The sequence below is a fragment of the Ornithorhynchus anatinus genome, chromosome 4 (assembly GCF_004115215.2).
Source record: "Ornithorhynchus anatinus isolate Pmale09 chromosome 4, mOrnAna1.pri.v4, whole genome shotgun sequence".
Lineage (NCBI taxonomy): Eukaryota > Metazoa > Chordata > Mammalia > Monotremata > Ornithorhynchidae > Ornithorhynchus > Ornithorhynchus anatinus.
This window is the reverse complement of record NC_041731.1, coordinates 36,191,314-36,332,118: the sequence shown is the minus strand read 5'-3', so window position 1 is coordinate 36,332,118 and position 140,805 is coordinate 36,191,314. Positions and strand designations below refer to the sequence as shown.

The 140,805-nt window shown below is 47.7% G+C and overlaps 3 protein-coding genes across 3 annotated transcripts in view; 1 reads left to right on the top strand and 2 right to left on the bottom strand.

Moving 5' to 3' along the window:
• Positions 1-13,536, bottom strand: part of GTF3C4 (general transcription factor IIIC subunit 4) — a 15,901-nt gene extending 2,365 nt beyond the window's left edge. The window contains exons 1-3 of the mRNA XM_029062751.2: positions 13,292-13,536; positions 3,685-5,511; positions 1,575-1,705 (exon numbers count right to left, since the gene is read on the bottom strand). Of these exons, the coding sequence (XP_028918584.1) occupies positions 1,575-1,705; positions 3,685-5,433 (1,880 nt within the window). The 5' untranslated portion in view covers positions 5,434-5,511; positions 13,292-13,536. The remainder of the gene's footprint in view (positions 1-1,574; positions 1,706-3,684; positions 5,512-13,291) is intronic.
• Positions 13,537-20,062: 6,526 nt separating this feature from the next.
• On the top strand, positions 20,063-108,905 carry DDX31 (DEAD-box helicase 31). Its single transcript, XM_029063741.2, has 20 exons — positions 20,063-20,265; positions 28,488-28,744; positions 28,856-28,931; positions 29,769-29,812; positions 30,538-30,608; positions 31,976-32,040; positions 33,810-33,854; positions 35,175-35,216; positions 36,032-36,096; positions 37,411-37,530; positions 37,661-37,767; positions 38,368-38,603; positions 39,981-40,142; positions 46,568-46,627; positions 54,927-54,977; positions 57,152-57,291; positions 62,075-62,156; positions 73,692-73,803; positions 85,123-85,303; positions 108,340-108,905. The coding sequence occupies exons 1-20, from the start codon at positions 20,164-20,166 to the stop codon at positions 108,485-108,487; spliced, it is 2,166 nt and encodes a 721-aa protein (XP_028919574.1). The 5' UTR covers positions 20,063-20,163; the 3' UTR covers positions 108,488-108,905.
• Positions 108,906-115,778: 6,873 nt separating this feature from the next.
• BARHL1 (BarH like homeobox 1) lies at positions 115,779-127,106 on the bottom strand. The gene is made up of 3 exons (XM_029063542.1): positions 126,602-127,106; positions 120,773-120,995; positions 115,779-116,121 (listed from the first exon to the last, which is right to left on the bottom strand). The coding sequence occupies exons 1-3, from the start codon at positions 127,059-127,061 to the stop codon at positions 115,827-115,829; spliced, it is 978 nt and encodes a 325-aa protein (XP_028919375.1). The 5' UTR covers positions 127,062-127,106; the 3' UTR covers positions 115,779-115,826.
• Positions 127,107-140,805: the final 13,699 nt, after the last annotated feature.

Sequence of the window (140,805 nt, the reverse complement as noted above, 5' to 3'; positions counted from 1 at the left end):
CAAACTGACTGAACAGAAAACATACAGATGACAAACACCCTCAACGACTGTTCCCAGAAAATGAAGGTAGTTTGGGTGCAGTGAGAGGGCTAGGATGATAAGTGGGTTTATGAGGGAAGGCTTCCTGGAAGAGATGGCTTCTGAATTGAGTTCTAGAGGGTTGGGAGGGTTGGCAGGAGATGGGAAACTTACAAGCCGGGTTGTTCTCTGTGCAAAAATGAGAAAACTTAAGTGACACAGTGGAGGAGGTGGAAGGACTCCGGCACTGAGAAATTCCAGAAGGGTATTTTTGTCTCTGCCTTTTTTGATGAAGAAAGGCATTCTTCTACAGGAGAGAACCAGGCTACGTGCGTTCAAATGAAAGAATCTGAAATTCCCCCAAGGAAGATGTGTCAAACTCATTCCTGTAAATGGGCTACGTATTCAGTTACTTGTTTGCACGTGGGTCAAACTTTTCAAAATTTGCAAATTATGAAAGTTCTTGGAAAAAAATGATCAGCAACCTATAACATTATTACAAAATGATTTCCCTGGCAAGAACAACTAAATGATAATAAGAAGAAGAATTATGGTGTTTTTTAAGCACTTACTATGTGCCTGTTCTAAGCACTGGGCTAAATACAGGGTAGTCAGGTTGTCCCACGTGGGGCTCACAGTCTTAATCCCCATTTGCAGATGAGGAAACTGAGACACAGAAGTGAAGTGACTTGTCCAAGGTCAAAGAGCAGCCAACTGGCAGAGCCGGGGCTAGAACCCACGTCCTCAGATTCCCCAGCCCGTGTTCTTGCCACTAGGCCACGCTGCTTCTGTTATGATTCTCCTGTACGGGCACTGTTAATGGGTGGGAAATGTTCTAAGGGAGTGGGAAAGAAATGGACAAAATTTTTTTTTGCTGTATCTGTTATGCGTTTACTATGTGCCGTATTGAACATTGGGGTAGATACCAGCTAATTGGGTTGGACACAGTCCCTGTCCAACACAGAGCTTAATCCCCATTTGACAAATGAGGGAACTGAGGCACAGATAAATTAAGTGACTTGCCCAAGGTCACACAGCAGACAAGTAGTGGAGCCGGGATTAGAACCCAGGTCCTCTCACTCCCAGGCTTGTGCTCTTTCCGCTAGGCCATGCCGCTTCTCAACAACATATCCTGGCTGCAAGTTGCCGCATGGCCTCGTGGATAGAGAACAGGCCTGAGAGTAAGAAGGTCGTGGGTTCCAATTCCAGCTCTGCCACTTGTCTGCTATGTGACCTTGGGCAAGTCACTTCACTCCTCTGGGCCTCAGTTACGCCATATGGAAAATGGGGATTGAGACTGTGGACAGGGACTGTGTCCAACCCAATTTGCTTGTATCCACCCCAGCGCTTAGTACAGTGCCTGGCACAAACATTTAACAAAAACCACAATTATTATTATCATCATGAACAACCTAAATTAACCCCCTTTGTCCAGGATAAGACTTAAACCACACACGCTGCTGGCAGTAATAGTGGGAGAAAACCGATTGTTTTAGCATCCTTCATCTACAACGGGAGAGGAAGCAACAAAGCTGGGCTGGTTTAGCTCGGCTTACCGGAGCCAAATATGTCCATTGGAGCACACGGCCTGTTTGCGATCTGTGAAGGGCAGGATCTCTTTACACAGACTGCAGTGCTCTGGGAAAGTCTGTTTGTTCATCTTCTTCAAGATATGCCCAATCAGCACCTAGGAAGACACAGCAATCAGCAATGTTTAGAGGTGACTGCAGCTGCTCCTGAAAGCTGGGAGCAATTTCACAGGAGGCAGAAAGAAAAATCCCACCAAACTCCAAAAAAACCCCCCAAAAACAAAAACCAACCCCCCCCTCCCCCCCCGCACACACACACATATCCTCTGGTGTAGAAGAAATAGCTAGGTTTGCATTTCTTTCCGAGCTCATCTGAAAGAAAAAGCTGGATCCCTCACTGGCTTTGATGACCTGGTTGAAATGCTGAATAAAACAGAACTCATTGGGCTGCGGGCGGGGGAAGAGGGCAGCATATATTGACGATGGGAACTGAATTTGCTAAATGAAAATTAAACTATCTTCAACTTCAATTGTTTTAGAAATGAGAACTTTACAAGAGACTGTAAGTTGCGGGCCGAGCGCAAGGGAGTCAAAATGATGATTTAAAGTGTGGAATGATTTTAGAAAGGAACGTACTCAAACCGTCCTAGCCAAATAAACACACCTACATCTGCAGAATTGCAAAATCAGCCTCTAAGACGAGGCTAGCAATTTAAGTGCTCTCTCACCTCGTTAAAAAACAAAAAACTATCCACTTCTCAAACAGCACACCTTTACCCTAAAAATAGAATGGTACATAACTTTAGAGATCCTTAAAATAACAGTAAAAATGGTGGATGCATTCTTAAGACTTATCATCCCTAATTTCAACAGGTGGAACAAAATACATTTAATCACATAAGGCACAGTCAACTCAGGTGAGGATAAGAACTTTACCATCAGAAAGCAACAAAAGCATAACATAAAATACAGGTGGAAATACCCAGAATACTCTGAAAGTTACATTCTGAATCTTTCAGTGACTATCAAAAATATCGAGCGGTGGAAGGTGACTGCCAGAGTGCCTCCCCCGAACATTAAAGGGAAAGGGAAAATGATTGCTTAAAAAGAGGTCCTCTCATAGAATCAGTCAAATAAACCATACAATTTTAAAGCCCTTTTAATTAAGGCAATTTCCAACAGCTTAACGCAGCAATCCTTCATGTCACATAGTGTAGCCAGCTCTCCCAAAAGACAGACAAGTCGTAATCATTATAGATAGTTCTTTACCTATAGGCATTTGGTTTAATCCTTGATTTAGAATATAAAAAAAATGGGGTCCCCAATTTTTATTCCCAAGAAATATTTCAGGCACTGAAACATGTATCATAAACCTTGGGCAGGAAAAAAGAAAAACGCCCCCACACCACTGATCTTGGTGTCTCCGAACACTGCCAAGGGTATTAAATTTCAATGGCAAAACGATAACAGTTATATTGTGTTTTGCTAATAACAGGCTGGACTAACAACTCCAACTAAGAGAAGCTGTGCTCTGGAGCTTTTTAGAGCAGAAGCAAACAGCTCTGAGAAATGGAGGCAGAGAAGGGAAATGGGAGAAGGAAGGAAAGGGGGCAAGAGTGGGAGGAGATCTTCTCTCGCAAATTTCCTGTACCAATCGATCGTAGCTATTGAGCGCTTACTGCGTGCAGAGCACAGCCGAACTAAGCTCGCGAAAGTCTTAAAACACTGAAAAGTCGGGCATGTAGCTTTCGGCGGGGCGCTTCTTCAATTTTTCCAAGGTGCTTTCACCCCAGTGATCTCATCTCCTCCTCACAACATCCCGTGAGGTGGGGGATGGGGGGCGGATAGTATTACCCCCCACTTTCCAGATGAGGAGACCGAGGCACCGGTGGGCCGAGTGACCTGCCCAACTCACACGCCCACGGGAGAGCCCGGCTACTCGTTGGGTGAGAGGAATTCACCCTCCGTGGGAACCCGCCGGTTCTGCATTTATCCTCGGGCGTCGACCTTCTTGGCCACGCCACCGGAGGTTATGAGACAGCGCGGCGATCTGGGAGCCGAATCTCTTCCTGTACTTCGAAGGAAGACCCGGGCTTTCCTCCCCGTTTCTCACAGCCGCCGACTGCAAAACACCTACCCGTGCCGTTCTGTCGTCATACCCTTCGTCGGCCATTAAGAAGTCACAGACTCCTCTGGTGGGGATGCTCGTGTTCTCCGTGATCCACGTGTGCAGGTAGACCTCGCCCAAGACCCGCTTCATGTGTTCCCTCGTCAAGTGCATTTCCACGGCCTCGATCCTGGCCTGGATCTCCAAGAGCTTCTCTTCCATCGGCTCGGGGCCCCCCGGGTCCCCGGGCAGGGTGAGGGGGTCCCCCGCCGCGTCTTCGGGGTCTCCGGCTTTGCCCTGCCCCGGCGGGCCCCGCCTGCCCACCCGCTTGGAAGCAGTCCCTTCTTCCTCGGGCTCGTCCTCGGGATTGCCCGCCCCCGGCGAGTCCGAGAGGAAGATCTTGGAGTCTTCGTGGTTGGGTCTCCACAGGACCTCGGCGGGGGTCTTCTGCATCGACTGGTACAGGACCCTCAGAAGGAAGAGCTTGAAGCGCCAGAAGTAAGTGGCCCCGCAGCGTTCGATCTTTTTATCCAAAGCCTCCTGCAGGAACTGAGGGATGTGTTTGTCTTTCAGAATCTTCCAGCGGACGAGGTCCGTCAGGTCCACCTGCCTAAAGAGGTTCTGGACGGAAGACTCCAAGAGCTGGGCCGCGGCCTCTTCGAACGTCTTCAGGGTGACGAACTGCACCTGGTAGCTTTTGTTCACCGGGTGGAGGCCGTTGACCATGCCCTCGGAGGTGATGACGGCCAGGTAGGCGCCGCAGGGGCTCACCGCTATCCCGTACGTCCTGACCGAGCCCAGCACCTCCGCCAGCCTGATCAGCTGGTGCTCAAACTTCAACGCGACGTCCGTGAAGATGGGGATGAGCTGCCTGACCTTCCCGTCGCTCGAGCAGGTGTACACCGTGCCGTTCTGCCTGTCCGCCGTCAGGGACACGATGGGCAGGCTGTGGAGCCCCGTGACGTGGGAGTTGTGGACGTTCAGACCCGCCTTGGAGATCAGGAGGAGGCACCAGAACACGTAGGACCCCCGCGCGGCCACCACTAAGCTGCACGTGCACTTCTGGTACGGGTGGTAGAGGGGGATGCACTTGATGCTGTGGACGGGCAACTGGTCCATCTCTTGCCACAGGACGACGGGCTGCCTCAGCGTGAAGTAGCCTTTGACCGCTTTGAGGTTGACGGGCAGGATCTTGACGGGCCCGAAGGCGCTCCCCACGATCAGCCCGCTCATCTTCCGGTTGCTGTGCTCGTACTCCCACCACGACAGGACGGTGGGGGAACCGATCCCCGACTCGATGGTGCTGCACGAGGTGATGGATTCCTTCCCGACGAAGGGGAGCTGGAACTGCCAGACGGCGATGTTCCCGTTCTCAAAGAGGACGGCCAGCAGCACGCTGCCTACGTCGCGGCACTCGTTGTTGTGCTTCACCTGCTGGGTGGTGCAGATGCCCGACCACTCCATCCGCACCGGCGCCTGCATGCTGTGCCTCCTCTGGAACTCGGCGAAGTCCTCCAGGCGGCCCCGGGGGGCCTCGCCTTTGGACACCACGTAGCTGGCCTCCGAGAGGCGCTCCCCGTAGATCTCCGTCAGGTCCGCCAGCTGCGCCCACTGCAGCCGGTTGAGGTTGGCCTGGACGGTCAGTCGGTTGTCCATGGTTAAGGCCGCCAGCAGGCACCGCCCGTTGGCATCGCAGCCCAGCGGGGACCAGCTGGTGTACTTGAACCCTCGCATCGGGGGCAGGGACTTCCCCTCGGGATTGAACACTCTATCCAACATGAAGGTCTGACTGACCGTGGGGTCCTTGGAGGTGGCGAATTTTTCCTTGCATTCGGCGACCTCTTTTGGGGAACCAACCTGAAAGAGAGAAAACGCTTTAAATCAGTCTCAGGTCTGTACTGGCTGGGGAAGACCAGATGAAAATGTCTCTCAGATCAACCTAAGAACGGATGGAAATGTTGACTTGATAGGCACGCTCGCGCACTTTCAACTAGGGAATTTTTTTTTTTTTTTGATTTACATCATGACCGGAGACACATGCCGAATATTAGGGATGTTGCTTTCCATTGTTCCAAATCCCGCAGCGACTTGCTCACCAAGAGAACAGGAAGAATCACCTAGGCAGTTCGAAAACAACAAAGAGTTGGTCACTTGCAACGATATGTCCGAAGCCGAGGACAGTGGATATCTCTGAGAGTCGACTGTTTTAGGCTGTGTTCCCAAACAAACGACTGTCAAACTCAGATTTTCAAATTGCATTTAGGAGTAGTAGCGTAGAGTAATAGGAGGAGGAGGAGGAGGAGGAGGAGGAGAAGCAACAGCAGCATTTACTGAGCACCCACTGGATGTGGGGCACTGTAATAAGGACTTGGGAACAGAGTGACGTGTTCCCTGCCCATAAGGCACTTTTACGTTAATGCAGGGGTAGGTCTAGCAGGACGCCTTTTGCCTTCCCTCCAGGAAGCGCAGCGGAATTATTCCCCTTGCAAGACAAAAATGATCTCTACGGCTCCGGTTCAACGGTGGGAAGGGCCCGGGCTTGGGAGCTAGAGGTCAGGGGTTCGAATCCCGGCTCTGCCACTTGTCAGCTGTGTGACTGTGGGCAAGTCACTTCGCTTCTCCGTGCCTCCAGTGACCTCATCTGTAAAATGGGGATGAAGACTGTGAGCCTCACATGGGACAACCCGATCACCCTGTATCTCCCCCAGCGCTTAGAACAGTGCTCTGCACATATTAAGCGCTTAACAAATGCCAACATTATTATTATTTGAAACTTCCCCACTGAAACTACGGAGAGAGTCGACTCTACTGACTTGAGCGGCAGCTCTTTTCTCAACGGTTCTCCGATCTACGCAACTGGGAGTAACACGTTTAGGACTAAGTTGCCTAAGCAGGATTATACTTGGCCCAGGGAGAGCGTTTGACTGCTCTCCCAGAAACTCACCCCACTGGGATGAGTGGGCTCAATGAACATTTCTAGATAACGGTCAGGACCTAAAGCGGAGGTCTGGACTCTGAGGCTGGCGGGACCCAAAGGGTTCTTCTTTGGAATCAATTGTGTGTCTGGAGCGGCGGCTCTCACCACAGGCAGACGTGGCACCACGAGGGAAATGCCCTTAGCTCTGCCTCCCCAGCAGAAAGTTATGCACAGAGCTGAGGGTAAGGGGTACCTGGGCTGCCTGTTCCCCTTGAGCCAGAAAGCCGTTCTCGTCCTCCACCACCCAAGCACACCGTCCACAGAGAGTAGACGGCAGCATTGAAGCAGGTCAGTCAAGCTGGGCCGGAAAGTTCACGGGGCACAGGGCAGGTTCAGCCGTTGCGCCAGGCAGCCCAGGAACTTATCACAGGCTGCCAGGTATGGACACAGCAGCAGGGTAAGCCAGAGGCAGACAATGGCTGATAGAGTAAATTCACTTTTCTTCCTCTCTCCTTTCCCCGTTTTTTCCCCTCTCCCATTCACTTATTCCATCGTGTTTATCGAGTGCTTACTGTGTGCAGAGCACTGTACTAAGCACCTGGGAGAGTGCGATATAAGACACATTCCCTGCCCACAATGAGCTTACAGTCTAGAGGGGGAGACAGACATGAATATATGTAAAATTACAGATGTATTCGTAAGTGCGGTGGGGCTGGGAGCGGGGATGAATAAAGGGAGCAAGCCAGGGTGACGCAGAAGGGAGAGGGAGAAGAGGAAAATGGGCCTTAAATCAGGGAAGGCCCCTTGGAGGAGACGTGCCTTCAATAAGGCTTTCAACAGCTGTATCCGAGGCAGCCACGTGGCACAATAACTTGTGCTGCACTGTGTCTGGAATGACGTAATGACATGTGTCAAATGAAGGACCATAAACTGTATGGCTGTTTGCGGACCAAGTGCTCCAAGGTTTCATTTTGCTTGATTCCTCTGCAGAAAACGGGCTGCCAATCTCTGAACTAAAAGGAAAGTGGTTTCTAATCCCAGTTCCGCCACTTGTCTGCTGTGTGACCTTGGGTAAGTCACTTAACTTCTCTGTGCCTCAGTTACCTCATCTGTGAAATGGGGATTAAGACCGTGAGACCCACGTGGGACATGGACTGTGCCCAAATTGATTAGCTTGTATCTACCTCGTCGCTTACTACAATGCCTGGCACATAGTTAATGCTGAACAAGTATCATTTAAAAACCAAGTGGGAATCCCTACAAAACCTAAACAGAAAGAATCTATTCAGAAAAAAGTCAGAATGTCACAGGCTATTTCCTGCCACATGAGATAGTTCTAACATACCATCAGGAGGAAAGCATTTCTGTTCTTCACATCCCTAATGAGATTCTACTTTCTGTCACCGTTATACTGTGTTGAATTATAAGCCATAAGGCAAGCATCTCGGGTCACCATCAATATCAAATACAGCTAATTGTAGAACAACCGACCCCCAGCCTCCAGGTATGACTAAATCCGCCAAAATGAAATTGCACCGGATGTAGATCGACCTTCCTCTTCCTCGGATGTGGCGTGCTTGTATTTAACTCCCCTGAGACATCATCCGTAGAACGATTCAAGAACAGATCCAGCCTTCGTTATTTACACAGTCCCTGCTAATGCACGTACGTTCTGATGTACAGAAGCCTATTTTAGCACTACAAGTACAATTTAGCATTCACACACAATTCAATCCTGGGAATCTCAAACTACCCTGCAAGTTGGAATGGTAGCTTAAAGTGATTTGTGTACCACACCCGTAGGAAATGGAAAGCAAAGCGCTAATTTGTTTCACACAAAGTCTTTCAGGACTTCTCAGGGGGAAGCATAAGGACTTTCAATCACTTAACACATGGGCAGAATCTGAATCAGTCTGTGCATCAAATTTTTAAACTCTTCTACGAAGTGATCGGGAAATACTTGGGTAAAAATGCCAGGCTGAAGCACAGGGAGAAGGGAAACGAGCTCTCTTTTGGTAAAGGAGTCGGTTGAGGTTGGGGTTGGTCCAAGCCTAGGACTCCCCTGGGAAGGGTGAACCCAAACTCCAGGAGACTCACTGTCACAAGGACCCCTGAAGCTGCTGAAAAGCTCTGCCTCCGTCCCTCCCCCAACACCTGAGCACTCACAGGTCTGGTTATTCGAGACTTTCAGGGGCCTCCTTGGGCCCACACTGCGTCACCTCTGAACATGGATTATTTATTCACCCCTCTCTCAGCCCCACGTCACTTTTGTACCTATCTGTAATTTATTTCTATTCATGTCTGTCTCCCCCTCTAGACTGTAAGTTCCGTGTGGGCCTACCAACTGTTGTATTCCTCCAAGCGCTTAGTACAGTGAACTGCACACAGTAAGCGCTCAATCAAGAACTGTTTGATTGAAATACAACTGATTGACTGAGACAGCCCTTTTGGAAGTGTAGCAGAAAGAACATGACTCCAGCATTCTGAAGATCTGGGTTCTAGTCCCAGTTCTGCAAATGTAGGGGAAGATCTGCTTGGGCTCTGCGTTCAGTAGTGAAGATTTGTCTCAATAACCACCGACAGTGTTCCTTGAGGCAGACAGGCCCGATAGGAATCCTGAAATACAGCTAAGTAACTTGGGAAGGGATGACTGCAGTGGCTACCAAGAAAACTCACCTGCTAAGTTATGATGTTCTGGCCCAGCACTGGCACAATGCCGGGGTAATTTCAGTCATAAAATGGGTCCTATCCATGAGAAAAACCTTTGTGTGCACTTGGGGACTAGGACTGGGTCTGACCTGATTAACCTGCAGTGCTCCGTACCCTGTTTGGGTCATAATAATCAAATATCACTATTATTATTTCAGTGCTTGGCATAGAGTAAGCAAATAGTGTGAATATTATTACTTTGTAATATGTTACACTTCATGCTCCAGTGGAATCACTCCTGACAGGAGTGAGAGAAGGTTCAAATCAATCAAACGATGGAACTTATTGAGCACTTACGGTGTGTAGAGGACTGTACTAAGCACTCGGGAGAGTACAGTTCAAGAGAGTTGTTAGACACAATCCCTGCCCTTAAGGAGTTTCCAAGCTCTGCATAAGCTACTGTCACTATAATCAATACCACTACACAGGTTCTTGGCCCCGTAGACTCCCGAACAAGGCTCATCCATTATTCTTGACAGGAAATTCCATCATCACAGTACAGAAATAGTTCGGCTCTTACTGATTTTTGTTTGTGAGCCAATGATTAGAAATAATCAACTAATCCAAGAACGAAAACAATGCTAGAAATGAAACTAGGTTGCCTTTCAGTCTTCTTCCTAGCACAGTGTGTCTCAAACATCAAATATTCTCAATGTATGACCTACGGGCTACAGCTAATCGCTCCTCAGATGCCCGCCCCCCCGAAAAAAAGGCCTTCAGTGTCTCCTTATAGTACTGTGGATCAGGAGAGAGGAAATGTAATAGGAAGATCCAGAAGGAGGAAGAGGTCAGCTTAACCCCATTTCATAGTTAGTTACAGTATTTATTAAGTGCTTACTATGTGCCAGGTACTAAGCGCTGAGGTGGATACAGATAACCCATTCAGACTCGGTCCTTATCCCTCGTGAGACTCAGAATCTGGCAGGGAAGGACAAACATACACAAAAAGATAAAGAAGAGACAATGACAGCTTTGGAAAAAAACAAACAAGAAATAAAAGACGATGGACAAAAAAGACAGAGGAAGAATCCTGGAAGGGTGGAATACTGATGTTCCTCAGTCTTTGCTTCCAAAATGCTGAAGATTCCTAGCAATCTCACAGTTGGTAAGGCAGGCTGTTCTGGATCCCGACTCAAGGCTTTGGACGGGGGGCCTGCCTCTGCCACGGTCAAAGAGCTGGGAAGAGAGCTGCAGTCCAAGTCCTTTCAACTGCCTTAGAAACAGAAGATATCTTCACGAGACCTGTCCCAAAATTTGATAGACTGGTATGGATTGGAAGTCACACAACCAGCTGTCTAGTTTCACTTCTATACTGTGTGGCCCAAGGCAAATCACTTGACCTCTCTGGGCCTCAGTCTCCCTGCCTCCTACCTAATTCGGAGGAAGGTGGCACGGGCAAACGAAACGCTATGGGTGAAGCACGAGATCCTTGGGCAGAAGTTCTTCCATAAATTCAAGACGGCAGACCTCTTTGAACCAGAGACTTGAATGAGGTTTTAAAAAGATACTTGTAAGTGCTGTATGAATTTCCATATGTAAAATTTAACCAAAGTTTACTCGTATCCCTTCCAAAGAAGCCTACGGAACAGTCTTATAACTGATCATCATTTTTAATTACTGAAGGTCTATTTTTGATTCCTAATCTCTGTCTGGAAACTAGTGTGCCAAACCTCCATAACTGCACGTATTTCTCCAGATGGCTGCCCCTAGCAATAGGTTAAGAAATGTCAGGTATACAGAAATGTAAATCCTTTATTCTCCCACATGGTGAGGCCAAGAAGGAATATTCTTGAACGTTCAAACTCGTTGTGGGCAGGGAATGTGGCCTTACTGTTGTACTCTCCCAGTGCTTAGTACAGTGCTCTGCACTCAGTAAGCACTCAATAAATGCCACTGACTAAGTAAATGAATGAATACTACCTGGCTGAGACGATCTTAATGGAAATTTTTTTAAAAAACTCTGAAGGTAAAAAGATTTAATAAAAATAATATATTCCAATTATAACTAGTTTCCAAATACTATAAATGTACCATAAATACTACGGAAGCTTTTCTTCTACAGAAATTTATTTACGAGGGAGCTCAACGTTTGAAACAAGGACATTTTACATCAGTTTCCAAATATGCCTATCCTTTACTTCATAAGCTGAGTAACACTGCATTTCATGAATTGCTTGGTATTCTTCTGGTTATGCTTTAATCACGTCAAAGAGCTCCTGCTTTGTTGCCCAGTGCACTTTTACTCACACGCTCAGCACTCCAGGAAGGGGAAACTTTAGTTTAAGATTTGGGGAATTGGGGAAACTGGCAAAAAATGGGATCACCTCATCTAACTCGGGCAAGGGGCAGGGGAGGAAGGCATATTAGAGTAAACAAAGCCAGCTGCGGGCTTCCAGGAGCTGGTCCCAGACAATAGGAATAGGGATGCAAGCAGATGCGACGCTGGGTCCTGGGGTATGTATGTGTGTGTGTGTGTATATATATATATATGATTATTTATATATATGAAGTAAAACAGGAGGTGAGACGGCAAGGCAGGAACAGTCAAAGCCCCAAGCAGGCCAGGAGCAGCAGAGGAGGGCAGGATCATCAGAAGAGGAGTGGTTTTGACGGGGGAAACCAGGAGGCTTATGGCAAAGGGTTGGAGGGAAGAGGGAGGGGGAGAAACAGCTGCTGACCTCTCAAAAAGAGAAAGCACCAGCTCTCATCCACACCCCCTGCAAATTCACTACCAGTGCCTGATGCACGCTACTGGACCACCGTTGCTGGGCTCCCTCAGGAAGACAGGAAGGATGCTGAGGGGGAAGGAGGGCAGAGGGGGAGGGAGAGGATGAGGAGGAGGAAAGGCCAGGGGTGAAAAGGAAGAGGAGGGAAAGGATGAGGGATGAGGAGGAAAGGCCTAGGGAGGGAAAGGATGAAGGAGGAGGTGGAAAGGCTGGGGGACGGAGGGAGGAGGAAGAGGGAAAGGATGAAGGAAGAGGAAAGGTGGGGGGGAGGAGAGAGGAGGGAAAGGATGAAGGAGGAGGAAAGGTGTTGGGGGTGGGAGCGGAGGAAGAGGGAAAGGATGAAGGAGGGGGAGGAAAGGCCGAGGAAAGGAGGGAAGAGGAAGAGGGGGAGGCGGAAGAAGGAGGAGAAAAAGGCCGGGGGAAGGAGACAAGAAGAGGAGGGTGAGAGAAAGGATGGGAGAGGGAAAGGAAGGAGGAGGAGGAGGAGGGAAAGTTTGGAAGAGGAGGGGAGAGAGGAAAAGGATGAAGGGGAAGGAAAGGTGGGGGAAGGAGGGCAAGGGAAAGGATGAAGGAGGAGAAGGAAAGGTGGGGGGGGGAGAGAGAGGGAAAGGATAAAGGAGGAGGAGGGAAAGCAGGGAAGGGGAGGAGAGAAAGGGAAAGGATGAAGGAGGAGAAGAAAAGGTGGGGGAAGGAGGGAAGGGATGGAAGAAGAGGGGGAGGAGGGAAGGCCTGAGGAAGAGGGGAGAGTGAGGGAAAGGATGAAGGAGGAGAAGGAAAGGTGGGGGAAGGAGGGAAAGGATGCGGGAGGAAAGGCCTGGGGAAGAGGAGGAGAGAGAAGGAAAGGATGAAGGAGGAGAAAGAAGGGTGGGGGAAGGAGGGAAAGGATGGAGGAGGAAGAAAGGCCTGAGGAATAAGAGGAAAGAGGGGAAAGGGATGAAGGAGGAGAAGGAAAGGTCCAGGGAAGGAGGGAAAGAATGGAGGAGGAGGAGGTCAGGGCTGGGGAAGATGAGGAGAGAGGAGAAAGGGATGAAGGAGGAGAAGGAAAGGTCGGGGGAAGAAGGGAAAGAATGGAGGAGGAGGAGGACAGGGCTGGAGAAGAAGAGGAGAGAGGGGAAAAGGATGGAGGAGGAGAAGGAAAGGTCGGGGGAAGGAGGGGAAGAATGGAGGAGGAGGACAGGGCTGGGGAGGTGGCGGAAAAGGCAGAAGGAGGGGGAGGGAAGGAAGGGAGGGAAGGGAAGGGAAGGAAGGGAGGAAGTGCGGGTGGCCGTGTGCGGGCGGGGGTTACCTTGAGCAGGCAGCTGGTGATGGGGGCGGGCAGGGAGGTGCGGTGGATGACGAGCTCGTGTCCGGGGTTGTGGACGTCGCAGACCAGCTCCAGCACGGCGACGCTGCGGGCGGTGGCCACGGACACGCGGTGGTCCTCGGACCAGGCCAGGGGCTCCAGCCCGCTGACGGCGTGTTGCAGACGCACCGCCGGCTCCCGGCGCCACGCCGGGGCCCCGAACAGCCCCGAACGCCCGCCCTCCACACCCACACCCACCGCCGACATCTTCCCTCCTCCTCCTCCTCCTCCTCCTCCTCCTCCTCCCGAGGACCCCGCCGCTGCCTAGCAACGCCGCCCGGCCTGCCCGCCGCACTGCCTGACTGCAATAAACCCTCCCCCCCCCAGGACTGGACTCGAACCCAGACCCTCCGGGGTCGCCCCTCCCGTCCGCTCCTCTCTCTCCCCAAGCCCGCAGGACGGACCCCGGGAGGGGGGCGGTGCAGGTAAAGGGGAAGGGCGGGGGGGGGTCCCCCACTTGTGGCAGGATGGGGAGTGGGGGGGCTGCTTCCCTCCCCCCAGATTGGAAGCTCTTTATTCATTCATTTCATGCGATAGGATTTATGGAGCGCCGACTAGGTGCAGAGCACTGGGCTGAGCGCTTGGGATTCATGCATTTCATCCAATAGTATTTATGGAGCGCTGACTAGGTGCAGAGCACTGGACTGAGCGCTTGGGATTCATTCATTTCATCCAACAGTATTTATGGAGCGCTGACTAGGTGCAGAGCACTGGGCTGAGCGCTTGGAATTCATGCATTTCATCCAACAGTATTTATGGAGCGCTGACTAGGTGCAGAGCACTGGGCTGAGTGCTTGGGATTCAATCATTTCATCCAACAGTATTTATGGAGCGCTGACTAGGTGCAGAGCACTGGGCTGAGCGCTTGGGATTCATTCATTTCATCCAACAGTATTTATGGAGCGCTGACTAGGTGCAGAGCACTGGGCTGAGCGCTTGGGATTCATTCATTTCATCCAACAGTATTTATGGAGCTCTGACTAGGTGCAGAGCACTGGACTGAGCGCTTGGGATTCATTCATTTCATCCAACAGTATTTATGGAGCGCTGACTAGGTGCAGAGCACTGGGCTGAGCGCTTGGGATTCATTCATTTCATCCAACAGTATTTATGGAGCGCTGACTAGGTGCAGAGCACTGGGCTGAGCGCTTGGAATTCATTCATTTCATCCAACAGTATTTATGGAGCGCTGACTAGGTGCAGAGCACTGGGCTGAGTGCTTGGGATTCAATCATTTCATCCAATAGTATTTATGGAGTGCTTACTATGTGCAGAGCACTGGGCTGAGCGCTTGGGATTCATTCATTTCATCCAACAGTATTTATGGAGCGCTGACTATGTGCAGAGCACTGGGCTGAGCGCTTGGGATTCATTCATTTCATCCAACAGTATTTATGGAGCGCTGACTAGGTGCAGAGCACTGGGCTGAGCGCTTGGGATTCATTCATTTCATCCAACAGTATTTATGGAGCGCTGACTAGGTGCAGAGCACTGGGCTGAGCGCTTGGGATTCAATCATTTCATCCAACAGTATTTATGGAGCGCTGACTAGGTGCAGAGCACTGGGCTGAGCGCTTGGGATTCATTCATTTCATCCAACAGTATTTATGGAGCGCTGACTAGGTGCAGAGCACTGGGCTGAGCGCTTGGGATTCATTCATTTCATCCAACAGTATTTATGGAGCTCTGACTAGGTGCAGAGCACTGGACTGAGCGCTTGGGATTCATTCATTTCATCCAACAGTATTTATGAAGCGCTGACTAGGTGCAGAGCACTGGGCTGAGCGCTTGGGATTCATTCATTTCATCCAACAGTATTTATGGAGCGCTGACTAGGTGCAGAGCACTGGGCTGAGCGCTTGGGATTCATTCATTTCATCCAACAGTATTTATGGAGCTCTGACTAGGTGCAGAGCACTGGACTGAGCGCTTGGGATTCATTCATTTCATCCAACAGTATTTATGAAGCGCTGACTAGGTGCAGAGCACTGGGCTGAGCGCTTGGGATTCATTCATTTCATCCAACAGTATTTATGGAGCGCTGACTAGGTGCAGAGCACTGGGCTGAGCGCTTGGAATTCATTCATTTCATCCAACAGTATTTATGGAGCGCTGACTAGGTGCAGAGCACTGGGCTGAGTGCTTGGGATTCAATCATTTCATCCAATAGTATTTATGGAGTGCTTACTATGTGCAGAGCACTGGGCTGAGCGCTTGGGATTCATTCATTTCATCCAACAGTATTTATGGAGCGCTGACTAGGTGCAGAGCACTGGGCTGAGCGCTTGGGATTCATTCATTTCATCCAACAGTATTTATGGAGCGCTGACTAGGTGCAGAGCACTGGGCTGAGCGCTTGGGATTCATTCATTTCATCCAACAGTATTTATGGAGCGCTGACTAGGTGCAGAGCACTGGGCTGAGCGCTTGGGATTCATTCATTTCATCCAACAGTATTTATGGAGCGCTGACTAGGTGCAGAGCACTGGGCTGAGCGCTTGGAATTCATTCATTTCATCCAACAGTATTTATGGAGCGCTGACTAGGTGCAGAGCACTGGGCTGAGTGCTTGGGATTCAATCATTTCATCCAATAGTATTTATGGAGTGCTTACTATGTGCAGAGCACTGGGCTGAGCGCTTGGGATTCATTCATTTCATCCAACAGTATTTATGGAGCGCTGACTATGTGCAGAGCACTGGGCTGAGCGCTTGGGATTCATTCATTTCATCCAACAGTATTTATGGAGCGCTGACTAGGTGCAGAGCACTGGGCTGAGCGCTTGGGATTCATTCATTTCATCCAACAGTATTTATGGAGCGCTGACTATGTGCAGAGCACTGGGCTGAGCGCTTGGGATTCAATCATTTCATCCAACAGTATTTATGGAGCGCTGACTATGTGCAGAGCACTGGGCTGAGCGCTTGGGATTCATTCATTTCATCCAACAGTATTTATGGAGCGCTGACTAGGTGCAGAGCACTGGGCTGAGCGCTTGGGATTCATTCATTTCATCCAACAGTATTTATGGAGCGCTGACTAGGTGCAGAGCACTGGGCTGAGCGCTTGGGATTCATTCATTTCATCCAACAGTATTTATGGAGCGCTGACTAGGTGCAGAGCACTGGGCTGAGCGCTTGGGATTCAATCATTTCATCCAATAGTATTTATGGAGCGCTTACTATGTGCAGAGCACTGGGCTGAGCGCTTGGGATTCATTCATTTCATCCAACAGTATTTATGGAGCTCTGACTAGGTGCAGAGCACTGGACTGAGCGCTTGGGATTCATTCATTTCATCCAACAGTATTTATGGAGCGCTGACTAGGTGCAGAGCACTGGACTGAGTGCTTGGGATTCAATCATTTCATCCAATAGTATTTATGGAGTGCTTACTATGTGCAGAGCACTGGGCTGAGCGCTTGGGATTCATTCATTTCATCCAACAGTATTTATGGAGCGCTGACTAGGTGCAGAGCACTGGGCTGAGCGCTTGGAATTCATTCATTTCATCCAACAGTATTTATGGAGCGCTGACTAGGTGCAGAGCACTGGACTGAGCGCTTGGGATTCATGCATTTCATCCAATAGTATTTATGGAGCGCTGACTAGGTGCAGAGCACTGGACTGAGCACTTGGAATGGACAAATCGGTACCAGATAGAGACAGTCCCTGCCCCTTGATGGGCTTACAGTCTAATCGGGGGAGCCGGACGGGTGGGTCTCTTTATGGTTAGAGGGCACTCTCCCAAGCGCTTAGTACAGTGCCCTGCACACAGTAAGCGCTCAGTGAGTACGATTGAATGGATAGTGCACTCTCCCAAGCGCTTAGTACAGTGCTCTGCACACAGTAAGCGCTCAATAACTACGATTGAATACTACATTCTCCCAAGCGCTTACTACAGTGCTCTGCAACAGTAAGCGCTCAATAAATACGATTGAATGAATGAACGTGAATTTTGCCCCTTTCTTTTTTTAATGGTATTTGTGGAGAGCCTACTCTATGGCCTGGTGGCAAGGGAGTCAGAGGACACGGGTTCTAATTCCCACTCTGCCACTTATCTGCTGGATGATCTTGGGCAAGTCATTTAACTTCTCTGTGTCTCAAATGCCTCATCTGTAAAATGGGAGGAGGAATAATAATAATAATGATAATCATAATGTTGGCATTTGTTAAGCGCTTACTATGTGCAGAGCACTGTTCTAAATGCTCGGGGAGATACAGGGTAATCAGGTTGTCCCACGTGAGGCTCACAGTCTTCATCCCCATTTTTCAGATGAGGTCACTGAGGCCCAGAGAAGTGAAGTGAGTTGCCCACAGTCTCACAGCTGACAAGCGGTGGAGCTGGGATTCGAACCCATGACCTCTGACTCCCAGGCCCGGGCTCTTGCCACTGAGCCACGCTGCTTCTCTAGGGAAGTCTAGAGGAAGACTGTGAGCCCCATGTGGGACAGGAACCCTGTCCAACCCGATTACCTTGTATGCACCCCAGCATTTAGAACAGTGCTTGTCACATAGTAGGCACTTAACAAATACCGTTAGTATTATTGTTACTATGTGCCAGGCACTGTCCTAAGCGCTGGGGTGAATACAAGCCTATCGGGTTGGGCACCAGTCCATGTCCCACGTGCGGTTTGCAGTCTTGATCCCCAATTCAATCGGTCGTATTTATTGAGTGCTTAGCGGGTGGTGCAGAGCACTGTGCTGAGCTCAGGCATGTTCCCCGCCCACAAGGTACGGAGAAGTTAAATGACTCTCCCAAGGTCATGCAGCAGACGGGTGGTGGAGGCGGAATTAGAGAAGCAGCGTGGCTCAGTGGAAAGAGCACAGTCTTGGGAGTCAGAGGTCATGAGTTCGAATCCCGGCTCTGCCACTTGTCAGCTGTGTGACTGTGGGCAAGTCACTTAACTTCTCGGTGCCTCAGTTACCTCATCTGTAAAATGGGGATTAACTGTGAGCCTCACGTGGGACAACCTGATGACCCTGTATCTCCCCCAGCGCTTAGAACAGTGCTTGGCACATAGTAAGCGCTTAACAAATACCAACATTGTTATTATTATTAGAACCCGGGTCCTTTGACTTCCACGCCCAGGCTCTCTCGACCGTGCCACGTTGCTTCCCTGGCGCTTCTTGATCGGAGGCTCCTTTGCAGAGGCCTACCCTCTTCGGTTTTAAAGGATAAATCAGAACTTTTTAAAAGGTAAATCAGAACTTTTTAAAAGGTAAATCAGAACCGAATCAGGGTTCTGGCTGGGAGAGGCTTTTGCAGCTCCAGCATCCCTAAATTACCATCTCGCCCTCCCTACCCAAAAGGGAAACGATTTGGGACTAGTTTGGTTTTGCTTTTCCCTACCAAAATGGGAAACATTGGAGTCGTTTGTTTTTGTTTTTCCCCTTCTATCAGATATAAGAAGTATCCTGTCTAAGGCCTGACCCTTCTAAACATTCTCCCTCTTGACAGCTTTTAAGGATGTTTCCTCCGTGCCCCGGGCCAAAGACGGGTGGCAAGGTGAGGGTCTGACCTGGCTTGCCACGCAACCTCAGTTTTACCCCCCTGCCGGGGGCTGAATGCTCGGGAATGTAATAATAATAATGTTGGCATTTGTTAAGCGCTTACTATGTGCCAAGCACTGTTCTTAGCGCTGGGGTAGATACAGGGGAATGAGGTTGTCCCACGTGGGGCTCACAGTCTTTATCCCCAGTTTTCAGATGAGGTCACTGAGGCCCAGAGAAGTGAAGTGACTTGCCTAAGGTCTCCCAGCTGACAAGTGGCAGAGCGGGGAGTAGAACCCACGACCTCTGACTCCCAATAATAATGTTGGTATTTGTTAAGCGCTTACTATGTGCCAAGCACTGTTCTCAGCGCTGGGGGAGATACAGTGTAATGAGGTGGTCCCATGTGGGGCTCATAGTCTTCATCCCCATTTTTCAGCTGAGGTCACTGAGGCCCAGAGAAGTGAAGTTGGTATTTGTTAAGCGCTTACTATGTGCAGAGCACCGTTCTAAGCGCCGGGGTAGACACAAGGGAATCAGGTTGTCCCACTTGGGGCTCACAGTCTTCATCCCCATTTTACAAGATGAGGTCACCGAGGCCCAGAGAAGTGAAGTGACTTGCCTAAGGTCACCCAGCTGACAAGGGGCAGAGCGGGGATTCGAACCCACGACCTCTGACTCCCAAGCCCGGGCTCTTTCCACTAAGCCACCCTGCTTCGGGAATAATAATAATGTTGGTATTTGTTAAGCGCTTACTATGTGCAAAGCACTGCCCGGAGGCTAGTGAAGCAGGATGGCCTAGTGGCTAGAGCACGGGCCCCTGGACCCAGAAGGTCATGGGTTCTAATCCCTACCCTCCTTGGGCAGGTCGTTTCACCTTCCAGCGCTTAGAACAGTGCTTGGCACACCCACGAAGCGCCTAAGAAATGTCATCATTATTATTGCCTGCCGTGTGACCGCGGGCAAATCACTTCTCAGGGCCTCAGTTGCCTCATCTGGAAAAGGGGGCCGTGGGCCCCACGTGGGGCAGGCCGGGTGTGCTCGGATCCGCCCCAGCGCTCAGTCCAGTGCCTGGCACGTAGTAAGCGCTTAGCTGATAGCGTTATGATGATTATTAGCATCTCCCCCGAGGAGAGGGGGCGAGGGAGGTGGGGAAGGAGGGGAGTCTGCAAGGGCAGCTATGGCCGGGGTCCTTTCTCACCAGCTGGGCCCGGCACTCACATGTGGACGGGACGATTTGCAACCCGGAGGCTGGTGCCCATTCCGATCCAAATTGATTAATATATATTTTTTTAATTTATCCGCAGCCTCCTGACACCAGCCATGGAGGCCGATGATGGTTTGATTCTCAACATATCAGAGGACTCCCACCTTGCCTTCGGCGCGGAGAGGTTCAACAGGCCCCGGGGAGCTAAGGAGAAGTGGGTAAGTGGTCTTTGCATCCATTCATTCTCTGCTCTGCGTGCTGAGCACTTGTACTGAGCGCTCGGGATCGTTATCGTCCCCCGGTCCTGGGTTCCAGAGGGCTGGGAGGCTTCCTGGGTGGAAGGTGATCCTGCTGAAACGGAGCTGGAAAAAAATCCGGGAGCTCCAGGATAAACTATTTGCAAGAAACCCTGCCTCTCCGCTCCTTATGGACAGGGGACGGGTCTCGTTTATTGTTGCGTTTTCCTCTCCCCGGCGTTTAGCACAGTGCTCGGCACCCAGCCCAAGGAATACGACCGATTGAGGTCAGACAGTTGGGATGGAAGGAGCTCCTGGGCAGATCGTTTGGTAAATTATAAAACTGACGCAGTAGATGTCTTCTTCCGGGAGATCAGGAAGGGGAGGGACAAGGAGCCTGTCTGGAGCGTGAGCATTTGATTAGAATTAAAATAGCCTTCTGTGTCGTGGAATTCTTAGCTCTTTCTAGTATTTATTGAACGCTTACTATGTGCAGAGCACTGGACTAAGCGCTTGGAATGGACAGTTCATTATCAGATAGAGACCAACCCTGCCCAGTGATGGGCTCACAGTCTAATCGGGGGAGACAGACAGCAGAGCAAAACAGAACGAAACAAAAACAAGACATTATCAAGATAAATAGAATCAGTGTCACCTCATTAACAAAATAAATAGGATAATAAATAATATATACAAATGAGCACAAGTGCTAAGGGGGAGGAGCAGAGGGTGGAGGGGAGGGGGAGCAGAGGGAAAGGAGGGCACAATCTGGGAAGGCCTCTTGGAGGAGGTGAGCCCTCCGTAGGGTTTTGAAGAGGGGAAGAGAGTTAGTTGGGCGGCCGTGAGGAGGACAGCATTCCAGGACAGCGGTAGAATTAGATTAGATTGCGTAGATTAGATTAGAATTAGGTTGCTTTCTGGAGGAAGGTTGTGGAAGCATCCCTGTTTCCATCTTTAAATTAGCAACTGTAAGAAAGGGTAGGAAAATAAGATTTGGATCGTATAATAATAATAATAATAATGTTGGTATTTGTTAAGCGCTTACTATGTGCCGAGCACTGTTCTAAGCGCTGGGGTAGACATAGGGGAATCAGGTTGTCCCACGTGGGGCTCACAGTCTTAATCCCCATTTTACAGATGAGGGAACTGAGGCACAGAGAAGTTGTGACTTGCCCACAGTCACACAGCCGACAAGTGGCAGAGCTGGGATTCGAACTCATGAGCCCTGACTCCAAAGCCCGTGCTCTTTCCACTGGGCCACGCTGCTTCTATGTCACAGTGAGACAAGGTGGAGGGGAAGGGAGTGAGGGAAGCTTGGAAATTTGAAATTATACCAGAGAAATCCAGGAATCACTGGGAAAGTTGAACTGTTTACCTTAAAGCGATTAGGGTCAGCAGCGTGGCTTAGTGGAAAGAGCCTGGGCTTCAGAGTCAGAGGTCATGGGTTCGACTCCCGGCTCTGCCACTTGTCAGCTGTGTGACTGTGGGCGAGTCACTTCACTTCTCTGTGCCTCAGTGACCTCATCTGTAAAATGGGGATTAACTGTGAGCCTCACGTGGGGCAACCTGATTACCCTGTATCTTCTCCAGCGCTTAGAACAGTGCTCGGCACGTAGTAAGCGCTTAACAAATACCAACATTATTATTATTATCTTTTTGGTGCCTAAGTAGTCCATTTGAAAGCATTATTGTGAAAGATGGGCACTAAGCAAGTAACTCTCCAGCTGCTTTTAGGCCAATGCCTGAGAGAAGGAGCGTGTCACTGTGGCTTTCCAGAGTGCATGTTATCTATCTGATTCAGTTTTCCCTTCATTCAATCGTGTTTTCATTCAGTCGTATTTAGTGAGCGCTTACAGTGTGCAGAGCACTGTATTAACCCACTTACCCTTGGGAAATAAGCAAGAATGGCCACATCCTCACCTTGTGCTCACTTTAGACAACTTTACCCCAAGCTGACTCTAAGCGAACATGGTGATAATAGGGAAAATTGTTTGAATTTGTAGTGTTAAGTTGGTGTGAAAACACTCTGGAAATCCTGAGTTCACGTTACTGGGTTGGATGTCTTCCTTTAGAATAGTCCCAGATTGCTAATTGCCCTTAATGAGTTAGGCCACAGCCCAAACGGAATGATAATGTTTGCCCGAGAAGCCGCATGGCCCAGTGGAAAGAGCTCAGGTCTGGGAGTCAGAGTCAGAGGATTTGAGTTCTAATCCTGGCTCTGCCACTTGCCTGCTGTGTGACTGTTTTTTTTCAGTATATTATGGGACAGGGACTATGTCCGATATGATTATCTTTTATGGACCCCAACACTTAGGGCAGGTCTTGGCACACAGTAAGGACTTAATAATAATAATAATGTTGGTATTTGTTAAGCGCTTACTATGTACAGAGCACTGTTCTAAGTGCTGGGGTAGATACAGGGTAATCAGCTTGTCCCACATGAGGCTTACAGTTAATTCCCATTTTGTAGATGAGATAATTGAGGCACAGAGAAGTTAAGTGACTTGCCTACAGTCACACAGCTGACTAGTGGCAGATCCAGGATTCGAACCCATGACCCCTAACTCCAAAGCCCGGACTCCTTCCACTGAGCCACGCTGCTTTTCAGTAATTATGGTACTTGTTAAGCGCTTACCATATGCCAGGCACTGTTCTGAGCGCTGGGGTAGATACAAATTCATCAGGTTGGACACAGTCCCTGTCCCACATGAGGCTCACAGTCTTAATCCCAGTTTTACAGGTAAGGTAACTGAGGCCCAGAGAAGTGAATTGACTTTCCCAAGATCACATAGCAGACGTGTGGTGGAGTTGGGATTAAAATCTGCGTCTTTCTGACTCCTAGGCCTGTGCTGTATCTGCTGAGCCACTCTGCTGCTCACTTAACAAATACCACAATTATTATTACAGAGGGAAGAAAGATGCTGAGTTCATTCAGTAGTATTTTCAATAGTATTTATTGAACGCTTACTATGTGTAGAGCACTGTACTAAGCGCTTGGACTGTACAATTTGGCAACAGATAGAGACAATCCCTGCCCAATGACGGGCTCACAGTATCTATTATTATTATTATTATACGAATTGATAAGCGCTTACCATATGCCAGGCACTGTTCTGAGCGCTGGGGGAGATACAAATTCAATTAATGCTGAACAACTCCGTCGTGCTCCAATGCCATACTCATTCACCATCAGATAATTTTGTAGTCCCATCTGCTTTTGACCCCATGTTGGGTGGTATATAAGAAGTTCTACAGATCCTTGTCCCCTCAGAATTTACATTCTTTAAAATCATTATCCCAGAGGGCTGCCAGCTATGTCTCTTCCAAATGGAATGTACTTTCATATGAAACAAAATTAAAATTAGTTTTTGAGAGTGCTTTTTTCCTAACTGTGTTGTCCCTCAAGACTCGGTTTTGGATTCCTTTCTCATTTTGCACTCACGCCTTCACTCACTCTGTGCCTCAGTTTCTGTATCTGTAAAATGAAGATTAAATACTTGTTCTCCTTTCCCTTTAGACTGTGATTTTTATGTGGGGCAGGGACTGTGTCTGATTCAATTATATAACCCAGGGCCTAACCCAAAGCTCTGTGGATAGTAAACCCTTAACAAATACCACAGTTGTTCTCACTAGCCCTGACCTCTTCCCTGCCATCTGACATTTCTGCCTACCTCCAGGACTCTGCTTGCTACACCACCCTCAAAAATGTCAAGCTCAATATGTCCAAAACTGAACTCCTCATCTTCTCCCACTAGCCCAAATCCTCTCCTCTACCTAATTTCCCCATCACAGCTGACAATATTACCATCCTCCCCATCTTTGAAGCCCAAATCCTTGACATTATCCCCTACTCCTCCCTGTCTCTCAAGTCCCATTTAGGGTCTGTTGCCCCATCCCGTCGGTTCTCCCTCCGCAACATTTTCGGGATCCAACCTTACCTCTCTCTCCAGAAGGCCACTGTGCTGGTCGAGGTACTTGTAGTATCTTGACTTGACTATTACATCCATTTAGTCTCTCCCCTTTCCAGTCCATAGTTCGCACTGCTGCCAGGGGATCATCCTTCTCAAATGTCATTCCTCCCATCTTCCCACTCTGAAAAATTATGCCCATTCCTCTCCGCAACAAAGGAGAAACTTCTTCAGTCAGCTTTCTTTTCCATACTTGTCCTCCCCAGTTAACACTCTTCAGTTCACTCAAGCCAGCCTATTCGCTCTACCTCATTCTCACCTCTCCCATCGCAGACCTCTTTCTCACATCCTCCCCACTGCCTGTTGCTAGGGGACTCTTCATATCCATTAGTCTGCAGATCTCACCCATCCTCAAAGCCTTTCTGAAATCACAACTCCTCCAAGCAGTCTTCTCCATTTCATTTCAAATGTCCCCTCCTTCTGTCCCCCAGTTACTACTTCAGCCCTTCCACGCCACCTAAGCATTTAAATTCTCACAACCTTCCATAGCATTCATTCATTCATTCAATAGTATTTATTGAGCGCTTACTATGTGCAGAGCACTGTACTAAGCGCTTGGGATGAACAAGTCGGCAACAGATAGAGACAGTCCCTGCCGTTTGACGGGCTTACAGTCTAATCGGGGGAGACGGACAGACAAGAACAATGGCACTAAACAGCGTCAAGGGGAAGAACATCTCATAAAAACAATGGCAACTAAATAGAATCAAGGCGATGTACAATTCATTAACAAAATAAATAGGGTAACGAAAATATATACAGTTGAGCGGACGGGTACAGTGCTGTGGGGATGGGAAGGGAGAGGTGGAGGAGCAGAGGGAAAAGGGGAAAATGAGGCTTTAGCTGCGGAGAGGTAAAGGGGGGATGGCAGAGGGAGTAGAGGGGGAAGAGGAGCTCAGTCTGGGAAGGCCTCTTGGAGGAGGTGATTTTTAAGTAAGGTAATAGCATAGCAGTTATATACATATCTTATTTTCTCTATCACTTTGACCTGTATGCAATTTATTTAACTATCGGTTTCCCCCATTAGATTGCAAACTCCTTGGCAGGGATGAAGTCTACTAATTTTACTGTACTCTCTGAAATGTGTAGTACAGTGCTTTGCACACAGTAAGCACTCAGTAAATAATAATAATAATTATTATTGCAAACTCAGTGGCAGGGTTGAAGTCTACTAATTCTACTCTGCTCTCTGAAATGTGTAGTCAGTGCTTTGCACACAGTAAGCATTCAGTAAATAATAATAACTGTGAACCTGTTATTGGGCAGGGATTGTCTCTGTCTGTTGCCGAATTGTCCATTCCAAGCACTTATGCTCTGCACATAGTAAGCACTCAATAAATACGATTGAATGAATAATAATTATGTTACTTGTTAAGCACTTACCATGTGCCCAGTACTGTTCCCTGTCCCACATGGGGCTCACACTCTTAATCCCCATGTTCCAGAGGAGGTAACTGAGGCCCGGGGAAGTTAAGTGATTTGCCCAAGGTCACATAGCAGACCTGTGGCGGAGGCGGGAGTAGAGCCCAGGTCATTTTGACTCCCAGGCCCATGCCCTACCACTAAGCCACGTGGCTCCGAAATGCTACTGATTTGAAAACAAATAAATAAAACTTTTAGGAAAGCAGTAAGGAGGGAGAAATTAAGAACGTGGAGGTTGATAGCTTCCTTGCCTGGGTAACGGTATTTTATGTCTTCTTGTCTTGTTCAAATCACTTCTATCCCATATTAGCCCTCTTCTCTGTTTTGGCATCCGGGTGATGACTACAAGATATTGCACTGTTTCTTTGAAATTTGCTTCATTGGCAAAGACTTATCCCTCTCAAAGCAGGGAATCTTTTCTCCCTGTCACTTCTTGCGTAGAGCTGGTGCTGAATGGCCAAGGATCTCCTGGAGGAAAATGAGTCTCCAGTGAGAGATCGTTCTAAGAGCCATGATGAAAAGTCCAGTGCTACTATCTGTGTCCGATTTTAAAAGAAAGCGTGCTTTGTACCTGGGGGAGTCAGATTTAATTAATGCTGATAATTTAAAGGATGCCGAGTCTGATGGTCATGAGTCATTTTGCTGTATTAAGAATCTTATTAATGTGCTTTCTAGAAAGGAAATCTGTTTGGTTAACCTCATATAAGCCCTGTAGTCTTAAATAATTTGGGGGAGGTGGGCTTCATTTGGAGACTAAGCATGTAATGAAGATATGCAGAAGGCTGAATCTGAGAGGGTCAAACTGTCTCCAGCTCCAACCAAGTAGTGGGAGATACGGAATAAAGTTACCCCGTAGCTGGGAGAGTGTGAAGAGAGTTCTCTTCATGTATCACTCTCCTGCTGACCACCCCAAAACAAGGTCTGTCTTCTCCCTTCTACACTGTAAGCTAGATTGGGCAGGGATTGTCTCTCTTTATTGCTGAATTGTATTTTCCAAGCGCTTAGTACAGTGCTCTTCACACAGTAAGCACTCAATAAATACGATTGAATGAATGAATGAAAGGTTTGCCATTCTCGCTTCCAGAACTTAACAATCAGGAGAAAGAAGTTCACATGAGAGGCAGAGAAATCTGAAAGGTCAGGAGGGCTTTATGGGTAGAAAAGCTGAAACAAGTCGTGAAATTAACCTATGAGGAACCATAAATACTTAGCTATTGTCTGTTCTTTCCATGTCACCGCTCTGCAGATCCATCGAAATAGTAAATAATACAAAACAAGGGAGATGATTTGGCTCCATCTGGGCAACTGAGGAAGGTGGCTCAGAAACTGCCCCTTGAGAGGAGGAGATCCAAAGAGCTGACAATTTGCATACTGGAGATGCTGTAGGTTGGGAGAGGGAAGGAAAAAATGTGGTCCTACTTTTTCTTTGTTTCAAAAAGACCTACAAATGATCTACAAAATGGACAGCCCACTCTGCTAATTGTGAGGCGATTTTCTGTAGGAATGGGAAGGACTCAAGGCAAGACTAAAAAAAAAAAAAAGGCTTTCAGTTCTCAGTGACTTCAGAGTTATCAGTAGCTTCGCATTGGCTCAGTGGCTGATTAGATTCTGAATTAATCTGTGTAAGATTGAGAGAGGCCTACGCATTTAGGAGTCCTTTAGTTTTGAAACCGAGGTAGATGGAGTTGACACCATTTCAACTGAAGGAGAGCCTGTCCGTTATTAAGAAGATAGGTGAGCTATTGAGGAAAAACTTTTATCTGCTAGGCAGGGGAGAAGGAAAACACGTATAGTTGGAAGGATATGCCAGAGCTGGCGACTAAAATAAGTGTGGGGGTAAACAGAGAGGAATTCATACTAAAAATAATGCAGTAAATAACATGTCAAGAGAGTCCAAAACCCCAAAGTAATAAGGAGTGATCACTCGGGAAGTTTTTGTGTAAGGTATTTATGTACAAAAAAGAGAGGAAGGTCGAAGAAAATATGGGAGTTGGAATGGATCTTCCAGTGAGAATTTGAGCATCATGAGTTTTGCCAAAGCTTGCTCTGGAGTCAGAACCAACAGGCAGCAAATATTGAATGTTGTAATCTGTTTCTAGGAGATCAGATGGAGAATTGAAAGGCAAGGGAGATTGGAAGTGATGGATGGAGAGGAATTCTCATTCAGAATTGGAACTGAGCATAGGAATTGTCTCCAAACCATCTGAATCAGGAGGAGCAGCTTGAGGTAGAAGCGATGACAGAGATCCAGGCGCACTAGGAAAGAGTAATAATGGAGGTTTTCTACTCCCAAGGCATAAACTAGGACTGCCTTCCCAACCACGTGCAGTTGCAGACTGGCTTTGTGAAGTGCTGCTTTTCTAGAGACCTTTTCCATTTCATTCTTTGCCTGCCCACCGAAACGGGCAGATTGAAGTAGCGTGCGTGCTTCGACAATTTCTGCCTTCTTAAAAAATGAATTAATTTACTTTGGCTGCACTAGCCTGTGGCATTTGCCTCCCTCCTGGTCCACCTACTCGCTGCTTTAAAAAACCCAAGATGGATAGTGACGCCTGGGAAGACAGGTGTATTGGTTTTGATTACAGAGGAGGTTTTGAAGTAGTTCTTCATTTCCATTTTCATCTCTGTTCATGTGCCTTTCGCCGTAGAAAATAGGCACTCGGTGGATATAGTTGCAAAGCCTAAACTGTTGTTTGCCATATCGGTTTCATGGAAACTGCAGGAGGAATTGCAGTGCTCTGCAGATTAAGACATCCCACATTCATGGACTAATAGATCTCTACCCAATCTTCCCACCTTTTTTGACCACAAAAGCAAGCTAAAGCGGCAAAAAGAAAATTCCCAGGAGCTAGGGAGGAACCTCCAGCCAAACGGAAGAGTGAAAGATCATTACCTCCACCTATGAAGATTAATGTTAAAGAGGCTGATAGGACTATTAAAGGGAAAACGAAGAAAAAGTCTTCTCCAGAGAAGCTCTCACTTGGCAAGAGTAACGGGAATCAAGAAGTCACACCGTTCATTAAGACCTCCTCCTTGTTTAAGAACAACCCTGAGATTCCAGAAATCAACAGGTATGTCTCATGGGGATGGCACTCCCAGGCAAAGAGAAAAGCACTTTTGCTTTTTTTTTCCCTTTGGGGGCTCGAACAGATCCACAAGCCTTTGTTATGTGTCCCTTGCAGAGCTGCGGTCAAACAGGTGCAAGAAAAGGTGTTTACTTCTGATTCTTTCGATGGGCTGAATCTCCATCCACATCTGGTGAGTCTCTCTCTTGACTTAAGGGTTATTTCTTTTTATGAGAAAATGAGGTCCTTTCTTTAGGTTCGGGAGGATAAGAGGAGTGGCTGTTGGGGAAAAATCGATTATCACCACCACAGATTAAATGGACTCATCTTAGTTTGTTAATTCACTGGACCTTTCCATGGAATGGGATTGCGTCCATTTCACAGCTGGACCGTCTTTCATAGTCTCTTGCTATTTAATCTAAATTTATACGAACTCTTGAAACTTCTAAAGACCACAGTAATTGAGCTGGCACCTTGGCTTTACTGATACTGTCTTCCCTCCTCAGGAGGAGTGTGAAGGAGAAGTGCTGTATTCTCGATAGCAGGTAGAGTCTTACCGAGGACTCAAGGAAGTGAAATTTCATCCTGCTTAGGGAAGACCCTCATTCTGAAGTCATTTGGTTTCTTATAAGTGGTTCTTTGTCTAGTATGGATGAATCCTTCTGCCGTGAAAGTAGATGGTCTGTTTAGAGACGACTCCCTACTCTAAAGAAAGGAGCTCTTTACTCATGAGGGCCAATGTTTAACTCTGTTAAACTCTTCACCAACTTAAGCATTTGTCCAGTTAATTTGTGCTCTGCTGCTCTTGGTATTTCCAACAGCTGCCTTTAACCAGTGGGGAATGCAATATTTCTGAAAACCCTTTCTCAGAGATTGAAGGGGAAAAAAGTCATTGTGAGCTCTGTAATCTGCATGGCCTCTTGAAAGCAACACCTTATTTTTTTTAATTTTCTGCTTTCCATTAAATGCTATTATCCTGAAAGTCAGTCTTCTAGAAATAAAATTTGGTATTTTACTTTCATCTATTTAGGTGTCTACAATAACCTCAGTCTTGAAAATGTCTAGTATGACCAGGTAAGAGTACCAGCCTGAACCGCTAATGCCTTTCTAGCCTGAATGATGCATGTTAGATCCAATATAAGTGAAACAAAGAAGCCTCAGAAAGAGTTGTGAAACTTGTGTGTACTATATATATTCATGTAGTATATATGTGTGTGTATGTATGTGTGCTTATATACATAAGCACCTTCTGTCTAGATCGGTTTTTTCTTCCATTAGTGTTGAATACAGGGCAAGTGATGTGGCTCCTTTTCTTGAAAATGAAGTCATTAAAATATTAATTTGCAAAAGGGAACTGAATTTTAACTAACCAATCCCGTAGTCCACTTCTGTTAGCAAAAACAAGAGCTAATAAGAATAAGAGATAGGAGAGAAAATGTTGATATGAAATGAAAGGAAATTGAAAGAAAAATTAGTTTGGTAGCCCCATAAGAGCTCACGCTCCATGGGTGTCAGCTGAACTGCAACTTGGGCACGACATTGTCTGCATTGTGCAGCCCAGGCACTGCGAGCTTTCTGTCTTTCCTGCCAGTAACGGTCTCGTGGAATGCCACTCCTGCACCCTTGAAGATAAATTCAGTCTTATGAGATTTTGACCCTGCTGTTCTAAGGACTTTAGTAATGTGATATACCAGCTATTCTTCCACCAGAAAAGGATCGTAAATATTCGTATACCCTGTGGACATCCCTTTGGTAATATTTCCCACACAAATGTGTGTTTTCTCTCATTTGCAATAAAGTGTTCAGAAGCAAAGTATCCCTGTCCTGCTCGAAGGCAAAGACGCACTTGTGAGATCCCAGACGGGTTCAGGTCAGCATTTGGTTTTCTATCTCTCTCTAAGCTCATTGTTTCCAGACGTGGGGAGAAAAGTGATTCCATCTGCCTCTCTTTTCTTTCTTTTTAATTTTCTTGATAAGAGCTTTTCCTCTGCTTGTTTCAGGAAAGGAGGGTTTGGATCGAAGGGGCTGGAATGAAAGATCCGATGAGCAGGAACTGTGCGGTTTCTCCCTTAGCCCAACGCAGGCCACGCTAGTCATGCTAGCCTGCCACCTTGGGGCCCATGCTTCTTCCCCATGACTGGGGTTGTCAAAATCACATTCCCTGAACCAAGATCTCTATTTCTAAGTAGACACTGAGTAGGATATTTTCCAAAAAGAATGAGGCACAGATCTAGAAATGAGAGCACCCGCACAGTTGGGGAAGTAGCATGGCATAGTGGATAGAGCATGGGCCTGGGAATCAGAAGGCCATGGGTTTTAATACCGGCTCTACCACTTGTCTGCTGTGTGAACTTGGGCAAATCACTTATCTGTGCCTCAGTTATCTCATCGGTAAAATGGGGAGTGAGTCCATGAATCCCACGTGGGACGGGCACTGTGCCCAATCCGATTTGCTTGTATCCACCTCAGTGCTTAGTACAGGGCCTGGCATGTAATAAGTCCTTAACAAATGCCACAGTGATTATTAATAATAATAAAGTCCAGTTTGCATAGTCTTGCATTCTCATCCAGGGTGCCTCTTTTGGTCTAGTCCAGTCTGACTTAAAATGATCTGTGCTGTTCCAGCCTCTGCCCTGCCTTTTTTAGTGGAAACCTATCAATCCCATAGCTGTAATTTATGTACGTATCTGTAATCTATTTGTATTAATGTCAGTGTCTCCCTCTAGACTGCAGGCTTATTGAGGGCAGGGAATGTGTCTTTTTAGTGTTATATTGTACTCTCCCAAGTGCTTAGTATAGTGCTGTGCACACAGGAAGCGCTCAATAAATATGAATGACTGACTGAATCCAAACTCAGTAGGTGCGAACCCCAACTTTTGACCATCTCTTTATTTCTCCTTTACCTTTGTTGGGGTGGGACTCCGTCCACCTTCTAGCGGCCATCTGTATACTACTCAGAAACCCCTGCACTGCAGTATCGTTTGAACAACGAACTGAGACCATAGAGAATGATCGATCCTCGGGCTTCTAGAAACAGCATCCAAATTAGGCTACCCGTCATTCCAGTATGTAGTGTGAATTCCAACACAGACCCCAGCCAAAACTGTGATACCCAATGGACAGAACAGTATTTTTAGCGGTGGCTTTTAATTTTATTTTCTGTAGGAGCTAAAGACTTCAGGGCCCACTGCTTTTTGGTCCTCTAACTGTTATTGCTCTACATTTATTTTTTAAAAGGTAAAACTCTTGCTTATTGCATCCCTGTGGTTCAGTCTCTTCAAGCAATGAAGTCAAAAATACAGGTTGGTGTGAAGTGTATTTTTCATTTTCAGTTCAAACTGAAAAGAGCAAGCATTAAATGAAATCGCAGTGGGCATATTGGGGCTAGTGGAATTTCTCAGGCACTCTGTCTCTCTTTAGTCACTTAAGATGTGCAGTCCTCACCATCTCTCTGTAAATTAGACATGAAGGTAAAAATGGTAAGAGAAGGGAATTATTTTAGTTCTTTATGCTTTGAAGTGGACACATGGAAGCCTATATTTCTGTTCTGTTCATATCCTTATGTCTCTAACTCGACCATGAAAACACCTCCCTCAGACAATAGCTGTATAATGTAATGTGCTGTTTAGAGCTGGAGACTGAGAGTTCAAACTCCTCAAGACTATATCTATTTTTACCATTGGCTAGCTGTTCTTTGGTGCCTCAGTTTTTCTCATTTGATAAAGGAGAACAGCGACACTTATTTGTTTTGTAGCACTTTGAAGTCCTGCCATAAAAAGGCTTTCTATACAGGCACCATTTTTATCATTACTTGGGTGATATAGCATCTTTATTTTATCACTGCAAAAAATGTGTCTGTGGAATACAGATACAAGTATTAAATACATGTCAAATTCAAGTGAAAACTTTCCCTTTTCTAAGCTTTTATATTTTCAGGTATTTAGGGTTTGAATATTTTTTATTATTATTATTGAGTCAGCCCCCCTTCAATCCCTTCAGACCTTCAAGGAATTAATTTCCCTATAATATCTCATTTCCACTCTATGTAATAACACCCTTTGAAGTGGCAGGTTTTCTTAGTCACCTAGTGGTTTGTTGATACTCTTTACTAAAATGTTTATTTTTCATAGCATAAGCTTAAAAATAATCAAAATTGCTATTTTGACCAGGAGATATTCATGTACTAAAATGTTTATTTTTCATAGTATGAGCTTCAAAGTAATCAAAATTGCTGTTCTGACCAGTAGAATTCTAGTTTAAATTTCAACACTGTGCTTTTTAAGGATGAATTTGGCCAAGACCAAGTGTGTAGTACGAGGCCATGGATACCCCAGGTTGGGTCTCGGATCAAAAACCAGTTTTATCCAGCAATGATTTGGGTGACGGGCTCTCTAACGTATCCCTTTAAATTCTCACTTGTACCAGGGGAGGTTTGCTCTGCATCACAGACCTAGACAAGGAGAATCATAGACAGCCAGGGCTGAGGCTTGCCCAGCCCAGGCCCAACCCAGAGGCCTAAGGTTCTACCTTCTGGCAGAGTCCAGGCCCCCAAATGGTACTCCTGGGTTCCGGCTGAACTCTGACGGCCACGGAGCTCCCGTTTTCGAGCCTCCTCCAGATGGCAGGGGGGCAGTTGCTCATAGGACTCGTAGCAGCTGTGTAAATGAATCATGCATATGCAAAAGCCCCCGAGTGCTTACTGGAAATACAGATCCCACAGAAGCAACCGTCCAAGCAGAGTGCCCCATACTTACTCTGCCCTGCACCTCCATCCCGAATGAATGCCAACCGGTAGCAGACCCGATCAGGACTTTGGGGTCTCATTCCTGGGCCTGGACATGGGCTACGACATTCTAATTGGTGTCTCTCTCTCCCTATCAGGTGATTTATCTTAGTGTCTGACTTCCCCACTCTAGACTGACAGTAAGCCCGTTGTGGGCAGGGAATGTGTCTGTTTATTGTTATATTGTATTCTCTCAAGCACTTAGTACAGTGCTCTGCACACAGTAAGCCTCAATAAATATGACTGAATGAAAGAATGAATGAGTGGATTTTCACTCTGTCTCAACAGCGCAGCGATGGCCCATACGCTCTCGTGTTAGTGCCAACAAGAGAGGTAAGTGGCCCTTTCCCTGGAGCGAAATCTAAGTGTGTATTTTCAACGAATACCTATTAAACTCAATGCTCTTTCCTGGAAAGTGTCGTTGCCCCCTTAGCCCAAAAACCATGTAAGGCAGATGACCCAATCCTTCACCTAGCTCACCCTTCATCCTCTTACAATAACCAGTCTTCAAAGCCGAGAGGAAAATAGCAATAACTATTTTGGAAACTACACAATAGAAAAGGAAAAAATGTTTCAGCTTGCCCATGATTTAAAAGCCAAATGGCAATATTGGACAGGTTCCAGACTTGGCTTGGGAAAGGAAAAATGTGGATGTAACACATTACAACTTGGTTCCAAAGTATAACCAGTTGGCTTTGAAATGTTGCCTTTTTATTTATTTGTTTTATTTTCCAAAAGCCAACTCCATCTAAAAACTCATTTATTACCAGGAAAGACAGTGTCCCAAGATTTCTCTCCCTTTGAATTCACTTCAATTTGATTATTTTATTTGCCTAGAAAGACAGGAGCGTATCGATGTTTTCCATATCAAATGCTAATAACTTCCATGCGGAGAATTGATCACAGATATCTAGTTTTGGACTCTGTCTTTTATACAACCTGCAGTGCCATATCTCAACTTGATTCCAAGAGAGGAAAAAGCTCCGAAGCTATTTAAATTTTTACAGCAGCAAACTTGCTACTTCCCCAGGATGCTTCATGAATACTAAGCGTGGAGAGTGTAGTCCTAGCTTGGGTAAAGGGATAATGTCCCAGCCTTTTTTGAGCTGTTAAGCGCTCGGTGATCGATATCTTCGTTTTTATTTTCCATGATTTCCGGTGGCCCAGAACCTTGGGAAGTGAGGGATTTTTTCCACTTCCACTCGCCGCCCGCGCGGGAGCAGATCCGTCCCCTAGGTTTAGAGTGATGGCATCCCTCAGTACTCTCCCTCCTGGGCACATTTTCCGATCCACGATGACTTTGTTTCATTTCCTTCCATCTCCGGGCACCAAAGATGTATTCCCAGAGTGATGGTGCATTGGGAATAACTTCTGTGAGCCAGCAGAGGGAGCATGAGACACTGTTTTTCTGTGGGTCCAAATGTAGATTGGTTGTCCTTGCCCAAAAAACCTAACTCCCTCTCTTCCACTTTCACCTTTCCCCCCAGTTTCCTAGCTTACCCCCCGGCAAGACGTATTTAGAATTCTCTGCCTCTTCCCTCACCTCCCTCTCTTTAGCTTTAAATTGGGTTCCACATCTGGGTTTGGAATACTCAACACGTCTGCTATTATCGCCGTTCCACCTCACACCACTTCCCCTTCTGTTATTTGCAGCTTGCACTACAGAGCTTTGATACCGTCCAGAAATTGCTTAAGGTACGAAGAGCCCCGAGCCCAGTTGTTTCTTTCTTTTTTCTTTTTCTCCAAAGACAATCAGATACGGAACCTTCAGTTCATACTCCCAAAGGGCTAGGAAGAGCTCATCTTTTTCTCTGTTCAGACTTTGGACAATTAGCCAGATACAGTTTGGAGAGTTTAACATCCTTATCTAACAATTGTGGGAAACTGTCCAGATGGGCAGGCATCCTTTCAGCCTGAAGGAATCGCAAGCTGAGAATGCTGATCGTATTCGGCTGTCTCTCCCTGGTACAGGCTGCGTTGAGATGGGCTCACCTGTAGGCACTCTAAAAAGCTACCGGTGATGCTCGTTTATGAGACAGAAGAGAAGCTTGTGAAAGCTCAGAATCTTGATCCTGTCAGCTGACTCCCAAAACTAGACAAAGGATCTGATTAGAATTTGATTTTTGTGTGTTTGGGTGAGCTTTTTCTCTGCCTAAAGGGTAGTCGATTGCACGTATATGTTTTTACATTTTGCTTTTGAGGGGAGGAGAAAGGAGAAACCGTTTGAAGAATTGAAAGAAAGATTTTATTTCTAGCTTCTTAAGCAATGCTGGAAGCCTGCTATGCAGCTCATATTTGTGTTCCTGCTGATATTAACCATGAGTGTAGCTATGCCAGTGAGTTGTGTCTAAGCTTTTAAACCTGTTTCAGCAGAACAGTAAACCTGAATCTTCTCTTCCCATTTTTTTTTAAGCCATTTTGAATTAGTGTCTGTGCTCTTGGTTTTTTTGTTGCTTTTTATATAAAAAGTCTTCCAATTAATCACAGATTTTTTTTTCCTTTCTCTTTAGCCATTTACCTGGATTGTGCCCGGAGTGTTAATGGGAGGAGAAAAAAGAAAATCAGAAAAGGCCAGGTAGGGAAGAGACTTTTTAAGAATTCCGTCTTCGGTCCTTTTTCAGTCCTGCCATCCTCTTCAAATCACGGTTAACCCCAGTGCCTTTATATTGGGAGGGTTTGAGGCTTTCATCAAGTCTAAGCAGTTCAGTTCAAACTCATAGTTCAGATCAATCTGAACTATGATCACTATGATCATAGTTGAGAAGCAGCGTGGCGCAGTGGAAAGAGCACGGGCTTTGGAGTCAGGGCTCATGAGTTCGAATCCCAGCTCTGCCACTTGTCGGCTGTGTGACTGTGGGCGAGTCACTTCACTTCTCTGTGCCTCAGTTCCCTCATCTGTAAAATGGGGATTAAGACTGTGAGCCCCACGTGGGACAACCTGATTCCCCTGTGTCTACCCCAGCGCTTAGAACAGTGCTCTGCACATAGTAAGCGCTTAACAAATACCAACATAAACATCAATCTCTCCTCTCCCCACCATATTCCCCTTTCTAACATATCACCTAAATACCTTGGGTGCTCATACTCCCTTTGTCCCCACTCTGTTACACGTACGTGTATGTTTCTATAATCTATTGCTGTGCCCTATTTGTAAGTGTAAATGGAGCTTCTGTCTGCCTGACTAGATTGTAAGCTCCTTGAGAGCGGGGTCACATCTGCTAGCTCTACTGTACTCTCTTAAGGGTTCAGTGAATGCTACTGATTAGCATTAGGTCAGCAGGGATCATTCTCATTCCTACTTTAAAGGCTGATTTTAAATATGTTGAAGAAAATCCTTGATGAGGTCAGTATTTTTCAGCAAACCCCTTCCAATTTTTTCATGGTACCAAGTGCTTACTATATGTCAAGCACTCTTCTAAATACTGGAATAGATGCAAGTTTATCAGGTCGGACACAGTCCTCAGAGCTGGGATTAGAACCCAGGTCCTCTGACTCCCAGGCCCATGCGCTATCTACTAGACCATGCTGCTTCCATTTGTTCTTAATTCAGTTTTAAGAACTTTACCAGTGCAGAAAGCTTCCCAAAGCAAAGCTTAAATTCAGAGACCCCTGTTTAATGTCATGTAGTTTACTCTTTTTATAGTTATAGTACATGTTAAGTACTTATATGCCAAGCATTGTACTAAATGCTGGGATAGATTCAGGATAGTAGTTTGGAAACAGTCCCTGTCCCACCTGAGGCTCAGTCTAAGTAGTCAATTCATGGTTCTAAGTGGTATAACAGCAGTTCTAATGACAGATAATTTTCACGGGCCCCACTTCTTTGCCTTAAGGTTGTTCAGAAGTAGGACTGTTCCATTTACTTTCAATTTCAATCGGTTTTCAACAGGTTACGTAAAGGGATAAACATCCTTATTTCTACCCCTGGACGCCTGGTAGATCACATTAAGTCTACCAAGAATATCCATTTTAATCGGATCCAGTGGTTGGTTATGGACGAGGCAGACAGGTGAGTACCCACTTGGTAACCATGGAGCATGGAGGAGTACTGTTACGTCTCTTTTTCCTTTCAATTTAGCAGTCCATGAGCCAACAGATTTCCCCTCACACTGCCCCGTATTCCACTCTGACCATCACAGGATCCTGGACTTGGGTTTTGAGAAGGATATCACAGTAATCCTCAATGCTGTAAATGTGGAGTGTGAGAAGCGACAGAATGTGCTACTGTCTGCCACGCTCACAGAGGGTAAGTTGGAGGGAAGTTTTTATTCATTTTTAAAGCAGATAAGGACCAAAAGGGAGGAAACTGAAGTTTTTAGCTTATACCTTTTGCCTATCAGGGACCCCGTATGTACACTACATTTTGGGTTGCTGTCTAGTTGTCAGGGCAGATTTAGTGATGCCTTCTGGGGGCAACCTAAAACAACATGGCGTAGTGGATTGAGCATGGGCTTGGAAGTCAGAAGGTCATGAGTTCTAATCCTGGCTCCACCACTTTTCTGATGTGTGACCTTGGGCAAGTCTCTTCACTTCTCTGTGCCTCAGTTAACTCATCTGTAAAATAGGGCTTGAGACTCTGAGCCTCACATGGGACTGGGACTGTGTCCAACTTGATTGGCTTGTATCCGCCCCAGCGGTTAGTACGGTACCTGGCACATAAAGCACTTAACAGATATCATAAAAAAAAGACTAAGCTACTCACCTTGGAAAAAACAGCCTCCTTTAACCCTCTGTTGGTGTATTAATGCAGTTATGCAGGGGATAGTAACAGTGCTAACCCAAGAGTGCCTCAGACATATTCATGTTGTGGATTCACAGTCAATGTCCATTCTTCCCTCTGGTAAAGGAGTGACACGGTTGGCGGATATCAGTTTACAAAATCCAGTCAGTATCTCGGTGTTGGATGAAACTCAGAATCGACTCACCCCAGGGAACAAAACAGCCAGAGAAGCCCCTCGCCCTCCAACCGAAGCAGAGGAAGAGAACTTTGCTGTGCCTGAGAAGCTCAAACAACATGTGGTGGTGGTTCCCAGCAAACTGAGACTTGTCACATTAGCAGCTTTCATCCTTGGGAAATGCAAGGTGAGAGTGTTTGCTGGGTTGGGCCTTTGGTAAGAATCAGTTAACCATCTCTAGTCTCAAATGTCTGTTAAGCATCAGAAGCAGCATGGCCTAGTGGAAAGAGCGCAGGCCTCATAGAGGACCTGGTGTTATAATCCTGACTCTGCTATTTGTCTGCTGTGTGACCTTGGACAAGAAGTCACTTAACTTCTGTGCCTCAGTTTCCTCTTTGGAAAATGGGAATGAAATCCTACTCCTTGTACTTAGACTGTGAGCCCCATGTGGGATAGGGATTGTGTCCAACCTGAATATCTTGTATCTACCCTAGTGTTTTTTTTACAGAGCATGGCATATAGTAAGAGCTTAACGAGTACCTAATAATGATAAGCTTGGTAGAAGTAAATTCGAGCCTAATAAAAATCTAAATTGTGGTTGTAGCCCTTTCTCAGATCTGGTGCTGCATAAGAAGGGTGGAAATGGCCTTTATATAGAAAACTAATATCTTTGAGTATTGTCAGAGATCGATAACTGAAATGAAATAAGGGCAAATATGTGATGGAGAAATTGAATTAAAGACAACATGATATTTTTTGATTTGTTGAATTTATGTACTGCTTTTTCTCTATCTGGAAATGACTTCAATTCCTTCATGCAGGTTCTTGGTCCTGAAGTCCTGACTGGACCAAGGCGCATCCGTTGTTTTCAAGGAGAGACTCCTTCAGGGATCCTATGAGGAAATTTAATCAGTTAGCAGTATTGTATTGAGTTTTGACTGTGGGCAGAGCACTGTACTAAGAGTACTGCAAAAGCAAAAGGCACAGTGGTGCCTGCCCTCGGAGCTTACGATCTAATGGGGAAAACCAGCAATCACAAATTAGTTACAAATAGTGAGACGGGAGAGAACATAAGACTTCAACCTGTAGTAGCAGGAGTATGGAAAGATGACTATCAGGGAGTGTCTCCAAATTCACAATTGACATCTACATAAGTGCCAAGGATTGTTGTATAAACAAAATTACAAAGGGAGGCTGTTGAGTTAATACAACCTAGGATGCTGGATTTTAATTGGGGAGCGGCTGCCTTCTGGAGGCATTCATGTCGAAGGTTGGCTGCTTAGGGAGTTAAGCAGGTTCTTGGCCAATTTGAAAAAGGAATGCCTTTGGGATGGCCTCAATTTGCTTTTCCCCAAAACATACTTTAGACTCTGCTGGCCCATAGAAGTGTAATTACTATTCCTCCTCTCTCTTGGAAGGAGAGGTAGGTGTTATTTGTTGAGAGTGTAGTCCAGGGCCCATGTTAGCATCAGTGTGGCCAGTGGTATTAGAGACAGATCTGTTCTCTTACCAACCCGATCAGTAAAGACTTTAAAAAAACTTCCACATTGTTTTCTTTTTGCAGTTTGAATCAAACCAGAAGATGATTGTCTTTTTCTCGAGCTGTGAGCTGGTGGAGTTCCACCACAGTCTGTTCCTCCAGATCCTTCTGGGCGGCTCCCAGACCCCAGCACCTGCTCCTTCACACTTAAAATTCCTACGACTGCATGGCAACATGGAGCAAGAGGTGAGACCACCTTTTCCTACCTTGTGATTAGCAACAGGGTTAGCAACACCCAGAAATGAACCTCACCCATTCACTGGGATTGGAGAGGGGAGGCCTCCTTGAAGATGAGCTCTTCTTCATCTTGGGACAGGCCACTGGAGAAGGCAAATGGCCTGGACTGATTTTAACGACCTGGGGAAGGGAGGGTCTTTGTTTCCTTTTCGCCTGTGCACCAAAAGTTCTCTGCAATGGCCCCTGGCTGCCGGCCTCTCTTCCACCTGAGAGATCAAGCAGGCCCTACTTTGGCCTGAATCTACCTCAGCCAGCTGTTACGGCAACAGAGCACCACTAAGTAGCTGGCACCAGGGAAGGGTTTTGCCTTTTTAGTACCCAGTGTGTAATTAGTGCTTGATGTCTTCAAATTAAGAGCATTAATGGAGCTAAATTGTGGATCCCATATGGTACTGCTGAGCCCGACTGCTGTCATTGTCAACAAGATACAGCGCTCTCTCTTTTTAAAAATTTTTGCTGGGAGAGGGTACAATGTGCCGGAGGGGCTCCAGGACTCATTTCCCTTCGTCGGCACAAAATGGAGTGTTGTGTCAGGACCCAAATAGGTTGGCTTGGCATATTCTCCCCCTCCTCCCCCACAGCCCCTTCCTTTTTGAAGGATTTGGAGAGTTCTGCCATCCAGCCCTCCTCTTAGAGCTGGGCCAACTTCGCAGGGATCCTGGGATGGGATTGGGGACAAAGCTATGGCACAGGAAATAGGAATGAAATGGGTCAGAAGCAGGCGGGAGAACTGAGAAATAAGTCTTTGCAGGGAGGGACCCTGAGATGGCAAAATTGGCTTAGAGGCCGTGTGGCTAAGGGAGGAACTCAGGAAAAGGGCATTGAGGAGGAGCTGAACTGGGACAGGAACAAACTCAGCGTGAGTCATGACTCAGAAACATGGATGGGGCAGTAAGCCCAACTACTCGGCTTTGTCCTTCCAGGGCCTGACTTCAGTGCTTGGTGATGAGAAGAAGCAATGTGGCCTAGTGGATAGACCATGGACCTGGGAGTCACAAGGACCTGGGTTCTAGTCCTGGCTCTGCCACTTGTGTGCTGGGTGACCTTGGGCAAGTCATTTGACTTCTCTGTGCCTCAGTTACCTCTCTGGAAAATGGGAGTGAAGACTGAGCCCCATGTGGGACATGCACTGTGTCCAACCTCTCTATCTTGTATCTACCCCAACACTTAGAACAGGGCTGCAGAGAAGCAGCGTGGCTCACTGGAAAGAGCCCGGGCTTTGGAGTCAGAGGTCATGGGTTCGAACCCCGGCTCTACCACTTGTCAGCTGTGTGACTTTGGGCAAGTCACTTAACTTCTCGGTGCCTCAGTTACCTCATCTGTAAAATGGGGATTAAGACTGTGAGCCCCACGTGGGACAACCTGATTCCCCTGTGTCTACCCCAGCGCTTAGAACAGTGCTCGGCACATAGTAAGCGCTTAACAAATACCAACATTATTATTATTATTATTATTAGGGCTTGGCACATAGTAAGTGCTTAACAAATACCCTTAAAAGAAAGATGGGCTTAGGTCATAGGAAAACAATTTTGCCGATTTCTTGATTTCACACACTTTGCTGTGACTGAAGATTTCTTGACAGGCGCTGACTAGAGGTTGAGGATAAAAACCACCTACACTTTAGGGGAGACTCAGAACTCTATTAGGGGAGGTCAAGATATCCTGGTAGAGGTAAAGAGGGAGAAGGTAGTGCGTGGCCTTCGTACAGGATTCGGACAATATGTCTCAGTTCTGTTGAACAGATTGACTGGAATGTAGTGTTTTAGAGCACTTTCCTTCTTCCCTTGTATTAGGTCATTAATTGTCAACACAACTGGTACAACTGCAGAGTAGAAAGTGTATCTGGTTTATTTCATTAGTACAGCAGAAAAAATAGATAATTCAGGCCCCAAAGTGGGAGCTTAAATTATACAGTTGATTGTCATCATAATCAAATCAGGGTAATGAGATTTATGCTGGAAGAAGTTTGTAAATAATAATGACTTAAAATAAAAATTAATATTAATAATGACTTAAAATTAAATAATAATGACTTAAAATTAAAAATTAAAATTAATATGTTAAATATTTTATATCAAAATCATTTGTGTGAGAACCCAGTTTTTCCACCGAGCCAGGCTCTGATGGTCTACAGGACTTTGAGGTGAACAGCAAACGGGGTATAAATGTGAATGATGAGGTACCAATAATTAGATCTGTGAGCTTTGTCTGGAATTAAAGACCCACTTGGCCTAAAAGAAGTTTGTAAGACTGGGCCTTAGTCACAGGACTTCCTCTCAGGGGTTCAGCAGGAGTTGTGCCAGGGACTGTGGAGTTTCTGGAGAGCTTTAAAGAACCGTCGCCTTCAGCTCAGCAGTTTCGCTGCCGGCAGATGGAGACGATCAGGGCCTCAACTGTCTGGGAGCCTGTGACTAGGGTACTGTCAGAATTTGTCCTTCAGGAGAAGGAAGTAATACAAAAATCAGTGTCTCTTACAGACATTCATTGTTCAAAGAGGGACCTTACCACAGTAGGTTCTGGGTCATATGCCAGATTTCCTCTTGATATTGGTCTTTTGAGCACTGAACTGAGCACTTGGGAGAGTGCAGTACAGCTGGTAGACGTGATCCCTTGCCCTCAAGGAGATTACGGTGTAGCAGGGGAGACATACATTAAAGTAAATTACAGGGCAGGGAAGCACTTCCGTGTAAGGGTCTGTTCTTCAGTGCTGGGGGATTGGGTTGAGTTCTTAAGTATTTTGGGGATAGGACTAAGTGCATAGGTCAAACAGTAGAGAAGAGAAATTGCCTGGGGTGGGGAGGAAATGAGAGGTTAGTCAGGGAAGGCTTCCTGGAGGAGTTACAATTTCATTAGGGCTTTGAAGATGGGGAGAGAGCTGGTTTGTTGGCTATGTGGGGGAGGCAGGGCGTGAGTAAGGGGTCAGTGATTGGTGAGCTTAACGTGAGGGACAATGTGTAGGCCTGTTTAGAGGAAAAAGTGTTCAGGCTAGATTGTAGTGGGAGATAAGTAAGGTTGGGTAGTAGGGGAGAGCTGTTTGCATGCCTTAAAGCTGATGGTGAGGAGTTTCTGTTTGATGCTGAGGTGGATGGGCAACCATTGGTGGTTTCTGAAAAATGGGAAGGTGTGCCCAGAACGTTTTTTAGAAAAATGATCCTAGCAGCAGAATGGTGAATGAGTGGGGAGAGGCTGGAGGTAGGGAGATGAGGGAGGAGGTAGGTGCAGTAATCGAAACAGGGTTCGACAAGTGCTTGAACCAGTGTGGTAGCAGTTTGGATGAAGAAGCAAACTGTAGAGCTACTGCGGCGGTAAAATTGACAGGATTTAATAATGGAATATGCAGGTTGAAGGACGAGGATGGGATCAGGATAATGCCAAGGTTGCGGGCTGGTGAGACAGAAAAGATGGTGATTTTGTCAATCCTGATGAGAAATTTGGTGAGGGAGAAGAAAGTTTGGAAGAGAATTTAAGAGGTTTAGTTTTGGACATTTTGAGTTTGAGGTGACAGTCGGTGTAAGCTCTCTATGGGCAGGGATAATGTTTACCAACCCTGTTGTTCTCTCCCAAGTACTTAGTACAGTGCTCTACACGCACTAAGTGCTCAGTAAATACCATTGATTGATTGATCGATCCAGCTAGAGATATAATGAAAGCAAAAAGAAATGCAAGGATTGCGGAGATGGGGAGAGGTTAGAGCTCAAGATGTGAATTTGGAAGATAGAGGCATAAAGATAGTAGTTGAAGCCATGGGAGCAGACGGGCTTCCTTAGGGACTGGGTGTTAAGTGGGATATAGAAGGGGTCCCAGAACTGAACCCCGAGGGACCGCCACAGCTTGGTGGGGGCGGGGAGGGAAGACTGAGGAGGAGCCGGTAAAAGAGGCCAAAAGAGAATAGCCAGAAAGTTGGGAGAAGAGTCTGAAAAAGAGTCAGTGAAGGCAAAGTGTGATAGTGTTTCCAGGGCAAGGGGGTGGTCCACTGTATCAAAGTCATCTGAGAGATCAAGGAAAATTAGGATGGAGTAGAGCCTGTTTGGATTTTGTATGGAGAAGGTTGTTGGTGATTTTGGAGAGAGCAGGTTCGGTGCAGTGAAGTGGAGAGGGCGGAGCCAGACTCCAGGAGGTCTAGAAGGGAGTGGAAGGAGAAGAAGTGGAGGCCGCAAGTGTAGACAACTATTCAGGGAATTTGGAGAGAAGCGATAGGAGGGAGATGGGGCAATAGCTGGAAGAGACAGTGGAATCGAGAGATGGGATTTTGGGGATAGACGATACTTGGGTATGTTTGAAAGGGAAGGGGAAAGAGCCATCAGAGAGTTGAGCGGTTAAAGATAGCAGTGAGGGAGGGGAGATGGGTGAGCTCAGTTGTTTTAATAAGGTACAAAGGGATGAGGTTGGAGGCACAGATGGAAGGGATAGATTTGAAAAGAGATGGAAGATCTCATCGTGGACTGCTGGAAAGGAAGAGAATAGGTTTGGGTGTTAGAAGCAGCAGCTTGGCTAGTGGAAAGAGTGTGGGCCTGGGGAGTCAGAGGACCAGAGCTCTAATTCAGGCTCTACCACTTATCTTCTTATTTGGGGCAAGTTGCTTGAGTTCTCTGTGCCTCAGTTCCCTCATTTGCAAAATGGGATTCAGTACCTGTTCTCCCTCATACTCAGATTGTGAGTTCCAAGTGGGACAGGGATTATGTCCAACCTAAATATCTTGTATCTACTCCAGAGCTTAGTACAGTGCTTGGCACAGAGTAAGTGCTTAATAAACGCCATTATTATTTTTTATTATTATTAGGCAGGTAATGGATGGGAGAGATTTGAGGGAGTTCGTGCCTGGTGGTTTCAATTTTGCTGATGAAGTAGAGACCAGGTCACTGAGGGCAAGAGAAGGGGGAGAGGGAGATACTGGGGATTTAAGAAGAGAGTTGAAAGTCAGAAATAGTTGGCGTGGCAGTGGGCATGAGAGTCGACCTCTTTGGAGTCAGAGGTCATGGGTTCGAATCCCGGCTCGGCCATTTGTCAGCTGTGTGACTTTGGGCAAGTCATTTCACTTCTCGGTGCCTCAGTTACCTCATCTGTAAAATGGGGATTAAGATTGTGAGCCCCACGTGGGACAACCTGATTCCCCTGTGTCTATCCCAGCGCTTAGAACAGTGCTCGGCACATAGTAAGCGTTTAACAAATACCAACATTATTAGGCAGAATTATAACAGGAGAGAATGAGTTTAAGATGGATGACAGCCTGATACTGGGATTTCTGCCAGCAGCGGTCTGTGGTGCGAGCAAGTGAACAGAGGAGGTGATCCAGGGTTACGGGTTGGTGATCTGAGACTGGAGGGATAGTGGTGCAAGGGAGTTGAGTTCAGAGGAGGGGGCGCAACATTAAGGACGTGGATTTATGTGTTGAGCTAGAGGAGGTTGGATGGAGAAACTAAATGGGGCAAGGTGGCTTGGGATAGGTGGAGTGTGTCAAGAGAGCAGAGATCTTCCTGGTAAAATAGGACAATTTTGTGGGGAGGAGGTGTGTAGTGGAGAAGGCAGGTGAGGAAGTTTCAGTTGGAGAGTGGGATTTCAGAATTGGTGAGGTTAGAGATTATACAGTGACTAGAGATAATGATATAGTCTAGTCCTTAAAGAGATGTTTGTACTAGCATTTTGCTACTGAAATCATTTTAATGGTAGTAAGGCACTAATACCGAGCCATATTTAAGCAAGGGGCCCAAGATAAATGTTATCTGTGAGGCCTTTTTATCTTGGACCACCCAGGTTTTTAAGCAAGCCTGCCCAAAAGGACGGAAACATTGATCCCCCTTCCTACTGATTTCTGATCCTTTGCTCCATTGCTTGGAGTTTTCTCCTTGGCTGAAACTCGTAATATCTACCCTTCACTTCAACTCTGGGGGCCTTACACTGTATTTAAACCCAAGCCATTGTTTTCCTGTCAAAGGATATGAAGAGTCAGGGCTGAGGAAAATTTGGTGGACTCCCCTAGAACAAAGCTGGCCCTTTCTACCCTCCCCAGACCATGTGTGGCCTTGCTGCTGGGAGTATGTCCCCTTCCCTTCTCCTGCTGGGACTGTTAGCAATAGCTGGAACGAAGGTAAAGGTGGAAGAGAGAGAGAGAGAGAGAGAGAGAGTGTGAGTGTGTGTGTGTGTGTGTGTGTAAGCAATGCTAACATTTGGGGTGACTTTAGTGGATTCCCCAAAAACAATCATAGATGAAGTGTGTGTGTTGAGGGAGCTCCTGTGAGAGCATTACCACTTCTCCCCAGGAGTTCAATAAGCACCTTAGCTGTGAAACAAGAAAGTGGGAGTGAGAATGGGATCCTAACAGAACACCACTTGTTTGAACGATAGGCTGTAATGGTCAATTTTTCTTTATTTCTCAGGAAAGAACAGCTGTTTTTCTGGAGTTTTCACAATCCAAAACAGGCGTCTTACTCTGCACGGTATGTATCCTTCGGTGTCATGTAAGGAATGGATGATCAAATGAAACCTGCTCCGTAGCCCAAATTCTCAGCACACACTAATAGCTTATATTCAGTAGGTGCACCGCTCAAAATGTTCTCAGTGAGAGGAATCAGGCCAAACATTTATAATAGATTACGTTGTGAAAAGTCAAAGGGAATGTTGTGTAATAAACCAAAGGACAAAAATTCAGTATCCTGCGATTAATCCAGTTTTACAAACTAACAAAGACCCACAAGACCAAGGTATTTCGATAGAAATTTTAAAATTCTACCCACGCACTGATACTATACTTCTTAAGGTCATCAGGTGGTTTGGGTCATCAGATGGTTTGTCTTTTTTTAAAATGGTATTTGTTGAGTGCCTACTATGTGCCTGGCACTGTGCTAAATGTTGGGGTAGATAATCTGATTGGACACAGTCCATGTCCCACCTGGGGCTCACAATCTTAATCCCCATTTAACAGGTGAGATAACTGAAGCACAGAGAAGTGTGTGACTTGCCCATGGTCACAAAGCAGATAAGTGGCAGAGTTGGTATTAGGAGCCAGATCCTCTGACTCCCAGATCCATGTTCTTTCCACTAGGTCACACCGCGTCTCATTGCTCTGATAGTACTACTGTTGGGAAGAGATGGGAAAAGTTTCAGAAAGTTTTAATTCTCAGCGTTTCATTCGTGGTGGTCAAAAAATTGGATAGAAGGGGCTTGTCTCACAGATAAATCCATTTGCTAATATGGGAAGGAAAATTTTTATTTCTCCTTTATTGAGAAACCTTTCAAATGAAGCCCCTCCCTAATTATACTGGACTATCCACTACCAATCTCCAATTCTCAGTTGAAGACTAATCTGAAGATGTGTGCCTCATTACTCATCAGCCTGTCTTGTGATTTAGGGATACTAATCTGGTCTCTCTAAAGTTTTTTGACAAGTTACTTCTTGGATTGTGTATTTTTAAATTAGGGGAAGTAGCATTGTATAGTGGGTAGAGCACAAGCCTGGGAGTCGAAAGGTCATGGGTTCTAATCCTTACTCCGCCACTTGTCTGCTGTTGATCTTAGGTGTCACTTGACCTCTCTGTGCTTAGGTTACCTCATCTGTAAAATGGGGATTGATATTGAGCCCCATGCGGGACAGGGACTGCGTCCAACCTAATTTGCTTATCTCCGCCCCAGCGCTTAGTACAGAGCTTAGCACATAGTAAGCACTTCACAAATACCATAATTAGCATTATTATTATTACTTAAGAAACATGTCTGGCAGTGCTTCCGGGGATAACGAAGGAACTGAGAGAGATCTTTACCAATGGGCAGCAGCAGACACCGAAGCTTTCTATTCAGGGTGTTGTACTCTGGAAGAGTTTTGTTATGATCCCCACCTCCTCCCCATCCCCCCAACAAAAAAGATTAACTCTTTGAAATGAAGCACTGGGAAGTAAAGCTTCCTGACATTTTCCCCATCTCTTCCCACCAGTAGTAATGTCACAGTGGTGAGAAGCAGCATGGCTTAGTGGAAAGAGTGTGGGCTTGGGAATCAGCAGACCTAAATCCTAATCCTAACTCTTCCACTTGTCAGCTATGTGACCATGGGCAAGTCACTTACCTCAGTTACTTCATCTGTAAAACGGGGATTAAGATTGTGAGCCCTATGTGGGACATGGACTGTGTCCAATCAGATGATCTTATATCTACCCCAGCATTTAGTGCAGTGCCAGACACATAGTAAGCACTTAACAAATACCATAACAAAAAAGACAAACCATTGCACAACCAAAACCACCTGATGACCTGAAGAAGTTTAGTATCAGTGTTGTTTACCCTGCAGATGATGTTTATGGCTTTTGATGGGTTTTACAAGGGAATTTGGGGAGGCTGCTAGGGCCTTCCTAATACTAAGTTCCCTCCACTTCTGGTTTGTGACCTGACAATGCCACAGATCACCTGCTGCAACAGTGCAGAAGGCTGCACAATTTGCTCTCTAATAGTGGCAGCTGTTGGTCTGAAAATGTGTGAATCTTGGCGATTTCTACCCACGGAAAACTGTAAATTACAGCTATCGGGAGTAATTAGAGCTGAGAAACCCTTTCCAATTCAGAGATGAGACTAGTTGCCACTGCACATTTTTTCTTAAAGGAAAATGGGTCCATCTTGATGGATTTAAATGTATTTGTGTTTTTTTTCATTTTCATCCTTTGCCCTAATGTTTTCCACCCAGCCTAAATCTAGCTGATTGCGGTTTCTGACTAGCCCAATGGTTATCTCTCTTGAGACAGCAACAGCTGACCATTCTGTCTCTCTTGGGCTGCCCATTCTATAGGGATTTAATTTGCTTTAGTATTTTCCTCTCTCATGAAGGAATAATTCTTTGTAATTGCTTAGCTCTTTTTGTCCTCAAAGTATTTTCACATCAGTTATCTCATTTTAGCCATGTGAGGTAGGGAGAGGTAGTTATTTTCCCTATTTTACAGAAGGAACAGAGGCATCAGAGGTTAACTGATCTGCCCAAGGTCGGACAGACAGCCAGTGGCAAAGCTGGGGCTAGAATCCAAGTCTCCTGACTCCCAGTCCAATTCTATTTCCTCTAGACCACAGAATGTTTTTTAGCAGATTCCCTTAGAGTATGTGACTTCCCCCTCTGGTTGGCTATTTCAGTAGATCCTATTTACCCAAAGAGAGTGAATAATAATTTCCCATCAAAGCCTGTTTAGAAACATAATAAAATATACCACATTGAATAAATTATTAAGCTATATTTGATAAATTATATTCAAAGCCTTTACTACTGTTTTTGAAAGTAAATTTAATATTATCTTCCCTCTATATGGTTTGAATTATGGTTTATCAATGTGTACTATTTTTTGGGGAGAGGGTGCCTATGCACAATAGAGCATAAGGAATTCTACCTTTTTTGACCTAATTTAGAGTACCATAATATCCTGTGTCTAAACTGGCAATCAGTCAAAGTGTCCAGAGCAAATGTATGTTCACTCACAAAAGATTTGGAATCTAGATTCAATTTTAGAACACACCTCCTATAAATTTTTGTTTGGCTCTACTTTCCGAAATCCCAAAATGGAGGTGCTACTAGATAATCTGAGGATTTGACAATTAAATTTGACTTGTCTATAAAGTGAAGATGCAGTCCAAGAGAATCAGTATTAAGAGCTACTCCCAGACTCTGTAATAAAGTGACTCAGAGCCAGGGGAAGATTCAGCATTGAAGTGACTGCTCAATGGGCATTACCCCACTCTGAGTTAGAGAGTTTTAGAAGGCGGTGTGGGGTACACAACCTCATCTGCTGTCTAGATAAAACTAAAAAGCAGCGGGTGACCTCGCTTTAAGATTTGAAAAGTAGCAAGTTGGACGGCAGAACGTTCTATCTTTGACCTTTGTGCAACTGGGAGGTGAACAAGTAACGGAATTGTTCTCTGGAAACTGTCAGATCTCTCAGTATGCAAATGTTGATAGGCTTTGTAGTTGAGTGAGCTGCAAGACTCTAAGAAGGCTGCAGGTAGCAGAGGTTCAGATGCTTTTTTATATATATATATATAGCTCCACATGGAAGAATAGATCATTCCTGCTGAAATGAAATTCTCGGTTGGGGCCAAGAGCATGAGATGATTTCCCTGAGCGAGGCTGCTGAAGGGAGGATTTGGTGCTTGTTAAAATAGCTTTGTAGTAAGGTTCAAAAAACTCAGCCAAATCTCAGAAACTTTCCCAGCCCGCATTGCCCTTCCCTTTCTTCCTTGGATGACAGTAGTGGGGCAGCTGATGGTAGCGTCACAAACTTGAAAAAATTCAACCTGTACGGCTGGTGCTGCATTTTCCATTGCTCAGAAGCCTCTTACTTGCCAAAAATCCGATTGCTCTTATAGCTGTGATGAAGAGAGGGCTGTTTTGGTGGGATTGAGGTGCAGATGACTCTGGGGGAGCCACAACCCTCCCCTACTTGGTTATTTTGTAGTCAGTCAGTAGTATTTATTAAGTGCTTACTGCATGCAGAGCACTGTACTAAGCACTTGAAGGAGTATAATATAACAATGAACACAGTCCCTGCCCACAAGGAGCTTACAGTTTAGAAGGGGCTGACAAACATTAATACAAATAAATAACAGATACATAATACATATCTGCAATAATTACAGATATTGTACTGTCACAAGTTGCCTAGTACAGTGCTCTGCACACAGTAAGCACTCCATAAATTTATGATTGATCGGTTGATACTCTGAAATGAAGATTTCTGTCCCATTCATACCTGCTGCAATATATTGAGGGCTTTGTCTGGGGAAATATGCCTTGTGGGTACATGGGTTCCCCAGTGATGGAAGGTTTCTCTATGTCCCCATGTCTCTCTACCCATATTTATATCCTTAAACTGATGCTTCTGGAATCTGAGACCTGCAGGACTCCCAGACACACTGTAATAGATCACGCTGGGTTTAGACAAAGGGGGTCCCACTCCACTTCCTTTTAAGCAGCCTGTTGCTTGCCAGGCTATCTGACTGCCCTCCAGGAGCCTCCTTCATGTTAATGAGGAATGAGGACCACGTCAGGGCAAGGCAGATGGAGATTTGGCTTCTTTTGAAAAAGAGAAACCATGTTGTTAATTGTAGTACAGAAGCTTTTTCCCCTCCTCCCTCTGTCTTTTGCTTTTTTGGTTTGTCCCCTTTTGAACCTAGTGAAGATGCCACAAAAATAAAATGACCATGTGAGGATTTGGGATAAGAGAGGGAGGAGGTTTTTGGGAAGGGGCCATTGATTAGTGCTGTCTTGAAGGATGCCATCTTGAAGCATTTAACCAGTTAAGTTTGGTACCTTCTGGATCCGGAGCTGCTTGGTTCTAGCCACCAATTGCAGGTTGTTGTGGATTTTGGAATCGGGAGAAGGGAAATATTTGAAGACTCAAGTTCCTTTTTATCAAGTAGAATTAATAAACCTGAGAGACAGGGCATAGGAATGTGGCATAGCCTCAAGCAAGTTTTTCAGTTCCTTGCAATACAGAACCCTTTTCCTCAGAAACACGTGGCTCAAGATGGTCATACTGAAATAGGAAAGAATCTTGGCAGGGAATGTGTCTGTCACACTGCTAAATTATATTTTCCCAAGTGCTCAGTACAGCGCTCTGCACACATTAAGTGCTCAATAAATACTATTGACTGACTGGCTTCCAGTTACAAGACTGGAAATGAATTAGAAACAGAACTGCAAAGGGAGAGCCAAGTTGAGAATCTCCAAGGCCCACCCAGTAATTTGGAATCAATTGCTTCTGCCTGCCGGCGGGTGTCTAAGCTTGCCCTCGGAGCCGTTGAAATACCCTTTTTCCCAAGGAGCGAAAAGGGAATTCTTGCTTGTCCTTGCTTGAGTCGGTTCTCATGAATGGACTATGAATTCATTTCCCTAGTGGCACATCCCCAAGGGTTAACACCCTACTTTTATGAAGAATAATCAAATCACCTGCCTTGCTTTCTTCCAGTTCCTCGATTCCCTTTACTTGCATCACAGAGGCATTTGTGTGCAATTCTTTATTGCCTCTTTTGCCGTGGCATTTTCACCAGGCCCAGATTCAGGAAAACAGCATTGCGGGATGTCGAGTCAGAAGAATGTAAGCCTCCGCAGGGCAACGTTTTAGGTTTTTCTCCCAATTTCTCCTGGGATGCACCCTAAACCAGTGGCCCACCTCCATTTTGTTGGGTTTTTTTTTAAAAAAAAAAAAATGGAAAGATCATTTGGAGATGGTTTGCTGTTTACTCAGTCACGCTAACTCATGTTGCCAGTTTTCTGCCGGCTCCAGCCAAGAGCTCTAGCCTCTGACAGCTTCTGCACTCTCTCCTTCCTCCTCTGATTACGCAGCCCAATCTGTCACCCTGACGACGGGGGCCCCTCCCCTGCTGATGGCTTTCCACACTCGGCAATAATGACTTTTGGCAGGCCGGGAAGGCGTCAGCGGCAAGATTGCTCCGTCCCTCTCTCGGAGAGCCGTTCGACCCCCCCTCTCTGTTAGTTAAAGCACTTTGTGAGGTTCTTTGGTAAATAAATGAGTCATTTTAATCCAACTGACAGGCTCGCACCTGAGCAAGCTGCCTTCCATCTGTACTCCTAGGCTTCATGTAGGCAGTCAATTGTCAAGCAAGGGCCTTCAAGATCTCACCATTGACTGTCTTTCAGAGCCGATTTTAGCAATCTTTTTTCTCTAATTAGATCTCCAAGAGTGGAAATTGGGGAGAAGGGACCGGTGGGGAACCAAAGCCCTGTCCCTATGACAACTTTCATGTTATCCATTCAAACACCTGGCAGAACACCACAATTCCCCGTTAAGCCGGTGCAGTGTGATGACGGACCGGCAGGGCAACCTTCTGCGGGATGGACTCGAGGTGCAGATGGAATTGGGCGTTGGATCTCCTAGTCAGGGAGTTGGTGGTGGTGAGAAGGATTTTAAGGAGTGCTTCGGTTCCATTAAAAAATTACATCCAGGCCAGAAGGGCATCAGGAGTCCTTGAGGAGAGAGAGCTACTTGAAGCCTGGAGAAAGCTAGAGAGGAGTAGCTGGTTACTTCCAGCAAGGTCACCTCAGCAATTGTAAGAAATAGCACAGATGGAATAATAGTCTTAAGCCCTGTCCAGTCTCCCACAAGCAGGGGTTGTGGCTGGGACATGGGATCTCGTCCTTGAAATTGTAAAGGTACAATTTCAAGGACGAGATCCCAGATCTTCCGGGATGTTATTTCAGCTTGCCCGTCATGTACCGTTTGAGTTTCGTCTGCTTTCCTCAATGAATTTACTAAAATGACAGAGTATTAAATCTTCTACAAAGTCTGTCTGAAAAGTGTGCAAATCTGATGTCTCCGTGCGATCTCCCTCTGCGGAGTACTTAAATGAAGTAAATCATTTCTTAGGAAGAACGTAGAACGCCGAAGAACGTGTCAGTTTTTTTAAAGACGTCAACCAGGGTCGGTGTTAAAAGCAGCTCCCGCTCCTCTCCAGATGGTGCCAAACTTTAAATTGGGTTCTCAAAAGACCATCAAGAACTGAAGCATCAGCCTCCTCGGTGACTTTGTAGCATACGTGGGAGTTTTCTGAAAACACATCAGTGGTTGGTTGACACACTTTTAGTATATTAGACTTCCACTCTTAATACATGCAGCTTTGCCACCAACAAAAAGGAACAGGCAGTGATCCATGGTGAGCCTAGTCTGTTTGGCTTCACCTCTCAGGCTCTCCCTAACCATTGGGTGACAAGGGGAACTGTCCCAACACCTGAGCCTTGGGGCCATCCAATGAGCCAACCAAGTAATGGTATTTAATGAGTCCTTACTGTGTATACAGCACTGTACTAAGCACTTTGAAGAGTACAGTACAACAGAGTTGGCAGACACAAGTTTACATGCAAATGGTTCCTCCAATTTCCCCCCTTTTCCCCCCCTTCTCTCTTACCTCCTCTGCATATGAGACTCTGGCTTAAAAAGAGTCCTAGCAGAGTTAGAGAGGTGAGTACCTCTGTGGAGGTGGAGATGTGTACCCTCCAGAGAAGGCAGGAGGGATGAACCTAGGTGGCATGTGGCTTTTAATGCACCAGATATGTCTTGTCTGATCATTTCTCTTCTTTTCTTTTCCTTTCTTTTCTTGCCTCTCTCTTTCTCTTCATTCTGAGCCCCTAAAATGAGGTACTAAAAATGGTAACCAGACATGCCCTATATTCTAATGAAGTTTTTGGAATGCACAGGTGGAGAGTGCTCCTCCACAAATCTGAAGGCAAGGGGGTAATCACATTAGAACACTCCCTTTAAAAATTCTAGTTTCCTAGAGGCATCATCTTTCCATTGAACAATTGAATTCTGGAAAAAAAAAAAGCTCACGGGGCAAACATTGAGCTTTGCTGATAGGAATACCTGATTGATTATCGGTTGTGAAGACCCTTTTGGATCCAAGACTATAGTGAATGTCAGTGTACCACAGTTTTCTCTCTTCCAGGGTTTCTTTGGGCCAGTCATGTTCACCTGGTGTAAGTCAATCACATTTATTGAGCACTTACTATGTGCGGAACACTGTACTAAATGCTTGGGAGAGTGCACTGTAACAGCCGTGGGCTTGCGTTTTATCCCTTTCTCCCCCCCAGACTGTAAGCTCTTTGCGGGAAGGGAATGTGTCTGTTTATTGTTATATTGTGTTCTCCCAAGAGCTTAGTACAGTGCTTTGCACATAGTAAGTGCTCAGTAAATATAGAATGAATAAATTAATGACCTTAGTGCTCCTTCCTAAACCTTTTTCTTTTCTATTTTAAAGGATGTTGCAGCCCGAGGATTAGATCTACCTCAAGTGACATGGATCGTTCAGGTAACTTAGAGTTTGAGCTTGAGGAGTTTAACTAAAAATGATTAGTCTGAGGGCTGTCGCCTAGACAACCATTCAGGAAGTAAATGACCATTCAGGAAGTAACCCTTAGCAGAACACTTCTTTTGGCTGATTTCCTCTCCACGGCCTACCTCTGGATTGCCACAAAATGAATATAAAGTAGAATTGAAGAGAGGAGGTGAATCTTGGGGCTCCCAGGTCAATGGGTATCAGAAGCAAAAGTTACAACAAGTCTGAATGTAACGTGAATGAGCCACGTCCTTGGTAGTGCACACTGTGTCTAGAAGAGGAATGCTCAGCTGCCCAGAGAGCTGTGTCCACATGCACTGACCGACAGGGAGCAATTAGGCTTCTGACAGCATCTTTCACTTACCTCTAGCCAGTAAAACTTTGCCAGAGGGCACTGGTGTTAACACAGTGTAGTGGTTTGGGCACATATTTGCTTCTTGTTAAACCGCAGTGTTCGTCGTTAAGTCATTTCCTTGCGGAGGCCAGGGCATATGCCCTCCGTTTGGGTTTATCATAGTTTCATCACATTTTAGCCTCCTCTCGTGACTAGGAGAAAAATTCCTGGACCTCCACACCCTGTGGATTTATTTTCTTTCAATCTTATGTTGTGACATCTAAATTAAAAGAAGAGGAGAAGGTGAGCTTCATTGTAATGATTGGAAGCCCAGACCCATGAATCAGATGATCAACAAAATGATGAGGCCCTTAGAGAAATAAATTTCAAAAGGAGACCCTGAGACAGAATGTCCCATTCATCTGAAAGTTGGCCAATGCCGTGTGTCTGTTATTCATTCATTCATTCATTCAATAGTATTTATTGAGCGCTTACTATGTGCAGAGCACTGTACTAAGCACTTGGAATGTACAAATCGGCAACAGAGAGAGACAGTCCCTGCAAAGCCCTGTTATTTCCATGAAGCCAGGGGGTTCAGGATTGAGTGATTTCTTCCCCTGACCGTAGCAAGGGCTCCTATTAATCAGTTGTATTTGAGTGCTTATGATGTGCAGAGCACTGTACTAACCACTTGAGAGAGTATAATATATAGCAGACTTGGTAGACATGTTCCCTCCCCACAAGGAACTTTCAATCTAATTTAATTGATTGATTTCATGGGTATACACTAGCCAGCACTAGCCTCTTTTCTTTGGTTCATTTGTACCAGTCATTTACCTGGAAAGGAAGGTTCAGTGAGTCTATTTCCAAATGAATTCCTAAGGGAGGGAGTACTTTTGGACCTCTTTCTTCAATCCAGTTCTCACACCCCTGAAGGTGTTTCTGTGACTCATCTGTGGTTCTGTGACTACTAAACAGAGAAGCAGCATTGCCTAATGGCTAGAGCACGGGCCTGGGAGTTAGAAGGATCTGAGTTCTAAGGCTGACTCCTCCGCTCGTCTGCTGTGTGATCTTGGGCAAGTCACTTCACTTCTCTGTGCCTCAGTTCCCTCATCTGTAAAATGGGAATTAAGACTATGAGCTCCGTGCGAGACAGGGACTGTGTCCAACCTGATTAGCTTGTATCTACCCCAGCACTTAGAACAGGGTTAGACTACATAGTAAGAGCTTAACAGATACCACTATTTTTATTATCATTCTTGTTATTATTATTGTTATGTAAAATGGGAATTATTCATTCAGGTGTATTTATCGAGCACTTACTGTGTTAGCCCGTTGTGGGACATGACTGTGTCCAAGTGTGATTAACTTGTATCTACCCCAGTACTTAGTACAGTGTCTGGTGCACAGTAAGCGCTTAACAAATACCATCCAAAAAAAAAAGATCAAGGCTATGTGATCAGACTGAAGAATTGTACCCTCTTGTTCACATTTTCACTTAGTGTAGACAATTCTGTGAAAAGATGTAAAAAGCAAAATGATGAGGCCCTGGGAGAAATAAAATTCAAAAGGACACCCTGAGACAGGATGTCCCATTCATCTGAAAGTTGGCCAATGCCGTGTGTCTGTTATGTCACAGCCCTGGTATTTCCAGTGAAGCCAGGGGGTTCAGGGTTGAGTGATTTCTTCCCCTAACCGTGGTAAGGAAAGCGTGGTGCCGGGGTTTTGGGATATGGGTCGGCAGGCAAGCCTTATTGCTCATAATGGCTGTCCCCTGATCAGCTCGTTACTTAATTCTTGTTTCCCTTTTTAGTACAATGCTCCCGCTTCACCTGCCGAATACATCCACCGGATTGGGAGAACCGCCCGAATCGGCTGCCACGGGAGCAGCCTGCTCATTTTGGCTCCGTCGGAAGCAGAATATGTCAACTCGTTGACTTCTCACAAAATCAAGTGAGTCAGAAGCCTGAACAAGGTTTCGGCTGATCTCTGCTAATTAACTTTCTGTCGCTTTTTCCAAAGGATGGGGCCTTGTAAGACTTCATGTGAACCATTAACCCTTGTGATCCCTAAATGAGTCCCAGAATAGCCAGTGGCAATATCTAAACCCTGTAACATCAGCCTATGACAGTTTTCATTGTGTGTAAGTCTAGGTGATTCAGTGATCTGCTTAGTTTTTGGTCTCTAGAGACCCAGATCCACATCTAATTTCATTCACCAGAAAATAAATCTGTGTTATTGCTCTTATAAGCATGTATCTTCATCGCAGCCAGCAACATAACCTCTCACACATCATTCTCTGTCTTTTCCATTGTAATAATAATAATAATAATTGCGGTATTTGTAAAGTGCTTACTATGTATAATCAAGCACTGTATTAAATGCTGAAGAGTAGGGGGATGCAAGCAAATTGGGTTGGACACAGTCTCTGTCCTATATCGGGCTCACAGTCTTAATCCCCATTTTACAAATGAGGAAACTGAGGCCCAGTGAAGTGAAACGATGGCCCAAGGTCACACGGCAGACAAGCGGCAGATCCATGATTAGAACCCGTGTCCTTCTGATTCCCAGGCCTGTGCTCTATCCACTAGGCCATGCTGCTTCCAAACCCTCTGGCAGCAGTGGGATTAAAAGTCCAGGTCTGGACTAGCCTGTGGTGGTTATAAATCTGAATTAAAATGGATAGGCGAAATTGTGTAGAACTTCTGGGCCTGGGACGGTGTTGGGGATGGGGAACCAGATCCAAGCTTTGTGAGAGAGTCTTAAGCTGCCCATCTCTATGCCTCCACGTTATTGACCACCTTTCTAATACTCTGCAAGCAATTGTTAAAACCTCAGACTGACTTGATTTTAACAGTACTTTTGCTTTACTTCTGGTATGCCATTCACCCTTAAGGAGAATGTGCATTTTTTATTATATTTGTCATAAAAATCCCACTGCTATTTCTCTCTTTCCCCTTGTTAAATAAAACTTTTATCCCAGGTTTGACATTCATTACAGGTCTCTGATCAGAAACTTGTTTGTTGGGGGTTTAAATTTTTGTTGTTGCTTTTTACAGTATTGGTTGAAGGTATTGGTACAGATAACTGTACTAGGTACTTGGGAATAGACACAAGAAGTTAAAAAAAAACATAGTGTTTGCTCTTGAGGATCATCAAATCTAATGATTTACCATTCTTTTTCTTTACTTTATTGACCTCTCACTGCATTAGTGTCCTTTCAGAACAATAATTTGATGCATCTGTCCTTTCCATTGATTCTCCCTCTAATATCAAAATCTATTTGATTTTGATTTCTAGTGTGGTTCTCTATGAATTTAAAATTTTAAAAAGAACAGAGGTTAAGGGGAGAACTTATTGGCAGCCAATACTGGTTTTTTCTACGCTGGGTGCAGTGTAGAGGTCTGACAAGTAATTACCTGTCAATCTGAAAGCCTATCTATTAAGCAGTCATCAGAAAGGTTTGGAGACTCATCTGACTGGGTTGTTTTCCAGAAGCAACAGCACTGTTGTTCAAGGTGACATCCCGTTTAAGCACAGGTGTTCTTAGAGAAATTCAAGATCTAAAAGTCCTTGGCTATTTAAACAGGACAATTCGTGAAGAAATAGGAGAAGTCACCTTCTAAGAGTATTGAAGGGTGACCTTCAGGATCTATTTAAGGAGATAAATAAAGTTTATGTTTATTACTGCTTAGGCAGAGCTAAGCTGCAAATGGTCCTCCTTTGGTAAGTAACTTCTTTATTAGACTAGAGACAAATGTGAAGTATTTTCACCCTTCAGAAGCAGAAGACCTTTTTTATGTTCTGAACATTTGGTTAAATTTATTGCCTTCTTGTGTTTGCCTAATAAGAGGATGTATTTTTAAATATTAAGAATACTAATAGTATTATTATATTACCTAGACTGTAAGCTTGTTGTGGGCAGGGGATGCGTCTACTAAATCTGTTATATTGTATTCTCCCAAGTGCTTAGTACAGTGTTCTGTGCTCAATAAATACAGCTGATTGAATAATTGATTGAGATAAATTTGGAATTAGGAGGGATTAAAGCTAGTTCAAAATTTGATCAAAATTTGGAAAATTGAATAAAATAGGGTGTGGCAACCTCAAGCAAGTACCATCCAGTAGCGTTTAGATAACCAAACTAGTCTCCATTCGAATAACCAAAATACTGGATGATCATATTTCTTCTGTGAAATTTGGGTCCCTGACATCCATCTGATCTGAAATATTTCACTCAGGGTGGAGCAGGGGGTAATGTGGTGATGGGTTTGGGGAGCCTCTGTTTAGTAATCCTACACTCCCCAAATCAGATTGCCTGAAAAGAATCACAAGTGTGTGTGTGTGTGTGTGTGTGTGTGTGTGTGTGTGTGTGTGTGCATGCGTATGGGCACACATAAGAGCGTTTGGATATGAGAGCCAGGCAGCGGGATACTGTGGAGGCTGATGAATTGCGGAGAAGATTCGGAAAGGCAGGCTTAAGCTCTCGGGCGGCAAGGGCCATCACAACAAATTGCCACCTACCTTCATAAACGGAGCATTGTGGAGATAATCCTGACAATTTAATTTAGCATATAGAGCAAAAGACAGATGCACTGGACTTCTGCCTATTCCTTCTAAATGTTGATACCTTTGCCTCTGCATCCTTTTGACTTTGCCTTTGTATTTGCCAACTTCATAACTTTTTTTCTCCTTTCCTTTAATTGAGCTCCTAGGGAAGGCATCAACAGTTTGTTGTATTTTTTTTATGGAGATGCTACATCCAAATGTGTATTTCTTAGATCAGGCCCAAGGCAGCTCCCTAACTTCTAAGAGGCACATGAGATAATGCAGATTTATGGGTTGATAGACCTTCAAGTAATCAGAGTGGGTTAGGTTTCTTTAGGAGCGAGAAATGAGGACCTATTAAACTGTAAATCATTCCAATTAATTTTTGTCTTCCATTAAAAGATTCCTTATTTCATAAAGTAAAATTTTCTGACTAGAAGAACAATTACTCATTGCATTTTAGAAAATCACAGGTGGTCTCAGCTTTGTAATTTGTTCCATTAGGAGTTTTTGGTACCTCTGCCTAGAAATGGGGCATTTCCTTTTGCCTTTTTTCCCCCTCCTTCAAGATTTGACTCCAAACTCTTCTGCTTCCAAAACACTCATGGCTTCCCCATTTTTCTTCTGAAGATAAAAGCCAGGGGCAGAATCGAGTCAGAGAGAAAGCTCTGCTTGCTTCTCGGTTCCTTCAGAACTGAGTGCAATCTGCCAGTGGCAGCAATTTCAACAGGCATCACATCATTTCTATATCTTGTGAGGGCATCCTAACTAATTTATTAAGAAAAATGGGCCCCCATGAAGATAAGAGGCTTCTTCCACCCCAGCCTCTGATGCTGCTCTCTCTCCTCTTCCACTCCTCCCCGAAACTCTCCCTGCTGTGAACTAAGTTGACATAGCTGTAGGCCTGTGAGTTGGCAGCAAGCCAGAAGAGAGAGGCATGTATATATTGGGGTGGCAGGGAGGTTTGGTGGGGAAAAGCGGTGACACATTCAGACAAATCACTGTCAAACACTTGACATTTTCATTCAGAGTTGTGTCAGACCTACCTTTAGGGGAAACGAAGGGAGCTGTCTCTTCTTCTCCATAAGAGGTTGCCATTTATGTTTTAATTTGCTGTTATATCTTCCAAAAAACAACACACATGAAGCAATTTTCTTTTCAAGTAATGTTTCCCTCACCCACGAAAGAGAGCAAGAGAGTGTGCTGCGTTTCGATTTCCTAGCTGCCACACGTTCTTCTATTCTCCATTCCTGCTTCCATATCCTGCCTCTGGCCAAACAGAACAATTGGACCAAGTTGGAACTTTCTGGGCCAGCTCCATTTCTACTGACAGACAGGTCTTACTGAGTTACTCTTGTTTCTGCTATGGAACCCGGCAGACCTTCCTCTGATAAGTAGAGGTGGATTCTGAAATCATCTGTTCCCACACAGCACCCCTCGTCATCTGCAGGATTTGTGCCCGTTGGCTGGTTTGGCCTTTGGGAGGACACGGCAGGGCTCTATAAGGCAACAGAGTGGCACAGCATAATCCTTTGCAATCTCTCAGCACCAACCATGGTTTTTCCCCCAAAGACCTCTCCCTAAGGATGTGTATGCAGTTCTCCTGGACGGCACAAGTTCATTTTTGCAAAACCTCACCTGCGCCATAGTACTTCTCCATTCCAGGGCCACACACATGCAACATAATCTACTTCTTCGAAATTGGGTCAAACTGCAACCAAATAGGCTTGCACTTTTGGAAGAAGATCCCCTGATTCCCTATTCACATTTGAGCCAAAACATTAAGAACCCATGTTACGATAGGGTCATGCATATAGGTGAATATCTCTTCCCCTAAGGATCCTCTAAAACACTTATTTGAAGAGAAGTGAAGACTCCTACTGAAATGCAGCTACTTCTGGGAACTAGTAAAAGTGCGAAAAGTTAAAGATGATGTTTACCTGCTCTAGTGCTCTTACCCCATCCTGCTGGAGTCAATATGGAAGTGTAATTATTTTGTTTCCAGGTATTCCCTGAGAAATACTGCCATTCATTTCCAAACTGGAAAACCTAAGCAAAGGAGGAAACCGTTTTGAATTTTGAAAGGTTTACTTTCTTGGGTCCGTTCAAGCTTGAAGCTAATTCATTTCTATGCAGCAAGATGAAGTGTTGTTAATATATATATGTTGAATATATCCTTCCTTTTCAGTGTTTCTGAGATTAAGATGGAAGAGATTCTCGCCCTTTTGGCAATGGATGATCGTTTTAAAGGAAGAAGATGGGGAAACAAGGTGAGTATTCTTGCTGAGGCTTATTGGTTTATTTGTTATTGCCCCTTTGTGATATTTCAGGGTTGTTTCTCCCCTCTTTTGAAAGGTGTGTCAGTTCCGCTATGTAGGATTTCATGGAATCAAATGTCTTCTACATCCTGGTGTAAAATAGATAACACCGTTATATAGTTCTAAACTTACATGATCCTCAAAATATGGGGGGAAATCAGTTTGTTTGCATTGGTGGTTTGTTTGGTTTTTTTTTTGGTTAGATTGGTTTAAGAGAGAGCGATTTCCTTTGCTAAAAGAGTAGTTAAACTATCTGCGACCCGGCAAATTAAATGAGGGCAGTTTGGATGAGGGAGCATTGATTTCCTTTCCCTTCTTTAGTTCTGGCAATGTTGCCAGTCTCATCCAGTTAATCAGCTGCAGTCCATACTGGAAACCTGCCACCCAGCAGCAGGCAGAATTAACAGTAAGGAGGTGGAGGCCAGAATGAATTTGGAGGCAGAAGTGTATTCTCAACCACAGTGGTCTCTCTCTCCAGGTTATCAGCAAGGTCCACTGACTCCTGTACTTCATCCAAGCCAGCACAAAAACAATAAATATTGCTGCCCCCCTTTCAAAGCCACTCAGTTCATCCATTTTTTTAAGGTGGGCATAGTCTTCGAAGAAGAAGAGTAAAGTTGTGTTCATTAAGAAGAAAAATCTCTATTACTCATTCAGCTCCATATGGAGGTACTGAGTAGTTGTAGACAGCTTGAGCATCCTTTTCCTGCTCTGTTGCGCTTTTCACTCCTGCCAGGCAATAAGTTTCCACTCTTTACAACACAATATATTACACACAGACCTATGTGAAGACTCTCAGAGAAGCTATCTATATTTTGTCTATGAAATATTAATTCCCTGAATTTTAGTTACAGGGGTTTAAATATTTTATGCCTATCTTCTCATGCCTAGAGATGTCTTGAAAAATCAGAGCTCAGAAGATCAAGAGTAAAAATGGCCCTTAGTTAGTAAACATTTTTATTTAGCTCTACCTCAACTTTCATAGGTGGTCAGTTTTGCTATCCCTGTCCGAAATTTCCTTGTACTGTTGTTAAAGGGACACGTTGAAAATGGAGACTCCATCCTGTTTATTGCTCACGTATACATAGTTCCACTGAATCAAGTCAAACAATCAGTCGTATTTATTGAGTGCTTACGGTTGTGTAGGCACTGAACCAGGCACCTGGGAAAGTACAACACAACTATCTAACAGACACATTCCCTGCCCACAGTGAGCTTACAGCCTAGAGGAGACAGGTTGTAATGTAAATAAATTATGGATATGCTCATAAGTGCTGTGGGGCTGGGAGGTGAATAAAGGGAGCAAGTCAGGGTGACACAGAAGAGAGTGGGAAAAGAAGAAATGAGGGCTTAGTCAGGGGAGTCCTCTTGAAGGAAATGTGCTTTGAGTAAAGCTTTGAAGGTAGGGAGAGTAACTGTTTGTTAGAGGAGGTGGGAGGTCATTCCAGGCCAGTTGCAGGACATGGGAGAGAGGTTGGCGGTGAGATAGACGAGATTGAGGTACAGTGAGAAGGTTGGTATTAGAGGAGCAAAGTGTGTGGGCTGGGTTGTAATAGGAGAGTAGCGAGGTGAGGTTGGTGGGGGCAAGGTGATTGAGTGCTTCAAGGTGATGGTAAGGAGTTTCTGTTTGAAATGGAGGTGGATGAGCAACCCCTGGAGGTTCTTGAGGAGTGGGAAAACATGAACCGAACATTTTTGTGGAAAAACGATCCAGACGGCAGAGTGAAGTATGGAGTGGGAAGAGGCAGGGAGGTCAAAATGGAGGCTGATATAGTAATCAAGGTGGGTTAGGATAACTGCTTGGATTAATGTGGTAGCACTTTGGGTGGAGAGGAAAGGCGAATTTTAACGATGTTCTAAAGGTTGAACCGACAGGATTTAGTGATAGATTGAATATGGGGGTCGAGTGAGAGAAAGGAGTTTAGGGTAATTCCAAGGTTACAGGTTTGTGAGACAGAAAGGACGGTGGTATCAACAATGATGGGAAAGTAATGGGGAAGGCAGGGTTTGGGTGGGAATATAAGGAGTTCTGTTTTGGATATGTTTAAGTTTGAGGTCATGGCAAGACGTGCAAGTAGAGGTGTTTTAAAGGCAGGAAGAAATGCGAGACTGCAGAGAGGGAAAGAGATCAGGGTTTGAGATGTAGATGTGGGAATCACCCTCATAAAGATGGTAGTTGAAGCATGGGATCAAATGAGTTCTCCAAGGGTGTGGGTGAAGATGGAGAATAGAAGGGGATCTAGAACTGAACCTTGAAGGACCCCCATAGTTAGGGGATGGGAGGCAGAGGAGGATCCCCTGAAAGAGCCTGAGAGTGAGCAGCCAGAAATATTAGAAGGAGAACCAGGAGAGGACAGTCGGTGAAGCCGAGGTTGGATAGTGTTTCTGGGAGAAGGGAGTGGTCAGCGGTGTCAAAGGCAGCTAAGAGGTTGAGGACAACCAGGATGGAGTAGAAGCCTCTGGATTTGGCAAAAAGGAGATCATTAGTGACCTCTGAGAGGGTGGTTTCTGTGGATTGAAGGAGACCGAAGGCAGATTGGAAGGGGTCGAGGAGAGGAACTTTAGACAGCAGGTATAGACCACTCTCATGGGCAGGAATGCATCTGTTCTTGTATTGTACTCTCCCAAGCGCTTAATACAGTGCTTTGCACACAGTAAGCACTCAATAAATGTGAATGAGTGGTAGGAGGGAGATGGGGTGATAGCTGGAGGGAACTGTGGGGTCAAGGGAGGGTATTTTTAGAATAGGGGAGACATGAGCATATTTGAAAGCAGTGGGGAAGAAGCCATTGGAGAGTAAACAGTTGAAGATCGCAGTCAGGGAGGGGAGAAGGGAGGGAGCATCTGTTTTGATAAGGAGGGATAGGGTCAGATGAGCAGGTGGAGGGGATGAATTTTGTTAGAAAGCAGGAGATACTGCTGGGAAGGATGGGAGAAGTGAAGAAAGGTCAAAAGGAGGATGGGACTGGAGAGGAACAGGGGAGATCATGCCTGATAGTGTCAATTTTTTCAGTAAAGTAGGTAACCAGGTCATAAGGGGCAAGGAATGGAGGAGGCCGGTGGATAAGGGGGATTGAGAAGGGAGTTAAATGTTTGGAACAACTGGCGAGAGCAGTGGGCAAGGGTGTCAATAAAGATGGAGAAATTATTTTGCTGGGCAGAGTTAAAGCATGCAAGGATAAACTTGGGGTGGACGGGTCGGCTTGATATCTAGATCTGTGCCAGCAGTGCTCTGTTGCTCATGCTCAGGAGCGAAGGCAGCGGGCTGTGCAGGTGATCCAGGGCTGTGGATTAGTGGTACAAGATCGAAGGGATAGGGGAGCCAGTGCGTTGAGTTCAGTAGAAAGGGTGGTCCTAAGGGCGTCAGTTTTGTTATCAAGGGAAAGTAGTTCGGGAATGACTTGAGAAACTTGGAGAGGGCCAGAAGATCAAAGTCATCATTTTCCAGAAATTAAACAGTATTTACAGCACAGTACAGTATTGACAGAGGTCCTCACGATCTAGGGATGTTATTTGACTGTGTTGGGTTTTCTTAATGCCCGCTTAGCCGTCATTCACGTTATTTTATCCTCCTAATATTCATGTAAAGTCGGGAAGGGTAGGAATTATTTTTGCCATTATACAGTTGGAGTAACAGGGGACAGAGTGGTTAAGTGATTTGCCTGTGGTCCCACAGCAGTTTGGATGGCATGACTAAAACGTAAACCTGGATTCCCTCCTCCCAAACCTGAACTCTCCACTAGATCCTGCTGTCATTTTAACCACTTCAATCCATTCGTTAATCAACAACACTTATTGAGCACTTTCTATATGCAAAGCACTGTGTTGTAAGTGCTTGGCTAAGTACAGTACAATAGAGTTGATAGACCCGATGCCTTCCCATAGGGAGCTTACAGTCTAGAGATGGAAGGAGACGTTAAATTATAGATAGGGAAAATGGCAGAGTGTCAGAACAGGTATAGAAGTCCCTGCTGGTTTTTAGAAATGATGCATTTTTGTAGTCCGAGACTTGGAAAGCGTGCTACTTAGTATTTATTAAGCTCCATCAGTGTGCTAGGCACTCTACCAATTTTGAGATAAATAAGGTTCCCTGACCAGAGAGTTTACTCTCTAAACCTGAGAGAGTAGCAGAATCTATATGCACTATCTAAAAATAAAGTTTGACTGAGAAATCAAACCCTTCTAAATAACTGTTTATTCCACTTACCATGGATCTGCGCAGTTCATCTTAGCATTAAAGAGACTTGGCCTCACTGTACATATCTTCCTGTATTTTGGCTTCCTATCCCACTGTGACTCCCACAGGCCTGGAAGTCAGTAAGTCATGGGTTCTAATCCTGCCTCCACCACTTGTCTGCTCTGTGACCTTGAACAAGTCACTTGACTTCACTGTGCCTCAGTTACCTCATCTGTAAAATGGGGATTGAGATGGTGAGCCCCACATGGGACAGGGAGTGTGTCTAGCCCAATTTGCTTGTATCTACCCCGGTGCCTGGCACATAGTAACTGCTTAACAAATAACATAATTGTTATTATTCCTGAGCGGGCCACTATCTTGCGCATCTGGATTTTGCTCCATCTTTTGGCAAAGTGAAGAGAGGAAATGAAAATCTGTACTGTAAGTGAAGATAGCCTCTTCTCGTTGGGTAGTTTCAGGGACTTTTGGGCGGTGACTGTTACCCCCAGTGCTTTTCAAAACACCTTCAGTTGGAGAGGCATTCAGGAAGATCCGTTGGGATGTGTGGGGTACATTGAACTTCATTGTCATTCTGGGTTTTGCTCTACTTGCTCGTTTAAAAAGGCTTTCCAAGACAGATTGATATAAATCGAATAGTGGGGGGAAAAAAAGTGGCGTGTATACACCGAGGGTAACTTTTAATTCTACTTTGCGTGAACATTTTCACACTCTTCGTCTCATATAAATGATGTGGTCATTTCTAACTCACAGTCTAACATAGGTAGTCATGTATGTTATAAGTACAATTAATCATGCACTTGTGCAGAAATCTCATTATAATGCTACTCTTCCCTTTCCTGTTTGATTGAAGTCCATTATAAGTACTCCTTTGGCACATGCATTTTGGGGCTTCTACGAACAGACAGAAAGCGAGTGAAGCATCTGTAAAATGTATATTTCATATTTAGCTATATAAAATATATATGGATACGTCTTGGGGTGCGAATGTTCACACACCTACAAAGAGAATAAATTTGATCTTTCAACTTTGCCGGGAAAAAACCTCAAGGTTCTAGGGATTGTGGGGTTAGAAATCAGCCAAGCAATGAAGTGATTAAACTGAAATTTTTCATTTTGTTTTAAAACATCTTGGTAGCTTGAGATGTTCTGGCTTAAACTTTTAAAAGCACACATCCTAAAAATAACATTTTTGCCCTACTTATCCGGGGCTCATCTGTTTCAGCTTTACAAAAACAAACAAAATATTGTCTTTGCCATGAGTTCTTGTTCCTATCAAGTGTTGCTTTATCTTGTTTTTAATAGAAATCCTCTGATTAAAAACAGTCCATATAAGCAAAATTACATTAAAATGTATCAATTCAAACATTTAATATTTTGACTGCTTCTCAGCCATTCCATCGCTGCCCTTTTCATAGTTCCATATCCATTTTCCCTTCTCCCCCTAGACAATTCCTCATTTCTGTGTTTGTGTAACGCATTAGTACCAGGAGCAAGTTTCAACTGCAGTTCTTCATGCTTGGTTTTAAACCATCACATAGTCTTTCTTTATGTGTTTAACACCCCATCTTTTAGTTCCCCGGCGTCTTGGCCCATATCATTCCAGGGCCTTTGACCATTTGGCAGCTTAATTAGACATTCCTGGGTTTCTGCTTCCTCAGACATTTTCTCGGACAAGAAATTGCTCCCAACCTTCCTTTTTCTTTCACCCATCGATTTATATGCTTTGCCAGTCCGACCATCTCTTACTGTTTTCTTGTTCCCACAAATTGCACCTCTAAACTTTCCTAGCTAGTGGTGGTATTTCCTTTTGGCTTACGTCTTTCCTCCCCACGATCAAAGACCTCACGGTCTATTGCTATGAATGCATATAGAATGGAAGGTGACTTTCAGCCATCGTTTTTACCATCCATTGGTTGCCAGTTCACTTCATTAACCAATACACTGAATCAATGTGTCTTTGAGGGAGGGGCATCCAGTCTTTGGAGCGTTCATATACCTTCAGTGGTTTGACCTCTTCTCATTAAAGGACCATTTTTCCTGGCCAGAGCTTCAGATTGTGCGGCAGAGCACTGACCCCTTCAGTTTTAAATTTACACTTAGACTACCATCCCAAGAAGACAACAACTCACAATTGCCTTATGCGTTTTCAGGAGGGGGAGTTTTAAAATATATGTCTTTCAGGAGGAGGTAAGTGAGGATGAGACAAAGGTGAAAGATTTTTCGTTAAGTGTGTAATATTTTCTACCAATAACTTTTTCATTTATTTTTCTCGGGCTGAACTCACTAGTTCAAAACTGTATACCTAGTTTCATCTCTGATTTTTCCATATATATTACACACACATATATGTGTGTGTGTCTATATGGAATATATAGATAGATAAATATATATATATATATAAATTTTTTGTTAGGAAGAAAAGATGCCTCATTTTGAAACCTAAAGGGGGGAATAAGAAAAGCCCTTTGTAATATATTGCCATATTATCACTAAATCCCCTGACAGTTGTGACACAGAAGCAAGTCACCTGTCACTTAAGCTTGAGGTCTCTTTAATTTTCTCCTGGAATTCGCACCAGGCTGTCTTTAATTTGAGGCCTTTATTGGAATTCTGAAACCTTTCTGCCTCCCTGGCTCTCAGATCTATTCTGAGTGCTGTTACAGAATGTATACAATAACCAACAGAGGGATTCAGAGAGGGCTGAAGCTCTGTTTATTTAACACTCTAGAGGGATTTTCGTGCTTATTCGGTCCTGGCTGCCCGGCTTTCAATATCGCTTTGACAACCGTTCTGCCCTTCTCATTAATTTTAAACAGTTAAAACACAGGAAAAAGAGGAAAAAGTTTTCATTATTAAAGTGCTTTACTTTTTAATAACAGAGGATTCTGTCCGCCGGGGGAAAGGGCATCCTCGCTAATTTCACATTCATATTAAAAAACGCCGGGAAGGTGACAGTTGCACTGCTGAGACGGCTTAACGAAAGGAGGGCGGCAAAAAAAAAAAGTTTGCGTTTCACATCAGTTAAGGGGAGGAAAAAACGCCTTGTTAATGACAACAGCAAATGTCCACTTGCGTAACACAGCTCCTGGCTCACTTTTCTCTTGACGTTTTAGCGAAGAAAACCCTTGGGGGACCATGTACTGCGAAATCAGGCTCACTGTCATCAACTAAACAGGTGGCAAGGGATAATTTGACTAAACTAAAAACACATTTTCACGTTGTTAAATCTCTATTAAACAGGGAGAGGTACAGTGATCAGAGAGCTGAGTCTTCTGGGTTCTTTTGCCCTCCTCATTCCTCTGGCAGTAAAGTGAAAAGGGATCCTGTTGGGGTGCTGGGGGGAATAGAGAAGGGGGGGCAACTGTCCAGCGCCGAGGAGTTTATTCTCTTTCGAGTTCTTGTCAGCGCACCTCATGATGTTTGGGTCTGCCTGGTGTAAGCTCTGTGGTCTGAGGCTGCACGAGGCAGGAAGACCCAGGGGAAGGCTTCAACCGAATGTGAGCAGGGACTGCACCTGGTCAGTAGAACTGAGATTTTAGGACTTATCCCACTCAGCTCACTTCAGGACCCACCCCAGGAAGAGTGACATTATCAGGTCGGTCTGGTTTCCAGATACAGCATTTTGGGCCTTGTCAACCTCCACCTCTGTCCTTCTACCATGCTGAGGCACCCTTCATGTGGGTTCTAATCCCAGCTCCACCACTTGACTGCTGAGTGACCTTGGGCAAGTCATTTCACTTTCTCTGTGCCACAGTAACCTCATCTGGAAAATGGTGTTCGAGACTGTGAGCCCCATGTGGGACAGGGACTGTGTCTGACCCCATTTGCTTGTATCCACCCCAGCGTTTAGTGCGGTGACTGGCACATGGTAAGGGCTTAACAGATACCACAGTTATTATTATTATTGATTACCTGAAGGCATCTCTGAGCCCCAGACTGGCTGGTGTTGGGGAGAAAACAGCACTAAGGAACTGCCAGTATTCCTGGCTCCTGCTGCTTTCATTTGGGAAGACTGTTCAGCCATTCAGAAAACCCACATGAAGGTGTAGTCTCATGGTAAAATAGTCTGTGTCCACCAATCAATCAATCAGTCAGTGATATTTCAGCACTTTTCTGTGTGCAGAGGATTACTAAGCACTGGGGAGAGTATAATAAAATAGAGTGGTAACAATCATTGGTATTTACTGAGCACTTACTGTATACAGAGCACTGTACTAAGCACTTGGGGGAGTACAGTACAAGAGTTGGTAGACATGATCCCTTTCCCTCAAAGAACTTACAGTCAAGAGAAAGAGATAGACATTAAAATACTGGTACAAGCTCTCATAAATATCCCAGCTGGATTATTGTGTCAGCCTTCTCTCTGATCTCCCTATCTCCCGTCTCTCCCCACTCCAGTCTATTCTTCATTCCGCTGCCCGGATCATCTTCCTGCAGAAACGCTCTGGGCATGTCACTCCCTTCCTTAAAAACCTCCAGTGGTTGCCTATCAACCTCCGCATGAAACAAAAACTCCTCACTCTGGGCTTCGAGGCTCTCCATCACCTTGACCCCTCCTACCTGTCCTCCCTTCTCTCTTTCTACTGCCCACCCCGCACGCTCCGCTCCTGTGCCGCTCACCTCCTCACCATTCCCCGTTCGCACCTATCCTGCCGTCGACCTCTGGCCCACATCCTCCCGCTGTCCCGGAATGCCCTCCCTCCTCACCTCCGCCAAACTAACTCTCTTCCCCTCTTCAAAGCCCTACTGAAAGCTCACCTCCTCCAAGAGGCCTTCCCAGACTGAGCTTCCCCTCTTCCCTCTGCTCCCTCTCTGCTCCCCCTCCGCCCTCTGCTCCCTCCCCCTTCCTCCCTTCACTTCCCCTCAACTAAGCCCCCTTACCCTCTGCTCCTCCCCCCTTCCTTCCCCTCCCTTCTGCACTGTGCTTATTTGTATTTTTATTACCCTATTATGAAGTGTACATCCCCTTTTTTCTATTTATCGTGATTACGTTGTCTTGTCTTTGTCCGTCTGTCTCCCCCGATTAGACTGTGAGCCCATCATTCGGCAGGGATCGTCTCTATCTGGTTGCCGAATTGTACATTCCAAATGCTTATTACAGTGCTCTGCACTTAGTAAGCGCTCAATGAGTACTATTGGATGAATGAATGAATAAATTCCAATTTGTATACAAATTATGTGAGACTGAAGGTGGGGTGAATATCAAATGATTAAAGGGTTCAGATCCAAGTGCTTAGGTGACACGGAAGGGAAGAGGAGTAGGGGCAATGAGGGCTTAAGTCAGGGAAGGCCTCTTGGAGGAGATTTGATTTTATTAAGGCTTTTAAAGGAGGGGAGAGTGGTGGTCTGAGATATTTGAAGGTGCGGGAGTTCCAGGCCAGAGGAAGGATGCGGCTAAACATCACTATTGAGATTCCTCTCCATACTCCTTGAATGAATTGTCTAATTCTGCTGCTTCCTTTCTCTCTTCCAATTCTCTCCTTGTCCTCCAATCTGGCTTCCGCCTCCTTCACTCCACCAAAACTGCCCTCTCACAGGTCACCAGTGATCTCCTTCTTGCCAAATCCAACAGCCTTTACTCCATCCTAATCTCCTTTACCTCTCAGTTGCCTTCGATACTGTGGACCACCCTCTTCTCCTGGAAACATCATCAAGCCTTGGCTTTACTGGCACTGTCCTCTCCCGATTCTCTTCCTATCTCTGTGACCACTCCTTCTCCATCTCTTTTACAGGCTCCTCCCCTTACTCCCACCCCCTAGCTGTGGGAGACCCTCAAGGCTCAGTTCTAGGCCCCCTTCTAATCTCCATCAACACCCACTCCCTTTGAGGACTCATTCGCTCCCTTGGCTTCGACTACCATCTCTAAGCTGATGATTTGCAAATCTACATCTCCAGCCCCTATCTCTCTCTGTCTGCAGTTCTGGATTTCCTCCTGCCTTCAGGTCATCTCTACTTGGATGTCCTGCTGACACCTCAAACTAAGCAAGTCCAAAGCAGAACTTATTATCTTCCCACCCGGACCCTTATTGTGTGCAGAGCACTGTACGTAGCACTTGGAAGAGTACAATATAAAAATAGACACATTCCCTGCCCACAACAAGCTTATAGTCTATCAGAGACTCTAACCTGGGGTACCTGTTTTGTGTCCTTTATTTGTTGCCAGATTACGCGCCCATCAAAGCTTTAGGTATAGCTCCATGTTGGCCTGATGGGTCCATTGATTTCTGGTCTCCAGGTGGAGAATGCAAACCATGGGGAAGATGTGCTTTCGAGTGTGTTCTGGAGTGAGAGAAGGGATGATTTAAATTGGAGAGAAATATAACTCATTCGAGGGCCATTCTGGTTTAGATCTACACTCATTCTGCTAGAACATGTGTTTTGACTCTGCATCTGACTAGAAAGTCATTTAGGAATTAGGGAATGTTCAGTAACGAGACTGTTCTGGGTACAACTTTTCTGCATTGTCCAAAGAAATCTGTGTATGTTTGTGTATGTGTACCTTTCCCACTAGGCCGTAAGCTTCTGAAGTCAGGGAACGTGACTACTAACTCTGTTATATTGTACGCTCCCAAGTGCTTAGTCCAATGCTCTGCACACAGTAAGCATTCAATAAATACCATTGATTGATTGATGCATATGGCAGTGGAGTGGGTGAGTACTTCAACGTGGTTTTCCTGAACAAGGAGTTTAGCAAGAATGCATCCCTTATGTTACAGGAGAGCTAGATATGCTCATTTATGTACCTATGATCCCTGAACTGGAGACAAATCAAATGGAGTGAACACTGGTGTACTAGGAAATCATGTCTGTATTTGTGGATAGAAGTAAATTTTAGGCTAAATATCAGACTGATAACTGTTGAAAACTCCATCAAAAAAAAGTTGATTGCGGGAAAGTGAAAGGAGCATAAAATAGAGGAGCTACTCCGGATGGGTCAGGAATGTGATTGGTTTTTTTGCAAACCGTTTTCAGTGACATTTTTAAATGCCTGAACTGGAACCTAGTGAATTCTAACGGTCACTGATGGGCTGACATTCTGAGTTTGGGAGAGAAGGGGTCAGAAACAAAAAATTAAAATGGGTTTGCTCTTCTCACAAAGCCATCCTCGTCTTTGCTGACTTTAACATCTTTATATATCCGTTTTTTTCCCTAGTAATATTGAAAGGATTACCCCTGTTGGCCCCTGGGTGGTTACTGTGTGATTTTACTGTTATTAAATCTATTATAAACTGCTTCATTATTCCTGACTCAGATTCTGTCTTCCCTTTAATCCTCAACCGTCCTCCCAGAAATCCAGCAATGTGGGCCCTCAGGAAATTCGCGAGCGAGCCACAGTCTTGCAGACGGAGTTCGAAAATTACGTGCACTCCAGCAAGGAGACGGTCTCCTGGGCAAAGAAAGGTCAGTAGATTTCTGAGGGGATTTCTCAGATCGAGCCCCCGGCCCCTATCCGATCTGGTGGGCCAACCAGCATTCTCCACTCATCCAGGGGAGCCTTCAAGCCCAGTGGTTCTGAAGGGTTTCGAAATAGGCACAGAAGGCTTTAACACGATATTAAATGTTAATTTCATCCTTTCATGTGTTTTGCACAAACGGGGTCTTAGCTTGGCTTATGTTAGGAGCCGGATCAACGGAGCTTTGACCCGACCACTTGGATCTTCAGGGTCGATTTTTCTTTTCCATTTTCTCTTGCCATTGCTTCTTTCTGTATTGTGTCGGAAACTCACCACTGGGAAGTTCGAAGGTCCCAGACCCACAACCTAGGAGTTCTGAACCCAGGACACAGGGCGATTTGCTGTATAAACTAGTCAGGAGAATTGCTGTTGAATAAGCCTTGAAACCACAAACTTTAGTTAGATCTCATCTCTAGTATGGGGGCTGGTGAGTGCAGAAAAGAATTAAAAGTGCCATTTTGTAACTGAGTTGGAATTTGAAGGAAAGGAGTTGATTTTAGGATAACTGGTGTAGGTAAAATTAGCACTGAGATGTTAAAAGCTTGGAGTGTCCCTTTCCTGGTCAAGCCTATTGAAGCAGCTTTTCCCTCTGAAAGGATCTTCTGGTCACAGAGGAATGCAGATGCTGAAATAAGCTCCTACTCAGAAAAATTGACCTTTAAGTAAAATAGTAAACTCTTTATGTTTTAATATATTATGGGCTGGTCTTTGACCGCAGCATGTAAAATAGATCTGTTACCGATTTGTACATTCCAAGCACTTAGTACAGTGCTCTGCACATAGTAAGCGCTCAATAAATACTGTTGAATGAATGAATGAATGGATATTCCCTTTTCCCTTGGAGGGTTTATATTCCAAAAGACAAAAGAGATGCAGTGATTTGTTTTTTTAATTGTGTGTGTTAAGCACTTACTGTGTGCCAGGCACTCTACTAAGCACTGGGGTAGATAAGGTTGGACACAATCCACATCCTACATGCGCTCACAGTTTTAATCCCCATTTTACAGTTGAGGTAACTGAGCCACAGAGTAGTTAAATGACTTACCCAAGATCACAAAGCAGACAAGTGCCAGACCTGGGATTAGAACCCAGCGCCTCTGACTTCCAGGCCGATACTCTCAACATTAGGCCACACTGCTTCACATTTTGCTAAATGCCATTCCTGTTTTGGATTTCTTTTAGAAGGGGTAAGCATGCTGAACTTGGCTTCCAATAGGAAAAGAGGCATCCTGTCCTCTTCTCTCTCCGGGAGCTGAAATATTGATTATTACTTTGTGGAGTATAATTGAGTCATTCCCGGTTTCTCCCTTAGACCTAGTTAAGTAGTTGAAAGCAGTAAAAATCAGAATGGTTACTGATTGGTGGCTTATTATTCAGCTTCCTGGGATGACAGAGCAGGTGTCTATTAGATAACCAACATCTTCTTTCATTGGCATCTGAAGAGCTCTCCTGCCTAATCCTTGTGGATAACCCAGTATCATTCTGGCAGCTCAGCTCAGTCTTTTTTTTTTCCACTGCTCTTTTTTTTTCCCCTCCTAAAGGGAATTCAGTAAAATTCAATTTGTGCCTTGAGGCAAGTGGCTGACTCTATTCTTAAGAGTCTGGTGCCCAGCAAATCTGATATGCCTCTTAAGTCTTAGCCAACTTGGGTTCAGTTTGGATCGGTTTCATTGGTTGAATATTTCCCAAGTGGACCTTTCGCTTGTGTGAGGTGGGTCTTATGCTGCTGCCCTCCCGGTAATCATCTACAAAATCTTATAATTAAGGGTGATAAGTAACTTCCAGACCCTCTCATGTTCTCAGGAACTTGGATTTTCCCTTTTTTTTAATGGTGTTGGTTAGGCACTTACTATGTTCCACGCACACTGTACAGAACACTGAGATGGATAGAAGCTAATCAGGTTGTACACAGTCCATGTCCCACGTGGGGCTCAGTCGTAATCCCCATTTTACAGATGAGGGAATTGAGGCACAAAGAAGTTAAGTAATTTTCCCATAGTAGTCACCCAGAAGTCATGTGGCAGAGCCAGGATCAGAACCAGGTCCTTCTGACTCCCAGACCTGTGATCTTTCCACTCAGCCACGCTGCTTTTCGTGGCCATGCTGCATGTCATGGTCACGCTGCTGCTCATAGAGATAACGAAAGTCTGACAAGACCACAAACTGTTGCAGCACTCCTGCTCCTCAGTACCATCAATGGAGCTGAGGTTTTAATCCCAACAGAAAACATGGCGTGAAAAACACTTTTTTGTTCATTTCTCTTAACTCTGATCATGAACGTTAAGTAATTTACTGACCAGGAGTCAGAAACAGCAGCCCAAATATTAGCTGACAGTTGTTGCTCTTCCCTGAGGACTTGAAAACATTCCAGTTGTGCCCAAATGTTTTGAGGGATCTGTGCCTGTTTGCCAAGGACTCCACAGGCCTAGACTGGTCTAGATGCGTCAGAGAATCCTTGGGAGAGGAGGGCAGAGCCGGTTTGTCTGACCCCCTCGGTGGGTTGGAGCTTCCCCCCAGAGAAAGTCTGAGGGAGGACTAAGTGAAACCAGGCTAACAGGACCATGAAAGAGCAATCCATGCCATCTTGAGAAGGGGCAGAGGGTGCCCTCAGAACCTACTAGCTCAGCCTTGTAACTTCAGAGAAGGAAAAAGAGATCCAGTAATGATGTGACTCAGAGCTTCCTTCTCTCTGTGACATCGCCCGTAACAAGGAGCAAATTCAAGAAGCAACGTGGCCTAGTGGAAAGAACACAGAGCTTGATATCAAGAGACCTAGGTTCTAATCTTTACTCCTCCACTTGCCTGCTGTGTGACCTTGGGTAAATCACTTAACTTCTCAGCGCCTCACTTTCCTCATCTGTAAAATGGGGATTTAAGTATCCTTTACACTGTGAGTGCCATATTGAAGGGGGACGATGTCTGATATGATGATGTTTAAGTACTTATTATGTGTCGTGCACTGTTCTAAGCGCTGGGGTAAATACATACTAATCAGGTTGGACACATTCCCTGTCCCACATGGAATTCACAATCTTAATCCCCATTTTCCAGATGAGGTAACTGAGCCACAGAGAAGTGAAGTGACTCTGCCTTAGGTCACACAACAGATAAGTGGTGGAGCCAAGATTAGAACCCAGGTTCCTCTGACTCGCCGGCCCGTGCTCTATCCAGTAGACCGTGCTAATATGATTCATTCATTCATTCATTCAATAGTATTTATTGAGCGCTTACTATGTGCAGAGCACTGTACTAAGTGCTTGGAATGCACAAATCGGCAACAGATAGAGACAGTCCCTGCCCTTTGATGGGCTTACAGTCTCATCGGGGGAGACAGACAGACAAGAACAATGGCAATAAATAGAATCAAGGGGAAGAACATCTCATTAAAACAATAGCAAATAAATAGAATCAAGGCGATGTACATCTCATTAGCAAAATAAATAGGGTAATGAAGCTATATACGGTTGAGCGGACGAGTACAGTGCTGAGGGGAGGGGACCCTGTGTACCTTAGTGCTTAGAAGCATGGTTGGCATATAGTAAATGCTTAATAAATACCACATTATTCTTGAAGACAAAGGAGAGGAGCCCATTCCCAAATTTATACTTACATCATAGTAAATCGGTGCCACATTGCAATTCCCTGTTTCGTTTGCCATCACCGACCTGCAGTAGACCGACAAAAAGGAACCTATGGACTGTCACACCATCAAATACCAAAACACAGAGGTGTCTGCTAGCAGCTCTACCCATGTTCTGGTCTGATGACTGAGAATTTGGTCTGCTGGAGCTTAGGGTATACCATTTCCAGCCAGAAATACTCAATTCACAGTGCCACAGCAACCAGAACCTCCAAAACTGTAGTGGACATTGCCTTCCGTCCCGTCCATCCCTCGTGTGCAATCTGCATATGCAGATTTCCCACCTCCGACCGACTTGCCTGAGCCCCCTCCGTATTCCCTCTTGTAGCCAAACCTCATGAATAATTAACAAAGCAGCTGGCTTTTGCCTCTGTGGCAGAAAATCAATTGGAAGCTATGCCAGGAACGCATTTGTTTTCCTTTTGCATTTCCTGACCTAGTCAGTGTTGATCACGAGGATTTCATTGCAGTCAGTTTCCTAGCCTCTCCTCCCTCGCACTCTCTGCATCTCCTTTGCATTTGGTTTAGGGACGTCTTGGAGTCGATGCTCCTGGAAGCCAGCGAAACAAATGCACACACGACAACAAACCGATTATCTCTCAATCAGCGTGGCAAATTACCGTGTGCTTGGAACCTTAAAGAAGTCAGGCAGTGGGCCTAAAAGAAACAGAATAAGTGCCGCCTCTCCTTTCTGTTATCTGTTTATTAGCTTTTCATGGGGATTGAGGTTTGAAGGGAGAACGGAGACTCCGCCGGCAGGCCGACACTGGTGTTCTCAGCATACTGCTAAGAGGAAGCAGCGCGGCCTAATGGATAGAGCACGGGCCTGGGAGCCAGAAGGATCTAGCTTCTAATCCCAACTCCACCACTTGTCTGGTGGATGACCTCGAGCCAGTCACTTAACTTCTCTGTGCTTTCGTTTCCTCATCTGTAAAATGGAGATTAAGACTGTGAGCTCCTTGTGGGACGTGAGCTGTGTCCATCTGATTAGCTGATGTTTACCCCAGTGCTTAGTACAGTACCTGGCACACAGGTGCTCAACAAATCCCATTAAAAAAAGGAGACCAGTAGGAAGGAGTGACAGGAAGAATCAAGATTCTTCCACAAGGCTACAGTATAAGAGGGGCTATCATCAGTTGAGTTCAGTGGTCTGGCCTAAGTTGCTGAGGATGCGGAGAGAATGGTTTCCTTTTTTCTCTCTTCTCGCGTGTTTTGTTCACTTCATCCCTTCTTTCATGAGAATGTAGGTCGCTCCTCCTGTTTAACCACGGGCTTCGTTGCTGGCCAGAGAGGAAGACGTTCTGTTCTTCCCAAAAGTGGATCCAGAGTAGATCTTAACCAGGGCTGTGCCCCGTGGCCACGTCCTCCCGCGGTCCCGGAACGCCCTCCCTCCTCACCTCCGGCGATCTAATTCTCTTCCCCTCTTCAAATCCCTACTTAAAGCTCACCTCCTCCAAGAGGCCTTCCCAGACTGAGCTCCCCCCTTTTTCCCTCTGCTCCCTCTACCCCCCCTTCACCTCTCCGCAGCTAAACCCTCTTCTCCCCCCTTTCCCTCTGCTCCTCCCCCTCTCCCGTCCCACCCCCTCAGCACTGTACTCGTCCGCTCAACTGTCTATATCTTCATCACCCTATTTATTTGGTTTAATGAGATGTACATCACCCTGATTCTATTTATTTGCCATTGTTTTTACGACATGTTCTTCCCCTTGACTCTATTTATTGCCATCGTTCTCGTCTGCCCGCCTCCCCCGATTAGACCGTAAGCCCGTCAAAGGGCAGGGACCGTCTCTATCTGTTGCCGACTTGTTCATTCCAAGAGCTTAGTACAGTGTTCTGCACATAGTAAGCGCTCAATAAATACTATTGAAGGAAAGTCCTCTCTCCTGGGCCCACTGCCTCTTACTTTTTACCTTGGACAGTGGCAGTGGCTTCATGGTTGGCTTCAAGTACTCCCCACCTTTCTGCTGCTGCTACCAACCAGTCAGTCATATTTACTGAGAGTTGACTGTGTGCAGAGAGCTATACTAAGCGCCTGGGAGAGTACAATATAACAAGGAACAGACACATTCCCTGCCCACAATGAGCCTACTATCAACTGAGCAACCAAGCAGCAATGGTAATGGGAGGGACGGATGCTGACATCAGCGGAGATCTGTGTCATCTCCCTCCTGGGCATGGAACAATGATAATAATAATAATTGTGGTACTTGTTAAGTGCTTGCTTTGTATCAAACACTGTTCTAAGCGCTGGGGTGGATGCAAGCAAATCGGGTTGGACACAGTCCCTGTCCCACCAGGGGCCCACTGTCTCAATCCTCAATTTCCAGATGAAATAACTGAGGCACAGAGAAGTGACTTATCCAAGGTCATGCAGCAGACAAGTGGCAGAGCTCAGGATTAGAACCCATGACCTTCTGACTCCAAGGCCTGTACTCTACCACTACGCCATGCTGCTTTTCTGTAATTTATCTTAGTGGTGGATCACGGGGCACCGAGACTGCTGCCCCAGGAAGTGCACCCTGGCCATGCCATCCTGGCCACATCTTTGATTCAGCAGTAACCATAACCCAAGGGTGATTTCACCCAAAAGAATTTAATGTCCTGACAAAATACGTTTAAAAACATCCCTTAGTAGAGCTAGCTCAGGAAGATCACCACAAACAGGAATAAAGATTTAAGAAGGCTCATTCAACTCAGCCGTTTTTTTACCCTGTCTTTTCTGAAGTAATGTCTGTTTCATGAATTTTCACTTGTGGGCTTGCCCTCCAGCTCCTGTTTTCCCAATGTAGTAGCCATTGCCAAAGTGAACTGTGTCCCCCTCCCAGGAAGGTCAGGCAAGCAGCTGCTGTTGCATCTGAAACTCACGCTCATCTGAAGATGAATGTCCATGCAGGGAAGGAAGGATAACCAACTGTCGCTGCCCCATTGAATCAATAAATAATATTTCTAAAGCACTGACTCTGTTCGGTAGAGTTAGGGGACATTATCACAACCTCAAGGAGCTTGCAGTTTAGCGGGAGAGATACTAAGATAAATTACAGATTGGGAAGACTTAGAGTTTAAAGAGGAGTACAGAAGTGCCATGTGGTGGATATATTCAGCCAGGTGTTCAGGGGATGCAGAAATGCCGAAGCTTTAGTGTTGTATTATACTCTCCTAAGCGCTTAGTACAGTGCTCTGCATACAGTAAGCTCTCAATAAATATGAATGAATGAAGAGTGGGCGAGAGGTGGGGAAATCGGTTGGGGAGATGAGAGATTACTCTGGGAAGGTCTCCTGGGGAAGCAGTTATGGCCAGTGAAACAAATACGGATTTAGGAGTCTGAGGACCTGGATTCTGATTCCAGCTCTGCCACTGCCTGCTGCATGACCTTGGTTGCATCACCTCATTCCTCTGCACCTCCATTTCCTCATCTGTAAACTGGGAAATACCTTTTGTTAAGTTTTTTGCCCCTTTTGTTATGGTATTTGTTAAACGCTTAGTATGTTCCAGACACTGTACTAAGCACTGGGGTAGATATAAGCTCATCAGGTTGGACACAGTCCCTGTCCCACATTGGGCTCACAGTCTTAATTCCCATTTTACAGATGTTTACCTATTTTCCCACCTACTTAGACTGAAAGCCCCTTGTGGGACTGTGTCCAACCTGATTATCTTTTATCTACTCCAGCATTTAGTAAATTCTTGGCACCTCGTCAGCACTTAACAAATATCATTTATTATTATTGAAGCAGCCCCCTGGGCTTGGGAGTCAGAGGTCGTGTGTTCTAATCCAGGCTCCACCACTTGTGACTTTGTGACTTGGGGCAAGTCACTTCACTTCTCTGTGCCTCAGTTGCCTCATCTGTAAAATGGGGATTAAGTCTCTGAGCCCCACGTGGGACAACCTGATCACCTTGTATCCCCCCCAGCACTTAGAACAGTGCTTGGCACATAGAGCTTAATAAATGCCATCATTATTATCATCATTATTATTATTATTATTATTATTGGAAGAGAGATGATTTCAGAACGGCTTTGAAGTTGAAGTTAAGCCTTCCAATATGAAGGGAAAGGGAGTTTCAGGCAAAATGGAGGGCATGAGCGAGAGGTCAGCAATTAGATGGGAACGAGACAGTAGGTTAGGTTGAAAGGAGTGAAGCATGTGAATGGGGGTAAGGTGGGAGAGAAGAGAGGATAAGATGGGGAGAAAGCCGATTGAGTGCCTTAAAGTCACTGGACAGGAATTTCTCTTTGACCGGGAGAGGAGTGAGGAATCACTGGAAGTTACAGAGGAGTGGGGAAACATGCACAGAACATTAATAGGAAAAATGATCCCAACCGCAGAGGTGAAGTCTAGACTGGAGAGAGAGTAGAGACCAGGGGGTCAACAAGGAGGCTTGATGCAGTAGTCAAGTTAGGATATGACGGGTGCTTGGGCTAGCATGATGGCAGTCTGGGTGAAGAGGAAGGGCCAGATTTGGGAGATGATGTGAAGGAAGAACTAACAGGATTTGGTGACAGAATGAATGTAGGAATTGAAATAGAGAGAGAAATCAAGGGTAATGCCGAGGCTTGAGAGATGAAGAGATTGATAGCTATGTCAACAGTGAAGGGAAAGTTGGGAGGAGATTACTGGGGAGAGAAGGTGAGGAGTTCAGTATGGGATGTGATGAGCTTTGAGATGCTGTTAGGATGTCCAGGTAGAAATGTCCTGGAGTCAGAAAGTGAGGCAATACTGTAGAGAGAGAGGTTGGGGCTAGTGAGGTTGATTTGGGAGACCTTGTGTATCTTTGTGAAGCTTGGGCTCGTAAACCAGGGAATTTCCATGTGTGCTAGATGAAATGAGTTCTGATCAGTTGTGCAGTGCAAAAAGGCTTTCCTCCATTACTTGGTCCTTAGCAAACTCATCATCCTTAAAAAAACTCCAGATGAATCGCTTATTCACTCCATTGTGAGGTTTGAGAGCAAATGTTGAATTGAATTCCCTCCATCCACTCCATCCCCTTTTAGCCCACAGGGACCCCTCAGGTTTTGTTGGGACTGAGAAATAACCTCCCAGTGAAGTTCAAGCTGTAATTAGTGCCATTAATGGTGCACACGCTCAAGAGGCAAGGTAGTGTAATAATAATGATCCGTAATTGTGGTATTTCTTAAGCGCTTACTCTATGCCAGGCACTGTACTAAGTGCTGGAGTGGATACATGCAAATCAGATTGGACAAAATCTCTGTCCCACAGCAGGCCCACAATCCCAATCCCCGTTTTACAGATGAGGTAACTGAGGCTCAGAGAAGTGAAGTGAAAAACAGGGTCACACAGCAGTCAAGTGGCAGAGCTGGGATTAGAACCCATGACCTTCTGACTCCCAGGCATGTGGTCTGTCCACTAAGACGAGGGTTCCTAACCCCTTGTGCATGTTCCCTAGGTCATCTCCTGTAAACCTCTCACAGTGACATTGCCAGCAGCTGTGCCTGTGGCGGCCAAGCAGTGATTCACTGTTAGGAACAGACTTTGGGTTCCCAAAGCCATTGCAGGCTGTTAAACAGGGGGTAAGGGAGGTCTTTATCTCTACTCTGGGCCACTGTGGAGCATGATTATACCCAGACCTTGGTCTTAATAAGAATAACTAATAATGTGGTATTTGTTAAGTGCTTACTATGTTCCAGGCACTGTACTAAGCACTGGGGTGAATACAGGCTAATCAGGTTGGACACGGTCCCTGCCCCATGTGGGGTTCACAGTCTCAATCCCCATTTTACAGATGAGACAGCTGAAGCACAGAGAAGTGAAATGGCTTTCCCAAGGTCTCTCAGCAGACAAGTGGTGGAACTGGGTTTAGAACACATGACCATCTGACTCCCGGACCCATGGTCTATCCATGACACCATGCTGCTTCCCGAACCTGAGGAACTTAAGGAGAGCTGGCAAGTTTGGGGTGGCACAAAGCCATAACCTAGCAAGCTTGGCTAGTTTTTGGTAGCATCCTGTTATAGACAGGGAGCCCCAAAGCTAGTTGTAAATCTAGATTTTTCTGGTTTGGCACCAAGTAATTGCAGTTTGGTGCCGCCAGTGGCCTGTGAATGGTCTGGGTTCTTTGCACTCCTCAAGCACTTAAACTAGTTCAGAGCAACTGAATTAGCTAGCCCAGTTCAGAGACTAGCTAGTTCAGAGGCTAGCACAGAGCAACAGCTCAGTAACTATCATTGATTGATATAGGGGGAAAAAACCTACTTTTTTCCTTCCATCACCAGGTTCATTCAGGTCACAATAGGGGTTTTGTTCTGAATTATTTGGTTAATCGTGACTGTATAGTCCTGACCACAAAAAACTCAGCAAGCAACCATGTCCTCCAAATTCCTGCCTCTCCAGTGGCATAGAACATTAGAAATGGTAAAAAAAAAAAAAAAAAACATTTCCGGGAAACTCTTGTCTCCAGTTATTAAAAACGGGCCACAAGAGTGGAAGTGAGGGGTGAGTATAGGAGAGTTGCCTCGGTTATTTCTCATCGATTGAGGAAAAGAAGTTCACTTTACTCAGTAAATAGAGCTTTGATGGATTCCCAGGATCCTTCCAAGAACTGATCTGCTAAAATGACACTTTTTATTACTGTTCATAAACGCCAATCTCCCAATCCTGCCAAGAGATTAGGTTTAAGCTGTGGGCAAACTTGCCAGTCCAGTGGCTCAATGAACAAGGGCAGGGGAGGTTGGTGTTTAATGTTCTCTCCTGTCATAGAGGGCAGGGTCAGGCTGGCACCGGGAGACTGGGGCTATTTGGGAGCTGAAGGTGGGGAAGATCTCTTTCCAGAGGACAGCTCTTCAGAACAGTTCCTTCTTGCAGAGCAAAAAAGGCATATACTTAATCCTCACTATTAGTACAGGATATTCAGTGGGTAAGATTCCCACTGGGTGATTCCCAGAAAAGAAGTAGAGCCTGCTAACTAAGAAATGGAGTTCAGGAATCCTGGATTCTATATCCAGTTCGGCAACAGTCTGGATATATCATCTTAAGCTTCTTATCTCCTCTTTCCCTCAGTTTTTCTAGTTAATAATAGTGATAACTGTGATATTTGTTAAGCGCTTACTATGTGCCAGCCACTGTACTAAGCGCTAGGGGGAAAGAGGGGTGGAATACAAGCAAATTGGGTTGGGCACAATCCCTGTCGTACATCAGTTTCACAGTCTTAATTGCCATTTTTACAGGCTAGGTAACTGAGGCCCAGAGAAGTGAAGTGATTAGCTCAAGGGCACAGAGCAGACAAGTGGCCGAGCCAGTATTAGAACCCAGGACCTTCTGACTCCCAGGTCCATGCTCTGCCCACTAGGCTATGCTGCTTCTCTGTAAATTGGGGCTAACCCCATCCCGGAGTGAGAACATTTTGGTTGGTGATTAACATTTATGGAGTTTTTGAACTCCTCAGAGGAGGTGCAGTTTTTACCATATTAGAGTATCCTTGCTTTTTATTCTCAGTTTTGAGTCTTCCTCTTTCTGCGTGCCCCTACTCTCGGCTCAAGCTTTCTCATTTCGATGCCCTCTCCAGCCTCAGTGGTCACTGATTTTTGTGTCTTGAAAGCCAAGTTAGTTGGAACAGGCAGAGAAGAGCCATGCTGAGTCTTCAAATTTGATGTCCCATTTCTCTTTTCAGCTCTGCAATCCTTCATCCGAGCCTATGCCACCTATCCCAAGAACCTGAAGCACATCTTTCACGTCAAATCCCTTCACCTTGGACATGTGGCCAAAAGCTTCGGGCTGAGAGATGCACCCCAGAATCTAAGTGCCTCCACATCTGGAAACCTAGGAAAGGAAAAGAAATTGAAACTGAAAAGGTGAGAGGTGCCTGACCTAGCCGGGTTTTTTTTCCCTCTTCCAAATGGAAAAACAGGGCAGAAACAAATGCAGCCAAGAAATCATAATATAATAATAATATTTGGGGCTTTCTATATGCCAAACATTATATTAAACACTGGGGGTAGAAACAGTATATGCAGATTGGACATTGGACACAATCTCTGCCTGCCCATGGGGCTCTCAGTCTGAGTATAGTGGCAATGGATATTGAATCCCCATTTTTACAGTTGAGAAAACTGAAGCACAGAAGAGTGAAGGGACTTGCCTAAGGTCACACAGCAGGCAAGGGGCAGAGCTAGGATTAGAACCCAGGTCCTCTGACTCCTAGTCCCATGTTCTTCCACTAGGTCATGCTGAAATCCACTGGGAAGTGAGATTAGGGCAAGTTTGGCAATGGGCGTGTGGTGTTCTACCCCTTTTTCTTCAGTAAAAACACTTCCACCTTTAATTGCTGGTGGAGATCATCAACAGAATATGATTGGATTCACTTAAATGCATTGTTAATGTCTGTTTCCCCCTTAGACTGTGCGCTCCTTGTGGGTATGGATCATATCTACCAGCTCTATTTTTTTAAATGGTATTTGTGAAGCATTTACTATGTGCCAGGCACTGTACTAAGTGCTGGGGTAGATACAGGCTAATCAGGTTCGACACAGTTCCTGTCCCACATTGAATTTACAATCTTAATCCCCATTTTACTGATGAGGTAACTGAAGCACAGAGAAGTTAGGTAATTTGCCCACAGCAAACCGTGGCAGAGTGGAGTTAGAATGCAGGTCTTCTGACTCCAAGGCTCCCTGCTCTTTCCACTAGGCCATGCTACCGCTCTCCCTAGTGCTTAATACAGTACTCTGTGCCCAATAAATGTTCAGTAGAGAGTCAAAAAGAATTGTCGTGATTCTGAATGGCACCCTCAGGAGCAAAGACCTGCTAGGCTCAGGTCCACACTATGACTCTTGCAGCAGAATAACGAGTGTCCTGGAGTCTTCTTGTTTGAGCTAATCTATTAACCATCAGTATTTATTGAGCTCCTACTGAGTCGTCATCAACTTACTAAGCACTTGGGAGAGTACAGGTAGTAACCAGACACACATTCCCTGCACTTGACAGTTGCACTTTCACTGGAGGAGAGAACAAAAATGACTTAAAGTAGTGAAAGCAGGAGGAAAAATAAGGACATATCGGGAATTTGTGCGACTATATCAGAGGATAGCTGATTAAATAATTGCATGGATAAATGACATATATATAAAAATATATGTATGTGAGTGCTGAGGATAGGAATAAAATACGTAAATACTAAGGATAGGTGATAGGTTGATGCCACTGGGGAGATGTGAATTAATCAGGGAAGGCTTCTTAAAGGAGAAGCGGCGTGGTTTAATGGATAAAGCACAGGCCTGGAAGTCAGAAGGACTTCGGTTCTAAACCCAGCTCTACCACTTGTCTGCTATGTGATCACAAGTCACTTCATTTCTCTGTATCTCATTCCCTGATCTGTAAAATGGGGATTAAAACTGTAAACCTCCTGTGGAACAGGGACTAAGTCCAGCCTGATTAGCTTGCATCTACCCCAGTGCTTAGTACAGTGCCTGGCACAAGTAAGTGCTTAACAAGTACTGCAGTTATTATTTTAGGAGGGTTTTGGAGAGCTGTGATCTGGTGGATTTGGAGGTAAGGAGGGAGTAGTTGGAAGTGGGAGAGTCGAGAGTGAGATACAGTTGGAAGATGAGTTTGAAAGACAGGTGAGCAGAGAAGCTTTCCAAGAGAGTATGTGTAGAGTAAGAAGATATCTCCAAGAGAGTATGAATAGCGTAAAAAGAGATGGGGACCAAGAATAGAATTTTGTAGGACACCCAAATTTCGGGAATGGGAGGAGGAAGAGGAACCAGAGAAAAAGACTTAAAAGGAAAGGTAAGAGGAAAACCAAGGGAATAGTTTGTTGGTGAAAGCAAAGGTTGAAATATTTGAAGGAGGAGGGAGTGGTCCATGGTGTCCAAGGCGGCAGAGGTGGTAAGGAAGATTGGGACAGAACCTATTGAATTTGGCTTCGAGGCGGTCATCGGTGACTTCGGAGAGTGCTCTCTCACTGGAACGATGAGGTCTTAAACCTGATTTTACAGTAGATCAAGAAGAGGGTTGGTGGAGAGAAAGCGAAGGCAAAGTTGACTACAACCTCTTCAAGAAGTTGGGACAGGACTGTGAGTAGGGACACAGGCCAGTAGCCAGAGAGTGGCAGTGGAATCCAGAGAAGGCATTTTTATTATGGAGGAAACTTGGACGTTTTTGAAGGTGGCAGGGAAGGAGCCATTCAAAAGTGAGAGACTGAAGACAGGGCTAAGGGAGGAGAGGAGCGTGAGAGCAAGTGCTTTGAGCTGAAAGGGAGTGAGGTCAGAGGCAACAGTAGATTTAGAGAGCAGACAGGAGACCCCCTCTTGAGAACCGTTATCAGTCCATGTTTCCTCACCCCTCAAGAACTTCCAGTGGTTGCCCATCCTCCTCTGCAAACAGAAACTCCTTAAAATAGGCTGTAAAGCACTCAATCACCTTGCCCCTTCTACCTTACCTCCCTAATTTCCAACCACAACCTAGCCCACACACTTTGCTCCTCCAGTGCCATCCTGCTCACTCACTACTAAGTAAGCTTAACTGTGAGCCCCTTCTGTAAAATGGGGATGAAGACTGTGAGCCCCACGTGGGACAACCTGATTCCCCTGTGTCTACCCCAGCGCTTAGAACGGTGCTCGGCACATAGTAAGCGCTTAACAAATACCGACATTATTATTATTATTGTGGGACAGGGACTGTGTCCAACCTGATTAACCCCTATTTACCCTAGGGCTTAGAACAGTGCTTGACACATAGTAAATACTTAATAAATACCATTTAAAAAAAATATATACTGGATTAAGTGTGCTCCACATTACTAAGGTACATATTATTATACTCTACTATTTCCCCTCTCCGTAATCTTTTCTAATGTTTGTCTCCCTCTGTAGACTGGAAGCATTTGAGCAGGGATCACACCTACCAACTCTGTGTATTTTACCTTCCCAAACGTTGATAATAATGTTGGTATTTGTTAAGCGCTTACTATGTGCCGAGCACCGTTCTAAGCGCTGGGGTAGACACAGGGGAATCAGGATGTCCCACGTGGGGCTCACAGTCTTGATCCCCATTTTACAGATGAGGTAACTGAGGCACAGAGACGTTCAGTATACCACTCTGAGAAGCAGCGTGGCTCAGTGGAAAGAGCCCGGGCTTGGGAGTCAGAGGTCATGGGTTCGAATCCCGGCTCTGCTGGTACATATTATTATACTCTAGTATTTCCCCTCTCCATAATCTTTTCTAATGTTTGTCTCCCTCTGTAGATTGGAAGCATGAGCAGGGATCACACCTACCAACTCTGTGTATTTTACCTTCCCAAACATTCAGTATACTACTCTGAGAAGCAGCGTGGCTCAGTGGAAAGAGCCCGAGCTTGGGAGTCAGAGGTCACGGATTCGAATCCCGGCTCTGCCGCTCACCAGCTCTGTGACTTTGGGCAAGCCACTTAACTTCTCTGTGCCTCAGTTCCCTCATTTATAAAATGGGGATTAAAACTGTGAGCCCCTTGTGGGACAACCTGATCACTTTGTATCCCCCCAGCACTTAGAACAGTGCTTTGCACATAGTAAGCGCTTAACAAATACCACCATTATTATTACTCTGCTCCCAGCAAGCCTCAAATTCCACTGCCTGACTGATTGATGTGGGAAAATTAGCAGAGGCATGCTGTAGCAGACCCATTCCTAGCCTACAAGGAATCTACACAAACACAGCTACTAGATTCAGAAATGAATAATCAAATGTACAACTGAAATGTACATATATACACTAGTGCTAAGGACAGGTATTAATTTATAAGTGATAAGAGTAGTTGTTGGGTTGATACGATTTAGGATTCGGGGAACTAATTGGAGAAGGTTTACTGGAGAAGGGGGGATTTTAGGAGGGTTATGAAGGTGGAGAGAGCTGTGGTCTGGTGGATTTACAGGAGAGATAGGAGTTCCACAGGATACAGTGGAGTAATGTGGGGAGAGGATCAGGTGCAGGGTACAATTAGGAAGGGAGGTAGGTGAAGGGAGCCACTTCGTAAGATGAGAAATGGGAATCGTTGATTGAGAGCCTTGAAGCCAATCCCAAAAAGACCAAGGCGACTGGACATGCTTTAGTAGAGCTTCTCCAAGAGGTTTCCAACACCATGATACTGTTTCACCACAGCGTCGTGGAGCTGTGAGTCTGCTCCGATCCCTAGACCAGTTTTTAGGGGGACTGAATACTTTTCACTGAAACCGATTCCCAAATAAAATCCTCAAGTTCCTAGAACAGTTGTTTTGCATAGCGTGTCACTCCTCCAGCTGTACAAACGACAGTTGCCACTAAAAGCCTTTCTCCGTTGGCCCTCTGGGCATTGTTGGCAAAGGCCACGCTGTGCCACGTGCACAAACACAAATACGCTGTAACGTCTATCCAGCTTGTCCACCAAGATGTTCTCAACCTACTTCCCTCCAGCCTGCTCCGATCACCCCATCTGCCTGCTAGTAACTGGTATCTTTGGGAGACAGCTAAGGTAGCCTGAAACTCAACATCTAGGGATCCTAGATCAGGGAGATGGATGCAGTTGTGACCTGAATCTTTAGTTCTTTCACTTTTTGGGAAATCCTTCTTTTTTTTTTAAAAAAAAAAAAAGGCTAGACTAACCCTGTGGGCAATTTCAATTTCTGAATTTGGGGAATTCCTTTATTTTTATTAAAACCATCCAACTGCTGTAACAGAGTCATATAAATCAGTGTTGCAGGAGCCTTTCTAATCGTGTCTCTGCCAGAAGCTTCATGTTTACCTGCCTCCGAGGAAATGGGTGGAACTATGCTCTGTTTCTCTCACCATGATGGTGACATCTAGAAGTGACCAAAGGGGGTTGATGTCTGCAACCAGTCTGGGTGACTGCCAGTGACTGACTATCTTCATCATCGGTGGTATTTATTGAGGGCTTGTTGTGTGCAGAGCACTGTTCTAAGCTCTTGAGGGAGCTTTAAATTTTATATTATAAATAATTTATATTAATGTCTGCCTCTCCCTATAGACTGTAAACTCACTGTGGACAGGCAACATGTTTGCTAACCCTGCTACACTGTACTCTCCCAGTAGTGAGTGAGCAGGTTGGCACCGGAGGAGCAAAGTGTGCGGACTACGTTGTAGTAGGAAATTAGGGAGGTAAGGTAGAAGGGGGCAAGGTGATTGACTGGTTTACGGTCTATTTTAAGGAGTTTCTGTTTGCAGAGGAGGATGGGCAACCACTGGAAGTTCTTGAGGGGTGGGGAAACATGGACTGATAGCTGTTCTCAAGAGGAGGTCTCCTGTCTGCTCTCTAAATACACTACAATACAGTGATCAGCACATAGTAAGCACTCAATAAATACCATTGTTGACTGGTTAGGAGAGTACAGTACAACAGAGTTGGTTGACACGTTCCCTGCCCACAAAAGCTTACGGTCTAACCGGGGCTTCATTACTAGATGGTGAACTTTCATTGAACCTAAAACCTAAAATAACATTTCAAATTATGGAGTGATTTCATTTTCCAGAGTTACCTTTTTTGTCCTTATAATTTCCTGGGAGATAAGGTAGAGTAAGGATTATCCTCTCCCCATTATTTAATGAGGAACCTGAAGCAACAGAGGAGTTAAGGAATATTTAAGAAGTAAAGGCCTAGTGAAAAGAACACAGGCCGGGGAGTCGGAGGTCCTGGCTTCTAATCCTAATTCAGCCACCTGTCTGCTGTGTGACCTTGGGCAAATCACTTCACTTCTCTGGGCCTCAATTTCCCCATCTTTAAAATGAGAGTTAAATAACTGTACTCCCTCCTGGTTAATAATTATGGTATTTGTTAAGCACTTACTCTGGGGTAAATATACAAATTAATCAGAGCAGACACAGTCCCCGTCCCCAAATATAGCCTGTGAGTCCCGTGTGGGATAGGGACTCTGTCCGCACTGGTGATTTTGTATCTACCCCAGCACGTAGCATAGTGTTTAACAATTGCCATTAATAATAATAATAATAATGGTATTTAAGCGCTTACTATGTGCAAAGCACTGTTCTAAGCGCTGGGGGCAGGAATACAAGGTGATCAGGTTGTCCCACTTGGGACTCACAGTCTTGATCCCCATTTTCCAGATGAGGGAACTGAGGCCCAGAGAAGTGAAGTGACTTGCCCAAAGTCTCAAAGCGGAGCAGAGGTGGAGCTGGGATTAGAACTCATGACCTCTGACTCCCAAGCCCGGGCTCTTGCCACTGAGCCACACTGCTTCTCATTATTATTGTTATTATCATTAGTATTATGTAAGCTTGTTGTGGACAGGGATCATGGCTATCGTATTCTCCCAAGTGCTTAGTACAGTGCTCTGCACACAGTACACACCCAATAAATACCATTGATTGATTATTAGTAGTAATAAAGCAGGTCAGTGACTAATTTTAGGACTAGAACATAGGTCTCGTGACTTCCAACCCAGCACTTTTCTCTTTCTGCCTTCTGTACGGTAAAAGATCAGGTCTCCTGATTGTAAACTGTCAGCTCTTTTAAATTAGCCTCTCTCTTTTCTCAAGTGTCCCGGACATTAATCTCCCCATTTTTCAGAGAAATAAATTGACGCTTAGAAGTGAAATGATTTCACGTAGATCGAAGAAGTGGCTGCCTTGAAATGTCAGTGATTCTGAAGAGAAAGCAGTAGCTACTCAAGTAGCCATGTGTCAGGAATCCAGACCAGCATATCCTCCTTCATCCTCACCCAGCAATCAATCAATCAGGGGTATTTATTGAGTGCTTACTGTGTGCAGAGCACTGCGCTAAGCGCTTGGGAGTGTTCAATATCAGAGAGTTGGCACATGTTCCCTGCCCTCAGTGAGCTTACAGCCTGAGGACAACCAGAGAGCAGTGGCAGCACTTTGTGTGCCTTCAGTCCAGTGTTTTGAGTTCAAGATTAGTAAGATGCTCCTGGTTAACCTCTGGGGCTTCCTGACTGGTTGGGGAACTATGGCCTCAGTTTTACCATATTTAAAATGGGGCATAAAACAATGGAGGACTGAGCAGCCCTACGAAGTCTAATTGACAATAAATGTGTTTCTTTAAGCTCGTGATAAGAAGGGAACATGTCAGCTAATTCTGTGGAAGGAGCATGGCATAGTGGATAGAGCATGGGCCTGGGATTCAGCAGTTCATGGGTTCTAATCCTGGCTCTGCCACTTGTCTGCTCTGTGACTTTGGGAAGTCACTTAACTCTCTGTGCCTCAGTTACCTCATCTGTAAAATGGCGATTGAGCCTGGGAAGCCCACATGGGACAGGGACTGTGTTGTTGCCGAATTGTACTTCCCAAGCGCTAGAACAGTGCTCTGCCCACAGTAACCGCTCAATAAATACGACTGAATGAATGAGCCTGATTTGCTTGTATCCACCCCAGCGCTAAGTACAGTGCCTCCCAAATAGCGCTTAACAAATAGCGTGATTGCTATTATTATTACTCTCCCAAACTCGGAGTACAGTACTCTGCCCATAGTAAGTGCTCGACAGACACCACTGATTGATTGATTTTGCTCTCTCCCCCCACCCGAAAAAGAAAAATAAAGCAACCCACAGCCAGCCTTTTCAGTGAGTGGCCAACGTACCCTGCACTTGTGAGTTTCATTAGCAAGTGCTAATCAAAATCACAATTCATAGGATTGGGATGTCTTCCACTCCTACCCAGACCCCTGGAAAATGAGGGTGGGAAGGGGGGAGGCTCAGGAGGGAGAATTAGAGACCACATTGTCCTTACCTTGAGAAGCCACCAGGGAGAGAACAATCCTTCGCCTCCTGCTTCAGCTGACCCTCGCAAGCAGATGGGCAACAGGACGGGTATACCCTTGTGAGCAGGGGATTTAACAGGGCTTTATTTAGGAAAGAATAGGCTGATTAGCCGATAAAGAGCATGTAAGATGGTATGGGGCGGGCTTTGATGTCTCGCTGGCTCGGCGGGGATCCTCGTGATGAGTGACAGCAGCGTGTCACAGGATTACTCAGCTCCTGACAATGCGGCTCTCTGTTCTTGCCATGTTGCTATTCTGTTACAGCTACTTTTCCCGTTGTTACGTGCCTCTTTTGAAGGCATTCCCCCCCCCGCCTCCCCGGCCTCTCCCCCAGATCCTCCTCCCCCTCCGTGTCACAGACGGGCTCTCAGGATACAGTGGGCAACTTTTTATTTGGGGAAAGTGTTGTCGCTCCTAGGGCAAGAGTGACTTCGGAGCTAATCTGCTGTCGGACCGTATAATCGTGGCCGAGAGGAAGCGGCCGAGAAAACCTGACAGATTTTCCACACCTCGTCCGGGGCTCGAACAAATGCCGGTTTCTGGCTTCGCAAGGGCTGCGGAGAAAAGTCCCTTAAACCCCATAAGATCAGGAGTTAGGCGGTGGCGACAATTATTGTTCCGGCCCGGAGCGACTCTTCTGAAATCCATCTGTCGAGGAAAAGAAAGAGTTTCTCCTTTTATTCGCTGAGGAATAAAATAATACCGCTTGCATTCTTTACACTCTCTTCTTCCCCTTTTTATCCTGTTTACTCTGTGATTCCAACCGGTATCAGTTGTCCTCGAGTAGCTCTATTTTTTATACAGACATCTGATACCTTTTCATCCGACCACAAGCCAAATCCCTGCCCATCACCTGCTGCACGGTAAACAAGGTACTGAGCATCTCAACCCGAAACCTAACTGAAGAGAGAGTAAAAGCCAGGTTAAGCTCATTAAGGGTTTTCTTGAAATGACAATGGAAACTTCACTTCTGTTCCTTTTTAAAAAACTTTTTTCCTTCGCTCACTCTTGGAAGTGTGGAGTCTGCTTACTTTTCTTCTAAATTTTGGAAGTGAGCTCCAATTTCTTTCATTATTATTATTATTGTGTGCTTATTGCGTGCCAAGCACTATTCTAAGCACTGAAGTAGATACAAGTTAAGCAGGTTGAACACAGGCCCGCTCCCACATGGCGCTCACAGTCTAAATAGGGGAGAGTAGGATTTAATCCCCATTTTACAGATGGGGTAACTGAGGCACCGTGAAGTTGAGACTTTCCCAAGGTCACAGAGTAGACAAGTGGCAGATCCAGGATTAGAACCCAAGTCCCCTAACTCCCAGGCCCATGCTCTTTCCACTAGGCCACGCTGTTTCTCTATCCCAGGACTGAGTAGTAATTCCAAGACAGTCACTTTGATCGAAACTTGGGCTTTTTCTTCTCAGTTTCCAACCTGAAAGCACTCAAATTCCCATGCCACATGTAAATAGGTATTCAGTAATGTGAGCGGGCAATCAAGTGGCTTATTGGCAACGTCCACCCCCGAAAATGGTGCTCCATCTCAGTGAAATGTGATTATTTTTATACCTGTCAATTCCTAAGAAACAACTTCAACCCATTCTCCCAACATCCTATTTCTTCACCACAGTTTTTAAAGAAGCCTGGTGTTGGGCCCTCTAGGGGAATCTGTTTTCTTTAGGAAAAAGACAAACAGCAGTTTAGGTTGTGAAATTAAAGCTGTTACTTGCCTGATCTCTGGGCAAGTATAAACGATAAGTAGGATGTACATCCAGTAAGCAGTGGCAGAGGTGCCATGGGGGGAATGACTTTTTAATTTTTTTATTCATCTGATGTCCTCTAGGAAATAGTCTTAAATGATAATAATAATAATGTTGGTGTTTGATAAGCACTATGTGCAGAGCACTGTTCTAAGCGCTGGGATAGATACAGGGGAATCGGGTTGTCCCACGTGAGGCTCATAGTTAATCCCCATTTTACAGATGAGGTCACTGAGGCACAGAGAAGTGAAGTGACTTGCCCACAGTCACATAGCTGACAAGTGGCAGAGCTGGGATTCGAACCCGTGACCTCTGACTCCCAAGCCCAGGCTCTTTCCACTGAGCCACGCTGCTTCTCTGTGATCACTGCCATTATGTCTTTTAAAAAAACCTCTGTGTTGCCATGCAACCTTCTTGGGATAATCCTGCCGCTCTCTAGACCTCTGTCCCTTCTAGCCTATATTCAGGACCGTCTTTCTCTTCAGAGGGTGTGACCCACATGAAGCCAGACTTTTAGTGAGGCCGATTCCCTCCTCTCAGGATTTGTTTGGCGCCTGCCTCTCACTGGGATTCCTGCTGACTTCTGCCATCCTTTTTCTCCCCGACATCATACGTGGGTTAGTTAGGTATTCCATTAGGTGAAAAGCCTTTGCCTTGACTCTTCTCCTCCACTATAGCCCCTACTTCAAAGAATGAGCCAAGCAGTGCCAATATTGGACTTATTCACCTAGGAAGCTCTTTCTTTCGGAATTAATAAAAGAAGCCAGCTGTTATAAATCTCTTTGGAAAGTCAGGGTATATGTTCCAAAGGACTCTTTCCTGTGGATCGGTGGCTCTCTCCTACCTTCCCCATACTTGCAAGAATTTTTTTTAAAGGGGAGGGTGTTAACTTGGAAATGTTCTAACCTTTTTATTAGCCACCTTTGAACTTTCCCTTTTCTTGGTGACAACCTTGAAAATGCCAATCCAACTCCCCCTAAAAATAGCATTAAGAAGCTGCAGCTGGATCTCCCTGTAAAGCAATAATCTAATCATTAGGAGCAGCTTCCCTGCCAATTTTTATGTGGCATTTACAACCTCCTTAATATCACTTAATTAGCTGAAGACAAACCTGGAATCTCGCCCATTGAGAGATTTCTCTCAGTTTGATGGATCCACTCATCGGTCTATAAAAAGACAAATTGGGCCAAACATGAGATCAGAGAATGGATGAAGTCCCACTTGGGAAAGGCAGAAAGTTCCCAAAATGGAGGGTGGTGGTGGAAAAACAACGTTCAATCTACAGAGGCCAATGTGCAGTAACCGAACAGTAATTTAGGAAGATACTTTAGCCGGAGGAGTAATGAAAACTAATCCAGAAATCACGGGGCCTTGATAACAATAGTACTACCCGGCCACTTGCTCACTACTCACAGTAAAAATTATTTTTTCTCTAGCACATTAACCACTGAATGTCCTCCCCGGCCCATCAGCAGCCCTGTTCATGCATCTTTCATTCATTCATTCATTCAATAGTATTTATTGAGCACTTACTATGTGCAGAGCACTGTACTAAGCACTTGGAATGTATCTTAGAATCCTTAGACTCAAGGGAACGTCAGGGGGCTGTCAAGCTCGGCCCCTCGACTCCCAGCAGGACTGCATTCACCAGCCACCATCTCTTTTCCTATATCGGATGAAGACGAGACCATATCCTCCCGTGGTAAAAACATTTTAGGTTTTCACAATTCTTACAGAAGGAATATTAAAAACTGTGAGCGGTGTCATTCCCAATCACCTCTCCAGCAGAATATACTGTCTCCAACAGGCTACTTGGAGGAATCCATTCTTTTAACTGTGTGTCCTCCCCAAGCCTTCCACCATCTCTGAAACTCTCCTCTGAACCATCTCTAAGTTCTCCATGCCACCCTGTAAATGGAAGGGCATCTTCTGTTATAGTAAGAGTATCTATCCTATGAAGTCTGCAGGAGGTTTCTGTCATCTGAGTTTGTTAGTGGTTGTTTTGGGGGTTTTATTATTTAAATGTTATTTGTTACGCACTTACTATGTGTCAGGCACTGTACCAATCTCTGGGGTAGATACAAAATAATCAGATTGACTACAGCCCATGTTCCATGTGGGGCCCACAGTCTTAATCCCCATTTTATGATGAGGTAATTGAGGCAGAGAGAAGTGAAGTGGCATGGTCGGGATTAGAACCCAGGTCCTCTGACTCCCAGGCCTGTGCCCTCGGCTCAAGGCTACAGTCCTTCACCTCTTCACCTTTAGAGGAGTTTCCTACCAGAAAAGTCATCGGGTGAGCTGGAGAGGGGTGGATGCTGAGATGTTTCCAGGAGAAAGTCTTGAAATCGCTTGCCTTTTCAATCTCACAACTTCAGGATACTAGAGCAAGATGACTGGTAGGTTTCTTACGTCAAGCCTCTTGAATATTTAAAGTATTATTCAAATAGACCAATACCGTGGTCTACGAAGACAGCTCCGCTTCTCTGCTTACCCGAATCTATGGGAACAATAGACGCGAGGAAGTTTTTCCTCAGTCTTCCCGAGTAAGCAGGTGCAGTGACCAACAACCTCAGCCAGAGGCCATCTGTTGAAGTGTCTAAAGAAACATGGCTCTTCTGATGAATTCCTTCCCCAAAACTGGGTTCCATTTCCTACAGATGGTGCTACCTCCATTAAACATAGAAAAAGCAGGTGTTCTAACAGCCTTGGCCCACAAATCCCCCAGTCTTGTGGCATAATTTCAACCTCCGAGTGGAAGTAGCTGTTAGAGTCACTGTCAAAGAGATGGATGGTTTAACCACTTTTAAGACACACATTTGGATAAATAAATGCACACTGGGCAGTCTCTCTCCAAACCTGCTGGTGAATACAGTGCTCCGCACACAGTAAGTGCCCAATAAATACCATTGATTAATTGATTGAGGCGCCAGACAAATGGCACAACTTGATGTTCCTCAGTCTTGTTTTGGAAATCTTCTGGAAATCTAAAGGATTGTGTCCTACGGGAGAGGGAGGCAAGATCACACTGTATAACTTTTCGCACTGAAGCTAGAAACAAAGGGTGAAAAGGTGCAAGAATTCTTTAGTCGTGGGTATTGGGTTGCCGAGGGTCACGCCACTCAGAAGAGGGAAGGTTAGAAGCAGTTTTTTTTTTCCCCTCAAAAAGATCTGGGCAACCACAAAACTTCAAACGAATGACAACGAATGTAGTGGTGAGAGGTGCTCTTGGATTTAGTGATTTTTTTTTTTTTTTTTTTTTGCCTGATCAGCGGTGCTGTGGTAGTTCGTTCCCTATAATAAGCTGAATGTATCCCTCTCCCAATTTAGGAATGTCCTCGGGCGAAACTTTCCATGTGGAGAGGGTTGCAGGATGTTTGCAATAGAAGAGTAATTGTGCTATTTGTTAAGCACTTACTATACGCCAAGAACTGTACTAAGCGCTGGGGTAGATCCAGGATAATAAGGTCCCTCATGGGGCGCAAAGAGTAATTAAGAGGGAGAAGAAAGTGAGGCACAGAGAAGTTAAGTGACTTGCCCAAGATCACACAGCAGGTAAATGGAGGAGCTGGGATTAAAACCCAGGGCCTCTGCCTCCCAGGCCTGGGCTCTTTCCACTAGGCCAATGCTGCTTCAGTCCTGGAACCCTGAGGGAAGGAAGTGGGAGATGTCAGTTTAGAGATCTGTGGCATTCCGTGGGTGGTCAAGGTCAGGGAAGAATTGGGATTTCATGCCCTTGGCCTGGAAGGATATCTCAATCAGCAACCCCTGCTGATTGATCAGCATGTCAGAGCTGCTGGCTAGAGCTGCCTGACCTCCTAAATGGAGATAATAGGCCAGATCGTAATAATTAGAGGGGAGGAAGCTCCGTTAGCCACCAACTTTCTCTTCTGCCCAGAACCCCAACTTCAACCAAAAAAGACTAAGAAACAGTAGTTGGAACTGCTCATGGATTAGCGTAATAGAAAAACAGAAAAATAGGAAAACTGTAAGTATAACCCTCAGGGGCCCAATTCTTGTCTTCCCCATTTTTAGGGTGAGGTTGCTGTTTGTTTTTATACTTGGACTCTTTACCAAGTAAAACCATTCTGATAGTAAATTTTATCCAGATATTTTTACTACTTACCTCTTACAATTTTGTTCTTCCCCTCTTGTACCCATTATTAGTGAATATATTTTGTCAGTCTTGCCCATTGAATAATCAGTTTCTTGAGGGCAGGGACCTTGCGTCTCACGTCTCTTATATTCTCCCAAGCATCTAGGACAGTGTTTTATATGCAGGGGATGCCTAGGAAATAGCACTAATCGACTGAGAAACCAAAATGTGGAAAAGTAGGCCACAAAATTAACTTCAAATTGTGGTCCTTGAGCATAGAACTCTGCCCTCCAATCAGGGGCTAGGAAGAAAAGCCCTTTGGAAATTGGCTGGATTTTCTCAACACATACATCAGTGCCAGTTAGATTTAGTCTGGGACCCAAAGCAGTTGCCCCTTGTGGGATCTTCTCTCTAGGAGTGAGTTTTTTGTTTTGTTTTTCTCATATTTGTTAAGCACTTACTATATGCTAGACACTCTTCTAAACACCTGGGTAGATAAAAAATAATCGGGTTCGACACAGTTCCTGTCCCACAGGGATCCCTCTCGGTCTTAATCCCCATTTTACAGGTGACTGAATTGATGCACAGAGAAACTAAATGACTTGAAAGGCGTAGCGGATAGAGCACGGGCCTGGGAGTAAGGAGGCCATGGATTCTAATTCCAGGTCTGCCACGTGTCTGTTCTGCGACCTCGGGCAAGTCACTTCACTTCTCTGGGCCTCAGTTACCTCATCTGGAAAAGGGAGATTGAGAGTGTGAGGCCCATGTGGGACAGGGACTGTGACCAACCCACTTCGCTTGCATCCCTCCCAGCGCTTAGTACAGTGCCTAGCACATGGTAAGCAGCTAACTAATACTATAATCATCATTATTATTATTGTTGTCCAGGGTCACACAGCAAACAGGTAGCAAAATTGGAATTAGAATCCAGGTCCTTCGGACTCCCAGGCCCTTGCTCTATCCCCGAAGCCACGCCGCTTACTGTATTTACCCCAGTTGAGTATTTCTCCATTTGTAAAGCCTGAAGTCAATCCTGTTTTCCTTGGTTTCCTTTCCTTCCATTCCCCCTGACTGCCAGGTGCTGGTGTTGGGGGGAGGTCTCCTTTCCGGATGGCTGTGGTTTAATTACAGGTGGGCACATGCAGGTGGCTACAACTGCCCTCCTGCTCCTACCGGTGACTTTTTCCAGCTGACACCAAGCAATTACCAGCTTTCCTCCCTGATCGCACACACCCACACCTTCATCCCCACCCTGCTAATGAGGTGATTAGAGAGATTTCACCATGACCCGAAGCTCATCCCACACCTGGGTCACCTACAGACAGCGGGGAAAACATAGGGTGCTCTTTCAGCCCAGCAATCACAACTGGCAACAAAGAACAACCTTACCACCTTCTCCTGGGGGTAGCCAGAGTCCTTATTGAATATAAAGGCCAGTCGAATTTGAGCCTGAGCATTAGGTAGGAGGATGTGGTTTTTGGGGTGCCATCTTGGTAACATAGAATTTACCATTTCTTCTGCCTAGCGAAGCATAGAAGATGGTGGTCTTCCAAATTAACACTAGGGAAAGGAAAAAGAGGCACAACGTTCTGCATATTCAGGGTAACCAGTTAGGGTGTTAGGTAATACTAATAATAATGGTACATTTTAAATGCTTACTATGGAGAGAGCACGGGCCTGGGAGTCAGAAGGACCTGCTCTGTCACTTCTCTGCTGTGTGACCTTGGACAAGTCACTTCACTTCTTTGGGCCTCAGTTACCTCCTCTATAAAATGGGGATTAAGATTACCACCCACATGTGGGACAGAGGCTGTGGCCAACCCAATTTGCTTGTATCCACCCGTGCTTAGTACAGAGCCTGGCACATTGTAAGCGCATAACAAATACCATCATCATCATTCTGTCCGTCTTCAAAGCTCTAATAAAATAATATCTCCTCTAGGAAACCTTGCCTGATCAACTTCTCATCTCCCCATGCTATTTTCGCTCCCTCTTGTGTCTCCTGGGCACTTGAGGCCATTCTGCCTCAGCATTTTTATACATATCCTTTTAGAGAAGTAGCATGGCTCAGTGGAAAGAGCACGGGTTTAGGAGTCAGAGGTCATGGGTTCTAATCCCAGCTCCGCTACCTGTCAGCTCTGACTTTGGGCATGTCACTTAACTACTCTGTGCCTCAGTTCCCTCATCTGTAAAATGGGGATTAAGACTGTGAGCCTCACATGGGACAACCTGATTACCCTGTGTCTACCCCAGCGTTAGAACAGTGCTCTTTACATAGTAAGTGCTGAACAGATACCAATATTATTATTATTACTATTGTTATCACTCTGTTTCCTCCCCCCTACCTGTAGTTTATTTTAATGCCTGCCTCCCTCACTAGATTGTAACTCCAGAAGGGCAGGGATTATGTCTGCCTACTTTACTGTACTCTCCTAAGCACTTAGTACAGTTCTCCGTATGCAGTAGACACCCAATAAATACCATTAATTGATTGATTGATTGGTCCATTGGACTTGAGGAGTTCCAAGCCAGGCATGAGCAAGGAGACCGAGGTGGTTAAAGTCAAAAGCGAGGTACAATTAGAAAGCTTGCTTGGGAGGAACAAAGAGTGTGCTGGAGGACAGTGGGTGAAGTAAGCAGATAGGTAGAGGGGAGCCAAGTTGATGGAGAACCTTGAAGCTAATTGTGAAGGCTTTTAGTTTGATGTGACAAAGACAGGAAGCCAGTGGAGGCTTTGGAGGAGAGGTGCCATAAAAGCCAAACACGTTTCAAGATCGTCTGTGCAGCAGTAACAATAATAACAATAACAATCGTAGTACTTTTAAGCACTTACTATGTGCCAAACACTGTACTAAGCACCGGGGTGGATACAAGATAATCAGGTCACACAAGGGAGAACAGGTATTGAATCCCCATTTCGCAGATGAGGGACCTGAGAAACGGAGAAATGAAATGACTTACCCAGGGTCACCCAACAGGTATGTGGCGGAGCAGGATTAGAACCCTGGTCCTCTGACTCCCAGGCCTGGACTCTTTCCACTAGGCCACACTGCAATGTATAATAGAGATTGCGGGGGAGGCTGATACAGCAGTGTAGCCACGGAATAACTAGAGCAGGGACCAACTTGGTAGCCGTTCGGATGGAGAAGGAAGGGCAGATCCAAACGCTTTGTGTAGGAAGAACCAGCAAGATTTGGCAGTTGATTGAATGAGAGCATCGTTCTCTTGCTTTGTTTGGTTAGTACTCAAGGGATTTACTACCCACTCCATATTTTGATCCCAAAATAGAACCCAAAGGTCAAAAGAGCATAATTTCCCTCTCTCCCTTCTTTCCCTAAAGGTTCAAAGGGTTTGCTAACATGCTCCCCATCAGCCAGTTAAACTGTCTTCCCACGCTGGTGGAGAATTTACCTGAACTACTTTGTTGTACCAGAGGGACCGCTTGTCAAATTCTCCCTGGAGTTGTTTGTTTCTCCCTCTGTAATCGGAAAGCCACCCAAACCCTGTTCAAACATCACTTCCTTTTCTTCCTCTGTAGGAGCTGGGGGGGGCTGGAGGAAGGTGGGGGGAATGGGGAAAAGGAGAAGTGGGGGTGGGGCAGAAAAAAATTTCAGTCATCCCCGGGCTATCTAGAATCATACTTATAAGTAAGGATTCTTCCCCTCCCCACTGGGTGCGTTTTCATACGAAGGATCCCTTGGGCCTAGCCTCGGACCTAGATAGATTGTTTACAAGATGGGTGCTTCAGATTTGAAAAATACCACTTTATCAGATTTCAGTAGCCCTCAAAGAGTTTGGTTTTCACCTAAAAAAGCGGGAGAGGGTGGGAGAATTGTAATCCCTGCAGAAACAAATGAAAACTCTTCCCATCATTTCCAGAATAGGGTTTGGTTTAGGTTTTCAATTCTCCGTTCCAAATTCCGCAACTTCCTTTGAGGAATAACCCGTGAGCTGGTTAACGCAGAGCCAAAAACCCTGGCTTTTTAAAAAAATGAAACCAATCACCACTCCCCATGTGGGGCCTCGCCAGCAGCAGAGGGTCTGTTATAGAATCGTCCTTTCCTCTGAGTCACAAACCCACCGACTTCATAACCCCCCCTGTTTCGCTGTTCACCGTAGCAGGGTGTATTGATTTACTAATTGGACTGTGATTTCACCTGATTGGTAGTTAAAGAGGCAAATGAGTCTCCCCGCTGAGCTCAAATCTAGCCTGGTAACAACCAGTGGATTTACTCACCCTTAGCTGCAGTGGAGTTCCCTGTAATTAGATGAACTGATCTGTTGCCCCGGTAACCCCCAGATTACTGCTACGCATGCTTGGAGACCCAGTTGGTCAGCGGAAAACCCTAGTGGGTTCAGGGTGGCCAGCGGGAGGGAACTAGCCTCCGAGTGGCCAAGGGACATTGTGGTTTGGAAAATGTCTTTTCCCCATCTGCCTTATGCCTTGTGTCACCGGATAGGCCCTCACACTGGGAAAGGAAAGGCAACAAGTTGGGGATTTGGTTTGGTTTGTTAATGGTTTTTGTTAAGCATTTACTATATGTTAAACGCTGTTTTAAGCACAGGGTAGATAGAAGTTAATCAGGCCGAACACAGTCCCTGTCCCGCATGGGGTTGACAGTCTTAATAGTAGGGAGAACAGGAGAACCGAGGTGCAGAGAAGTGAAGTGATTTGTCCAAGGTCACCTAGCAAGTAGTCAGCAGAGTCGGGACTGGAATCCAGTTCCTCAGAGCCCCAGGCCCGTGCTCTTTCCGCTAGGTCACGCCCCTTCTCCATATTCCAGGGTCACACTTAGAGAAGCAGCGTGGCTCAGTGGAAAGAGCACGGGCTTTGGAGTCAGAGGTCATGAGTTTGAATCCCGGCTCTGCCACCTGTCAGCTGCGTGACTGTGGGCAAGTCGCTTAACCTCTCTGTGCCTCAGTTCCCTCATCTGTAAAATGGGGATTAAGACTTTGAGCCCCACGTGGGACATCCTGATTCCCCTGTGTCTACCCCAGCGCTTAGAACAGAGCTCGGCACATAGTAAGCGCTTAACAAATACCAACATCATCATTATTATTATTACACTGGCCATATCCCTGGGGAGGTGACCCTCTTTGGGCCTCGAGAAAGGCAGATCCTCACTTGGCTGACTCTGAACTTGTCCCTCTGAGAGAGAGAAAAAACCAGTGTCACAGCCAAGAATTTGATCACACACATACTTCCCTCCCCATTTCTCTCAGCCGCCTCCCTCTCCACTCTGTGGCCAGACAGGATGCCCTGAGTCAGAGCCTGCATCCATGCAGATTCCTTCACACATTTCACAGAGGAAGATGAGAATGGCCGGGTTAGACTGGAAATCGGAAGCCACTCTAAAAAATGGCCGAGATGGGTTGTAGCCATGTAGAGGGTAGGGGACCTGTCTTTAATCCGAGTTATCCACCGCCAAGCAGCCGTGTGCTTGGCCGTAGACATGTAGGAATGGAGAGGCTTGAGGCAGAGGTGAGCTGATGCTGGGATCAGAGCCCCAACACTCCCTTCCCTGTGATTCCTCTTCCTTCTAGGCCCTCCCTATTCCCTCTCCTCATTTGTCTAAGAGGGACCAGACTCCCCGGGGCCCATAAGAAGCTGTCAGTGTAGTTTTGAGTTCAGTCATTCGGTCCTTCATTCAGTCCTATTTATTGAGGAGTTGCCATGTGCAGAGTACTGTACTAAGCACTTGGGAGAGTACAATATAACAAGAAACAGACACATTCCCTGCCCACAACCAGCTTACAGTCTAGAGGGAAAGATCACTGGAACTGAGAATTAGGGAGTCCAGATTCTAATCCCAGCTCCTCCACCAGCCCGCTGGATGACTCAGGCAAGCCACTCAACCGCTCTGTGCCTCGGTTTCCTCAACTGAAGAGTGGGGATAACAATGATGATGGTGTCTGTTAGGCGCTTACTACGTGTCGAGCACTGTTCCAAGTGCTGGGATAGATACAAGTGAATGAGGTAGTATGCAGTTCCCTGTCCCACAAGGGGGTCACAGTCTTAATCCCTATTTTACAGATGAGGGAACTGAGGCCCGGAGCAGTTACGTGACTTGTCCACGGTCACACAGCAGACAGGTGGTGGAAGTGGGATTAGAATCCGGGTCCTTCGGACTCCCAGGCCCATGTTCTATCCACTAGGCCATCTCCCAGCTTTTTAGATCATGAGTCCCATGTGGGACAGGGACTGTGTCTGATCTGATTGTTTTATACCTACCATACATAGCACAGTGCTTGGCATACAGTAGGCGTGCAGTGAAAACAAGAACGAGCTAAGTAGGGCAAGGTAGAGTTTTCAAAAACCTTGACGCTCCCCGGGCTCCACGCCAAAGAAGAAAAGTTCACGCCGTCCCAATGTCCTTGGCTGGAAAACTTGGTGGCAACACAGCCCAAGGCATCTCTGTAGGCAATTGGTGTATTAATCACCCAAATAATATTATATTTATTTATTTTCTTTTAGCGGTGGCAGGAGAGATCATTGAGGTGCAGGAGCTTACACTGGAGAGGAGATTTTGACTGATGTTTTGCATATTTTGAGACCCAGTGTGTTACATTTAAAATTATACAGAGTGTGAGCCCCTGGCTTCGAACAAGGGGGAAGGAAAAGCATTCCTTCCTGTCAGAACCCTTTCACTCTGTCTGTCATATAACCTGACTAAAAATAAACCACAAGTACATAGAACTGGCAGCCATCAGTTTGGAACAAGTTAAGTTTTCTTAACTGCCGGGCCTGTCTCCTGCCTCTTCCAAATCACGAATCAACCCTCTCGCAACCTGGACCGCAGATAAGGGCACTGTATAACAGAGAGTACAGGAGGCCGGAACAGAACCAATATCGTCCCTCCGAAGGGGATCACTGGAGAGGGAGGACCGACCGTCCAAAACTCAGGGGTAGAAAGGAAAATAGAGCCCAGAGAAGGTTATTTATTAAAGACCATCTTCGACTTAAGTAAAGAGTTGCCATTTTCCATGTCGATCTTCTCGCTACATCTTGTGGGGAGATGCAATTAGACCAGAGAAGAGGTAGCAAGGTATGGGGAAGGGAGTTTCTAGTAACGGCATCAAACCTGAATCCAAATTCTTTCCAGACCTCGACCCAAAAGCCAGACTCTCACCAGGACCTTCCACCCCATAGGTATGTTTGTCCTGGTCTCCCTAGACAAAAACGGTGGGTAATTGAGGCCAGAAATCGAGCAAACATTTCCCTGAATTATCCCTTGGGGAAAACTTTTTTTCTTTTTTTAAAATCTAAATTATCCAGAGAAATGCCTCATTTTTCCCCACTGCTTGCGCCTCGGGAGAGAGACTGTGTCCAACCCAATTATCTCGTATCTACCCCAGCGCTTAGAATAGTGCCTGGCACATAGTAAATGCTTAACAGATATCATTATTATTATTATTATTACTATTATTGCCCTCTGTAGACTGATACATGTCCATAGTTGTACGTGGATATATCAGGATCAGGACTGCATGTTCACTTGGCCATCCTAGTAATAATAATAATGGTGGTATTTGTTAAGCGCTTAGTACGTGTCAAGCACCGTGCTGAGCGCTGAGGTAGATAAAAGATAATCGGGTTGGGCACAGACCCTGTCCCATCACGGGGCTTACGGTTTCAATCCCCATTTTATAGATGAGGGAACCGAGGCACAGAGTAGGTAAGTGCTTGCCCAACCTCACACAGCAAACAAGTGGTGGAGGCGGGATTAGAACCCAGGTCCTTCTGACTCCCAGGTCTATGCTCTACCCATTAGGCTGTGCTGCTTCTCACTGTTACATTGGAAATTCCTCCAAGGCAATTTCTACTTCACTCTAAGTATAAGCATAGGGAGCGCCTCGGTGAAGTTTCGTTAGCGGTTGCTCTCCTTTAGGGTTCGTCCGTGGTGTGATGATGATAAGCCCACACCAGGTTATACTTGTTTATTGGTAGTGAATGTTTTCTTTTTTAGTTTTTGTTTCCTGAAGAACCTATTCCAGTATCTGGAATGTAAAATATTTTATCTTGCGATTTACATAATCATTTTTCCTGTGTTTGACTTAATTTATGCACATGTCCTTCGGTGGTCTTCTGATCAGTTATCCAGGTGATCCCCTTTTGAAAACAGCTCCTGAACTTCAGAAGCTAAAATTGTTTTGGGGTTTGGGAAGGTTGCCTCAGAGTGAAGGTTACTCCCCCGCCCATCTGGCCCATAATGAGGAGGAATGCAGGCGTAGCCCACCTTTTTTTAATGGTATTTGTTAAGCACTTACTATGTGCCAGGCACCGTACTAAGCGGTAGATACGGGTTAATCAGGTTGGACACAGTTCCTGTCCCACACAGGCGTTCCCAGCCTTAATCCCCATTTTACAGGTGAGGTGACTGAGGCACAGAGAAGTTAAGTTAGTTGCCCAAGGTCACACAGCAGACAAGTGGAGGAGCCAGGATTAGAACCCAGGTCCTTCTGACTCAATCAGTTGTATTTATTGAGCGCTTACGGTGTGCAGGGCACTGCACTAAGCGCTTGGGGGAGTACGACACAGCAATATAACAGACACATTCCCTGCCCATAATGAGCTTATAGCCCAGAGGACGGGCCATGCTCTATCAATTAGACCACTCTGCTTCTCATTCAGAAACAAATCAACCCACCCTTGTGCACCCTGGGTTTGGTTTTGCAGTGGCTGAAAGATTTTTTAAAAAAGCCTTCTCCCCCAGCCGAAGAGGTGCCTACTAACTAATTCTCACAACAGTCTGGACCATGGAATGATCCGTTCAGAATACCAGTCAGACATTTGTCTCTGGAGAGCCCAGGTCCTTATTACTGTCTGTGGATTCCTGACAGGGGGAGCCGATTTTTAGCCACGTTGGTGTTAGTGCGGTTGCTGTTCAGGTATTTTTATTATTTGTTGATGTTGGATTTTAGGGTGCTTTTCCCGCCCCACCCTTTAGCAAACTGCTGTATCATACACCTCATTTGCCAACAGAAGGTTTCTGGTTGTTTTGGGATTTTTTTTTGAGTTGTTTTGTTTTCCAGAACAGTACAGAACAAAGCCTCACTTTTTAAAATGCCGTGAGATTTTGCCACCGTTATGAAAATCCGTCAGAGCCGCAACTAATCTTGTGGTACACAGAATAGCAAAACAAGTGCTTTTGAAGGGATTGTAGTCCCGTTAATACAAAAATGTCAGTTTCACTGTCAAGAATCATCCTCTCTCCAAATGAAAGAAATATAAAGTTTCTCTTTCTTTTCCCCCGCTTTTGGTGACTGTCCTCCCAGACCTGACCTTCATAAGAAGACCAAGAATAAACACCGACTCGCTGAAATCTTGCGTTCAGAATACTCAAGTGGAATGGAAACTGGCGTCACCAAGGTCAAAGAGCAAAACAAACACGGAAAACCCAACAACCAGAAATTGCAGAGCTGAACTAGAGTTTGCAACCTTTGCTGTGGGAGAGGGAAAAAGAAAAAAAAGAAAAAAACCAACCACCTAACAACTCTGGGTTCTTGAAAACCTGAAAACTCTGGAAGATATGCTTGTGGGACAGCGAGTTTTCTGAGGACTGAGCCTCTTGGAGGCCCCGGTGGTGCTGAATTGATAAATGCCTTATTCTTATCAGAAGATTTCTGTTAAAAATAAATGTGAGTTATTTGTATGCATCCCAAGTCTCAGCTGAATCGCAGCTATTACCTGTAAGTGGGAAAAAGAAAATCAGAAACAGAGTCGGGAGTCAGTTCACCCAGAAGAAACTATGGTTTGGCAAATGATTTTGCATGTGATATCATTTCATTGACTATGCACCAAATAATTCTTGAAGATGAGCTATTATAAAATATTTGCCTTTCTAAACTTTTACCGGTCGGTTTTATTTGCCACACGTAAACCGGAGCCCAGGTGACGTGTCTGTGTGTGTAAGGGAGAAGGAAATATTTCTTCAAATATTTCAGTGAAATGAATTGACTGTTCTAATCAAAATAAAAGGGCGGGTGGGCGGGGAGCATTAAAAGGCATTTGTAAAAACTGACTGCAAAATGGTTTGTTAAAGTAGGAGTTGGTAAAAGTGATTGCAGAGTGGTTTGATAAACTTGGAGTTTTCCTGTTTGGGGTAAGTAGAGGGCTATTTTTACAAGCCCGTTGCATCGTTCATTCTTTAATGACTCTCTGAGAAGATATTCTTTCAGGATTAATTGATTTGCTAGTGGCTTTTGACTGCGCGCTTTGAAGTCCAAAGGCACTGGTACCCCGGTAATGTTTTCACTCTTAGCGTCCTATCTCTGTTCCGTGAGGGGGGCCTGGGGCTCTTTGTGAAATGACCCGGGCCACACTGGCCCCCACCACCCCAACCGTATCTTGCTGGAGGGCAGTCATTGTGGTTGGTTTAAAAGAAGCTCTCTGGAAATAGCAGTTTCCCAATAAGCGGAATATCTGGCGATGGGAATCTGGGAAAGGGAGCCAAAAATGAAAGGGTTAAGAAAAAAAAAACCCCCAGCATTTTTCAATTTGAAGCTTGTTCTTGGGGACCTGGACTTGTTTTGAGGGGTTTTTTTAGTTGTTTTTTTTTTTTAGTCGAAACTCTCCCCACACCCTCCTCCACAGTTCATTTGACTCTCTACAATAACACATTGGAATCCTTCAGAAGCAACTCCAAATCAGAATTAGTCCAATGACAGGATAGGTAGATTTTGATTAGTTGTACATTTAAAAGAAAATTAAAATTAAGGTACAAAGGAAAAGCTTCTGTCCTCTCTTTCTTCGAGGGACAGTCAGATTCAAGGCAAATGTCAACTAAAAAAAATCACAATAGAAATGACTCAACGTGTGAAATCGAGTGAGACTCTGGCAAGAATTGATCTTCTGCACGTGGAAAAATATGACCTCCTTAGACTCGGCTGTCACGTAAGAATTAATAGGGACTATTGGTGAAATCTATAACAATAATAATAAAACCCCCTTCAGCACGTCAGGCTGACTTTTGGCAATCCTGCCACCTTGTCTGTTATTTTGATGCATAACGGCATAAATTATTGAACTGAAATACAGATGCATCAAACTTTATAGACAAAAATTGGCTACACCAGAAAGATTCATGCTAGTGATTGGGAATAACACATCTATTTTTTTCTCAAAGAAAGTACCGGTCCTCTTAAAACCTATTAAATATGCCCAGTCTTCTGACATTCCTGAGTTGAAAAGTACTGTAGGAAGTCCAAATATGAATGTGGTGTTTAGATTTTAAATGATAGATGATAATACGTCATACAAAATCCAACTTAATTTGGTGATTCGAGGGTTTTCTTCCTTGGATTTTAAGTTAACCGCTTGCCACAATTCTAAATAGAGTCGATATCCCGAAAGAGTTTTATCATCTTGCCCCCAGCTGATAAAGAAACAAGGGTTTTGCAGTTTTAGGGTTAATATTATCCACATTTAAATAACCTTAAAATAAATCTCTCCGATTACGGTTCTCCACGGCGTTATGTGTTTCAGGCGTCAATTAGACAACACCTCAGCCTAATTCCACTGTACATATTCTAATTCTACGGCTATTTTTAACTAAATGTGTCCCTTCTAATTTCCCAGATTTGACTGCCTCCTTCCCCCCACCTTCCTCCTCCTCCTCCACTCTCCTGATGCTTCCTATTTGAAGACCCCCGAGATATCCCCGGCCCATACGAACCTAAAAGTTCTTTTCCTTAAGAAATGCCTTTCCCACATCCCCAACACCTCCAGGTTTCTCTAACGGCCGCAGATCTTCCGAAAGAACCCTCGTTTCCCAGACAGTGAGGGCCAACGACCTTTGACAAGCCAGGTGCCTGTGTGCGAGCTAATTAAATCAATGCTGATGGAATGCAAACAGCATCTTCCAGGCCTACGGAACTCAAGTTCAAACTAAAATACCGCCAAGGAAGATTTTGACAAAGCTCCCTCCTACTCCCTCACATAGTCCCCTGGGGCTATTTCAAGTCTAGTTCATTGGGTGGGAGGGGGCGGGAGAGAACCATTTAATCAGGTGCATTCCGAGTGAGCGTGCCTGTTTAAGATTTCTAATGTCACAACCTCTTGGTGTTTTACCATCTAGGGCCCTATTCAGTGATAATGATTGTTTCTCCGAGAGAAAAGGCATACGCTTGCCAAAAAAAGGCGCTTGCTTTCTCTCTGTCGGGTGGCTTTCGGAAGACCCTGCCAGATTCTCGGGGTCCTTTCTTTAAAAGTCTTCACCTGATGCCAGGAAAACCCATAGGCCGGGCCATTTAACAGGCGGCAGAATGAGACGCTTCCAAAGTTGATCTGACTCTCTGCTGCAGCTGGACGGTCTCTGCTTTGAGATGGGCTGGCCATCTCTAGGAAGGGGTCGAAACTTTTCCTAAACTTTGCCGAGGGCCTCCCAGAGGGATTCGGCTCGGCGAGAACCGGATTCTGCACTTGGCTTCTGGCCTTTTGTGGTCTCCATTCGCCTCTCGTCAATTAGAGTTTGCCCAGCGTCGGGGAAGGAGCATCTGTTTAGCTTTCGGAATGGCTGGAAGGGAAAACTTACTCGCCACACAAGAAAGGTTGTAGAGTTATTACAGATAAGGAAACTCGGCGGGGCAATTTTAAATATCATAATTATAAACTTGTAGGAAAGGCTTGTTCTTCATTAATGTAAGATATGAAATCGCCTCCGAGGTACAAGGACAATTAAATAGTAGAGAATATGTCTGTGATTTACATTGCTGCTGTGTAAATGTAAGGATGGTTGCTCTGTTCTATCTTCTTCACTTTCACAAAATGAAAAGCACACCAGTGCAAGTTGTCCTTTGATAGATTTTTAATATGATTTTAAAGAGTTTTGTTTGGTCTCATTCTTATTCAATGAGATTAATTTAAAGCACTTATCCCCTGGGTTTAAGTCAATCCATGTAGGATTTGGACGGGGTTTGTTGCACGGAGGGGAAAGAGGGGGGTGGCGGGGGGCGTTGTTTGCAGGAAGCTATGAGAGACTCCTTTCCCACTTCATTAACCCTGAGCTGGGGACAATTCCCCCTCGCCCCCACCGCATCCAGAGCCGAGGATTTACCAAACCCCCATTCACATGCAAAAGAAGCACAAAGCAAAGGGGGAGGCTTGACTTAATTAGCTGCTGTGCATTTTGCAAAATTATAATAATACCCTCACCGTCCCTAGGAAGAAAGGAGTTGGGGGCGGGGGGCGGGGTTAGGGGCCGGTGAGTGGAGGCCGAGGGGGTGCTTAGGAAACAGTAGCAGACCAGGATCCGGGGCTCGTTTTAATGAGGATCCCTATTCGCACCCCTCCCCGACCCACCCACAAACACACACACACTTCTCCCCCCAACGCATGCATCCCCCCCCCCCCCGCCCCGCCCAACTCATCTTTCTCCAAAGCATCTTTTTTCTTTTCTTTTCCCAGATCTCTGCAGTCAACCAAACTGGAACTAGAGTCAACAATAACTGGAGTCTAGTTATTGTTCCCCCCGAAAGGCGGGTTCCCAGCCAACCGCTTCTCCTTTCCCAGGGAGCCGGGGACCCTCTCGGGGGGTCAGCAAGGCAGCGGGTTGGAGAGTGGCCAACTGGCCGAAGAAGTACAAGGAAGGTTCGGCCTTTCAGATCTCTCTCTTCCTCCTCCCTTAGCCCCTCTCCCTCTTTGGAGTCCTTATGTGGCGAAGGGGTGGGCAGGGGGGACGGGGTCGTCGCCCCCTCGATTCTCTCCTCTGTGTCCGGGGCCCCAGGGCAGAGGGGCAGAGGGATGAGTCGGATCGGGGGGCGGGGGGGGGGGGGGCAGGTGGACGTTGGGGGGTCGAGGCGGGGTGCGGAGCCTCGCAGGCCTGCTGGCTTGGGGATCGGGCCCGGGGCGGGGGGCGAGGGGATCGGGGGGGGGGGGGGGGGGCACGGCGTGGGAGGGGAGGGGGCCGCAGCGGGCTCAGCCTCGGCCTCCATCTGTCGCTCCCCGCGGCCGGGCCGGGCCGGGCCGGGGACCAGCTGCCGGCTCGCTGGCCCGGACAGATGAGCCCGCTCGGGGAGGGCACTGCGCGCCTCCGAGGGGGCGGCCTCCAGGACCCGGACGCCTCTCCCCACCTGCACCCCTTCCACCCTCCGCACACCCATCCCCCCTGCCCTCTCCACCTCCATCGCTCCATCTCCACCTCCATCCGCCCCCTCCCCACCTCCCCCCCTCTGCCCTCCCCATCCCCACGCCCCCTGCCCTCTTCACCTCCACCCACCCCCTCCCCACCTCCACCGCTCTACCCTTCCCACACCCATCCCCACCTCCATCCGCCCCCTCCCCAACTCCCCCCCTCTGCCCTCCCCATCCCCACGCCCCCGCCCTCTCCACCTCCACCCACCCCCTCCCCAACTCCACCCCCCCACCCTCTCTGCCCTCTCCACCTCCAGCCTCCCCCTCCCCAACTCCACCACTCTACCCTTCCCACACCCATCCTCACCTCCATCCGCCCCCTTCCCACCTCCTCCACTCTGCCTTCCCCATCCCCAAGCCCCCTGCCCTCTCCACCTCCACCCACCCCCCCCCACACTTCCACCACTCTGCCCTCCCCATCCTCCCGGCCCTCTCCACCTTCAACCTCTCCCCACACCCATCCCTCGCTCTATGTACCTCCACCACTGTACCCTTCCCACCTCCATCACTCGATCATCTCCACCTCCACCTGGCCCCCTCCCCACCTCCACCACTCTTCCCACCCCTTCCCCCCGCCTTCTCCACCTCCACCACTGTACCCTTCCCACCTCCATCACTCCATCTCCACCTTCACCCGTCCCCTCCCCACCTCCGCCACTCTTCCCTCCCCATACCCATCTCCACCTCCACCCACCCACCCCCTCCCCATCTTCGGCCCCCACCTCCTGTCCCCTCTCCCTCCACCGCCCCCGTCCTCCCTCCCCTCTCCATCTCCACCTCTTCCCCTCTTCTCCCTCCCCTTCTTTCCCCCTCCGCGTCCTCATCCCCGTTCAAGAGTGACCATCCCCCCCCCTCCGCCGACCCCAAGGACAGAGCCCCCCAACCCTGGCCTGGGAGGAAAAGGAAAGGGAAAAGGGAGGGGGGCGGCGGGGGGGGGGGAGCTAAAGGGAGAGAGGAAGAGAAAATAAGGGAGGAGAGTGGGGTCCGAAGGAAGGGAGGAGGGGGATAGTGGGACCGTTGGACTTGGGCTAGAGAGCAGGGGATGGGGAAAGGGAGAGGCTGGAGCGTGCACAGCAGCGACCTGTTCATTTGTAAGAAGTTTATTTCGACATTTAAAAAAAAAGAGCGCGAAAGCCCGAGGGGAGGGACGGCGGCTCCAGTGGAGGCTGAAGCTGGAGGGACGGAGGGAGGGAAGAAGGGAGGGAGAGAAGGAGAGAGGGAGGGACGGAGGGAGAGGGGAAGGGAGGAAGAGAGGGAGAGAGGGAGGGACGGAGGGAGAGGGGAAGGGAGGAAGAGAGGGAGAGAGGGAGGGACGGAGGGAGAGGGGAAGGGAGGAAGGGAGACAGCGGTGGAGGCCCCGGTGGAGGCTGCAGCTGGAAGGAGGGAGGAAGAGAGGGGAGGCGGCCCGGTGGAGGCCGGAGCTGGAGGCAGGGAGGCTGGGAGGGAAGAAGGGAGAGAGAGGCGGCGGCCTCGATGGAGGCCAGAGTTGGAGGCAGGGAGGAAGGGAGGGAAGGAGGGGAGGGGGCCCCTGTGGAGGCCGGAACTGGAGGCTGGGAGGGAGGAAGGGAGAGAGGGACGGCGGCCTCGATGGAGGCCAGAGTTGAGGAAGAAGGGAGGGAGGGAGGGAGGGAGGGGAGGCGGCCCCAGTGGAGGCCTGAACTGGAGGCTGGGAGGGAGGAAGGGAGAGAGGGACGGCGGCCTCGATGGAGGCCGGAGCTGGAGGCAGGGAGGCTGGGAGGGAGGAAGGGAGAGAGAGAGAGAGAGAGAGAGAGAGAGAGAGAGAGAGAGAGAGAGAGCGGCGGCCTCGGTGGAGGCCGGAGGCAGGGAGGCTGGGAGAGAGGGAGGAGAGAAGGGCGAGAAGGAGGCAGGGAGGGCGGAGGGTCGGGGCCTTGCTGTCTAGCCCGGGAGAAGGGGGCCCAGGGCGAACGGGTCGCGGGCTAACACGCTCACAGATTCACGGACACGGTCACGGGCTCATGGGTCACGAATAAATAACTTCATATACACTTTGCACACGGTCTGTACAGCTGGGGCTCGGGCTCGGCCCACCGCCTCCCCTCTGGGCCCGGCTCTCGCGGGGTGGGGAGAGGGAGAGGGGGTTAAGGGGGTCGGTGTCTCTGCCCCCCCCCAGCCGCAGGGACCCCCCCCCCGCGCCTCCCCCCACCTCCCCGGAGGCCGCTGGATCTGCTGGGTCCGGGGCCGGCTGAGAGGGGGAGACCCTCCGGTGAGGGGGTGGTCCCCATCCCCACCCCTCCAGGGGCGGGGGGCTCCCAGGCGGGAGGAGGACGAGCCCACCCACCGGAGGCGGGGGGCGAGGCGAGGGAGGGGACCCTCTTCCGGGTGGGAGAGGAGGGGGCGTCCGGCTTGGGAGGGAGATCCGCGTTGGAGCCATCCGGTCCCGGAGGGAGATGGGGATGTTTGAGCCACTGCGGGAGGGGCGGGGGGCTTCGAAGGAAGAGTCCCGGGGGCGGGGAGGGGGCGAAGGGGGAGGGGACCCCTCCCCCCAGCGGCCCCCAGGCCGGGGCGCCCGGCTGGCAGCCCAGGGTCCGGCGGCGGTGGCCGGAGGGGCGAGGATGGAGGGGCCGGGGGGGGGTTCAGGGAGGGGGACGAGGGGGGTGAGGGCGCGTCCGGCTCACCGGGGCTGGGCCGCCCGGGGAAGGACCCCAGGCAGCGGGGGCAGGGGAGGGGGCGGCTCTCCGGCCCCCTGAAGTCCGTGGATGAGGATGCGGGGCACCAGAGGTCTCTGCAGGGCGGGCGGCGGGCCTCCGGGGCCCCGGTACAGGTAGAGGGCGGCCCCGGGGTCCAGGTTGGAGACGAGGCTCTGCGGGTAGAAATAAGGCGACGGGAACATCCTCTGCAGCGCCGAGTAGTTCCCCGCCTCGGCTAAGAGCTCCAGCCCCACCGCCGTCTGCCGCTTCCACTTGGTCCTGCAGGGGTGAGGGGGCACGGGAACCACAGTGACCGCACTGGCTGAGCGCTGCCTCCCATTCGCCGTAGGTACTGAGCACTGCGCCGAGCGCTTGGGGGCCGCCATTGGCCAACAGAGGCCGTGGCAGAGAGCACGGCCTTGGGAGGCAGACGTTGTGCCACCGTGGGCCAGTCACTTCACTTCTCTGGGCCTCAGTCACCTCATCTGGAAAATGGGGATGAAGACCGCGAACGCCACGTGGGCCAACCCGATCGCCCTGTGTCTACCCCGGCGCTTAGAACAGTGCTCGGCGCGTAGTAAGCGCTTAACAAATACCGCCGTCATCGTTAGGCTCGTTAGCGTTACTACGAGGTCATCAGGTCGTCCCACGGGGCGCTCACGGTCTTCATCCCCATTTTACGGAGGAGGGAAGTGAGGCACAGAGAAGTCAAGTGACTTGCCCCGAGTCAGGCGGCTCACAGGTGGTGGAGTTGGGATTAGAACCCACAACCTCTGACTCCTGCCTCTCCTGCGATGCCAGGCGGAGGGTCAGGAAGGAAGCCAGGCCTCCCTCCCATCTCTCTCTCTCTCTCTCTCCCCCCACACACACCTATAAGCCGGTCCCCTCACCTCCTCCAGGAGGCCTTCCCAGACTAATCCCCCCTTTTCCTCTGCCCCCTCCCCTCCCCATCGCCCCCACTCCGTCCCTCTGCTCTAACCCCCCCCCCCCACACACACACACCCCACCACACTTGTGTGTATATATGTACATATTTGTAATTCTATAAGAGAAGCAGCCTGACTCAGTGGAAAGAGCCCGGGCTTGGGAGTCGGAGGTCATGGGTTCGAATCCCGGCTCGGCCACTCGTCAGCTGTGTGACTGTGGGCGAGTCACTTCTCTGTGCCTCGGTTACCTCATCTGTAAAATGGGGATTAACTACGAGCCTCACGTGGGACCACCTGATGACCCAGCGCTTAGAACAGTGCTCTGCATCTCGTAAGCACTTAACAAATACCCACATTATTATGATGATGATGATGATGATTTATTTTTTATTAATGATGTGTATACGTCTATAATTCTATTGATTTATATTGATGCCATTGATGCCTGGTGGCTTGTTTTGATGCCTGTCTCCCCCCCCCCCCCCCCCCCTTCTAGACTGTGAGTCCGTCGTGGGCAGGGATTGTCTTTATTTGTTGTTGAATGGTACTTTCCAAGCGCCTAGTATTCATTCGATGGCATTTATTGAGCGCTTACTGTGTGCAGACCACTGTACTAAGCGCTTGGGGAGTGCATTCGGCAACAAGCAGAGATAATCCCTACCCGACAACGGGTTCAGGGTCTAGAAGCAGGGAAACGGACAACCAAACGAAACAAGTAGACAGGCGTCAATGGCATCAACATAAATAAATAGAATTGTACAGCGCTCTGCACACAGTAAGCGCTCAATAAACGCCACCGAATGAGTGAATAAGATGGGCCCCGGGGGGAGAGGGGGTGGGAGTCACTTGCCATTAGACGCAAGCCGGTGGCAAGAGAGGAGGGTCCAGCCGGACCCCGACATTGGGAGTGCGGGAATGCCATCTCTCTCTTACCTGCCGTATTGTACTTTCCAAGCGCTTAGTCCAGTGCTCTGCACACAGTAAGCGCTCAATAAATACGATTGAATGAATCCCTATTGCGCCGGGGAGCCTGGAGCGCGGCGCGCTATAAAAAGAATATTCATTCATCCATTCGATAGTATTCATTGAGCGCTTTCTATGTGCAGAGCACTGGACTAAGCGCTCGGAATGAACAAGTCGGCAACGGATAGAGACCGTCCCTGCCGTTGGACGGGCGCACGGTCTAATCGGGGGAGACGGACGGACGAGAACGATGGCGATAAATAGATATCTCTCCTTCCTGCTCTCTCTCTCTTGTCTCTCTTTATAGTTGAATTGTACTCTCCCAAGCGCTTAATACAGGGTTGTGCACACAGTAAGCGCTCAGTAAATACGATTGAATGAATGAACGAGTGAAAAAGAATATTCCCGCGATTAGGGTCTCACCCCACCTGGGCTGAGAGAGACAGAGAGAGACAGAGAGAGGCCGTCGCGCTCCAAATAGAGGGGCATGGAAAGGGCACCAATTTGAAGATTGGTATTGACTCTCGAGAGTCAATCTTAATTGACGCCCCAAATCTTAATTCTCTCCCGGTGCCTGGACTAATCACACACCCCTGACGCCTGGGGGAAGGGAGAGGGGAGTGGGGTGAGAGAGTAGGAAGGTGTTTGGATCCTCTCCGGGCCTCTAGATCTGAGGGTGACCCGTAGATTCCCAGGGTGACTGCAGGGAAAGGAAGGGACCGATTATTTGGGGGGGGGGGGGGGGGAGACGGGGAAGAAAAACAAGTTCCTTTCCTCCCTCCCGCACTCCCCCTCCATCCTGCCCCATCCTGGGGGAGGATCCCGCGTCCTTATTAGGGCTAATACATTGATTCAGTAGTTCATTCAATCGTATTTACTGAGCGCTCACTGTGTGCAGAACACTGTACTAAGCGCTTGGAAAGTACAGTTCAGCAATAAAGAGAGACTATCCCTGCCCACACCGGGTTTACAGTCTAGGGGTGTTGGGGGGGGGGGGGGATGGGAGAGATAGACATCAAAGCAAGTAGAGAAGCAGCGTGGCTGAGTGGAAAGAGCACGGGCTTTGGAGTCGGAGGTCATGGGTTCGAATCCCGGCTCTGCCACTTGGCAGCTGTGTGACCGTGGGCAAGTCACTGCACTTCTCTGCGCCTCAGTTCCCTCATCTGGAAAATGGGGATGAAGACTGTGAGCCCCACGTGGGACGAGCTGATTCCCCTGTGTCTGCCTCAGCGCTTAGAACAGTGCTCGGCACATAGTAAGCGCTTAACAACTACCAACGTTATTAAATAAGCACCAATAGAAATCGATAGACGGTACCCGGCACCCAGTAAGCGCTTAACAAATACCACAGTTATTATTATTATTATTATTATTAGACCCCTGGGAGCGGGAGGGTGGGGACGGCGGAGCGGGAAACGTCGCAAACCCGAGGTAGGGAGACGCTCCGATCCGATGTTGGAGAATCCGGTGTCCAGCCCGCCTCGGAGGAAGAAGGGAGTGGGAGCGCGGAAATCTCTGTTCGTTCCCTTCCCCTCCCCGAGACCTCCTTCCATGAGCCATGGGTAGCCTTTCGGGCTACAGGCGATCCCGGGGTACCCCCACGGGGTACAGGCCATCCGGGGGGGACCCTCACTCCCTCCTGAGCCTTCCCCGCCGCGCCAGTCCGATTTCCCAACTTGAATTATTCATCATCATCATAATTGTGTAATTACTGTAACGGGCCTTAATTATTGATGCCCGAAGCGGTAATTGGTATTTATTATTAATGGGTCGATGTGTTATGCGTCGGTGTTTATGGAAAAGTCATTCGGCCCAGAAAGGAAGAGGAGGAAATACCGAATCGGAAAAACCGCGATTGAGACTATCGGACAATACGGGATTGATCCCGGGCCTTTCTTTCAAGGAACTCAAAACGCTTCTTCCCCCTCTTACACTCACAGGTGGGAGGCGGGGGAAGGGAGAGCAGGGATTCTGTCCTTTCCACGAGGGAGGATACTGAGGGACGGAGAGGTGAAGAAACTGGCCCGAGGTCGCCCAGCGGGGAGTCGGAATTCGAACCCACATCTCCGAACCCCAAGGTCTTCCCTTGGAAGATCCAGGGGTGCTTCCCTCAGAAACCTAAACTTCAGCCCCGGCCGGCTCTGACCAGAGCCCCAGGAGAGGGGGGGGGGGGGGTCTTAACCTCCCCCACCCCGGCTATGCAGTGGTTCTGGGAATTAGGGCGCAATGATCCCAAACCCGCGTGGGCAGACGAGAGACTGGATCTGCGGGCAACGATCGTGGACACACGCGTGCTCGAGTTTTGCTCTTGGGTTCAAGTTTATTTGGCATTTCTGTCGGCCCGTGCGTTGCGTGGGTGGCTGGGTGTTCGCTTTGATTACGGGGATGAGTTAGGATTTACGATTCTCACTGCATAAGGCGTACGCACTGGGGTTGTCGCCCGTGCATGCGTTGGGGTGGCAATGTTGGCAACGTCTGTCGTTGTGTGTGCGTGTGGCCATCCCTGCTTGTTATGGTTTCGGACCGTTGTGCGTGTGTGAGCTGATACACCCCATGTGTACAGATGCCTTTTCCCTCTATTTCCATGTGAGCCGTTGTGGGTCAGTACGTCGGTAGGTTTTATTTATTCAATCGTGTTTCCTGAGCGCTCACTGTGTGCAGAGCACCGTACTAAGCGCTTGGAAGGCACAACACAGCGACGAAGGGAGACCGTCCCTGAGTAACTTGTGTCTGGGGTGCTCCGGCTGATGTGCGCCTATACGCTGTCATCCTATGGATGTTGTGTGTGTGTGGGGGGGGGGGGGGGGTGTGGAGTGGGTCTCCGTGTCTGTGTGTGTCATTCGTGGGGTTTTTGCGGCGGCCCGGAGCGACTGTCCGGGTGTGGCTCTCGTGCGCTCTAAGGCTCACCCGGATCCCGTTGGTGTAATGTAGAGGTGGTGTGAGGATTGCGCCCTGTGAATTGGAGGATTTCGTGGGTGGGTGCGTGCGTGCGCGGAGTGGAGATGGAGGGGAGCCCTTCTGCGTGGGCTAGGCCCCGTTACCTGCGGTTCTGGTACCAGGTCTTGACCTGCGTGTCGGTGAGGTTGAGGGAGGCGGCGAGCTCCATGCGGTCCTGCACGCTCAGGTATTTCTGCCGCTCGAAGCTGCGCTCCAGCTGCGCCAGCTGATGGTCGGTGAAGGCCGTGCGGGCTTTGCGCGGCTTCTTCAGGCGCACGGGAGGACTGTCCCGGGAGCTGGAGATCTCCCGGTCACCTTCTTCCTTCACTGGGAGGGGAGACACAATCCGGGAGGGGCAAGTGAGCGTCAGGGCGAGGCCTGGCCTCCCCTCCCGGCCCGGGAGACGCGCCTGGGAAGAGGGGCCGGCCCCGCTCCGGCAGCCGGGAAGCTCGCAGGGGAGAGGGGATATATTCCCTCTGCCATCGGCGGGGAAGGACCCGAGGAAGGTCCCAAGGAGGGAGACCACCTTGGAAAAAGTCCCCCTCCTACTTCGGCTCCGTTTCGGCGCTCCCGCCGCCGAATTCTCTCTCCCTTCTCCATTTGGCCCGGCCTGCGCGGCAAGAGGTGAGATGCTGAGCAGAGGGGGAGAGACTAAATCCTCTCCCTTCTCGCTTTGGCCCGGCCAGCGCGGCAAGAGGTGAGACGATGAGCAGAGGGAGGGGGCAGACAGCGAATGGAAAGGGGCGAGGGGCGAGAGACGGGGAGAGGGCCAGAGGACCCCTACCAACTTGGCTCCCGGAGACCAAACGAGGTCGAACTGTTGGGCATAGGGATCGGGGTGGGAGCGGGAAGATAGAGATCCAGGAGGAAGCCGGCGCCTTGGAGACACAGAACAGGTTTATTTGGGGACGGTCCCTGGAAACGCTCTAGATTGGGAGCTCGCTGTGGGCAGGGATGGACTCTCTCCCTATTAGCGTATCGTACTCTCCCAAGCGCTTAGAACAGTGCTCTGCGCACAGTAAGCGCTCGATAAATACGATCGAGTGAATGAACCCTGAAAAGCAGCGTGATCTAATGAGCAGCAGGGTGGCCTGGTGGAGGGAGCACGGGCTCTCAGAAGGACCTGGGTTCTAATCCCGCCTCTACCGACTGCTTGCCGTGTGACCTTGGGGAAGTCGCTTAACTGCTTGGCGCTTCAGTTTCCTCAACTGTAACATGAGTTTACTTGCTCTTCGTCCTACTACTACTACTACTAATAATGCTGTTGGTTAAGCGCTTACTATGTGCCAGTCACTATACTAAGCGCTGGGGTAGATTCACCGCTGAGAACAGTGCTTGGCACAGTGTAGGCGCTTAACAAACGCCATCATCATCATTCAAGCAGATGAGGTCGGACAGGGTCCCTGTCCCACGTGGGGTTTACAGTCTCAATCCCCTGTGAGCCCCAAGCGGGACAGGGACCGTGTCCGACCTAATTAACTCGCAACCGCCTATGTTTGACACATAGTAAGCGCTCAACGAATACCATTACAAACAAACAACAACGAAAAACCCGGGTGTGTGGGCGTCCACGCCTCCTTCTTTGTAGATCTGCAGTCCGCGAAAGATCCCGTAGACTAGATCCCCGCCCGTTCGCCTGCCGGTCCTGATCCCAGACGCAAATCTGAGCTGCGGGGCTCGGGACGGGCTTTACCCGGCTAGAAATGCGCCTTCGAGCCTGGATGGATCGAAGGGCAATCGGTTTTTAAAGCGCGTAGCTCGAGAAAAACTAGACAGGTCCCTGCAGCGGGTGCACTTGTGCTGGGAGATTAAAAAAAAAAAAAATTTATAAAACGGCGTAGCTGGTGGAAGAAACTCACGGGACCTTTTCGCGGACGGTTGGGGGTATCTGAATATCTGGAGGTATTTAAATAATCCACATCCACATCCACACACACTCCCCATTCTCGAGACGCAAAATGCTCGCCAGTTAAATACCTAGGGACGCGAAAATTACAGCTGATGGGTACTGAGCTGAGCAAATAAACTCTCCGCAGACACCTCTAGGAATCCTCTCTTTAGCCTGGGATTTCGGTGTGGGGAGCCTCCTCTCGTCCCGTGTCCCGTTCCCCCCAGGCACGCACACACACACACACACACCATCCCGTCAACAACTATCACCTACACACTCTGTGGGTCCCTGGCCCAGGTGATCTATGAGAGAAAACATCTGGATTTGATCGAACACGATTGACCCTCGTGGTCTTCCCCCCCCCCCCCCAGTCCCTTGCTGGTCTCCTCCCACCCCCCTTTCCCAAAGGCGATTCGCGAATTTGGCGCGGCTGGCTCGGTCAGAGAGCCGGGTGCATGACACTGTGCGAGGCCCTCGCAGCGACAGGGCTCCCGTTGAATGCGAGAGGTTCTCTCTGTAGGAAAACAATAATCCGGTTAATTAAGCCACCAGGGAGAGGAAGCCCTTCGACCAGCAAGATGACGGCACTAGTAGCCCGGGAGAGAGAGGGGAGAGAGGCATCCGTGGGAGGAATTACCGGGTCTTCCGACCCCGGACGCCGGGGACCCTCGCCCCGAGTGGGGCGTGGAGGTTGGGAAGAGCCGGTGACAGGGTGGGCGTGGGAAGGGGGGAGAGATCTTGCACTGCGTAGAGAAAGCAGATCTGAGACGGAAACGACGGTAGAAGAGAGGAGGCGATCGGGTTGGGGATGCCAAGCTAATTCAGGTCGTGTCCACTCGGGCAAAGGAAAGTGGAAAGTTGAGGCAATCGTTCGGAGAATCCCGCCAAAGGCACTCGTTCTGAAGGAAAAAGGGATAGTTGGAAAGGAGGTGGGAAGGATTGGCTAGTTGTGTGTGGGGGCGGTCATTTTCAAAGCCGAAATCTTCGGGTAGCGGCGGAAAGAATTATCTGGATAATTGCAGAGTTCTCTTCCCTTGGGCGGGGTAAGACCCACCCCCCCCCCCCACCCCCCGCCGTGGGAGCAGAGGAAAAGGCGAAGACGTGATGGTAAAGAGGCTGGCGTTTGGGGGAGCGATCCAAAGTTCAATCGGCTTTCGGAGCGTGAGAAATCCTTCCCCATTTCGGTTTCAACGAATGCGCCCCGGCTCGGGCGGCTCGCTCCCCGGGGTCCCTCGGAGCAGAGGCGACACCGGGAGCGGACGGCAGATCGCCCCAGAATTAGGCTGGCGGGGGGGGGGCAGGGATAAATTGGAATACCACTCCTCATCGGGAACACCAGTTTCCAAAAGTAACCTCTCTCTAGCAAGGATGGTTATGGGGTGGGTTTTTTTTGGAAAAATACTTAAACTCCACCGCCCCGCCGCCCTTCTCCTTCTCCCCCCCGCCCCTCGTTCTCTCTCCCTCTCTCTCCTCGACCCTGTGAACCACCCCAAATCGGTCCACACCTGTCCGTGTTTGTCTGCCATGTATCCTCCCCGGTCGGGACGAGGGATAAATTGTCTCTATCTCCGCCTCTCCTTCTCCCTCAATTACCCGTATTAATCCTACAGCTCCTGCCCCTCATTAAGCCAAAAAGGACGGGCCTCGCCTGGCCTCTCCGGGGAGCTTCTCCTGAACCCAACGATCCGCTCTTTTTTTTTTTTTTTCCGTTTTCCTGCCTCTCCCCTCCCCCTAGACCCCAGAGAGTCTCCAGTGTCTGGCCCGGGCCCCTGGCTCGGCCAGTGCTGACTCTTCCCCTGGCCCGATTTCCCCTCCGTCGTTAAATATGTTTATGTTGGAGTAAAAATTCGCTCGAATATATAGACGGTTGCAAGGAGAAGGCAGTCGGAGTCGTTAATTCCAGAGGTTCCTGCCGCCGGCTCACCCCCCAAAATAGCTAAGCTCCCCCTCCCCCTCCAACAGGCCTCCCCTTTCCCGGTTCGCCCCAAACCTGGTTCCTTTTCTCTGAGACCAGTTCTCAGTCTATTCAGCTCAACTCTCTCCTGATCCCCCGGGCTCTCCCCGTCTTCCCCAGCGCTTAGTACAGTACCTGGCACACAGTAAGCGCTTGACAAATACCGCAGTCATTATCCCTGGAGGAGAAGCCAGGAACCAAAAGAACGCCAGATCCTCCAGAGATCCAACACGAACCCTCCTCTCGGGAGACCCGCTCCGGGATCTCCGCAGAATTCCTGTTTCTAGGTCTGATCCCGAATTCCGAACTCCGAGGAGGCCGGGTCGGTGCCTGGACTCTCGGCCTCCAAGGCCAAGGAAGCGGTAGTTAAGGGGATGGTGACTTTAGGGAAAATAGTATGGAAATTCTGATGGAAAATAGGAGCCTCCAGCCACCAGCGGCTCCCAGCGGTGCTCGGGTGCCCCTAGCCCGAAGTTTGTTTTGGGGGAGAGGATTCATTCGGGCCTTTCAAGCTTTTTCGGACTCTGCCGTCCCGTTTTCTCTCGCCCTTGGCTTCCTTTCCTTACCTGGCCCTCAGGCTGCAGAATTCAGGGTCGCCAAGAATTTGAAACCACTCTCTGCCCCGTGTGAAGGAAAAGAAATCCCACTGTAGCGCTCAGGCAGCCGAAGCGTGGGAGAGCGGGACTGGGGGGGCGGGGGGGACGGGGACGGGGACGGACGGACTGGGATGGGGGAGATGGATTTCAGCTCTAGTTTCCTTTCTTTCCTAAATCCCAGTCCGCCCCTTGCCCGCCCCGGACCTCAGATCCCGGCGGCGAGGAAGATAACCAAACCGAGAAGCAGCGTGGCTTAGTAGAAAGAGCCCGGGCTCGGGAGTCAGGTCGTGGGTTCTAATCCCTCCTCCGCCACTTATCAGCTGTGTGACTTTGGGCAAGTCACTTAACTTCTCTGTGCCTCAGTTTCCTCACCTGTAAAATGGGGATGAAGACCGTGGGTCCCACGTGGGACAACCTGATTCCCCTGTGTCTACCCCATCTCCTGGAGCAGTGCTCGGCACGTAGTAAGGGCTTAACAAATACGATTATTATTATTAATAATAATCCTAAACGGGAAGGAAAGGAAGCGGCGGTAGCTCCGATGGGAGTTGGTCGGAGAAGGGGTCTCGGAGCAGAAAGACAGTGGTCGGGAGCGTGACCTCGGGACCCCCGGCTAGAGCCGGGGGTCGCGACTTCCCGTTCCATTCATCCATTCAATCGTATTTATTGAGCGCTTACTGGGTGCAGATCACTGCGCTAAGCGCTTGGAAAGTACAATTCGTCAACAAACGGAGACGATCCCTACCCAACAACGGGCTCACAGTCTAGCCCGCCCCTGGGTCAAATGGTGCGTCCAATTTAAAAGCAAATCCGATTAAAAGTCCAGAGCGACGGCATGACTCTCTTTTCTCTTTCTCCCTCTCCTCCTGACCCCTCTGGCCTGCCCGATTCGATTTCGGGGGTCGATGTCTCCATTCCAATCTCCCCCCCCCTCCCCTGCTCGAGCAGCTCCCGGGTCCTCCTGCCCAGGAGAGCTTGTCCGGGTCTTTTTGTCCCCACATGAAAGAGGGAAGTCCCCGCCCCGGCCGAGGGAAATCTCGACCCGGCCCGATGATCTGTTCCTTCTGACTTCCTCGAAGTGATGCGTCGATCGAATGGGCCGACGATCAGGAGATTCCCCCTCCCCCGCCCCGTTCGGAGCGAAAACCCGTCCCAGCTAGCACGGGGCGGACGGGGTGCGGAGGGAACGGGACGGTGTTTCCCCTCCAAGTTTCGGAACTTTTCTCTGGGCCTGGTTGGGGGCCTCGAGACCCTCCCCTCTGCCCGCTTTACCAGGCCGGAGGGCTCGGAGAGCCAAGTCTGGTGGAGCGCTTAGGGTCTGCCCCCTGGGGAGCCCCGGAGCCGCAGGGGGAGAGCCTGTGGGTGTGTGTCTGTGTGTGTGGTCGTGTGTCTTTGGGTGGGTGAGTGTGGTGGTGTGTCCCCCGGTCCCCGTGCGTCCAGCTAGGGCCCCCTCCGAAATCGCCACCTCTCCCCTGGAGTCCAGCGCGCTTACCTTTGTACTCCGAGTCCGAGGAGGCGTTGCTGCCGGCTTTGTCCAGTTTGTCTCTAAAGTCGTCCCCGGGCTTGGGCACGAGGCGCGCCCCAGGCTCCTGGGCGGCCGGCTGCCCGTTGCTGGAGTAGGGCGCGCAGGCGGCCAGGGGCTTGCAGTCGGCCAGTATGTCCCTGATGAGGAAGGACGAGGTCACGGTGCGCGACTGGGAAGGGGCCGAGAGCTGCCCCGGCTGCAGGTGCGAATCCAAGGCCGGTCCCGCCCGCTGCGCCCCGGCCTCGACGCAATCCCTCCTGGGCGAGGCGGGCGACGGGCAGTCGCTGCTGCCGCTGCCCTCCGAGCCGGGGTTGAGCTCCAGGGGGGAGCGGCAGTCCCCGGCCGGGAGGTCCCCCTTGGGCAGCGGGGGGCTGCCCGCTCGGTGCGAGAGGATGGAGTCGATCCCAAATCCATTGGCGCCTTCCATGGCCCAGCCGCCCGCTTTCCCCTCCGAGCCTCCCCGCCCGCCCCCGATCCCAGCAAGCCGCCGGCCCCCTGCCCCTAGCTTCGGGCTGGCATGGGGCTGGTAGCCGCCGGCCACCGCGGTGGAAAGAGGTCAGCCTTGGGGGAGCCGGCCGGCTCCGCGCATTAGATCCGAAAGGGCTCAGCGCTCCTCCTGCAGCATCTCCACGACCGCCGTGCCCGGAGGGGGTGGGAGCGCCGGGGTGGGGGGGGTGTGTGTATGTGTGTGGGGGGGAACGGAGGGGGTGGGGGTGGAAAGAGAGAAAACCGAAGACGGAGCAGGGGGAGGGGGCGAAGGCGTCAAATTTGGGAGGGGATGGACGCCCCCGAAAGCGCCCGGAAAGATGAGGGGGGGGGGGGGGAATCGAGGGGTGGAAGATCAAAATCTCAACGAAAAGGGAGTGAAAGATCTCAACGAAAAGGGAGCGAAAGAAGGAAAAGGGGGGCTGGGGGAGAAAAGAGAGCGGGATCTGTGGTCGGGACCGGCGGGCCAACGCGGAGGGGGAGGTCAGGACCGCGGACAGCGCGGGAGCCGCGGGTCGGGACGCGGCGGGGAGGCGCGGATCAGCACCCCGGAGAGCGCCACCGCCGCCCGCCTCCTCCTCCTCTTCCTCCTCCTCCTCCTCCTCCTCCTCCTCCTCCTCCTCCTCCTCCTCCTCCTCCTCCTCCTCCTCCTCCGGGGTCCAGAGCCGGTCCTGGGGGGGGGGGGGGGGGGAGGGACGCCTCTGCTCCCCGCCGGCTCCCGCAGCCTCCCCGCAGCCCCCGGCGGGTGATTCGGCACGGCGGACAGCCACCCACCCGGGACGGGACCTCGGCCTTCCCCTCTATGAGAAAATGAACTTGGGTGACTTTTACTTTGGGGCTGTTGTGTGTGTGTGTGTGTTGTGTAGTTTGTTTTTTGGGGGTTTTTGTTTTTTTTTTTTTTGGTGGAGACTTTTTTTTTTTAAAAGACTTCACCCACGTGTCCCCGGAGCGGTGGCGTCGATTGGCCGGGGCCGATTTTGGGGATGATGTCACGTCTCCGCAACACGGAGCCCGATTCCCCTCTTTCAGTCTGATTAAAAGAGACACCGAATTAATTACGGTCCGGACCCAACTGTTTACCGGCGATTTCCACCCGGTTTGCTTTCATTAGGCCTGTGATGAAGCTTTTAATGAGGGTGATTAGTCGAGGGGGGCCGGCCCGAAAGGGGGGAGGGGGACCTCTGCTTGCCACCAGTGGGTCGAGGGTTTTGCTCTTTGGGGGGGAGGGGGCTGGGGCACTCACTGGGGGGTGGGGAAGCGGAGAGTGTCCACCGATCCTTTCCCTCAACTAGCCCGTATCATTCGTCCCCGGGATCGTGCCACTCGTATCCTCTCCGCGCGTTATTGCTGCCCGTCTCCCCCGTTTAGACTGCGAGCCCGTTATTGGGCCGAGATTATCTCCATCTGTTGCCGAAGTGAACAGTCCAAGCGCTTAGTACAGTGATCTGCACAGAGTAAGCCCTCGATAAATACTATTTATTGAATGAATGAATAAACAGATAACGGGTTTAAACCCGGGGAAGCAGGTCCAGGGAGAGACGAACGGGGATGGGCTCTTTCAGCCTCGTCTTTCAGTTAGAAAGAAAACATTTTCTTAACCAGAAACTGGGTTATGGGTTTTAAAAAAAGAATTTAGTCACGTGCTTACGCGAGCGTACGTGTGTGTATACTTCTTTCTGTCCCGAATCTACTTCAGCCCCTTCTCTTCTTCCTGCCCATCCTTCTTTCCCGGTGCGAGAGACCGCGACCCCCCAAGGGAAAAAAAAAACCAAACCAAAACAAAAAACCTAATTTCCATCCCTGGATCCGTAGGTGACCTCCCACTGGCTGGATGAAGGGGTGGGGGTAGGGGCGGGGGGAAGGAATCTCAGAGCCAGGGATCGCAGGGAAAACACAGAAAACTCGTTCGAGAGCGGGGAGAAAAGTTTCGGAGACGAAGGAAGCTCCGAATTGGCCCTTCCCCGCTCCCATTCCCCCCAGATCGCGCCTTTCGCCTTTGTGCACCCCGGAACCCGAGAGCCAAGAAGATCACCGCCCCGCCTGTCTGTATCCCTCGAAGTCCAGGTCTACTTGAGATTCGCTTTCCTTGCCGGGGTTTGCTGGAAACGGGGACTTTTCGATGGTTCCCAATTTCCTGTAAACTCCCCCGGCTCTGCCTTTCCTCCCCCACCGGGGCCCGGGTTTTTGGGGGGCGTGGGAGGATGGGGAGGGGGAGACGCCCCTCGGAGCTCCCCGACCCCGCCGACCCCTGGCCCACGTCCTACCTCTGGCCTGGATCGCCCTCCCTCCTCAAATCCGCCAAACAATCACTCTTCCCCATCCCCCCCCCCCACTTCAAAGCCCTACTGAGGGCGCACCTCCTCCAAGAGGCCTTCCCAGACTAAGCCCCCTCTTCCTCAGATCCCCCTCCCTTCCGCGTCACCTCAACTCGTTCTCTTTGCTCTTTATTGATATCGATGCCTGTTTACTTGTTTTGATGTCCGTCTCCCCCTCCTCTAGACGGTGAGCCCGTCGTGGGCAGGGATCGTCTCTCTTTATTGTTGTATTGTCCTGTCCGAGCGCTTAGTACAGTGCTCTGCACCCGGTAAGCGCTCAATAAATTCGATCGAATGGATGAATGGATTGAAGGGACGAATTTCCCCGGGTCCCGAAATCAAGCCGTCTCAGGCAGAATTCGTTTGGTGGACTCTCGGCCCGGGCCCGGGCCCGGCAGATTGGAAGCGGTCAGTGCGCGTCGCCCGCGGGGCGGAGGGGCCGGGCGACTCCCAGGGGCCGGGGGAGGGGGCCAGGCCCCGGCTGCAAGCTGTCGCGACAGGGCACGAGTCGGTGGGGGTGGGATGAGGGGGACCCGAGCCGACCCTTGCGGATCTGTAGCGGGAGGGTGAAGGAGGGAGGAAACCCCTTTCCCCCTCCTCTTCCCTCCTCCCCGGCCCTGCCTCTGCAGTGGAACCGTTCCGGATCGGATGGCAGAGAGAAGGGGTCTTTTCCCATCCTAGTTCCCGGCTCAGGCATCTCCCCTCCTTCCCAGGACCCGTCCTTACGGGGGGAGGAGGAGGGAGGTCGGGCCCGGCCTGACCAAAGTCCAGGTCTCATTCTTACTAATGATGTCGGTATCTGTTAAGCGCTTACTATGTGCAGAGCACCGTTCTAAGCGCTGGGGGAGACACAGGGGAATCAGGTTGTCCCACGTGGGGCTCACAGTCTCCATCCCCATTTTACGGACGAGGGAACCGAGGCGCAGAGAAGTCAAGTGACTCGCCCACAGTCACCCAGCTGACGAGTGGCCGAGCCGGGATTCGAACTCATGACCTCCGACTCCAAAGCCCGGGCTCTTGCCACTGAGGAGCCACGCATTGTTTCTGTTGTCGAATTATACATTCCGAGCGCTTAGTACAGCGCTCGGCACACAGTAAGCGCTCAATAAATACGATCGAATGAATCCATTCATTCATTCGATCGTATTTATTGAGCGCTTACTGTGTGCAAGGCAGTATACTAAGGGCTTGGGAGAGTACGACAACAAATAGACACATTCCCTGCCCTCAGTGAGCTCACCCTCATCTCCCCGAGAGTGATTCCCACCCATCTCTCTAAACCGGCTTTCCCCAAGTCAGTCAGCCAGTCATTTGCATCTATTGAGCGCTTACTGTATACAGGGCACTGTACTAACCGCTTGGGAGAGTACAGTAAAAGGATAAACAGAGACATTCCCTGCTCACGGCGAGCTTACGTGTCCGTTGCTTCCACGAAGGGCCGGTTTAGGCCCCGGACAAGCTGGGAAGGGAGAACTGTCAGGGAAGCCCCGTGGATCAGAATGACCACGGAGAGGCCTCTGTACTCTCTCCCCTCTTCCACTCGCTCCCAAACCAGTCCTGCACCCTCACTCCCAGCACATCTTGGACTGTGATGCTCAGTGATTTCTAGAGGAGTCCTCACAAGCAAATCATCCGAACAACTGAAGTTTAAAATACCCCTTGGCATTAAGGAATTCTGGATATGAAGCGACAAAACCCCTCAGAACATACAGTCTTCATCATCAGCATCACTGAATGAACTCGTATGTGCACTACCCTGTGTCAAAAGTCAAAGATGCAGCCCCTGCTCTCAAGAAGCTGGCAATTAACGGTTGGAGGTGTGTGGAGGGAGGAAGGGAGAACTCAGGCCAGAAGATATTGGGTCCACCCGGAATTTCCACATGTTTTAAGGAGATAAATCCCTTATTCGCCCCAGATTCCCTCTCCTTGGGCCCGAGGCTGCCTCTGCCCTTCTTCGCACCTCCTCTCTGGGCTCGGGCAGATTTCTTTAGTTCCTGTTTGCCAACGGCTCTGTGGCAGAAGAGTCGATCATAACAGATACTGTTAAGAGGGAGAGTGAACGGCTCTCAGCCCCATCTGACAGAAGGGGATACTTAGGCCAGACGATCTGGGACTAGGACCAGGCCAAGGAGGGCCAGGAGGGAGGATGTGCAGAGGTGGAGTCGTGCAGAGTGTGGAGTTGGGGGCTCTTCCCCCATTTGATTTAGCTTGGGGATCTAGACCTGCCTTTGGTTTAACTCAGGGGCTTTGACCCAGAGTTGCCCAAGCCTCCGTGGACAGGAAAAGAGAAGTGGACCCGACTCCTTCAAGAGCAGAAGCGATGTGGCCTAATGCATAGAGCACAAGCCTGGGAGCCAAAGAACCTGGGTTTTAATCCTGACTCAACTACCTGCCTGTGTGGCCTTGGGCAAGTCACTGAACTTCTCTGTGCCTCAGTTGCTCCATCGGTAAAATGGGGATGAAATACCTTGTTCTTCCTCCCTCTTCGACTGTAAGTCTCACGTGGAGCAGACGTGGGCTGCGTCTGATCTGCTTAGATTGTCTTGCATCTGTCCCAGTGCTTAGTATAGTGCTTCACACATAGCAAGTGCTTAACAAATATCCCAATTATTAACACAATTACCCTCCCTCTCTGACCCAGAGCAGAGAATCAGGTGGTGCCCGCTCTGGGTTTCTCTCCAAACCACTTCCCTCCCAACTCACTCCTCCTTGGGCTGGGGGGCAGGTAGGGGAGTCACTGGAGAGATAGAACCACGAGCCTGCAGATACAGAGAGGTGGCTAGGGAGAGGGACATACAAACACACACACTCACACATACACAAACACATGTTTCATGTGTCCAGGAGAGACTGAAACTAAACCATCCTGGCCTCCTCTGCAGACAGATTTTGTCTCTGCAGGGCCAGTATCTCCCCGCCGAGCTAGGTTCCCTCCACCGTCCTTCCTTGCTCTACCAGGACAGCCATGGGCCCCTGGTTTCTGAGAGAGAGCCCTTTCTTCTTGTGGTCTCCCCACACCAAATCCCAGCTCCTGTCCACTTTGTCCTGGCGGGAAAGAGGGATCTCCAAGCTCTGCTGAAGTTGCAAGGCCACAGTTAGCCTGAACCTCCTCCGGCTCTCTCTGGGAAGTGAGCGCCTGGATGCGGTGGATTCGACTCGTTCATTCCAAGCGCTCAGTACAGTGCTCTGCACATAGTAAGCGCTCAATAAAGACTATTGAATGAATGCAGTGTCCCATCTCTAGACTGTAAGCTCGTCGTGAGCAGGGAATGTGTCTGTTTATTGTTATATTGTGCTCTCCCAAGCATTTAGCTTTGCACACAGTAATATGATTGAATGAAGAATGAATTTCGCCCTCTCCCTCTCTCTCTTCCTCCCTTTCTCTTTCTCTCACTTTCTCTCTCTCTCCTTCCCCCTTCCTCTCTCCCTCTCTCTGTCTTTCCCTCCATCCCCTTCCTTCTTCCACCTCAATCTGCTGCTCCAAGTGGGTTCTAGAACCGGTGACACCGGAGACCGGTGAGATAACAGAACTTAGTACGGTTCTCAGTGCTCAGTACGGTGCCTGGCAATAATAATGATGACGATGACGATGGCATTTCTTAAGCGCTTTCTATGTGTAAAGCACCGTTCTAAGGGCTGGGGAGGATACAAGGTGATCAGGTTGTCCCACGTGAGGCTCACGGTCTTAATCCCCATTTTACAGACGGGGTAACTGAGGCCTAGAGAAGTTAAGTGACTTGGCCAAAGTCACACAGCCGACAAGTGGCGGAGCCAGGATTTGAACTCCCAAGCCCGGGCTCTTTCCACTGAACCACGCTGCTTCTCTGGTACGTAGTAAGTGCTTAACAGATACCTTAAAAAAATAACATCTTCCTGTTCATTCCCACAATCAGGTTATGGGGTCCGGAGAGGGCGGCGCAGCGGGCAGGTGCCCTGCTTCCAGCTCCCTTTCCTCGGTCATTCATTCATTCATTCAGTCGTATTATTTGAGCGCTTACTGTGTGCCAAGCACTGTACTAAGCACTTGGAAAGTACAATTCAGCAATAAAGAGAGACAATCCCCGCCCACACCAGGCTTACAGTCCGCAAGGGGGAAGACATACATTAAAACAAGTAAGCAGTCAGCAGCCCAGCCCGGTCACAGGGACCCTCTGGCCACTGCCCAGGGATGCGTGACGGAGGAGGTTTCAGGAAACCGACTTCTGGGAGAAGCCGGCAGTGACGGAGAATGCTTCGAGATAGGGTTCAGACCAGGGAGAGCCATCTCCGACTCTGTCTCTGCTGAAGCGGCTCCAGAAAAAGGTGTTGGTGGGGAAATGACAAAGAGGCGTTGGGAAGTAGCCTGGTGTAGTGGATAGAGCATGTACCTGGGAGTCGGAAGGGCATGAGTTTTAATCCCAACTCCATCACTTGCCTGCTATGTTACCTTGGGCAAGCCACTTCTCTTCTCTGGGCCTCCGGTTCCCTCATCTGTAAAATGGAGATTGAGAGTGTGAGCCCCACGTGGCACAGGGACCGTATCCCACCCGATTTGCTTGTAACCACCCGGCACTCGGTACGTGCCTGGCACATAGTAAGGATTTAACAAATGCCATAGTTTTTATTATATTATACTGAAAACACTCTAAATCACTTATGGAGGATTCAGGGGAGCAGGCTGGGATGTGAGGATGGGGCAGGGCAGAGAGTTTTTTTCCACTTCTTCCCCTTCAGCCCCAGCCCCGGTTCTGAGGATTCGGCATAGGGAGGGAGGCGGAGAAGGGAGGGAAGAGGAAGAGGGAAGGTGGTTGATTTACTCAGCCCAGCCATGGCTTCCCTGCTAAGACCATGACAGAGCGTGACATCCCAGTGCTGTCCCTCTGATAGCATTATCCCGATGCTCTGATAGTGACAACCCAGTGCTCTTATACTGTTGTCCTTCTGAAAGTGTCATCTCAGTGCTCTGATAGTGTCATCCTAGTGCCCTGATAGTCTGAGCATCTGGGTAGCCACTAGAGAGGTATAATTCTGTCAGCCCCTGGGGGTGAAAATTGCAGGCTTTCTGAGGACTGGACAGCCTCTGGATAATTCAGGAACCAAAACTCCTCTAACCTCCGAGAGCCAGTCTTTTGCTGATTGGTTTTCTCAGTAATCGTGGCAGGGTGATAGTGACGATGGAGTGGAAAGAACTCTCCCCACATTCAATTCTCTCCTAAAATCCCACCTCTTCTAACAAGCTTTCCCCAATTAATTTCCCAGCTCCTTGAGCCCTAGCTTCCCTTCAGCCATCGCTTATGAACTTATGTATGACCTCCTTAACGTTCATATAGCTACGCACGATTTATGTGTTTAATATTTATTTGCTTATTCCACTCTAGTTGCAAATATTTTGGTTTGTCCCCCTTTTAGGGGGTGAGTGCCTTGAGGGCAGGGAATGTGTCATTTCATTATTCTGTACTTCCCAAGAGCCTAATACAGCGGACTGTACCATACGGGAGCTCAATAAATGCTACTGCTCCTCTTCCTCTTCCTCCTCCTCCTCCTCCTCCTCTTCCTCCTCCTCCTCTTGGTATTCCTAGATCAGGCTAGGAGTAAGGAGATCTGGGTTCTAATCCTAGATCTGACACTGCTGTAGTGAGCAACCTTGGTTAAATAGCTAACCCCTCAGAGCCTCAGTCTCCTCATCTGTAACATGGGGGAAAACAGATTGTGTCCTTTCTCATAATCTCACACCCGCCCCAGAATTTACTACTTGGTGTAGTGCTTAATAAATATCAGAATTATTATAAGCGTTCTTGTCAGGAATGAACGATGAGCCTTGGTCCAGAAACTTCAGGACCAAGAACTTGTGAGGAGGAAGTGATCCTAATACTCACTGATTTGCGCTGCACCATTCCCACTCCCTGGTCTCTGCAGGTCACATTCCCGCCGGGGCATGGAGTGCACTGAGCCAGCAGATGGACAGGGGGTTAGCACACTGTGATGGACACCTGCGGTCTTCACCCATAGTAGCCGTGTTCAGGCAAAATGGGGATTAGAACCCGGCTCTCTGGCTTCCCAAAGAAGTGCTCTTTCAACTTGATCCCTGGTAAGGCTGAGGCAGCATCAGAATGACAACATCCAAGTGGGAAGAGTGAAGTCACTGATTTAGGAAACCCGCTGAGATTCATTCAGTCGTGGTTACTGAGCGCTTACTTTGTGCAGAGCAGAAATGTCGTGCACCAACAACGTCCCAGGCCTCTCAATCAGGCTCTGTCAGTGCTCTAACACCAAGTAGATTGACTGCGGTGGAAAGAAGGGAGGAGCTGGAGGAAGGCTCTGGTCTCTTTGCAAGCATGTTGGCTGGAAGAAGAGGGAGAGGAAGACAGGAAAGCAGGACTTTCTTGCTCTTTGGCACGAAGACTTTTGAACTGGTGAATAAGATACCTTACTACTGGCAATACAGACCCAGGCCCAATGCAGAATCCAAGATGCTTCTTTTAGGTGGGTTAGTGACACTAAAACTACTTGACTCCATATCTGGCCTAGCCCTCTGAGCAAGAATCCTAATCTGTGTACTCTCCCAAGCTTAGTGAAGGACTCCGCACACCGCAGTGCTCAAAAAACCCGACGATTGATCGATCGACTGAAGATCGATCGAATCCTCCATTAAATCCTCCCCCTCCGTATATGCCAGACCACCGCTCTCCCAACCTTCAGAGCCTTACTAAAGTCACGTCTCTTCCAAGAGACATTCCCCCATGAAGCCGCCTTTTCCCCTGCTCCCTCTCTCTTCTGCATTGTCTACGCATTTGGATCTGTGACCCTTGGGCATTTGATATTCATCCCCCCCTCAGCCCCACAACCCTTAATGCACAATTTCTATACGTTATATATTATAAATTTATTTATTTATATCATTGCCTGTCTCCCCCTCTAGGCTCTAGTCTTGTTGTGGGCAGGGAATATGTCTGCTAACTCTGTTATGTCGAGCTCTCCCAAACGCTTTGTACAGCGCTCTGCCTATAGAAAGCACTCAATAAAGAGAGCTGACTGATAGTTATGATGAGGATGACGATGATGAGGATGATGATGAATCTGGGGTGCAGTGGGGACGTGGTCTGAGGGTCTCACCAAATGACTCAGAGAAGCAGGGTAGCTGTCCAGAGGACAGAGGCGTCAGGTGGTGATGACCAGACTACGATTTGCTCTTCCTTCCGGCCGGCAAGGGGGTAAGAACCAAACTCCCCTCCCTGCATAGATCTGAGAACCATGGGGAATCCTGTTTGGAGGCCACGGAAATGGCTTAAAGCGAAGACCGAGTCGGCTTTCCCCGTAACAGTTGGTGGCGGCTCCCCAAGAAGGGTAGGTCAGCCCTCTCCTTCCCGGCTCCGGTAGGCCCCTCCTCTCCAGGATTCTGAGCAGATCCACCAGTGGCTGGGAGGAACCAGCAGGAGGTGACATCCCCAGGTAATAATAGTCATGCTACTTTTTAAGCACTTACTATGTGCCAAGCAGTGTCCTAAACGCTGGGGGAGATCCAAGCTAATCAGGTTGGACGCAGTCCCTGTCCCACATGGAACTCACACTCTTAATCCCCATTTTGCAGATGAAGTAGCCGAGGCCCAGGGAGGTGAAGTGGCTTTCCCAAGACGCCCAGCAGGCACGTGGCAGAGCCGGGATTAGAACCCACAACCTTCTGACTCCCAGGCCTTGCGCTCTATCCACTGAGCCACGACCGCCCCCCGGGAGCGGCAGCGTGGTTGCTTCGTGCCTCTCACTCTTTGATCCGGTCTCCCTGAGTCAGGTCCAAATGGCCAAGATGGCCCCAGAGCGGGAAGGTGGTCCAGCGGCAGGCTGGACACAGAGCGGAGCTCGCGGAGCCCTACTAGACCCACAGCCCCCCTGCGGGGTGAGAGGTAGTCCCTGGATCTCTGAGGTGTCACAGTGGGAAAGGGACCGGCGAAGGTGAAAGGAAACCAGAGAAGACCCCCCTGGCAGCTTTGCGGGGGCACAGATCATTAACGGGGAGGGGAAGGGGAAGGGGGGGAAGGAGAGCGAGCTGGCTGCAGTGAGGAAGTCTCTCGGATCGCCCGGTTACCAGAGGGTGTCACTGCAGGACAAGAAGCTGCTTCTTTGAAGAAGGAACTGGATAAATAGGAATTGGATAAGCGGGAACTGGACGAGGGGGAATGACGAGCGGCGTGGCCTAGTAGAAACAGCCCGGGCCTGGGCGTCACAGGACCTGGCTTCGAATTCAGGTGCAGCCACATACCTGCCGTGTGACCTTGGACAGATCACTTCTCTATGCTTCAGTTCCCTCATCTGGAAAATTATAATAATAATAATTTTGGTGTTTGTTAAGCGCTTAGCTATGTGCCGAGCACTGTTCTAAGCGCTGGGGTGGACAGAGGGGAATCAGGATGTCCCACGGGCGGCTCACAGTCAAGCCCCATTTTCCAGATGAGGTAACCGAGGCACAGAGAAGCGAAGTGACTCGCCCACAGTCACACAGCTGACAAGTGGCAGAGCTGGGATTCGAACTCATGACCTCTGACCCCAAAGCCCCTGCTCTTTCCACTGAGCCACGCTGCTTTCGATTCCTAGTCTCCCTCCCACTTACACGGTGAACCCCATGTGGGACCTGATTATCTTGATTCTAACCCCCGTGCTTAGAACAGAGGAGCTGGGTTCTAATCCCAGCTCTGCCACAGGTCTGCTGTATGACCTCGGGCAAGTCACTTAACTTTTCAGTTACTTCAAGTGGGACAGGACAACCTGATTATCTTATTACCAGCCCAGTGTTTTGTACAATACCTGGCACACAATAAACGCTCAGCAAATATCACTTAAAAACCCCCACTAAGCAAAAAGCGGTGCTTGGCAAGTAATAACTGCTTAACAAATACCGCGGTTATTATAAGGGAGTGGGCTGGGGAGGGGGCGAGGTGGGCGATAGCCGAGAAGAACGAACAGATTTTAAAGGGAGAATTCAAAATTTTCTAGCAATAAGCTGATAGAAGCCGCTGCGTTTCCCTACCAGCATGAGCTCTTATAGGTTGGACAGTGGAAAGGCTTGGTAAATAAAACAACCCTTCGTCCCAGCTGACCCAGCGCTTTCCTTTTCTTCTCCGAGAAGCAAAAGGTTTTGGGGAGTCAATTTTTCTGTTTCACTCCCTCCTGGACCATCGCTTCCCCAGTCCCTCTCCTCCCATGGTGGGTTCACACACGTCTTCACCATCCTCAGTCCCTCATCCTAGAGAAGCAGCCTAGCCTAGTGGGTAGAGCCCAGGCCTAAGAGTCAGAAGGTCATGGGTTCTGATCTCAGCTCTTCCGCTTGTCTGCTGTGTGACCTTGGCCAAATCATTTCACTTCCTCTTCCAGTTATCTCATCTGGAAAATGGGAATTAAGACCGTAAACCCCCTTTGGGACAGGGACTGCGTCCAACCTGATTAGCTTGTATCCCCTCCACTACTCAGCGCAGTGCCTGGCACATAATAAGTGCTTAACAAATACCAATATTTTTCCTCTAGACTGTAAGCTCATTGTGGAAATGTGTCTGTTTATTGTTGCACTGTGCTCTCCCCAGCTCTTCGTACAGAGCTCTGCATACACCGTAAGTGCTCAGTACATATGATATAGAATTAACCGACTGATCCCACAGAGATGAGATTTGTGGGTTTTTGCTCATTGTCAGTTAGGCCCCAAAGGGAAAGAGATGGACCAGAAATTCCCTCCCCCTCCCCCAATTCCCCAGCATCAAAGCAGACCCTGACCTCGGGGAGCTCTGCCCTGGAGAGGTCTCTTCCCACTGTGGTACTGGATCAATCAATCCAGTTTGGGAAGCAGCATGGCCTAATGGAAAGAGCCTGGGCGTGGGAGTCGAGGGACTTGGGTTCTAATCCCAGCTCCGCCATTTGTCTGCTGTGTGACCCTGGGCGGGTCACTTCACTTCTCTGTATCTCAGTTCCCTCATCTGCAAAACAGAGATTCAGTACCTGTTCTTGATGAGACCGTTCAGAGTGGACGTGAGGATGGGAGCAAACTGAGAGGTTAAGGGGAAGATCTGGGGGGGGCCCCACAACTGTTCATTTCAATTTTGCCAAAGAAGTAGTTGACAAGGCCATCAGGATCAAGGGAGGGAAGGAGGAGGTGGGGCTACTGGGTATTTCAAGATTAAACTAATTAAGGGTCTGGAATAATTAGTGGGGACAGTAGGCATGGAAACTGATGATAGAGAGAAGTAATAGAGGAAGAGAGTGCAGTTAGAGCTGGTGAGGAGGATCTTGAAGTGGCCAAAGTCAGCCTCGTGCCTGGATACTTTCCAACAACTTTCCAACAGCTCTCGGTCAGTTGAGCACAACAGCAAAGGAAGTGTCCTGGGGACGCGGTCCAGGGCTGGGTGTTGGTAGTGTGAGATCAACCCAGAGGGAAAGAGAAGCGAAGGAAATGAGTTCAGCCGAGCATGCATTCTTGAGGTCGTCGATTTGTGTATTGAGAGAGGAGGTTAGCCTGTAAGTCCAAGTAGGGCATAATGACCTGGGACATGTGGGGAGGGTCTAGAGAGAATAATTTTTGTGCAGGGAGATAATTTTGTGCAGGGAGATTTTTGTGCAGGAAGGGAGAATTTGGAAGAAAAAGCAGGTTAGGAGGTTTGGATCAGAGTAATTCAGAAATTGGTGAGTTCAAGGTGGTACAATGCCTAATGACAATGAGTGTGTATCCAAGTTGGTGAGTGGGCGAGGTGAGGTGGAGCAGAAGGAAGGCCTGCCAAGTAAAGAAGCAGGTGTATGGGGGTTGGTCAGGGATGTCAACATGAATATTGAAGTCTCCAGGAATAATGATAATAATAATAATAATAATAATAATGGTATTTGTTAAGTGCTTACTATGTGCCAAGCACTGTTATAAGCGCTGGGGTCGATTCAAGGTAATCAAGTTGTCCCACGTGGGGTTCACAGTCTTAATCCTCATTTTACAGACGAGGTAACTGAGGCACAGAGAAGTTAAGTGACTTGACCAAAGTCACACAGCTGATAAATGGTGAAGCCGGAATTAGAACCCATAACCTCTGACTCCCAAGCCTGTGCTCTTTCCACTAAGCCAAGCCGCAGAGAAAAGGAATCTGAGGAAGGTATCAATATCGCTCAGAAAAGTCGAGGAGGGTACAAGGAGTGGTTAGATGATGACAATTAGTAATTGTAGTGGGTCTTGGAGATGGACAACATGAGCATTAAAGGAAGAAAAGGGGAGGGGAGGGGAGGAGTGGGTGGGATGGTGCAGAAATAGCCCTGGGAGGCAAGAAGCAGGCCGATTCTTCCCCTTTCTCTGTGAATTGGTGGAGAGTGGGAGAAGGCAAGAGGCCCAGGAGAGAGAAACAGGGAAGACAGTGTCCCCTGAGGGAGGAGAAG

What these genes read in the sequence shown, in the direction of transcription:
- BARHL1 (XM_029063542.1), bottom strand. Translation starts at nt 127,061, where the DNA reads ATGGAAGGCGCCAATGGATTTGGGATCGACTCCATCCTCTCGCACCGA. An exon ending in CTCGGACTCGGAGTACAAAG is followed by an intron (nt 120,996 to 126,601) that starts GTAAGCGCGCTG and finishes CTCCCCTCCCAG; the next exon opens with TGAAGGAAGAAGGTGACCGG. An exon ending in ACCTGGTACCAGAACCGCAG is followed by an intron (nt 116,122 to 120,772) that starts GTAACGGGGCCT and finishes TCACCCCTGCAG; the next exon opens with GACCAAGTGGAAGCGGCAGA.
- DDX31 (XM_029063741.2), top strand. Translation starts at nt 20,164, where the DNA reads ATGGAGGCCGATGATGGTTTGATTCTCAACATATCAGAGGACTCCCAC. An exon ending in GGGGAGCTAAGGAGAAGTGG is followed by an intron (nt 20,266 to 28,487) that starts GTAAGTGGTCTT and finishes TGACCACAAAAG; the next exon opens with CAAGCTAAAGCGGCAAAAAG. An exon ending in CAGGCGTCTTACTCTGCACG is followed by an intron (nt 46,628 to 54,926) that starts GTATGTATCCTT and finishes TCTATTTTAAAG; the next exon opens with GATGTTGCAGCCCGAGGATT.